This window comes from Muscardinus avellanarius, assembly GCF_963383645.1.
Source record: "Muscardinus avellanarius genome assembly, chromosome: 7".
In the NCBI taxonomy this organism is placed as follows: domain Eukaryota; kingdom Metazoa; phylum Chordata; class Mammalia; order Rodentia; family Gliridae; genus Muscardinus; species Muscardinus avellanarius.
In genome coordinates, this window is record NC_137793.1 from 41,000,924 (window position 1) to 41,145,102 (window position 144,179).

At 37.1% G+C, this 144,179-nt stretch overlaps 1 protein-coding gene and 2 pseudogenes across 3 annotated transcripts; 2 read left to right on the plus strand and 1 right to left on the minus strand.

Moving 5' to 3' along the window:
* Positions 1-13,142: 13,142 nt before the first annotated feature.
* On the plus strand, positions 13,143-90,323 carry CEP120 (centrosomal protein 120; the record flags this gene model as incomplete). Its single annotated transcript, XM_080698551.1, has 20 exons — positions 13,143-13,224; positions 14,847-15,003; positions 17,671-17,785; positions 20,488-20,629; positions 31,950-32,098; positions 37,027-37,224; positions 39,529-39,756; positions 40,796-41,012; positions 41,983-42,160; positions 44,799-44,948; positions 45,602-45,784; positions 48,638-48,734; positions 48,848-49,000; positions 49,552-49,641; positions 58,939-59,031; positions 59,985-60,146; positions 64,088-64,210; positions 73,874-73,972; positions 82,993-83,138; positions 90,086-90,323. The coding sequence occupies exons 1-20, from the start codon at positions 13,176-13,178 to the stop codon at positions 90,321-90,323; spliced, it is 2,967 nt and encodes a 988-aa protein (XP_080554677.1). The 5' UTR covers positions 13,143-13,175.
* LOC308265542 (lipoyl synthase, mitochondrial-like) lies at positions 52,491-53,634 on the minus strand (annotated as a pseudogene). The gene is made up of 3 exons: positions 53,609-53,634; positions 52,980-53,517; positions 52,491-52,840 (listed from the first exon to the last, which is right to left on the minus strand). The product of its transcript is annotated as a lipoyl synthase, mitochondrial-like (transcript).
* A 16,901-nt stretch (positions 90,324-107,224) lies between the features above and the next one.
* On the plus strand, positions 107,225-108,025 carry LOC308265593 (small ribosomal subunit protein eS4-like; annotated as a pseudogene). Its single transcript has one exon. The product of its transcript is annotated as a small ribosomal subunit protein eS4-like (transcript).
* The last annotated feature ends 36,154 nt before the right edge of the window (positions 108,026-144,179 follow it).

Below are 144,179 nucleotides of genomic sequence, written 5' to 3' on the forward strand. Positions count from 1 at the left end.
AAATGAGTGCTCCCTCAGCTCTATTCTTAGAAGTGGTAAGTTGACTATTTGGATGGGATGATAATTGGGTCCACTGAGATGCATTTGTTACACCATGTAATACTTTTTAAATGGAAGCAAACTCAAGCCCTGGAAAGTCTGTCTGCTCAGCTTTCCTAAGACTTATAAGCTTACTTTAATTAAGAAAACCACCAGTGAACACTACTGAAAACAGATATATGATAAATTTTCCCCATTTCCCCTGTGTCAGTTCAGAGGTAAAACTTTCAAGATAAATAGCTGTGTGGATTTTGGCATTTGAAATTTGAAGAAACTCTTGGGAATCTTATGGGATCTGTTGGTCAAGTTAAGAAACAAAAAATTGTTTTTGAAAAAACGAAGCCTAAAAGTTTGGCAAAAGTTGAATGCTACTATTCAAATATAACAAAATTATAACATTTTATTTTAAGAAATGAATATTCTTAAAAAATTACTATTTTAATAAATTCACTTTATAATAGAGAATATTACCTAAATATATCATGTCAAGTTAGGTTTAAAGTCCACTGGGGTAAAATACATTATTATTTTTCCTTTCATTCAACACATGTATTGGATGCCTATTGGATGCCAAACTCTATTCTAGGCCCTGGAAATAGAGAACAAAACAAACAAGGTCCCTGTCTCATGAAACTTAATTAATAGATTGGATTTCATTGGCACTTGTGCTAGCAACACAATGACATGCTAATTTCAACAAGAATTTGAGATGAACCAAATGGTGTTAAAATTTCCATCAGGAAAATAACAAATAATAAAATGTGTTTTTAACTTGGCCTGCTGAATAGACATCATTTTGATATTTTGATATTCCTGGATAGAGGTAACAGAAACCAGTTTGTTAATAAACAGTGCTTGAATGATAGATAAACCTATAATATTCTACATCTGTACACAATTTTTATACACCTAAGATTTATTAGAACTAGCTGAAAAATACATACTTTTAAAAAGACAAGTTTGTAAAGTATTTCTCCTTTTTATCTGTGAGTATTGGTTCAAATTTTGCAGAAATCAAATCTTTACTTTCCCTTTCTTGCTTTAGTGCAACATAAAAGTTGAATATAGTATATTTCTCTCTATATTTTCTTCAGTTTTTTTCTGTCTCCTCTTACCAGTTGCAAAATAGACATATGCTTCTTTACAAAATTAACCTATTCACCCTCATTACTGGTATTCCTGCAAAGCCATCTGTTTATAGTTATTTTAACCTTCCAGCCTTTTCCCAAAACATCACTGGAAACTTTTTTTCTAGTCCAATAAATAATTTCTTTTCATATTATTTTTTAAAGTTTCTGGAATCAAATAGGTTCAATGTTTTTTCTCACTGTATCAGAGAATAGCTGGTGATTTTCTCATGCACAGTCTGTGTAAGACAATCTCACAGCAATATTTTCTGATATGCAACTAATTACATATTCCTCCACACAGATGAGAGTTATATGTCTATTACTTTATCAATGGTAATATATATATATATATATATATTTCTAACATTTGTGCAGATATACTTCTAACATTATTATAAATTTAGTTTTTTAATTTATTGGGCAAGAATTTATTGAATATTTCTTACAAATTTATTCAAGACACTTTTAGGCATTAGGTATTTGGTAATGAACAAAGGAGACAAATTTTATAACTTACTTTAACTTATATTTACTGATTTTGGAATATTATATATTTCTGTTAATATTAGGATAAGTCAGTCAATGTTGACATTGAAAGTTCTAACCAAACACTTAAAAATTTTGCTGCTTTTGCTGTGGGTAAGTATGGAACTAGGGAATGAACCTGTGAGAAATGTGAATTGGTAATATAAAAAAACCCACTACATTCACTCAGCAAGACAAATTTTACTTCTTGTAAAGAGGGTGTCACCAACAAAAGTCTTGTAAGCAAGCACACTAGGTGAGAAGTCTGCCCAGTTTTGATTACTAATTCAGATTTCTGCACTGTAATCCTATTGATGGGAGTGTGCTTTCACATATACACGATTTGCTAATTTGTCTAGAATGGAATACCAGGGGAGTGATCGACATTTGCAGTTTTCAGAAAATAGAAATTTATACAAGGTTACAAAATGGTGGTTTTACAAAATGAAGTTACTTTAAAATAAGCTAACCCTTTGATATAAAATATTAAATTATTTTTTCACAATCCTAAGGACTTTCTAACTCTGAGCTACACCTCCTAGCCCTTTTTATTTTTGCTTTTAAACAAGGTCTCACTAGGTTATTGAGAGTCTTGCCATGTTGCTAATGCCATCCTCATACCTGTGATCCTCTTGTCTCAGCCTTCCAAGTACTGGGATTACAGGTGTTTTCCAAAACACCTACCTTTTGGGTTCAAGTCTTGTCTGGAACATTAATTTTTTATTAAAAACAATTCATAGCGGGCCAAGTGTGGTGGTGCATGCTTGTAATCCCCATGCTTGGGAGGTGGAGACAGAAGGATCACGCAGGTTTGAAGTCAGCTTCACTGGCTTAAGAGACCCTGTCTCCAAATAAAAATATATTTAAAAAAATAGGTCTGGGGGAATAGCCCGGAGATAGAAGGGTTTCCAGGAACCCCAGTACCACCCCCCAAAAAAAATCATATCTGTAACTATATATAGAGTGCACTAACATTTTATTGTCACACTCAACAATTATAAGAGGATCTCTTAAACATCCAACTAATTACATCTGGAATAACTATAACACCCAAATGAACCTTCCTAATAATTTCATTTACTATGTTGACATACAATAATTTCAACATATAATTGGAATAATAACTTTAATCTTCTCCAACCCCATATATTATTATGTGTAAGACATTGCTTCTCCTTGGACATAGTTTCCTCTTTCACTATTCTAAGCAGCTTTGAATGTGAATCTGTCTTGAAAATGTAGATGACAAGCTTCTCAAGGTCCCACCAAATGACCCCTTAACAGAAGGGGAGGGAGCCAGGCACAGTGGCAGATGCCTGTAATCCTAATACTTGGGAGGTTGAGGCAGGAGGATTGCAGGTTGGAGGCCAGTTTTAGTAACTGAGACCCTCAACAACTTAGACCTTGTTTCAAAATAAAAAACAAAAAAGAGCTGGGGGTGATAGATTGATCCTGTGTTCAATCCCCACTAACAAAAAACAAGTAAATTAATTAGTTAAGTCATTAATAAAAAGAGTAAAGGGTGTAGCTCAATGGCAGAACTCCTCTGGGCTCAATCTCTAGTTTCACAAAAATTAATTAATTATTAATTAATAGTTAACATAGACAGGGTTTGGGTAGGGGAAAGGCTGAAAGTATATTCCAAAACAAACTTCCTTAAAGTATTATGTTTTATCTTTAAAAATCATACAAATGTGTATTGTAACCATATAGCTTCATTTTATTCTAAATAAAAACAAAGTTTTAATTTATCATTGATTGATTAACATTGCTGCTTCACAATATGATGTGCTATAGTTCCACTCCAGCCTCCCGGCCTAGCTCCATGTTCTCAGGGCATATGAATTACAGTTTGAGAACCAATGGGGCAGCTTGAAATAAGCAGTCAGTACATTTAAGCTCTGATTGTTGCTAGATTATTCCAGTTACCCAACTTCAGAGTTTATCATCTGTTATAAAGCAGCAGAACCACCACCATATTAACACAGTGTTGCTGGGAAGATCAGAAGAGAGCACCACATGTACACCTGGATTATTCAACAACCTGAACTTCCGTCAGGTACAACTATGAAAGGGTTGCCCTTTTTCCAGTTGCTGCCTTCTGGTGTGCCCTCTGTGTTTCCTTTCCCGTCCCATTTTGACAGGTTGGATAGATTCTATAGATTTCTGAACATTTTTGCTATTAAAATGTCAGTTCAGCCTAATTTAATCCAATGTAAAATTCCACCTCATGTCTATTTAAACATCATCTCCTGCCATTCTCCCCATTCTAGCAAAGTTTCCACTTAAGGGATTTGGATTGGGCAGAGAGTGGCACCCATGTTTTCAGTTCCTCTTTTCTTTTTAGCAACCTCTCTTTGAAAAAATTGGGATCAGATAAGGAGAAAGCATGCAAATACCCAACTCAGCATATGCATTTATTTGTTGCTCTTTGTTCAAGACTCATCTGTCTCTGATGTCCTCGTGGCTCTCATCTAAATGCAAAATCTCTCCTGGGATACACGTGAGAGTTATTTTTAGGGTTGATATTAGGGGAAGAGCTTCCCAATGCCATATATTCTGTCCTGGAAGACTTGGTTAAGTTTGCAATTTGTTTTTAAAATTTAAATTAATTAAAATAAATGTTGGGCAATGCTAGAAATTGAACTTAGGAATTTGCACACACATATTAGGCTAGCACTGAGCTACACCCCCAGCCCTTTTTATTTATTTATTTATTTATTTATTTATTTATTTATTTATTTATTTTGCAACGGGCCCTGTTAAGTTGCTTAGGCTGACTTGAAGTTGCCATCCTTCTGCCTCAGCCTCCCGAGTGGCTGAGATTGCAGGCTCAACTACCATGCCGTCCAACTCATTTGTTACTTCCGACTCCTCATGCTGACTGCTGCTGAAACTATGTCTCCATCTTGGATTCTCCACTCCTCCACATCTTGCTGCTGCAGTCTCTATACTAGCAACATGTCCTCTTGGATGCTAAGATGGCCCAGTAGTAGTGACCTACTATTGTACCCTTTCATCCACAGGTTGCTGCAACATTTTGCTGCAACAAAATGTGGGTGCCGGCTGTTAATCAATCAACGCATTTCTTTCTTTTCCTTGCATGTGAATTCTGCACACACACACACACACACACACACACACACACACACACACGGAGTCTCTCTTTTCTTCCTGCTCAAGTGTCCACAGTGGGCTTCTGGTCAGAGAACCCATTCATCTCTGAGCAGTTCCCTTAGACCCACTGCCTGTCCTTGGGTTTAGGGTGAGGAGGAGAAGCACTTCCGCCCCAGGAAGGGCCTCAGGTTTGTCACTCACCGCTCCTCAGCTCATCATCTACAAAGACTTATGGATGTGCCTAGCAAAGTCTGTGGAATATGTGGTTACCCTGTACTGAGCCTGGGAGTGGCATCTGAACCTTAGTTTTCTTGAGTGCTCTTTAGAATAGGGCACATGACATCTTTGAAGTGACAACACCAAGGAACAGATCACATATCCAATAGCCATCTTGTTAGATACTGCACTTGCTGAACCTGCTGGGAAATGCACATGTTCATGCAAATACACAGCATCACATCAACATCAGAAGCACATGCCGTAATCCAGGATGGACAGTCTTGTGGCGTATATAATCGTTCAGGGATACCATCGTCGTTGTGTCCCCGTCAGATGGTGCTGGTTGGAGAAGATGCTCATGCTGCTTTTGCTTAGGAATGTGGGTGAGACATTGAAGGAGACTCTTCTCTGCACTTGGGCCATATACTTAGAGTCTTCCTCTGAATTCAAAAGGCTATTCTGGCCTGTTGTTATTTACTTATTTGTTTGTTACAACACAGAAAAATGGAGGATAGTTCTATACCTTTTGAATTACTTGTAATATCAGCATTAAATAGAATGCATGTGCCAGATATAACTTGGTGGTACAGAAGATTTGGTATTACTATTTACTGGGAAGACTTCTCTGGGCCAAAATATGTACCCAAAAGCCTTGGGGAAATTCTCCACCACACAACTGAGGAGGCTGGCACTAGTTCTTCCTCCACTATTGGCTTCAGCATGTCAAAAGAAAGCTTTTTAGCTGGCCACATTGGTGCATACCTGTAATTCCATTGACTAGGGAGGCTGAGGCAGCCTGGGCAATGTAAGAAGTCCCTGTCTCAAAGTAAAAAATAAAAAGGGCTAGAGATGCAAGTTAGTCATGCAGTGGCCCTGGGCTCAATCCCTGATACCAAATCAACAACAAAAACGGTGTTTTGTTTTGTTTTGTTTTTTGGTACCAGGGATGGAACCAAGGGGCATTCTACCTCTGAGCTACACCCCTAGCCCTATTTTTTATTCTTTTTTTTGAAACCGGGTCTCACTGAATTGCAAAGAGCCTCACTAAGTAGCTGAGGCTGTACTTGTCCTCCGTTTTTGTAATCCAGAATGCTGGGATTACAAGCATGCACCACCACGCCCATCTAAAAAAGAAAGCTTTTAAAAGAAAAATAAACATTGGCATACACCAAACAGTCTGCAATAGGTGACTCAAAGTACTACGATACCACATAGTCACAGTGATACAGTGGGGGCCTTCCATTCCAGCATTCACTGTTGATTCCATCCTCTACTCTGAAAATAAAGTCCTCTTAAAGATTTTCTGCCTGTAGAATATGGTCACTCTACCAATGGCATGGTCTTTTTTTTTTTTTTTTTTTTGGTGGTACTGGGGTTTCTGGAAGCTCTTCTACCTCCAGGCTACACTCCCAGACCTACTTTTTATATTTTTATTTGGAAACAGGGTCTCTTAAGCTAGCGCGGCTGGCTTCGAACTTGCATGATCCTCCTGTCTCTGCCTCCCACATGCGGGGATTACAAGCGTGCGCCACCACGCCCGGCTGGCACGGCCTTTTCAAACCTGAGCAACACTTTATGTTGGCCTGCAGCTCTCTATTGCAGTGTCCCCAGCCCTGCTAGTCCCCTACTCTACACCTTGTATCACAGCCAGCCAGCATGACATGCATCATGACCAGGTGGCTCAAAGCTCATGGCAGCCTTAGGTAATCCATAAAGCTTACACCACAAAAGAAGGCATGCACAGAATGTTGTTTTTACTTACCCTCTTAATCTCATTTATCACTGATATTTCCCATTCACACACAAAGTATTGTTCAAAGTTGGTGGGTTCTTACCTAGAGCAAATATTAGGGAGGCCTTGCCAGTCCTGGCTCAGCTGGTCATGGAGAAGCTGTCCAACATCCAAGCCAGCCTAGCTCCTTCAAGTCTAGTAAGTCTGTTGATTCTGTGTCAAATTTGTGTCATATGAATCTGTGCCCTGGCTGATAAATTGGACTCTTAGGCCTCAAATGTTTCTCCTTCTCCTTCTCCTCCTTCTCCTTCTCCTCCTCCTCCTCCTTCCCCTTCCCCTTCCCCTTCCCCTTCCCCTTCCCCTTCCCCTTCCCCCCCCTCCTCCTCCTCCTCCTCCTTCTTCTTATTATTATTTTTTGGTGGTACTGGGGTTCCTGGAAGCCCTTCTACCTCTGGGCTACGCTCCCAGACACATATTTGTATATTTTTTTTTATTGGAAACAGGGTCCCTTAAGCCAGCGAGGCTGGCTCTGAAGCAGCGCGATCCTCCTGTCTCTGCCTCCCAAGCGCGGGGATTACAAGCGTGCACCACCATGCCTGGCCCTCCAATGTTTCTACATGAGGAATATCTATAGAAGCTTTTTCTGCTCCCTCCCCATGGCTCTGCCATGAAGTAGAATGTGAGTCCCCATGTAACTCTCATTTGTGCCTTTAGGAAATCCTTTCCTTATTCCTTATTATTCTCTTTTCTTTGCCCTTCAGAAATGCCTACTATAACCACTTCAATAAATATGGGCTGAAGATAACTAACTTATATATAGTTTCCTTTAAAAAAATAAAAATTCATTTCAGCTATGGTGGCACATATTTGTAATTCCAGTACTTGGGAGGCTAAGACAGGAGGTACACAGGTTTGAAGCCAGTGTGTGGTAAACTAATAATAAAAAATAAAAAAGAGGACTGGGTGTGGTGGTGCGCGCTTGTAATCCTAGAATTTGGGAGGCTGAGACAGAAGGATTTTGGTTTGAGGACTGCCTCAGCTACTACTTAGTGAGGCTCTTTGCAACTCAGTGAGACCCTGTTTCAAAATAAAGAATAAAAAATAGGGCTGGAGGTGTCCATCAGAGGTAGAATGCCCTTGCGTTCCCAGTACTGAAAACAAAAAAAAGGTCTGGAGGTAGCTCAGGGGTAGAGTATTGCTGGGTTCAATCCCCAGGACTCTCCATACTGATACTCATTTTCATCATTTAAAAACTCACCAAGTACTATGTGTATGGATGTCACTATCACTGCAAACTATGTTATGATGTGAGATCATAATACTGTAATACATCAATAAAAGTATTTAAAAAACTGGATGAGTTCATAAAGAAACCTGCAACTCTCCAAGACCTGAAATTCTCAAAATCAAAATAGTATAGTGATACAAGAATACTCATGCTTATAGCAGCAAAATCCACAATAGCCAAGTTATGGAACCACAAATGAATAGATAAAAAATAAAATTTATACATAGTGTAGTTTTACTCAGCCATAAAGGAGAACAAAATTATGTCATTTATAAGAAAATGGATGGAACTGGGGAATGTCATGCCAAGCCAGATCAGCTTGACTTGGAAAATCAAGGGTCACAGTTCTCTCTCATATATGAAAGCTAAATAGAAAAAAGGAAAGAAAAGGGACATGACAATGAGGAGAACAGTAAAGGAAGGGCTGCCAAGGAAGGAGAGAAGGGAAGGGGGAGGTAAATGGAAGAAAACAAACTAAATGAAGTTATGTGCTTGTATCGATGTATCGCCAGGAATCTCACTATCTTGTGCAAGTATAATGCATCAATAAAATATTTTTAAAAGAAACCAGCCTGGTGCACTGATGCATGCTTGTAATCCCACAACTTTGGAGTGTGGGACAGGAGGATTACAGGTTTGAAGGCAGCTTCAGAAACTGTGAGACCCTGCTTCAAAAAAAAAAAAAAAAGTAGGGCCAGGGTATAGCTCAGAGGTAGAATGTACCTTAGTTCAATCTATAGTATGAAAAAAAATCTGTAATTCTCATTTTTATAACAATTTAGAAAATCTGACTTTTACTGCCTGGCAATAGTCAGGCGAAGCAGAGAAGAGTTGCCCGTTCTAATACCTGTGCTCAGGCCCTGCCCCATCTAGCCCTGTCCACATCTGTCATTACCAGCACCTGTAGTTGTGTGTGTGGGGGGGAGGGTACTGGGGATTGAAGCCAGGGGCATTCTAACTCTGAGCTACACTCCTAGCCCTATTTTTTTATTTTATTTTTTGAAACAGGGTCTCATTAAGTTGTGGAGGGCCTCACTAAGTAGCTGAGGCTGGCCACGAATCTGCTATTCACCTGTCTTGGCCTTACAAGTACTGAGATTACAAGTGTGTGCCACTATGCCTCTATGCCTGGCTATTACCAGTACCTGTCTAATTCTAGGTGTGTTTGACTTTGGGATGCTTTTCTGTGTTCTCTCATAAAAGCCCAAAAGAGGAGCTGTTTGAGGGAATACTACCTTTAGAGCATAAGTATAGGCAAAAATGAGAGAATAAAGTGTTTGGTTACCTCTTCAGAAACAGAAAAGTGAACAAATCTCAAAATAATGCCACAATCCCTTCCACTAACCATAAAAATGACTGTCACACCCAGAGACTTCATCATGGCTTAGCCCCTCACAGAAGGAAAGCCTTTTAATCCTCACAAAAATTATGTGAGGTAAGAACTACTACATTGTTTTACAGGTGGAAAAATGGAGGCTCAGAGAGAAATTATTTGGCCAAGTCACAAATCTAATAAGTTATGAAACTCAGAATCAGGTATAAATATGACTTTTCAATACTGGGCTATACTATCTTTCTTACAATAGATATTAGTGACCCTTCTCAAAAGACTAAAGTGACCCAAATTAATTACCATGTTTAATTATATTAGATCCTAGATCAAAAGGGCCAAGTCATCTTGGCACTAAGCAATAAATACTACTTACAGCTCCCACTGTCATTCCTTCATTTAAACAGAGGCCATTTTCTAAATATTTTTCAAAGGTTGGAGGCTGACACCATGATATTACAAACAGCAGTTATTCAATTAATATGCTAATTTTATTACCCCTGGGGGCTTGCCTTAAATTTTACTGTGTGTGTGTGTGTGTGTGTGTGTGTGTGTGTGTGTGTGAGAGAGAGAGAGAGAGAGAGAGAGAGAGAGAGAGAGAGAGAGAGAGAGATATGGATGAGAATGAATGTGTATGGTGTATGTACAGGGGAATGGGCTGAAGAAGAGAACTACAACTCATGATCTATCCTGTGGTGGGCCAGTGATATTACAAAGTAAAGTGTTTCTCCAAAATGTGAAATAACTACAGAAAAAGAAAGGCTTAAAATTAGCAAAAATATTTTGTTTTTAGAGAAACTTTTAACAATAGAAAGCTATCTAATATGATTAGCTATTAGGTTAACAAACTAATGAACCCAGTACCTGTCAGAGTGAATTCGCATGGCTTATAGGTTTAGTGTTCATGAATGAATCTCACGTCTAATAGATAAAAATTAAATATGCAGTTAGAATTTACTTACGTATTCTGAAACAGTAATTGGCACTTCATAAACTTATTATAAAATTTGTCTTCATGAATTTAAGCTAAAATGTGGTGATTTATGCTAAAACTGAAGTTACTATTATTTAGTATAGCATATAAAAGAAAATCAGATACGGAATAATAGAAGCAAATGGTGATAGAACTGTAATTCCATTTCTAGATGAGAAAGTTCAGATAATTTTGTACAATCTATAAAAAAAGCACCATGTGAACTAAGTTGATTACTTTTTAGTAGCTCTGATGAGGTAATTTTAGAAGAAATGTTTGAGAAGCAATAGATAACAAGAGCTATGTCAACATTTTACTATGTGAAAAAGTTTCTTTTTTTTTTCTGTTTTTTGGTGCTGGGAATTGAGCCTGTGACCTTGCACATGGTAGGCAAGCACTCTATCATCTTAATTTTAATAATTTGTGAGATTTTTTATTGATATTATTCTCTGATTATGCAGTAATTAATTGTTTATAATCCAGTATGCCTTGCTGGATATCCTAAATAAAACAACAAGATATATTGAAAGGCAATCCCTGGTTCTTTTATAGCACTACTGAAGGTCTGAGGTTATTCATATAAAAAGATACCTAAATGTCATTTACTACATTTATTGAATTTAAGAAAATCATGTATGAGCTGTGTGCCAAAACCTGCAATCCCAGCCAGTACCTGTGAGGCTGAGACAGGAGGACTTCAGGTTTGAGGTCAGGCTCAGCAATTTAGCTAGATCTCAGCAACTTAGCAAGACTCTGTTTCAAATAAATAGGGGGAGGGTGTAGCTCAGAATGCTCCTGGGTTCAATCCCCATTACCACAAACAAAAAAAGGAAAGAGATCATTTATGCTATTACTTTATAGCTGAAACTGAGATGTAAAGAGATACAGTGATTTGCCTAAGGTCACCCAGCTTGTAAATGACAAAGAGGATCACGGCCCTAGTCAACAGGGATCTCTTTCCATTGGAGAGGTTTGGTCTCATTACTTGAGCTTCCCTGTGTCTAGAATTTAATGCTAAGTACTGTTTTGGACCACGAATTGTATTTTCTTGTTGCTGTTGGTTTGTTTTCTAATCTTCTTTACATGCTGCCAACATGGATATATTAGATATCTCAACAGAGGGTGTGTTAAACGACAACATTGGCATTGTATCAACAAAATTTAGGCTGTGGTGAACTCTACGGAGGATCAGAAGACCGTTTTCTTCAATAAAGAATTTCATGAGGAAAAATGTTGGAACAGGTTTAAAACCTATGGATTAAAAGAGATAAGAGATATGCCGACCAAATGCATTGTGTTTGGAACTTGATTAAGTCCTGATTTGAACAAAACAACTGAAAGCAATTATTAGAGAACCACAGCATATATTTTATGGTTTTAAGTAATTATTGTTAATTTTAGGTATAATAATGGAATTGTGAAATATTAATATTTTAAAATATTTTTAAAAGTCTACCTTTTAGATGATATACGGAAACAGAATTATTTAAACTTTTAATGATAAAAATAGTGATATATGCCTGTAAGTCTAGTACTTGCGAGGCCCAGACAGGGGACTGCAGGCCTCAGCAATTAAAAAAAAAAACTTTCAAAAGATCGGGAGGCTGACTGAGAACAGGAGGATTGTAGGTTGGAGGTCAGTCTCAGCAATTTAGGGATTTCCTCGGCAGCTTTGTGAAAACCTATTTCAAAAAACTGAAAAAGAAAATCGGCTGGGGATGTAGCCCAGAGGTAGAATGCCTCTGGGTTCAATCCCCAATGCATAAATCAAAACCCAAAACGACTATATCTCCAGCTGGCTTTGTTTTATACGTTTTAAGCTAGATACACTTCAAAAGGCTTTTCCTCTTTCCTAAAATACTCTGAAATTGGGAAATCTAAAAGGAAAATGTGAGTTGACAGCATTTCAACGCCTTAATTTTTGGTTTTGATTTTGCCACTTTGTGGTTAGAGTTGAGGAACCTACACCTTTAAATTTCCCTGCCCACGTGACAATGTTTTTGTTTTTAGGGGACTAAGGTACAGGAAATTCTCTGAGAGCTGACGTCAGCGCCACAGTTACAGTAACTACGTATTGACGCTACTTGTTTTCAAAGGGCAGAAACCTGAGGTGGCGCGCGAGGACAGTTCGGGGACTGGAGAGTTCGGCCCTGTCATTTTTTCTGCGATTTCACTTTCTAAGCGGTGTTGGTCCCAAGCACTTGAAACACGCTGGTTATTACAAAAATTCCCACCGCTCTATTTGCAGGCGTGGCTGGGACTTAGAGCGGACCCAGAGGAGGGCCGGGCGACCTCCGGAAGCCTTTCCGCAGGAGTGCGCCTGCGCAGCCCGCTCGGCCCAATCGCCGCCCTCCCCCATGCGGCCAGCAGGCGGCGCTGTGCGGCGGGGCGCCGGGCTTCTCCCTCGGGCTCTGCAACGCAGTGTGAGAGGGCGGGAGGTGAGGCGCGAAGAGGGGCGTTCTATCCCCGACTGCCCCGTCTCTATTGCCCTTTGTCCGCCAGCCTCCCGGGGCGCCGGGCCTGAGGGCCTGGTTGCTAGGCGGAAGAGGGGCGCGGTGGCGTCCGCTGAGCCTGCCCGGGCGTTTGAAAAGCGGCTGATCCGGCGGCAAAAGGTCCCAGGCGGCGGGATCGCCTCTCCCTGCAGACGGGCCGGGCCGGGCGAGGCGGGGCGGCCGCTTTCCCAGGAGTGAGGCCGGGCAGGGCCTGGGCTGAGGGCCTGGGCGGCCCGCAGCTCCGCCGGGGTCCCGGACTCCCCGCCGCTCACCGGGACTCTCTCGCCAGCAGCGGACCCCGCCTCCGGCCGCCGGCCGCCGGCCGCCACCATGGTCTCCAAGTCCGACCAGCTGCTCATCGTTGTGTCCATCCTGGAAGGTGAGCGGCCTCAGGCCTGATTTTGCAACCGCTGCGTCCTGAAATTTTAAGAGAAGTGTGGGACCGAGGCTTTGTTAACCTTAAGAACCCGTCGTCTTTGCTTTTTGTGGTCCCCAAAGACTTGTTCACAGTTGAACGTAGCGAAGTCGGCTAGGCAATTGATTTAAAAATCTCTCAAGGGAGAATGAGAGCTATTAGGGATAAGTGATATTTAGCGAGCCCAGTCGTAGCCCCAGAGAATGTAGAAAAAACGATTTCCATCGGAAGCAGCTTGTCGATGGCTTTTATATGTGAGTTGAAAGTGTGCCCTGGAAAGCACGTTCTGTTCTGCAGTCTCCAGGTAATGCCATTTGCAGAACTTTGCTTTTGACGTGAGTATGTGCTTCCTACTATTTTAGAAGTATTGCCCAGGGCTGTGCCCTTTACAAGTCTTGATGGAGGGCATGGAGACTGCTGTTATTAAGCAGGTGTTATTATATGTTACTTAAAATTGTTGAGTGACATTTGTTTATTGGGAACTCATTAAATGCCAGGCACTGGGCTGGCAACACACGAATAAGCTAGCCCTGGGTCTAAAAGCTGAGTGTAGCATGGAAAATGTGTCAAAAAATACGTCCATGTTAAGACTCCTGTCAAGGAGTCTCAAGTGAGAGCCTCAAGTTGGAACTCACAAGGTTTGCAATCCAGGTCTTTCTGACCAGCTTAATTCCTATCCAGGAAACTCAAGCCAGAATGAGTAGCAGCAGAGATTTACTTAACAGTGCTTAAAATTCCCTTAGCCATAATCCTCCTCACCAGACTTATACAGACCTATAGCTGGGAGGACTAGTGGACTCTGCAAGATGCTTAAGTCTTCCTCCTTGGTGTTCTTCAGCTTCCTGTTTTCAGTTCTTAAAACTTTGGCTCTTTCAATTAGACCCCCCAGTTCCTTGAGGGCAAGTATTTTGTTTTCCTCTTTGATAATACCTCACTGTGAATATGCCTTGAATAAACATTGAAGAAAGGGCATCAGGCAGTGCAAATGAAAATTAATGTGTAGATAGAATATTTTGGTATTTCTTGAAAATATGCAGTATTGTCCTTAAGAATAGAATGAATGAATATGTGTGCTATTTTCTTTGGCTAATTTGTAGATTATTTTTAAATGAGTTAACAGGAAACTTAATTTGTTTTTACTAATTAGATTTTTCAGCTCTTCAGATGACTGTTCTTTATAAAGTATATTGTAATACCTTGTTGTAATCACGTATTTAACTCTTAATTCCAAATGTTATTGAGATCATTACTACTCATACTATGAACCAGTCATGGCCTCTCTGACCACCTGAGACTGCATTAGAAATACCAGGTCTCAGGCTCACCCCAGGCCTAAACCTAGCTGATTTATATGCACATTAATGTATTTGAGAATCACTAATTTATAAATTATAGCTTTCAATTTGATTCATATTTCTTAAGAATTGTGAAAGAGAATGCATTTGTGAGTATGTGTTAGTGAGATATTTTATGCAGTGTATGATAAGTCGAGCATCCTTAACATACATCAACTTTAAAAACATGCTAAAGGATTCTATTTGATTGTTGTATACTTGCAATTAATCTATGTAGTCTTGTTTCTTCAGGTCGCCATTTCCCCAAACGTCCAAAGCATATGCTTGTGGTAGAAGCAAAGTTTGATGGAGAACAGTTGGCTACTGATCCTGTGGACCATACTGACCAGCCAGAATTTGCTACTGAGTTAGCATGGGAAATTGATAGGAAAGCACTTCATCAGCACAGGTGACTGTTATTTACAGTTTCAGTTAGAATCTTTATTGGTCTCTTTTTCAAATAATTACACATTTTAGTCTATTACATTATAATAATAATATTATTTGTTGGGTGTTTTGTAATGTGCCAGGAAGTGTTCATTGTACTTTGCAATAATAACCATTTACGCATCAGAACATCCCTATGAAGTTATTATTATTTCTCCAATATTATAGATGAGGAAACTGAGGCCAGAGGTGTTAAGTAATATGCCCTAATTTTGTCAGTTGGATAATGGTAGAACCCAGCCATGCAGGCTCCAGAGCTGATTATTTTAACCACTATGTAAACTTAGCTGCTTTTTCTTTTTTTCTTTCTTCCTTTCTTGGCTAATGTATGAGAAATTAGATATTTTAAAAGTACCTTCATACTGCTCTTCAAATATAGTTGGAATTCATTCTTATTTCTATAAATTTATTAAACATTGACCCGACTTGCCAAGATATATAGGAGATACACAATGAAAAGTTACAAAATAAAATATATAAGGGATTCTTTTATATTTTATTTTATTTTTATTTTTTGTGGTATTGAGGTTTGAACCCAGGGGCATTCTACCTCCAAGCTATATCCCCAGCCCTATTTTTTATTCTTTATTTAGAAACAGAGTCTTACTAAGTTGCAGAAGGCCTTATTAAGTAGCTGAGGCTGGCTGTGAACCTGTGATCCTTCTGTATCAGCCTCCTAAGTATGAGGATTTACAAGCATGTATTACCACACCCAGCTGTATTTGATTTTAGACAAACATGTTGTTAGGGTATAAAATTGTCTTAATGTTACAGCATCATATTTTTGCATAAACTCTATGACCAGGGACAGTTAAAAACAGCAATACTTTTATTTATTAAAGGATTGGAAATGAGCTGGGCATGGTGGTCCACATCTGTTATTCCTGTTCTTGGAAGGCTGAGACAGGAGGATCACAGGTTTGAGGACAATGCATGGTAGCCTAGACTCTGTTTCAAAATAAAAAATGGGCGGGGGCCCGGGCATGGTGGCGCACGCTTGTAATCCCTGCACTTGGGAGGCTGAGACAGGAGGATCACACGGGTTTGAAGCCAGCCTCAGCTACTTAGTGAGGCTTTCAGCAACTTAGTGAGACCCTGTTTTCAAATAAAGTATAAAAAAAAAAGGGTCTGGGAGTATAGCCTGGAGGTAGAAAGCCTCTCGGTTCCACCCCCAGTACCACCAAAAAAAAAAAAAAAAAAAAAATGGGCTGGGGGTATAGCTCAGAGGTAGAGCTTCTTTGGGGCCAATCCCCAGTACCCCCCAACCCCCACACACAAAAGAATTGAAAGTAAATGAATTTCTTTCTGGGAAACACATAACCACTTTAGTACTTGCTCTTTTTCAGTACTTTATCAAATCAAAATAGAAAGTTAACAGAAGAAAGAAAGCAAGGAAAAATGTATTTGCTTCTGTTGCTAGAACAGTCCATGAATTTGTTTAAAGAGATCAAATCCTTAGAGAATATAAAAATATTGTTTGTCCACTGGCATCTGGGATATCTGCTTAGACAGAATTCCTGCTGTGGATGTCAGAGCCCACATTTATAGTTGTGTTTACAATTGTGTTGCTGCCAAGTGGTAGCACTTTGTTATAAACTGAAAAAAAAGAGATAAATTTATATGTGATGGCTTTGTGGTAAGCAGTTATAAATAGTAATTCAACCAGATACAAGGGATGACAAAATCTATTCAGCTCAATATATGAGTCAGTATAAGGTTCCAGACTAAAAATTTAAGTTACAGCATCCTTACAGAATATTCAGAATATTGTCATATGTTAAATTATTACTTTAATTTTTTTTTTTTTTGCAGTACTGGGGATGGAACCCGGGGGCATTCTTCCTCCTAGCGATACCCCCAGTCCTATTTTGTATTCTTTATTTTGAAACAGGGTCTCACTGAGTTGTAAAGTGCCTCATTTAAGTAGCTGAGGCTGTCTGTGAACTGGGATCCTCCTGTCTCAGCTTCCCAAATGCTGGGATTACAAGAGTATGCCACCATGCCTGGCCTTACTTTAAATTTCAATAGTTGCCGGACATGGTGGCACACACTTGTAATCCCCGAGCTTGGGAGGCCGAGACAGGAAGATCGCGCAGGTTTGAAGCTGGCTGTTCTGGCTTAAGGGCCCTGTTTCCAAATTTAAAAAAGTATAAGAATGGGTCTGGGAGTGTAGCCCAGAGGTAGAAGGGTTTCCAGGAACCCTATACCACCAAAAAATAAAAAATAAGATAAGTTTCAATAGTTGAATTTTATGGTGTTTAAGAACTGAGTCTATTGCTATAAAAAGCTATATATGTATTTATTTTATATGTAATGATATGATTAAAAAGATAATTAACAATTCTATACATTCAAGATAATTTTTTTACTTTCAGAAGGACGTATACATTATAGAAGCTTAAATATTGGCCTAGATGATAACTTCTTATTAAAGTTTTGCTACATTTTATAGATTAGATATAATTAAGGGTTCTTGTCATTTAAAAAGTTTTTTAGAAAACCTAGAATAGATATAGCTGACCCAACAAAATTTAAATTATCTGGATAATGATAGGTAATTTTTCAAGTCTAATTGAAAGTTTAGTATTAAGACAACATTGTATTTATCATTTAAATTGTTATGTTACAGGCTACAGCGTACACCTATCAAACTCCAGTGTTTTGCACTGGATCCTGTATCTTCGGCTAAAGAAATCATAGGTTATATAGTTCTGGACTTAAGAACTGCTCAAGAAACAAAGCAGGTATTGTCTTTTGATGTTTTATGTTAGTTAATTAATTTCAATAGATAACAGATTAATAAAATGAACATGAAATACTGGACCAGATGTAGGTCATGCCTTTGAAGCAGTGTAACAGCGCTTATATTTTAGTTTATGGAAAATTCCAACCTTTTAATCATTCCTTTGACTGAACTCAGACCTATGCCCAACTAGCTCTTACCTCAAGCTTAACATTTTCAACTTCTGAGCTTTTCTTTCAGACGTGGTCCTCTTCCAGTGTGCCTCCAGGGAATGTTCACCACTCTCCTTCTGATTAGACAAGTTTCCTCCTTCATAGCTACACATTGCAGTTGGCTTCCCCCCTCCAATCTGTGTTCTCTTCTGGTTTCACTGTTGCTATTGCAATTTAAGCCACCATAATTTCTCCCCTTGGCTATCATAAAAACCATTTGTTCTCCCTCCTTTCTGTTCCTTGCAGATCCTTACAGGGGAAGAGATACTGTTTACCTAACATTCAATTAAAATTAGCTTCCATGTTGGTCTCTCAGGCTGGAACAAATAATCATCATGTGTCAGTATATAAGAATAACATTGATTTTTTTGGGGGGGGCTATTGGTGATGGAACCCAGAGTGTTCTACCTCTGAGTTACACCCCCATCCTTTTTTATTTTTTTATTTTGAAACATAGTCTCACTAAGCTGAGACTGTCCTCAAACCTGCAATCCTTTTCTCTCAACTTCCCAAGTACTGAGATTCCAGGCATATGCCTGGCAGGAAATTTTCATAGTTCTTTGAAATGTTAACTCATTTAAATATTAGAATAATCCTGTGAAATAAATATTACTATTTCTTCCACATTATTGAGAAGTAAACATTTCTGAGATGTTAAGTAACTTTCCCTGCCAGAATAAGTAAATTTTATTGAAATAAACTTACAAAACTTAACTTATAAATTACCAACTTCTATCCCGATAGAAAAAAAAAGGGCCCTGATTCTTGCTGTTTAAGTATTCTCCTGCCTTTTTGCATGTGATTTACTTTAAAGACTTCCTTTCTTTTTTTTTTTTTTTTTGATGTCTTTGGTCACAATTTATTTTCTTTAGAAAAATAAAGTAAAAGCTGGGCATGGTGCATGGTGGCGCACGGTTGTAATCCCTGCACTTGGGAGGCGGAGACAGGAGGATCACGCAGGTTTGAAGCCAGCCTCTCTGGCTTAAGAGACCTTGTTTCCAAATAAAAATATAAAATAGGTCTGAGAGTGTAGCCCAGAGGTAGAAGGGTTTCCAGGAACCCCAGTACCACCAAAAAAAAAAAAAAAAAAAAAAAAAAAAGAAGAAGAAGAAAGTAAAAAATAATAAAATTAATTTTTACTTTAGGCTTCTCCATTCTCTTTCCCCTTCCCATTATTATTTATTTTGCAGTGCTGGGAATCAAATGTGGGCCTTCGTGCATGCTAGGCAGGCACTTTACTACTGAGCCATATCTCTAGCCCTTCCTTCCATTCTTGGTTGGAGTCTTAAGTTAGGATTCTGTGAAGAAAATTTGATGTTAGGAACATTTTTTCTGCTGATAACAATGATATTTGCAAATGAATGAGTCAGCCCAGTCCACACACAAGAAACTGAAATTCTAAATTCTTTAAAAGAGGACTTGTGCTAGATATGGTGGAACTCCCCCTGTAATCCTAGTATTTCGGAGGCTGAGACAGGAGCACTGTAGGTTTGAGGTCAGCATAATAATTATTCATTTTTATCTTTAACAAGCTAGGTTGTAAATTAAAAAAAACACACTATAACCTATAGTTAATCCTATTTTATTTATCAAACATAACTTGAATATAAAATATCAGTTTTTGGTTTGGATCCATGTAAGCATCAGTTACTATGCATTTATATAACAATAGTCAGAATAAGAATGTTGTTTCCAAGTGTTGAAATGGTATCTTAGTGTTGGTTCCTACACTAATGATACACATTGTCCTGGGCCACGAGATTTCTCAGCCTGATCTGGGTACTAAAATTTTTGAGATTGCTCTAAGTGATATATTTTGGTAATTTATTCTGTGAGAAGTCTTTTGTTTCAATATCAGTGAAATACATAACTTATAACCCACAACTCTACCAGTAGGCTTTTACCTTAATATTTTGTGTTTTTAATTAACAGTAAGATTTTATTTGATATAAGCATGTCAAAGCAAAAATGTGGCAATGTGCAAGACAAAAAGGTATAATAAATGTGAAATAGAAGGAGTTAGGAAAACAAATTTGATAATTTTTTTGTTATTTAAAGAATAAAGTAGGGTTGGGGGTCTACAGCTGAAAGAAATATATTGTGTGCCCTTCCCTTTAATATTTTACATGTTGAAACATAGGAATAGAAGCAATGAAGACAATCTTAACTTTCACAGAGATTTTTCAAAGAGAAATTTGGTTGACAATTTCTTAAGCAATGAAGAAAATATGAAAAAAATTAAAGAGGAGAAAAGTGCTAAAAAAAACTGCACAAAATTTACTTAGAACCTTTAAGAAATTTTTTTTTTAATTTTCTTTTTTGAGACAGTGTCTTGTTGAATATTGTCTTGAACTAAGTATCCTGCTACTTCAGTTTCTCAAGTAGCTGGGACTATAAGCTTGTACAGCTCTTATTTAGAAACTGAAAGAACATTTCTAATACTTTTTTTCCTATTAATTATTAAGATGTTTTCTGTTTTGTTACTTTATAGGCACCAAAATGGTACCAGTTGCTGAGTAATAAATATACCAAGTTCAAGTCTGAGATACAGATAAGCATCACTTTGGAAACAGATACCAAGGCACCAGTGGATAGTTTTAAAGCAAAAGGAGCCCCCCCTCGAGATGGAAAAGGTTTGTGCATCAGCTCTCAGAAGTTCATCTGTCATGATATGTGCAGAATTTTAAGTTAATTTTACATAGAGGTTTCCAAACTTATTGGTTTATTGCTCGCTTTTCAGAAAAAGGATAACTCCATGCCATTCTGGAAATCTACCTTTTTAAAGAGAATAAATAGGAAAAGGCGATGATAAATTTGCCTTTTACACATCAATATTTAGTTTCAAGGCCCTTCTTGGGGCTGAATTGCCCCCTATGAGAACCTGTGCAGCAGACAAGTATTGTGACATTGTTACACATATGACATTTGTTGCCCTTAGCTCATACTTGCAAATCTTAGAAATAGGGAAAAGCTTTTTTTTAATTTGATATGTAGTAGAACAAAGAAAAATTTTGTACTTTTAAAATTTGCTACCTAGGAAAATTTTCTTCCTAGGATGAGTACAGAAAAGCCCTCAAATGGTTATGCTGTTTTCTGTTTATTAACTCCAGTTTAACAAAACCTTCATATTTTTTTCTTTTAAATAAATAGACTTTTTTTTTTTTTTTTTTTTTTTTTGTAGAGTAGTTTTGGCTTCACAGCAAAATTGGAGAGTATAGAGAGTTCCCATATATCCCTGGGTCTTATCCAGCTTCAGACTCATTCACTATCAACATCTCAGTGCCAACAGTGCTGTTGTGTTTATGAATCTATGTTAACACATCATTGTCATTAAAAATCCATAGTTTACATTGGAGTTCACTCTTGGTGTTGTGTGATCTCTGCGTGATGTCATTCAGAATAGTTTTCACTATTCTAAAGTCTTCTGAGTGCTCTCTATTCAGCCCTCTCCTTCCAAGCCCCTGGCAGTAGCTTGGGTGTGCCTCCCAGGATTCATGTGTTGGGGCCTCTGAGATTGGGACCTGGGAGTTCTGCCTTCATGAATGGATATAATGGGTTATCAAGGGAATAGGTTGGTTATGGCAGTGGATCTTATTAAAGCCAGTTTGGCTATCATGAGCTTCTTGCTGTGTAGTACCCTGTGCTACCTTGGGACTCTGAAAAGTTCCTGTCACTGAGAAGGTCCTTACCCAACAAGGCTTCTCAACATTTGACCTCCTAGCCACCAGAACTGTAAGAAATGAATGTCTTTGATTATTTTACTTTGTTTTTATTTGTTTATTTCTTGTGTGTGTATGTGGTACTAGGGTTGAAACCCAGTGGCCTTCTATCTCCAGGCTACAGCCCCAGCCCTATTTTATTTTTTATTTGGAAACAAGGTCTTGCTAAGTTGTAGAGAGCCTCCCAAAGTTGTTGGGTCTGGCTTGGAACCTGTGATCCTCCTGTTTCAGCCTCTCAAGTCCTGGGGTTACATTCCTGCACCACCATGCCCAGCTTTGCATTTTTTTATTTTATTTTTTTAACAAGTTACATAGACTCTAGTTATAGCAAACAAAATGTACTAAGTCAACTACTGATTTTTTTTTTTTTTTTTTTTTTTTTTGGTGGTACCGGGGATGGGACCCTTCTACCTCTGAGCTACACTCCCAGACCTATTTTATATTTTTTATTTGGAAACAGGGTCTCTAAGCCAGTGAGGCAGGCTTCCAACCTGCATAATCCTCCTGTCTCCGCCTCCCAAGCGTGGGGATTACAAGTGTGCACCACCACACCCGGCCTGATCTTATTTTTTTATTATCTCTATAGTTTTGCTTTTTCCAGATAACATATAGTTGGAATCATACATTCTGTATCATTTTCAAAGTGGCCTTTTTGATTTAGTAATTTAAGGTTCCTTCATGTCTTAGAATAGGTTGATAACTCTTTTCTTTTTGGTGCTGAATAATAGTCCATTGTCTGACTATTCCACAGTTTATTCTTTTAACTACTAAGAGAAATCTTGGTTGCTTTCAACTTTTGACTATTATGAATAAAGCTGCTCTACACATTTGTAAGTTTTTGTGTGGATATAAGTTTTCAGTTCATTTGGGTAAATATCAAAGTGTATGGTTGCTTAGATAATGTGATAAGAGTATATTCATTTTTTAAGAAATCTCTAAACTGTTTTCCAAAGTGGCTAGACCATTTTGTATCCTCCTAGCATGAATGAGAATTCTTGTTGCTCTATAATCTAACCTGCATTTGGTGGTGTTAGTGTGCTGAATTTGGATCAATTCTAATTAGAGTGCTTTCTCATTGTTTTAATTTGCAATTCCTCAATGGCATGTAACATTGAGAAGGTTTATGTGTTCTTATCTGCCATGTGTATCTTTTTTGATGTGCTGTATGTTCCATTTTTAAATTAGATTATTCATGTTCTTATTGAGTTTTATGGGTTCTTTGTATATTCTGGATAACTCTTTTATCAAATGTATCTTTTGCAAATAGGATGTCCCAATCTGTGGCTTATCCTACCTCTGAGCTACACTCCTCAGTCCTACTTTTTATTCTTTATTTTAAAACAGGGTCTCACTACGTTGCAGAGGGCCTTCTTCAAGTGTTGAGACTGGCTGCAAACCTACAATCCTCCTCTCAGCTTCCCAAATACTGGTATTACAAGTGTGCACCACCACTCCTGGCTGGTATTACTCATATTATTCTCTTGACATTGGCTTTCACAGAGCATACGTTTTTATTTGAATGAAGGATTAGTGTAACAATTATTTCATTCTTGAATTGTACCTTCGTTGATCTATCTGAAAAGTCATTGCCATAACCAAAATCATAGAGGTTTCTCTTATGTTATCATCCAGTGATTTTGTACTTTTGCACTGTACATTTAAGTCTGTAATCAATTTTGAGTTCATTTTTGTGAGGAGTAAAAGATTAGTTTTTTTTTCTTTTTTGCATGTGGATATCCAGTTGCTTCACCATCATTTGTTGAAATCACCTTTTGTTCCTTTGCTCCATTGCATTGCCTTTGTTCCTTTGTCAAAGAATCGTGATTATACATATGTACATCTATTTTCTGGGCTCTCTAGTCTGTTCCATTGATATATTTGTCTGTTTCTTTGTTAATTCTGCACTGTCTTAATGACTGTAGCTTTATGGTAAGACGTGAGGTCAGATAGTGTCAGTCTTTCAGTGTCAGATTAGCTGTTCTGTGTCTTTTGCTTCTCCATAGAAACTTTAGAATCCTCTTATCAGTATTCACAAAATAATTCACTTCAAATTGCGTCTAATCTGTAGATCAAGTTGGTAGGAACTAACAATTTGGCAATATCAAATCTTCATATCCATGAACACTCGTCTCCATTTTTTTAGTTCTTTGATTTCTTTTATCAAAATGTTGTAGTTTTTCTCATATAGATCTTCTACATGTATTGTTAGATCCATAGCTTAATACTTCATTTTGGGTGGTATTAATGTAAAGTGTGGTGTGTTTTTATTTTAAATGTGTTTATTTTCATACAAAAGAAAGCTGTTGACTTTTATATGTTAATCTTCACCATGCTATAAACACTTAATTAGCTATAGGGGTGGGGGTTTGTTTCTTTTGTTTTGTTTGGTCAGAGTTTTTCCATGTGCAGATTTTCTTTACAATCATGTCATATGTAGAAAAAGTATAATTTCTTCCTAATTTTTATGCCTTTCATTTCCTTTTCTTATTACACTAGCAAGGATTTTAAATATGGTGGAAAGGAGTGATGGGAAGGGACATTGTGTCTCATACCTGATCTTAGTGGGAAAACTTTTGAGTTTCTCTCCATTAAATATGTTAACTATAGGTTTGGCAAATGTTCTTTATCAAGTCAAGGAAACTTCCTCTAATCCTAGTTTAGAGGGCTTGTTTTTCCCCTGTCCTGAGTGGTTATTGGGCTTTATACCAGTTAATATGATTGTGCAGTTTTTCTTCTCTGGCCTGTTGATTTGATGGATGACATTAATTGATTTTTGACTATTGAACCAGCCTTAGACCCCTGGGGTGAATACCACTTGGTCTTGGTATATAATATTTTTACACACTGTTGGTTTGATATGCTAATATTTTGAATATTTTTGCATGTATGCTCTTGTGGGATATTCTGTGATTTCTTTTTTGTAGTGACTGATTTTGGTATTCGGGTGTTACTGGCCTCATGGAATAAGTTAGGAAGTGGTTTTTCAGTTTACATCTTCTGAAAAATTATAGAGAACCGGTATAATTTCTTCTTTAAATTTTTGGTAGAATTAATCAGTAAACTCATCTGTACCTACTTTCTGTTTTGGGAGATTATTGGTTCAATTTCTCTTATAGAGTCCTATTCAGATTGTCTCCTTATGTGAGCTTTGGTATACTTTTTTTTTTTTTCAGGTAATTTGTCTATTTTACTAAGATTATCACATTTGGCCACAGACTTGTTTGAAGGATACCTTTATTCCCTTTAATGCCCATGGGTTATATAGTGCTATTCTCTTTAATTTCTGATGTTAGTAACTTGTGCCTTTTTCTTTTTTCTTTTTCTTCTCCCTATTTAGCTTTTGGATTTTTTTGTTTTTTGTTTTTGGTGGTACTGGGGTTCCTGGAAACCCTTCTACCTCCGGGCTACACTCCCAGACACCTATTTTTTATACTTTTATTTGGAAACAGGGTCTTTTAAGCCAGTGAGGCTGGCTTCCAACTTGCTCCATCCTCCTGTCTCTGCCTTCCAAACGCAGGGATTACAAGCATGCGCCACCACGCTTGCTGGTTGTTTTTTGCTATTGATTTTCTTTTCATGTAGTTTAAGATATGCTTAAATTTTCTTTTTTTGGGGGGAGGGGTGGTTCTGCAAATTGAATTCAGGGTCACTCTACTTTTAAGCTACACTCCAAGCCCATTTTATTTTTTATTTACTAGGGGCCTTCTACCTCCTGGCTATACTCCCAGACCTATTTTATATATTGTTTGGAAACAGAGTCTCAATAAGTTGCTGAGAGCCTCACTAAGTAGCTGAGGCTGGCTTTGAACCTTCTCGATTCTTCTATCTCAGCTTGCCGAGTACTGGGATTATAAGCGTGTGCCACCAAGCCTGACTTTATTTATTTTGAAACAAAATCTCAATTTGTTGAGGGCCTGAGCTCCTTCTGTCTTAGCCTTCCAAGTACTGGAATAACATGTGTGTACCACCATGCTGGGCTCTTCTTTACTGTTGAAGCAGAATTTCACCAGTTGTAGAAATTCTAGGTTAGTGAAATTTTCTCTAAGTACTTTAAATATTTCACTCTATTCTCTTCTTGATTGCTTGGTTTCTGAGAGAGCAGATGGAATTCTTATCTTTGCTTTTTAATTTATTTTTAATTTTTAAATAGCTTAAAGAATTTAATATCTTTATATTAATTAATTTATATTAATTATATTAATTAATTGTTAATCTGTTAATAGTAGTTGCAAAATATGCTTAATATAGAAACCCACATTTATGACTTTAAGAAAAAGTGTAAATTGTATACCTCAAAACATAAATTAACCTGCCTAAAGAATCAGCAGTGGTCAAAATCACGGTGAATTTTAAACAACTACAGAATAAAATAGCAATAAATACTTTATAATGCTTTCTATCTAAAAAATGCTTACAACTTTTCATAAATATAGTTTCAGGCAACTATTTTTTTTTCTTTTATTCTTCAACAGACATATTCAACACTCTGGGCAACAATTCTTAAACCCTTAAGTTTTATCTTTGCATTTTTAGATGTAAGGTGGTTTTCTCTTAGACTTATGTTAAAATTATTCTTTACGTCTGGCTTTTCTGATGTTTGAATAGGATGTGTCTAGCTGTAAGTATTTTTCGTTGTTCCATTTATCCTGCTGAGTGTTTGCTGAGCTTTCTCACTCTTATGATTCAGTGTCTGGTATTAATTTGGAGGAATTCTCATTCTGTTGCTTTAAATATTGCTTCTGTTTCTTTCTCTTTATTCTCCTTCTGGTATTCCTATTAGATGTTTTGTTATTCTCCTTCTGGTATCCTTGTTATACCTTTCACAGCTCTTTAAAAATGTTTTGTTATACCTTTTAAAGTTCTCCCACAGTTGATCATTTTGTTTTTTGTTTGTTTTTGCTTCTTTCAGTATTTTTCTCTTTGCTTTCCCATTTGGGAAGTTTTGTTCCAATATCCTCAAGCTCAGAGATTTTTTTCTTCAGTCTTATCCAAACTACTAATGAACCCATCAAAAACATTCTTTATTTCTGATCTCTTGCATTTTTCCTTGATAATTACACATTCCATCTCCCTCCTACTTCATTTGTTCTTACATGTTGTCTACCTTAGCATACTAATCATGTCATAGTTTTCAAAAAATTCCTTATCTTATATTTCTAACATTCTTGCCACCTGTATCTATCTGACTCTAGTTCTGATGCTTGTTTAGTGTTTTCAAACTTAAATTTTTTTTTTAATTTTAGCATGCATTGCAATTTTTTGTTGAAAGCTAGGACTGCTGTATATAGGTTATTAGCAAGGTAGTGGTAAGGTGCAGGGGATAAGTATTCTGTAGTCCTATGGTTATGTCTCTTTACAGCCTTTGCCCATGCAGTCTGAACTTCACCACTGCTTCTTAGTTTTAACCCTCTTTCTATGGGATAGGAAGCTTATCCCTTCCCTAAGATAAATAACCTTACTTAGCTAGGCTCTGGGAAAATAGTTTTTCCTGAGGACAGACCTTGGTAAACAAGAACAGAATTCTATGTTGTGTTCCAAAATGGCTTCTCTTCTTCCTATGAGAAGCACCTGGGGTAATTCACTGGTAGATCTCCTGGAGGTAAAGCTCATAAAAATCTGAAGGCTCCTTTGTGACCACCCCCCCTCCCAATTTTTTTATCTTTTGGTGTGCTGAGCCACCAGTAGTTCACTAATTTTGAGTCAGGTTCTCCTACCCTTGCTCTGGGTCCCCAGGAAGGTTTCTGCTTCTATAAACTGTGACCATCTGTATCTGTCCATCTGTCCAAATTGGGAAGATAGCAGTTTTTTTCTGTAATTCCATTTCTCTGACAGATCTATGAGGAATTGTTGATTCTTCAGAATTGTTGATTCTTAAGTTTATTTACCTTTTTATTTGTTGTTTAGGCAGAAAGAAGGCTTCTGAGCTTATTTACATGCCAAAGCTCTTGGTTTTTTTTTATGATTTTTGGTCCCAGTTTTATTTTATTATAGCAACTGGACAGATGGTATGATTTCTAAAGTTCTTTCCTTTAATATTTTGTGATTCCATCTTTTCTGTAAACCTTTTCTGGAGAAGGTGAGGATAGGTTTCTTTTAGAAACTAGAGAAGCAAATAGTAAAATTGATATAGTACAATTGGTACTTTGCTATTCTTCAATCAAATTGGATGGGATGTCTTAGATTTATATGTAAAATTGATGTTAGTAATACTATTTGTATGGGATATATATATATATATATATTATTTTTTTTAGTTCAGTGAATTTATCCATAATTATCACAGATGTTTAATCATGAGTTGGGAATTTCCTTTTGGGTTGAGATGATAACCCAGTTTTTCCTTCAACCTCCTACTGGTTCTTCTTGACCTGCTTTCAGGATTTTCTTCTTCTTCACTTTTAAGAGTTAAATCCTTTCTCCTTCTGTACACTTCCTATGTAATATCATCTGTGCCTTCGGCATCAGTTATGTTCCTCCTGCTAGAGACCCCCACCCTGGTCTTTACAACCAAATGCCACTTGCCTGCCGGACATCCTCTATTTGAAAGCCTTTAGGCACCTCTCATCATAAAGAGATGGGACAATTGAAATTCAAAGATCTCTTTTGCCAAAATATTGCAAGTTGTTAGTGAATTTAGGATAAGAACCTAGAAGTCAGATTCTAGAAGCCTATATTACTATTTCCCCCCGCTCAGTGAAAATTTTTTTTTGTTTAGAAAAAAAAAAACTTTGAAGTATATTATAAAGAGAAATAGATTTCCTTGAACCATTTAAGAATAATTTACTACCTAATGTTCCTGAATATTTGAGTGTTTATTAGAATATACTTACATATCTCCTGTATAACCATGATATATCCATAAGAATTATGTAACTAATATTGTTACATTAACATTTGTAACCTTATTACACTAATTAAACATTGGTATATTTTTACCATATAATTCTATTCTTGTTTTACCAGTTGTCTCAGTAATGTCTTTTATAAAATAAGGATTTAGTTTAGAATCAGGTATTATATTTAATGTAATTCTTTTTTAATCTGAAATCGATCCTTGTTCTTTTCATGACTGAAATTTTGAAGATTATGACTAGTTAATTTTTAGAATGTTGATTTGCATTTGTCTGCTTTGAGATTTAGCTCACACATCCTTGGTCAGCATATTATAGAAGTGATGCTGCATTCTTCTCACTGTCCCCCATCACACACAGTTGATGTGACTGTTACTGATACTGCTCACTTTTTTTGGTTAATGTGTGTGTCAGTATTATCAACTGTAAATTTATCCTTTTCTTTGTAATTAATCTTTGGTGGAGAAGAATTGTGATGATCTGAAAATACGTGATTTCTAATTAGACTTTCAATTTATTTAATTTATAGCAATATGGATTTATAGATTTCTTTTTATTTAGTGTTTTACAGTCTTTATTTTATCCACTTGTTTTAGATTGGGGCATACCTTTCTAGGTACTTGTTTTCTTTTGACTGTCCTCATAATCCTTTGAGCTTTTTTCTCTTTTCTGTCACAGGAAGATATTTTAATAGGCTCATCTTGTACTTTTTTTTGTCTCAGCCTTGAATTCAGCCATCCTCTAAGGAACTCTACTTCATTTTAGTAATGAATGTTTAGAAGTCAAGATCCAGTGCCTGGTATCCCAGTTACTCTTATGGTATCACTGCTTTCAGACCCTTTGAGTAGACAAAGTTAGTGAGTACATATGTTTAAGTACATACATATACATACATACATTTGCATTTATATATATATTGTCTTTGTTTTGTGCTACTAAAACAGAGTTCTCTAGACTGGGTAATTTATAAAGAACAGAAATTTCTTAACAGTTTTGGATGGTGAGAAGTCCAGGATCAAAGCACCAGCATCTGGTGAGGGCTTACTGAGTATCCTCGTGTGGCAGGGCAAGAGAAGGACTCCTCTGTCAGCTCCATAAACATATTTCTGTTAGGCAGACAGGCAGATATGAGCAAGGGGTGGGGGGGAAACGGGGCTCACTCCACTTGGAGTGAAAAAAGATCATCTACTTCGGGTGGCAGAGCGCTCCACCCTTACTACACACTGGCCTCAAGCCTGAGATAGATCTTTGTCTCAGTCTCCCAGGCTGGGGCTGCAGGTGTACGCCACCACGCCCAGCTACACTCTCACCTCCCGAACTCTTGCCTCCTTTCTTGAACAGCCCACTCACTTCACTAAATAAATCCTCCTTTATGCATAACCAGCCCTTTAATAAGGGCATCCAATCATGAAGGAGGAGCCATCATCGTCTCTTAAAGGCCCACCTCTTAATGGCATCACATTAGCTATTAAGTTTCAACTTCTGAACTTTGGAGTGGTCACATTCAAGCATAGTACATATATACCTTTTCATTGATGCATATATATTAAACAGCTTGCATTTTGATAAGCATTGATACATTACCCTTCAATAGGTTGTACTAATTTATACCTACTGAGTTCTATTTCCCCAGTACTAGATATTACCTGCTATTTTAGTCAAGTGGTTTTTTTTTGTTTTTGTTTTAGTCTATTTGAAAAATTCTTGTCTCTGACCAGTCTTTTCATACTAAAGCTGGTTTGATTATGTTAGCCTTTTCTATAAATTATTTGATGGTTTTTCCTTACACTTAAAACTATTCGCTGGGCGTGGTGGTGCACGCTTATAATCCCCACGCTTGGGAGGTGGAGACAGGAGGATCGCGCAGGTTCATAGTCAGCCTCACTGGCTTAAGAAACCCTGTTTCCAAATAAATGAAAAATATAAAATAGGTCTGGGAGTGTAGCCCGGAGGTAGAAGGGCTTCCAGGAACCACAGTACCACCAAAAAAACCCCCAAACTATTCAAATGTTTCAGTGTAGCATTAAAGAAGACCCTTTATGATATGGCTTCTGCTTACCTTTCTGCCCATACCTCTTTTGTCATATCAGATAGCCCCTCCTCTGGTCTAGCATGCTATGTCCATTTCGTTTTTCTAACCACATGCTTCCTCTTGCTTTTGTGTCTTTATACACTTTGTACTCCCCATTCTCTCTTTAGTCATCCTGCTCCTCTTAGCCAGATTAAGCTTATTCTTCACTTTCCAGTTTGGGTTTAATAGGAAACCTATGTTAGGTGCCTTTTCTATGTGGTTTATTTTTTATTATTTATTTATTTATTTATTTATTTATTTATTTATTTATTTATTTATTTATTTATTGGTGGTACTGGGGTTCCTGGAAGCCCTTCTACCTCCGGGCTACACTCCCAGACCTATTTTTACATTTTTTATTTGGAAACAGGGTCTCCTAAGCCAGCACGTGCGGCTGGCTTCGAACCTGCGCGATCCTCCTGTCTCTGCCTCCCAAGCGCGGGGATTACAAGTGTGCGCCACCACGCCTGGCTTATGTGGTTTATTTTTAATTTTTAATTTTTTTTTATTGGTGCATACTAGTCATACATCTTAATGGAATACAAAATAGTGGAGGCATACATGCACACATCACCCAATTAGCTCTTACCCAATTCCCTCTCCATTCTATCCCCCTCCCTCCTTCTCATGTTTGTCTTAGTGATTGAATTTGATATGTTTGTTAAAGTACATCATGTGCATTAGAGGATTTCCCTCTTCGCCCCTCCTATCCCCTCAGTTAGGTCACCTTATTTACTCATCTATAGAATCTTCTTTGTCTAGAATTCTTCCTATGACCCATTTTCTTCCTAGCTTCTGCATATTAGGGAGAACTTCCAATTTCTTATTGTTTTGCAACTGACTAATCTCGCTTAGCATAATGTCCTCCAGTTCCATCCATTTGCCTGTAAATGATGTAATTGTGTTTTTCTTTATGGCTGAGTAAAGTTCCATTGTGTACATATCCCACACTTTTGTAATCCATTCATCTGTTGATGGGTGTCTTGGCTGGTTCCATAGTTTGGCAATGGTGAATTGTGCAGCTTTGAACATAGATAACACATTCATTAGTTTGGTAGTTTGGTTTCCTTTCTTTTGGGTGGTTTATTAGATATAAGTTTTTCAAATGTTATTCCAGAGTGTATTTTTATTTACAGAAAGAGTAAGGAAAGAAAGAATCTTTGGAGAGTATATAAGAAATTAAAAGGAGCCTTTTGATATATTAACTATCCATAAAAATTGCCCAGCAAATTAAAAAATATAATTAGCTTTTAAAATCTTAATGTTTTATGGAAAACTACAAGCTGGTTTAATTTTGTTTTTCTCTGTAAAGTACCTGTCAGCCTGTCTGGACTTGACCCAAAGGACATTGTAGCTGTGCTGAACGAGGAGGGAGGCTACCATCAGATTGGGCCAGCAGAGTATTGTACGGACTCCTTCATTATGTCAGTGACCATAGCGTTTGCCACCCAGTTGGAGCAGGTGAGACCTTCTCTGAGATTAGTGATTTATGAATTTGAAAACCATTTTATTTTTAAAATTCTACCCTAGAGATATTAAGATTTGCAAGTAGACTTTTAAAATGTTCTTTTCATACCAGAAAGCATTTTTGCTTTAAGAAAAGAATAGATTTCAGTATCTTGGTCATAAGAGAATAAATTAAATTTCAGAATTTAAAAAGACAACCATTGCTGGGTGTGGTGGTGCATGCTTATAATCCGCGCTTGGGAGGCTGAGACAGGAGAATCGCACAGGTTCAAAGCCAGCTTTAGCTATTTAGGCTATCAGCAAGTTAGACCAGACCCTGTTTCCAAATAAAATAGGTCTGGGAGGATAGCCTGGAGGTAGAAAGCCTCTGGGTTCCACCCCCAGTACCACGAAAAAAAAAATAAATAAATAAAGGACAACCATCAATAAATATTGTTTATCATTGTACTATATGGCATTATAAGGCCTGACAAAAGGATTTTTAAATTTTCCTTTTTTTTTTTTTTTGTGGTACTGGGGTTCCTGGAAACCCTTCTACCTCCAGGCTATACTCCCAGACCTATTTTATACTTTTTATTTGGAAACAGGGTTTCTTAAGCCAGCACAGCTGGCCTTGAACCTGCACCATCCTCCTGTCTCCGCCTCCCAAGCACGGGGATTACAAGCATGTGTCACCACGCCCGGCCTAAATTTTCCTTTTTTAATAGTGTACTTTTTGGAGAAATTTGCAGTTTTGGGAGTACTTTGTCTCATTGATACTTAATGCCTGTCAGGTATGTTACTATATTTCACCTTGTTTATAAACTAACAAATTAGCTTGTTAAAGTCCCTTTATCCTAGTCCTATGGGGGTTACACAGAGGGGCACACTGTGGATTTTGTCCCAGTGAAGAAAATGAATCTGAGGAGTGTACCACTTTTATTGTAAGCAGTAAGTAGTCCTAGACTTTATCCAGAAAGACATGCTACCTTATTTCTTAAGGTTGCCAGTTATCTACACAACCCTGGGAAGTGGCCTGGTGAGAGTGGCCTTGTTATCTTGACACACCCAGCAAGAATGTATAAGGATGTTCCTGGTAGATTGCCTCTTCCCAACAGCAACCCAACACAAAATTAGCTGTTATTCTATTGTCCTTTTCAAGATCAAGTCCACTTTTCTTGACATTGTATTGGTTTTCAGCAGCTGAAGTAAATTTTAAAAAAATGGGGACTATGCTTTAGGAATAACATTTTTATTAATCTATTCACTTTCCTAGATGTATAACATTTCTACATAATCCACATTCATAAGTGAAATGTTTAATTAGTGATTACATTTTTACTTTAAAGATTTTTCTCAGAAAATGTGCTTACTTTGCCACACTATTTCATAGCCACAACCAAAAAAAAAAAAAACTTTTTATTTATGTGTTCTTTGTAATGTGGACTCTCTCTCCTCTAATTTGGTACTGTCTTGACGCGTACTTTTTTTTTTTTTTCAGTGCTGGGGACTGAAGGGGAATTCTACCTCCAAGTTAAACCCCCAGTCCTATTTTTTATTCTTTATTTTGAAACGGGGTCTCACTGAGTTGTGTAGGGCTTCACTAAGTAGCTGTGCCTGGCTGAGAACGTGTGATCCTCCTGTCTCAGCCTCCCAACTATTGGGACTACCACGCCTGGTTAACTCATGTACTTTAGTCATTCCCCATTAATTTTCCTACTTTGATTCCAAAAGCTCTGCTTGTGATTAGCTCAGCTTAATATGCCACCCTGGTTTGGAGAAAGCCCCCCCCCTTTTTTAATTTATTAACTACATCAGAACACTCTTGTCTACATGTTAGATGATTAGGAGACTATTGTAATCAACTATGATGTTAGCATATTTGAAAAGCATTTTAAATTGCTGTTTTACTTTTTACCTTCCTAGGGAGGCATAATTGTTGATTTTTATTGATCACTTATTCTGTGCTGTGTTCCATATAAGACATTGTGCTAACTGCACAGTGCTAGCTCACCCGCCTCAACTGGGTGGCAAATGGTGGCATGGTGGTGCCTGCCTATAATCCCAGCAACTCAGGAAGCTGAGGCAGAAGGATGGCAAGTTCAAGGCCAGCCTGGACAACTTAGTGAGAACTTGTCTCAGAATTAAAAAATAAGGGGTTAGTTGCTGGGATATAGCTCAGTGGTGGAGAACTCCTGGCTTCAATCCCTAGAACTGCAAAAACAAATGAAAAAACATTGTGTTATTTTTGCACATATTGTATTTAATCCTACTACAACCTTAGAGGATTATTATTTTCATTTTAAACCTTAGAGAATGATTATTTTCATTTTAGAGAAGAGGAAGCTGAATCTTAAGAGTTTTTATAGCTACTCTAAATTGCTGTGGTATCTCTGACCATATGATTTCTTTTGATACTGTTATTCCTGTGCTGTGTTCTTTTGTCTAAGAATTTGGAGTAAGATAGACTCAAATTGGCAACTCATTCTGAGTATGTACTTAGTTACCCTTCTGAGGCTTGGGTTTTCAGTGTGTAGTAATGGTACTACCATCTTTGCACACATGTATGAGGAATGAGATAATATTAGTGAAATATTTATCATATAGTTTGTAGTGAGAAGCTATTTTTTTTTTTTTTTGTGGTACTGGGGTTCCTGGAAGCCTTCTACCTCCGGGCTACACTCCCAGACCTAGTTTATATTTTTGAAACAGGGTCTCTTAACGCCAGTATGTCTGGCTTCGAACCTGCGTGATCCTCCTGTCTCCGCCTCCCAAGCACGGGGATTACAAGCGTGCGCCACCACGCCCGGCTAGAAGCTATATTTGTATGATAAAAGCTTTTATGTGTAACTGACCACTGAATCCATAAGTGAAATGAATACGATTTTTAGTGATACAAGTGACTTAATGAGACAAATTACATTTTGTACTCAGGTTAAATACACACACATACACACATGCATACACACATACACACATACACACACATCTAGCAAGCTGCTATGTTTACACAAATTTAAGCCAGATAGCTTCCTTAAAATGTTAAACAAGTTAGAGGTAGTAGGATGTATGTTAGAGGTAGAATACCTCAATTGAATTCGCAGTACCACCACCACACACAAATTGTATAGAGGTATGAGTTTGGATCCAGAAAACTGGATGGCAATAATCTAACTTCCTTATTTTCATAAATATTTTAAGTTAGAGTGAAAAGGCCATAATCTCTAAGTTCTTAGAAAATAATGGATTTTTGAAAGAATCTTTTCCCATAGTTGAATTATTTGAAGTTCAATTAAATAAAAATGACTCTCCCTGTCTTTCCCTTTTTTCTCTTTCTTTCCCTCCTTTCTCTCCTTCCTTTCAACCATCCATCCATCTAGCCATCCATCCATCTGTCTTAGGCATAGAATGCCGGGGCACTATATCAATGAGCTACATCCCAAATTTTTATTTTTATTTTGAGACATGGTCTCATAAGCTGCCAGGCTGGCTTCCAACTAAGGATCCTTCTGCTTCAGCCTCCTGAATCGCTAGAACTGCAGGCTGTGCCACTGTTCCAGCCACCTTTAATTTTAAAATATTTTTATTGTTTTCACGTTATGGAAAAAAGTAAAAGACTGACAAAGCCTTCTCTAATTAAACTTTTTGAAATAACCAGTTAAAGGTAGTGCATTTCTTCCCAGATATTTTTCCATTCTTACATAATAATTATATGATTGGCACTGTTACAGTATAGAACACATCTTTTTTAATCTAACAACCCTAAAATAAAATAGAGACACAGGACCATTAAGTAATTTTTCCAAGTTTTCACAAGTCATTTATGAAAACAGGATTAGGGGTTAGAGTTTGAATCCAAAATTTATGTTCTTTACATTTATAGGTGCTCCTTTCAATACATGTAGGTTCACATGATTAAAATCTATTTGATTAAACAAATATATTTTCAAATGTGGGATTAAATTAATAGCACATATCCTGAGTTAGGTGTCTTGTACTGTGCTATTATAATCTAAGTAGTTCATTTTATTTTCACAAACTCTCGTAACTTTTCAAGTTGACAATACATCTTATGTAATTTTCATGTCGATATATCATGATTTAGCAGCCATACTGTATGATACCTAACTGTTCAAATCATCTGCTATTAGCTGGGCTTGGTGGCACACTTTTAATCCCAGCGTTTGGGAGGCTGAGACAGGAGGATCATGGTTTGCCGCCAGCCTCAGCTACTTAGTGAAGCCCTTTGCAGCTCAGTGAGACCCTGATTCAAAATAAAGAATATAAAATAGGGCTGGGGGTGTAGCTCAGAGGTAGAATGCCCCTGGGTTCCACCCCCAGTACTGCAAAATAAATAAATAAATAAATAAAATCATGTACTATTGATGGACACATTGAATGTTTATAGGATATTGTTAACAATGTTCTAGTGAACATTTAGGGTTGGTTAGAAAAGCAGGAATCCCATCTCATAATTCTCTGTGGCCTTGAGACTAAATAAATGGGCATTTTTTTTTTTTTTGCAATTGTTAATTCACCGGTAAGTTAAGACATTCTTGTTTTGTTTAACAAAGACTTAGAATAAGATGTTATATATTAAAATCCCTAGGTTAAGGTTCTTTAATGTTTCACATTTATGAAGTGAAGCTTCTACAGGTACAATAAGAAGATGAGTATCTAAAGGTAAAAGCTTTCACACATTCCATTCATCAGTTGAATGAAATGAAAACTTAGAACAACTTATGTTTATCAAAAGTTGTTTAATCTGTGCTTTTCTAAGATAATCCTCCAAAAATGAATAAAGCTAATAATTTGATAGAGATACAGAAAATGAGTGGTTAATTTTAGGACTTAAAAAAATCAACATTTTAGGAATGCTGCAGACATTTTTAGAGGTTTAGAAAGTAATATTCCTGTTTTTTTCTTCTTCCTTAAATGTTTAGTTAATTCCATGTACCATGAAATTGCCAGAAAGGCAGCCTGAGTTTTTCTTTTACTATTCTTTACTTGGAAATGATGTTACAAATGAACCCTTCAATGATTTGATGAACCCAAACTTTGAGCCAGAGAGAGCATCTGTTCGCATACGTAGCAGTGTAGAAATTCTTCGTGTTTACCTGGCTCTTCAGTCTAAATTACAGGTAAGTACTAGAGCAAATTGCTTTTATGTCAGATGGTTTCCAAAGCACTAGTCCAGTACGAAACCAGAATTTGGCCCTAAACTCTATCCAGTGTCAGAAGTGGAGATCTTCCTGCCATATATTTTAATTGTTAGGTATTTTCCAAGCCATGAAGTCATTGAAATTTTAGGATTACTTCAGAATTTTAGGAGATAACACTTATAGTTTTAGTCCTGTGTAGTAAAAAGGTGTACCTAGAACTCAGAGCATGACTACAGGCAAGGTTTCTTTATTGTTAGTGGAGATGGTAGCTGTAGGTGCACTGATGATACTATGTCTAGATTTCAGAATTTATCTCATTGCTCTTAAATTATAATAACTTTCTAAAATCTGTCCTTGAATATTCTTCTATACTTTCTATTTTAATTGTATTCTATTTTAAACTAAACTTTACCTAGTGAAAATTATTCTTTTATCTCTTGTGATAGTTGCTTTTGATTAAATTTACGTGGGGTAGTGAAATATGTTACAGGGTTAGATAGTCATTTATTTAATATCAGCCATTTTGAGTAGGAGATGGGAAAAGGCATTAAGAAATTTTAGTACTAAAGTTTTGAAGATGGTTCTGCTAAACCCAAGGTATCTAGAAAACTAAAGACTATATAGCATAATGAAATGTAGTACAATTCAGACTAGCCAAATTATAAAACCAACCTAGGTACCCATCAATAGATGAATGGCTAAAGAAAATGTAATATGTGTCCACAGTGGAATATTACTGTCCATAAAAAAGAACAAAATTATGTCATTTTCAGGAAAATGGGTAGAAGAGAATATTATGCATGCCAGATCAGCCAGTCTTAGAAAGTAAAAGGTTATATGTTTTATATGTGGAAGCTAGAGAGAAAATAGAAAATAAAAGAGACTTTAGATAAATGAGAGATCAGTAGAATAGTGGAAGGAGATTGGCGGAGGGAGTTGGAGAGGGGGAAGAGGAGGTTTGATGAAGGAAACAGTTAAAATAATGTGGTGTTCATATATGAAGGTATCACTACCAATCTCACTAAGGTATATAGGGAGGGAGGGAGGGAAGGGGAGTGAGGTGGGTTTGTAGGGAAACACCAAGGGCTGTGTGCATTTATGTTTCTATTGCTTTTAGTTTACTATGATGTAATTGTAATGCACAAACAAAATATTAATAATAAAATGTAGGAAAAAGCAGTTAGACTTTATTTTCTAATATACTTTCTACAAAAGTATTGACTTGTATTAGTTTGCTTCTATTGGAGAACATTTAAGTTACAGAAATACTTTGTATCTAGTCTATAAAAATAATATACCTAATAACATTAAGCCTAAGTTGTAGGGCTCCCTTACTGCTGATATTACAGCTAAAAATGTTTTTATGGAGTTATTGCTTATTCTTTAGAATGTTAAATATAGTAAGGGGGAAAATAGTTATATAACATGTACCTGGAAGTCTTTTTTTGTAGTAGTTTTCAAAAGATGGTAATGTTGAACTTTAGCTATCACTGGTTAATAGTACCTTCCATCCTTAGGGTATTCTTTTACCTTTTATTGTTTAGACCTCTATTTTATATAAATTCTGAAAAACAAGGGGAAAAAACAAGAAAGATTCATATGTGTTTTATGGATGAATAAAATTTTTTAATTTTTTAAATTTTAAATTAAGCTGATCCACTGATTCATTTTTTTAGAACTGTGTTTAAGTTAATGTTAAAAGGAAATAAAAGAGCCAGGCATGGTGGCGCACGCTTGTAATCCCAGCATTTGGGAGGCAGAGACAGGAGGATCACAGTTTACAGACAGCCTCAGCTACTTAGTGAGGCCCTCGGCAACTTAGTGAGACCCTGTTTCAAAATAATGAATAAAAAATTAGGGCAAGGGGTGTAGCTCGGAGGTCAAATGCCCTGGGTTCCATCCCCAGACCCACAAAAAAAAAAAAGAAAAGAAAAAAAAAGAAAGAAAGAAAACACTGGGAGGTATTTTCTATTTAAATTCACTATTAGATAATTTGTATATGTAAAGTAACATAGTAAAACATTAAAGTAACCAAAGCTGACCAAAGAGACAGAAAAACAGTGATAACATGTGAGAAAAACATTACTGAAAGAAGAAATGAAAAAAAGTAATAAATATTAGTGAGTTACTGGTAAACTTTGCATTTTATCATTGGTTTTAACAGTCATGTGTGAGAATTATTACTTCATGCAGAATTAGCCTGTGCAATATTTTCCTTCTCTGTATCATAATTTAAGTTTATGGTATTCAGAAGCCCTATTTTGGTTTTCCCTTTTATTTTAGATCCATCTCTGCTGTGGAGACCAGTCACTTGGAAGTACAGAAGTACCTTTAAGTGGACTATTGAAAAAGGGTAGTACAGAGATCAACCAGCACCCAGTCACAATCGAAGGTGCTTTTACCCTTGACCCTCCAAACAGAGCCAAACAAAAGCTTGCGCCTATTCCTCTGGAGTTAGCCCCAACTGTGGGCGTGTCTGTGGCTCTCCAGAGAGAAGGCATTGATTCCCAGGCAAGTAGTGACCCTTCTTTCATTTCCACCTTCTCCAGTGTCATTCATGATCACAAAAGTTGATGCTCTGAAGTTACTTGTATAAGAAAGCATTAATCTTCTTATATAGTGGCATACATTATATGCTATCTCCTTTTTGAACAATCCTTTCAAAAAAGTACAGTGGCTTCCACTTTACAGTTTATAAGTGACTTATACACACAACCTTTGGGATAGTCTTCTTGAATAGTGGGAACCATTTTCCACCACCCTGAAATCATAGCAGTTCACTATTACAGAAAGGAAACTGGTAAAAGAGGACATATTTAGACTTAGTTTCTGGGGATCTGCATTAGTAACATTTTTTGGATTGATACAACTTGAGCTAAAATAAGATTCTTGGTTCATAAGTGCTTTATAGTCCTCATACTAATGTCTAGGTGCTTTTTAAGAGAGGCAATTATTTGAAGGCATTTATCTTCATAGAGATAACTTTAACATCATCTTTCAAATAATCAATTTATATGTAAGCTATAAATTAAAGATAGCAAAATTTAAGTGAGAAAAACTTAAGTGAGTTAAAATATATAAAAGTGTCACATATGTCATATATATATATATATATATATATATATATTATATTTATATACACACTCATTTTTGGACCAAGTGGAGCAAGAGAGAGAACCATACTATCCATCTGCTTTTTCTCCTTAGGGGTATAGTCCTCCATTGTACTGTCATTGTACTTCCTGGATAGCAGTCCTCATTCTCGGGGTTGCTGTTTCTGACCTCTTTTCTCAAATATCCCTTCTTACCTGTTAGAATGCAATTTGGGACTCAGCTCTGGATATTTCCTTCCTGTTCATCTTCCTTTTTCTGGTCCTAGATGCTATAAGGAAATTTGCAAATTGTGAAGAAAAGTAGGCTAGGAATATCCAAACTGGGAAAGGAAGCTTATTTAAAAAAAAGAAAAAAGCCAAGTTCCTTTTTTTTTTTTTTTACCTAATTATGAAGGAAAGTATTTTGCAAATTATACTTTGTTTAAAATTGTTTCTAGTCTTTAATTGAATTAAAGATCCAGAATGGACATGAGCCAGAACATTCAAAGAAGAGAGTTTTAACCCCTATAAAGGAGAAGACACTTAGTGGGCCCCAATCACCAGGTGTCTCTCCTGTTCCACCTCACAACCAGACACCTCCCACCAAAGATGATGCAACTGAAAGTGAAGTGGAGAGCTTACAGTATGATAAGGATGCAAAACCACCTCTGAAGGGTAAGATATTCTTTTCACATACTTTTTAGGTATTTTACAGCCACCTCATTAATAAATAGCTCTGAGAGCTTGCATGAGTTTTAAGTGAAAATGGTGACATTTTTAAAGAACCAATAATGTGTGACGATATAAAAAGCATGATTTAAAGTAATTGCTTTTTAACTTTGTAATGTAGTTTGGGAACTGAAGATAAGAGAATTTTACATTTTACTTTCCCATTGGAAATAGTCTATTCAAAAGATATTAAGGAATATAGTCCTTATGGTCCTTTCAAATACTATTAAACTCTTAAGGGAAGAATTTTCTCGAATTTTAGCAAAAAGAGCTTCTAAGGACCTCAGAATTAACTATTTTTGGTCCTAAGGAGTCTGAGAATCCAGGCATCTGATTTTCTTACTCTTTTACTTCCATTGCATAGGGCTTACAGTTATAATTAATAGTATGAATAAGTGGTGGTAGGTTAGGAGGTAAGAGTTTGGGGGACAAGGTTAGCTCTATCACTGAGTAGCTGTATGACTTGAGCCACTCATTAACCATCTGGTTGGTATGAAGGTTAAAGAGATATCTATTGTTTCAAATTTTAGCTTTTTGTTGGAGTATATCACATATGCCTAAAATCACCACAACTGCTTTAAAATGTAATATATTTGCAGTAAGGATAACCCTTCAAATGCTCAGTTATGTGTAACTTCCTCTTAGAAATAAGTTATTGCCTGCCAGGCTGAAGATCTTACTACATCAGTTATATTATTTTTATATCTTGCAATATATTTTGACAGTAAGTTCTTTCTTTGCACAGTTTTAGAATGGGAATTAAAGCCCAGGTAATTTTAGGCAAGCCACAAGATTCTTCTGTTTAAGTGTATATGTTTATAAAACAAAATAATCAAACTATTGCTTGAGAGTAAATGAGATAACCTTAAAGTATCTTGAAAAAAACTTATTTTTTAAAATTTTATGTTCATTTAAGGCACTAGTTCTTCTATACCTGCTCCACTGGCCCAGCCAGTTGTCACATCCAATGCTTCAGAAACAGCTTCAGGACAGAAGATTGCTGTTCCAGCAACATCACATCATTTTTGCTTTTCAATAGACTTAAGGAGTATCCATGGGTTAGAAACTGGTTTTCCAATCAACTGTATATTAAGGTATGATTTGATTTTGTTTGAGGAGAATACAATGCTCTTGAACTTTAAAGAGTGTGTGTGTGTGTGTGTGTGTGTGTGTGTGTGTGTGTGTGTGTGTGTGTGTTAATTTACTGGAAAGAAGGTCAGAATAATGGTAGTATAGTAACTGATCTTTTACAAAATTGTATCACAGTGAGAGTTTATATCACTAATACCAGCAATTCATAGCTATGAATCTAAAATCTATGCTTACAAGCAAAGTGGAATGTGTCCACAGTTCAATATAAAGAATTACTATATATTAGTTAAATGACTTTACACATTTTTTCCCAGTACTGTGGATCAAACCCAGAGCCTCACACATGCTAGGCAAGTGCTATACCACTGAGTCTAGTCCTCAGTAATTTGTTTTTACTAATGTTATTTTTATAGGCTTCTGTGACTGAGATATAAATTTAATGTTGTAGAGTAATATATCTGAAGTAGATTTTCCTTATCAAAAATTGCTTTGGATCAAGCATTAGCATTTGAAATCTAGTTGTTGATGTTTCTGTGATTAAAACAAGAAAATCTATCATCTGGGATGGCAAAACCTATGAGTCTCAGCAACTACCTATTGCTTCCCACTTACTTGAGGGATACTTGCTTTTTGGGTACATAATTCATACATGCATCTAATTTAATTGATTCCCTCTTAACTTGTTTTTAAATCCTTCATGTTTTGGTGTGAATAATGGATGGAATCAAAGGGACCTAGCACTGAGTGAATATCAACTCAGAGAGTGAAAATCTTTCCATCTTGAGGAGCTTAAGTTCTGCAGCTTGCATGTTAAATGTTGAGCATCATTACTATGATGTTTTTTGTTTGGAAATTGAAGACTGAAAAAAAATTTTCTCCAATAGACATAGCTTTTGTTAAGTGGCCTGTTTTCTCTATTTTGAAAGTAGAATTATTTCTTCTCTAGTTTATTTTTGTCTTTTTATCCTCTTAACTCCTTTAAATGAGATCTCTTTTGCTGCTATTAAAGAATCTGATCTTAGTATACCTAGAAAGGATGTGGCTACGTACAATCTAAAAATAATGCTGCCAACAGTGAGCACTGTATAAGCCATTTCAAAACCAAAAATATTAATTTTTGTGTTCACTTCTTGTCATGAGGGCCATTTGTTTAATCATTAAGTGTCTGTTATGCCAACGATGTGCCTGATATTAGAGGTTCAAAAGTCACATAAACAGCTCAGCTTCATGAGGAATACAGATTCAGGAATAATTTAGTAAGTATGGGAGAATAGTAGTTCACTTGGCCAAGAAAAAGGAGAATAATAGTCTAAACTAGAAGAAAGTAGTTATGACTCCTTTTATACTCTACATAGAATTCACTAGACGCTATTTCAGTCTTTTAATCATTTTAAGGTATTTTTTGAATGCACGCGATTAATTTTTTCTCAGTCCTATAATTTTTATGTTATGTTCTAAATTAGTATGAAATTATAGGTTTCAGCTATTTACTGGAATTTATGAGGTGAGGTAGTTTTTGAAAAAGTTTAACTTTCTTCAATCTGTTTGTATTTTTTTTTTCTTCTTTTAATCATTAGATCCTGTAGTGGAGTAGTAGGAGTTGAAATTGCAAAGGCTGACCTCTCTCTGAGGTTATTTGACGTTAGTGGGTATGAAATAATACAGGAATTAGGTGAACGCATAAAATTTTTTTGGTTTTGGTAGATAAAGCAGCTTTTACTCCTAGTAGGGTTTCATTTGTGTGTGTGTGTATGTGTGGTACTGAGGATGGAATCCAGGGGCATTGTACCTCTGAGCTATACTCCCAGCCCTATTTTTATTTTTTATTTTTTATTTTGAAACAAGGTCTCACTGAGTTACAGAGGGCCTCACTAAGTAGCTGAGGCTGTCCATGAAGCGCGATCCTCCTGTCTCAGCCTCTCAAATGCTTGGATTACAAACGTGCACCACCATACCCAGCTAAATTTTATTTCCCTATATGAATAACAACATAAAGGATGAAATTTGTCTTTAAATACATAGGAAAGCCGGGCGTGGTGGTGCACGCTTGTAATCCCCGTGCTTGGGAGGCGTAGACAGGAGAATCACGCAGGTTCGAACCCAGCCATGCTGGCTTAAGAGACCCTGTTTCCAAATAAAAATATAAAAAATAGGTCTGGGAGTGTAGCCCGGAGGTAGAAGGGCTTCCAAGAACCTCAGTACCACAAAATAAATACATATATACATACATACATACATACATACATACATACATACATAGGAAATTCAGCAGGAGTCAGGCAGTCATTTAATCTAGTGTAGTTTTTACTTTTTACTTTTTTTTTTTCAGGATTAAACAAAGGAGTATTCTACCTCTGATCTATTTACCCATGTCTTATTTTGTTTTATTTCATTTTGTTTTTATTTTACTTTGAGTTAGGGTCTCTAAGTTGCCCAGGCTGCTCTTGAACTTCTGATCCTCCTGCTTCAGCTTCCTGATTAGCTAGGATTACAGACAAGCACCAGCACGCTTGCTTTACCTTGTATAGTTTTTATGATGAAAGAAGAAAATCATGTTTGTTATTTATTGATTCATCCTTAACACATTAGAGTTACCTGTAGATTGTACTGTAATACTTTAATTTTTTTTTTTAATTCTAGGTACTCATATCCATTCTTTGGAAGTGCAGCTCCTATTATGACTAATCCTCCTATTGAAGTTAGAAAAAACATGGAAGTTTTTCTTCCCCAGTCTTACTGTGCATTTGATTTCGCAACTATGCCTCATCAGCTACAAGATACCTTCCTACGGTAATATATGTACTGTGTGTACTTTCTTATTTTCTCATCAATTCTTGAAATTTTGTCTCTTACTAAACAATTTGTATAGGTTTAAATCCATAGCATTTTATGTTGAGAATCAAGAAACAATTTTATTCATGTTTATGATGTTTCTGCTTTTACCACAAACCATGATTCTCCTGTCTCAGCCTCCCAAATGCTGGGATTACAAGCGTGTACCACCACACCTGACTGAATATTTAGTTTTGATTATTGATTTACTGAATGAATATACTATCTTATTTGCTTTTTCTATTTTTTCTATTTGTAAACTGGAGGGTGTTAAATTTAATTATCTGAAATAGATTTCTGAAGAAAAATGAGATCTGTGAAAATCTTACTGAGTATCACCATCCAAATTTCTGTATTTTTAAAGGAAGAATGAAGGATAGTTACAAATTAATCATTCGTCAGAATAATAGTGTTACAGGTTTTTTTTAATTGCATACAACAAAGAGGTATAGAAAACACAAACTAAATATTTGTTACTTCTGGAATTTTGAACCTTTAACAATTGTGTTGACTTTCTGGGTTTAAAAATAAATCATTGACTACATTGTTTTAATTCAGAAAAGACTTTAGTTCAGAGTTGATAGGTATGAAGTCATGTTTCTCTCCCTTAGGATTCCATTGTTGGTTGAATTATGGCACAAGGATAAGATGAGTAAAGATTTGCTTTTGGGAATTGCAAGAATCCAGCTTTCTAACATCTTATCTTCAGAAAAAACTCGCTTTTTAGGCCCTACTGGAGAACAGTGTTGGCGTCAAACTTACAGTGAAAGCGTGCCTGTGATAGCAGCACAAGGGTAATGTGTTTTACAAAAGTGGTTTTCACTGTGCTTTGTATTCATGTAATGACTGGATAAGAAGCCACAATTTTATCCTTTCACATCCTCTTTTTTATTTATTTAATTTTTGTGCAGGTTTGGGGATGGAACGCAGGGGCATTCACCTCTGAGCTACAACCCCTGCTGTATTTTTTATTCTTTATTTTGAAACAGGGTCTCACTAAGTTGCAAAGGGCCTCACTAAGTAGTTGAGGCTGTCCACAACCACGATCCTCCTCTCAGCTTCTCGAATGCTGGGATTACAAGTGTGCACCACCACGCCCGGCTTCACACATCCTCTTTTTTTTTTTTTTTTTTTCTTTTTTTGGTGGTACTGGGGTTCCTGGAAGCCCTTCTATCTCCGGGCTACACTCCCAGACCTATTTTTACATTTTTATTTGGAAACAGGGTCTCCTAAGCCAGCGCGCGCGGCTGGCTTCGAACCTGCGCGATCCTCCTGTCTCTGCCTCCCAAGTGCGGGGATTACAAGTGTGCGCCACCACGCCCGGCATTCATATCCTCTTTTTGCTGATGTTTTTTCTATGATCTATGGGATCTTTCTTCCACATTGCTTATTAGCTTTCTGTTACCCATTTCACTTTGCAAAAGTAGAGAGTCTTTGCTACTCTAGTACTTTAATTCTTGTTCAGGCTAAGTATTTTTCCCTCTTTCTTTTTAGTCTGACAGTTTTTATTTTATTTATTTATTTTTTGTGGTACTGGGGATTGAGCCTGGGGCATTCTACCTCTGAGCTACACTGCCAGCCCTGTTTTCTCTTTTATTTTGATACAGGGTCTCACTAAGTTACTGGGGCTTGCTGAGAGCCTCCAATTCTCCTTCTGCAGCCTCCCAAGCACTGTTTTATAATATTACAAATGTTATAATATTATAATATATTATAAAACTTTATAATATATTATATATGACAATATATATAATATATAATATATAACAATATATATAATATATAATATATAATATATAAATTTTATAATATATTATAAAAATATTATAAAAATTTTATAATATTACAAATGTTAGCAGTCAGAGGCAGTTCTTAAAAAATAAATTGTTGAGAGCTGGGATGTAGCTCAGTGGGAAAGGCCTCACCCAGCATCCATCAGGCCCTATGTTCAATCACCCACACCACAAAATAAAATAATAACAATAATATTTTTTCTTGTCACAGTAAACTTTTTCACATATTTTACCCAACAAATTTGTTGGATTATCTTTTAAAAATTTATGATAATAATTTAATTTATATATACCATTTGTTTTGAAAGCATAGCAGTAATATAGAAGGAAATAAGGTTAAAAAAATTTGAGATTCAAAAATTTTATTAAAATTTATTCCTTTTCATCTAGAGACTTTCCATCCAGAGTCTTTCAGAGACTGAAAGACTTGGTAAAAACTTTATTCACTTGGAAGATAGGGAAACAAATGTTTTGGAGAATCAAGTATTTGGTTAACTCAGAAGTTTTTGTTCTGATTTTTGTTATATTTAGAAAAATCTCTAAAAAGTAGAATTATTTTCTGTGATAAGTAGAATATAACAAATCATTAATAATTGAGGCTATTTTAATTGTCTTTTTTTGTGTGCGTGGTACTGGGGTTCCTGGAAACCCTTCTACCTCCGGGCTACACTCCCAGACCTATTTTTATATTTCTTTTATTTGGAAACAGAGTCTCTTAAGTCAGCAAGGCTAGCTTCGAACTTGCGCGATCCTCCTGTCTCCGTCTCCCAAGCGCAGGGATTACAAGTGTGTGCCACCATGCCCGGCCTCTATCTCTCTTCTTAATGAATACTACTTATTATTACCCTGCTCTTTAAACAGAAGTTTTAGGAGATTTACCCAAGTAAGAACTCCAGATATGCTTAGGAGTTTCTCTCAAATAAGCAGTGCTTCACTTTTTTTCTTCTAAAATTTGTGAGATTAGAAGAAAATGTAAAGGCTGGTTGAGATTTCTGTTTGTGTGAGATCCATTTATTAAAGTTTTGTTTGACTGGAATATATTTGATTTAGATAAAACTATGTGTTTTGGTTACAAAGATTTTTTTCTCTCTAATATCTTTTATTATTTATTGATAAATATCATTTGCAGAGTTATTCATTATGGCCAAAATAATATATATCCTACTAGTAGGAGTTATCAAGTAATGCTTATGTTCAATAAAAGATTTGCGTGAGTGTGTTCATTCCAGGAAAAGTAGACAGAAGCATTCACAATGACCTATATAAGCAAGAGTAGGGGAACTGTTAAATAGTTTTATTGTGAAAATTTATTAGTGTCTTTTATAGGAAGTAACAAACATATTTTGGGGCTGGAGAACATAGCTCAGTGGTAGAGTGCTTACCTAGCATGTACTTCAAACATTTTTAAAAAATATTTTTTCAATTAATATTTAAAAAATGAGACAACTTTCTGATACTAATATGAAAAAAGGATAGAACTGACATTGTGTGTGCTTGCCTGTGAATCTATATACAAATAAGTCAAGAAGGAAAGAAATAAACTCAGTGTTAATAGTAATCACCTGGGGCAGTAAGATTTTAAATGTTTCCATTTATACTATTGAATTTTTTTAAAAATGTGCACTGCTCAGGCTGTCTTTCATTAAATATACCTAATAGGATGTTTGTGATATCAAGTAAAATCACATATGTGAAGGGCTTAAAGCCCATAGAAGCAGTTGCAGTTTTGGTGGCAAAAGTGTCAGGTACAGAAATGTTGCTTTCTCCTCAACACTATAGCACTGGGGAAGTAAAAAGACAAATTACATAAAAGTGTTTTTATGGATTTTAAATTATTTCTTATTTCATTTGTAGATCAAATAACAAGGTAGTGGATCTCTCTTATACAGTGACTCTAGAAGATTACGGACTAGTAAAAATGCGCGAGATTTTTGTCTCTGAATCATCTCAGGTAAATATTGCTTATTAAATTATTCCTTGAAAGGGGTCTCGTGTGTGTGTGTGTGTGTGTGTGTGTGTGTGTGTGTGTGTTCCCTTAAATGTGCTTTTTCAATTGTATCTTAGGTTTTATCTGCTGTACAACAGAGGCCATCATCTCTTCCTCCAGCCCCTTGTCCTTCAGAGATCCAGACAGAGCCCCGTGAAACCTTAGAATACAAAGCAGCACTTGAGCTAGAAATGTGGAAGGAGATGCAAGAAGACATTTTTGAAAATCAGGTTGCTTTTTAAATTTTAGTTAAAATTTATTTTTGTGTACCTAGTATATTTTTTTCTTTTCTATAGCTGGGGTTTCTGTCTGTGTTCCTATCCAGTTTCCTTGAATGTCAACAATGCCCTATACTTAAAGAAAAAATTGAGGGTTTGGTCATCAGTAACACACACACACATGTAAATAAATATGTGAAATGTAACACTTTGTCAGGTACCACTTAGAAGGATTTCCCTAAATTTTGCCCAGCAGTGTTGGGCAGAAGTAAGAATGATGGTTATTCTTTTAAACTTGATTCTCATCCATCATACCTGGAATCTTTCACCATCAGTCTCTAAACAAGAAGGAAAACAAAACTCACTCTTGGCTTTATACTCTTCTAAATTATACTGACATGTTACTTGCCTCAAGCAACCTCCTTTAAAAAAAAAAAGAATACAATAGAATGCTTCAGTATATATTTATATATGTGATTAATATTATTTCTTTAACTGAAAAAAACTAATTTATTTGAAATATTTGGAGTTTTTTGGAGTGACTATTTTTCTGCCTTTTGTAGTTGAAGCAGAGAGAACTGGCTCATATGCAAGCTCTTGCAGAAGAATGGAAAAAAAGGGACCGGGAAAGAGAATCACTAGTAAAGAAAAAGGTAATGACTTGTGTAAAAATAAGGGGGAATAGTAATGATAATATCGTGAATCTAGCCGGGCGTGGTCATGCACACCTGTAATTCCAGTACTTGGGAGGCTGAGACCAGAGGATCGTGGTTCGCAGACAGCCTCAGCTACTTAGTGTGGCCCTCGCAACTTAGTGAGACCCTGTTTCAAAAATAAGGAATAAAAAAATAGGGCAGGGGGTGTAGCTTGGAGGTCGAATGTTCCTATGTTCCATTCCCAGACCCGGAAAAAAAAAATATCGTAAATCTGCATTAAAGTACATCTTGGAAGGAATAAACTAATTATAGTGGGTTATGTATTGACAATAATAAATGGATGAGACAGGATTAGAGGGAGTCTTTTTCACTATAAGACGAATTGTGCTGTTTGGATTTTGAAATTTGTAAATATATTACCATTTCAAAAAATATATTTTGCACTGGGCATGGTGATGCATGCTTGTAATCCCAGCATTTGGGAGGCTGAGACAGGAGGATCGCGGTTTGCAGACAGCCTCAGCTACTTAGTGGGGCCCTCCGCAACTTAGTGAGACCCTGTTTCAAAAATAAAGAATAAAAAATAGGGCAGAGGGTATAACTTGGAGGTCATATGCTCCTGGGTTCCATCCCCAGACCCCCCAAAAAAATACATTTTAAAAACAATGCTAGATGTGCATGAATGTCTACAAAAGTATTTTCTTTATACCACTATGATGTATGAATACATTGCACCAATAAAAAATAAATTAAAAAATAAAAACAGTGCTAATATGAAAAAGCCTGCCTCTTTGTGAAAAGGAAACAGTACATTCTTAAGTGTGTAGAAAAATTACATCTTGCGCTGGGTGTGGTGACGCACACTTGTAATCCCTGCACTTGGGAGGCAAAATCAGGAGGATTGTGTAGGTTCGAAGCCAGCTGCGCTGGCTTAAAAGAGACTCTGTTTTCAAATAAAAAAGTATAAATAAAATATGTCTGGGAGTATAGCCCGGAGGTAGAAGGGTTTCCAGGAACCCCAGTACCACACACACACACACACACACACACACACACACACACACACAAAAAAAAAAAAAAAAAACCTTACATCTTAACCTAGAGTTAAAAAAAAGCTCTAAAGAATTTTGAGCTGTTTTTTATTAATTAAATCATGAACTAATCACATCTTTAAAAAATGGTAACATCAAGCTACCTGAAGTTCATTATTGGTCCATTTACGCTCAAGTTATTGAATAAAGCAGTCCTGACAGCGAGTGTATTTTTTTCATATATTCCAATTTTAGAACTTTAAACATATTCTCATAAGTGGTTAATCAGTATTTAGCTTCAGATTTCAAGGGATGATTCTGCGGGTTTCCAGTGCTCATTATTTTATTTGCACCGTCCTTCTCTCCTCATAAGTTTTACTTCAGCTTCTCTAGTCTGTAGTCTGTTTCTCAACTCAGCAAGATGGTGAGGTGAAGCCAGGCATGATGGTGCACACCTGTAATCCCAGTACTTGGGAGGTTGAGACAGGGGTATTGCAGGTTTGAGGACAGCCTCAGCAACTTAGCAAGACCTTGTTTCAAAGTAAAATACAAAAAATACTGGGAATAGGGGTAGAACACCCCTGGGTTCAATTCCCAGGACAGACAGACAGACGGATGGACGGAGGAAGGAGGGGAGGGAGGGAGGGAGGGAGGGAGGAAGGATGGATGGATGGATTATACGGCCATAGTTAGGAAAAGAAAGAAAAGAAAGAATTATACAGCCATAGTTAGAATAATAATCAAAATTAAAATAATTAGAAGCACTCACAAGTATTTTTAAGCATTATACTAATTTTACTTATTACTTTAATGTGAGTTTTGTATTATACATCCAAAACTAGTGTATTACATATAAATGAATCCAAGGAAGCTGGACAATATTTTAATATTTGGAAATTTTTATTTAACCTTTAAGTGAAAGGTATATTTATCCTTGAACAATTTTTTTTCTAAGCTCTTGATATTTTCTTCAGTGTGGATTTACAAAATTCAAATGATAAATCAATTTGAAAATTTAGTGAAATTGCTAGAACAGTGACAAATCCAACCAGGGCCATAATTGGAGTTCATAGTGCAAAAAAAAAAAAAAGTTTCAATGTAATGGGAAAAAAAGAATCTCCAAATAATTGTTAGTTTATTGTCATTTTGTAATAACGACCTTTTCAGGTGAATTTTAGATTGGCTTCTATGTATACAACTGTTTCTACCACTTGAGCATGAATTCATGTTAGCTAGTAACTCTGGATAGAAACAGATCTTAATGGTTTCTTAATGGTCAAGCTGTTTATTTGGATTAGTTATATTAAAAGATAGACTTCAGTTTTCCATTTTCTTTCAACCTAAGTCCATTTTAAGACTAAGTCCTTGAACTAATTTGTCCTAAGGTGATTTGTTTTGAAAGAATATTGTGGAGTAGGATGTATTAACATATATGATTAGTCTTTTTAAAATATGTATAGTTTACTACTATAATTAAATATGTATAGTTATTGACATTTTTCTGTTTGTTTTTTGTTTTTTGTTTTTTCTCATAGTACTGGGGGTTGAACTCAGGGACATTCTACCTCTGAGCCACATACCCAATCCTATTTTATTTTTTATTTTGAAGCAGGGTCTTGCTAAATTGCTGAGGCTGGCCTCGAACCAGCAATCTTCCTCCCTCAGCCTCCCAGGTGCTGAGATTTCAGGCATGGACCATTGTGCCCAAGTCACTTTTCTTAAGACAAAGTCAGGGTGCAGCCATAGGTATAGGCATTCTAGCGTCTCCTCTGGTACCAAATGGAAGTAGTGTGGTCTTGAGATCTTCTCTACATTTTAGAGGGTTTTCCTTTTTCTTTTATAGCCACTAGATTTTTCAGGAAAAATTCACCTGCTTTATATGAAGAATGCACCAAAGGGCAGCTTGCAGTGTAATGAAATCTCAGTTCATTTCCTACCTTTTCCCATTATTTAACATATTCTTCAACCTTCAGGTGGCGCTTTGTTGGCTGCATATATTGTCCTAAAGTTAAAAACTCCACATCTGCTTCACGAAGCACTTTCATTGTTGCATATACTTGCTCATTGCTCTCGCCTAAAGCCAACATTATTGATGTTTTAGAAATAACATCCGGCTGAACCTCCTTGGCATGTTTTAGTACATGTAGAGACTGGTCAAAATTGGCCTGAGGATCACGAACTCTTCCTTAGTAATTCTGGAACTGTTTCTATATTATGTGCATACACATCTAATCCCAACAAAGCAACTTTTTCTATTGCTTTAAGATCTCCTCAGAAATCAGGCGTGAGGCATTCCACAAGAATTTTTGGATTCCTTTCCTTTAGGTATGACACAGTCTTTGCAATGTGCTCAGCTCCTCCATCAGGTATATCATGTCGATCTACAGAGGTCAACATAATGTAATCCAGCCCCCACTCTGCATTCGCCTTTGCAGTGTTGTAGGGCTCCTCAGTATCCAGGGGAGGTGGGTTTCTTGCCATCTTAATGGAACAAAATCTGCAGCCTCTTGTACATGTGTCGCCCGTGAGTATGATGTTGGTTGTGGCCGTAGATATTCTCTGCCTCCCCTATACTCCCCAATATTGGGACATCGAGCTTTCTCACATACTGTGTGGAGATTTAAATTCTGCAACGTATTTTTCAGTTTATTATAAATTTTCCCATGGGAATCTCTGTCTTTAGCCACGGAGGTAGTCTTAACTTTCCTCCTGGCTGTTTTAAGTTTCCTTTATATTCATCCCAGGTGCTTTTGTCTGCAAGATCACCAGATAAAAAATCGTGAAGATCTGGTCCATTCTGTAAAAATTACTATTTTTTTAATCTGGCAATGAACTAAATGCTCTGATTAAGCTGTATAAGTATCTTCCAAATATCCTGAAGGGATGGAAACCTCCTCAGCTGCCACCTGCGTTCTTCTCGCCCCACTGCTCACCCTGGGCCCCAGGGTGCAGGCAGCATCCCCAAAGAAATGATTGGTCTTTAAAAAAAATCAAGAAAATAAGAAATAGTTTTTCTTCAATATGATAAAATCACTTAAAACCAAATTGACGGACTTCCGGGAAGATGGCGACCGAGAAAAGCGGGGCTTAAGAGCCCCGCTAACAACTAATCTCCATTACCACAAAATCAGTGCCTTTCATAGCCAGAAAACACCATCACCAGAGAAACAAAAAAATCACCAGGCTCCAGAGAGAAAGCGAACTGAGAACAGAGCTCAAAGCCACAGAGAAGATACACCGGCCTCACGCCCGAAGCCGCGGCAGCAACGCCATACTGCTGGCGGCAGCGGCGACTTCACCGAACGGCTAGCGCAAGCCAAGGTGAGCTGCTGTGGAACAGCCAGGCGGGATTTCTCGCCGCAGGTAAAATCTAAAGCTCCTAGTGGCTGAGCTCAGCACACGCTGCAGGGATTCAGAGTGGAAATCAAAACCAAGAAGAAATACGCCATCCTCACAGCCGAGGGCATAGTAGCGGTGCCATATTGCCACCGGCGGCAGCAGCAGAGAATTCACCGAATCCAGTACAGCTACATCTGCGTACTCAAGAACAGTGAGTCAAATTGTGGGCCACAGAGGAGAAATCCCAGTACTGTACTCCCTGGGACTTGACCCAGTGGGGGAGGGGCGGTGGCAGAGATATCACACCATAGGAGAACATGCAACTTGGCAACCCCACAGTCTAAAGCAGCCTCTATTGACTCTCTGGGTCGGAGACTCTGTGATACAACCCAGTAAAGGAGTAGTGGGGTCTGAGATACTACTGACTCGAGATCCAGAACACCTTAAGTGAAGTCATAGTGACCCAAGGGAAGAACCCAGAGAAGGCACAAACATCCGAAATCATGGGAAAGAGGAATAATACTGGAGCAATGAATGCCCACAACCCCACAACATCAGAACCCGATAAAACAGAAAATCAGAGATTTCTAGAAGATCAAATCAGGAAAATAACTAGGAATAATAGAGGTGTTTTGAAAAGAATTCAGAGAGAGCCAAAAAGAGATAAAGGATGCAATTAATGAAGTAAAGGCCTCAATTCAAAGCACAAACAACCAATTAGACCACATGGAGAACAGAATCTCGCTCTTAGAAGATGATCATTCCAAAAATGAATGCATAGTTTCTAATCTAGGAAAAAATATCCGACAGCAGGAATCTGATATTGAAGAAATATGGGCCCATTTTAAGAGAGCTAACCTAAGAATAATTGGAATAGAGGAGGGAAAAGAAAGTGAAACCAAAGGGATCAACAATCTCTTCAGGGAAGTAATAGCAGAAAATTTTCTAAACATAGAGCAAGAGGTTGATACACAGGTCCAGGAAACTTATAGAACTCCCTTTAGACAGGATCGGAGAAGAGGATTCCCACGCCACATAATTGTCAAAATGACCAATGTGGAAGCCAAGCAGAGAATCTTAAAGGCAACAAAAGCAAAGGGCCAAGTGACATTCAGAGGCAAACCAATTAGAATCACTCCAGACTTCCCAAACCAAGTCATGAGAGCCAGAAGGGCTTGGAGTAACATATTCCAAACTCTGAAAGAAAACAACTTCCAGCCAAAAATTTCCTACCCAGCAAAACTTTCTATCAAATTAGATGGAGAAATAAGAAGCTTCCATGACAAACAGAAACTGAAGGAATTTATGTCTTCAAAACCAGCGCTAGAGAAAATACTCAAAGAGATTAACTACAAAGAAGAAATAGGTAACACACATCAGAACCAGAGAAACAAGATTTTCCATCCAACAGACAACTAAGATTGGTTATCTGTGGAGATTCATTATTTATGTTAGTCTTTTACCTATCTCTAAATGGTATTGTTTGCCTTTATTGTTGTTAATTTTTAGGATTTCTAGTTGGAATATTAATATACCTTCAGATATAGCATTTGGAAATATTTTATCCCATTCTATTAGTAACTTTTAACTCTGTTTACATTGTCTTTGGATATACAATATTTTTTTTTATTTTTTTAGGGAGTTTGTATACTCTTCTGTTGCCTGTGCCATTGAAATCATATCCAAGAAATCACTGCCTATTTCAATGTTGTGAGGTTTTATGACCCAGATTTTCTCCTAAAAGTTTATAGTCTTAAGATTTATATTTAGGTCTTTTATCTATTTTGAGTTAATATTTGTATATGGGATTAGGTAAGGGTCCAACTTTATTCTTTTCCATGTAATTATTATGTTTCAACAATATTTAGTTAAAAGATTATTATTTCCACCACCAAAATTCGTGGAAACCTTGTCAAAAATAACTTGACAATATAGGGAAGAATTTAGCTCTAGGCTTTTATTTAACTCCAATGGTTTATATATCTGCCTGTAGAATAGTACTACACTGTTTCAATTATTGTAGCTTTATATGGTTGAAATCAGAAAATATATATCTTCTAGCTTTGTTCTTTTTCAAGATCGTTTTGAGTATCTAGAGTCCATTTTCCATATTAGGATAGATTTTTTTTTCTGAAAAATAAATATATAAATATATGATAGTTTCACCTTAAAAAAATAGAAAAAAAATATTCTCTGGTAAGAAAGAAAGTAAAAAGAAATATTGAAATGTTATCTTTAAGTCATCAAAAGCTTGGTATCAGACAAATGAAACTGTTATGTGAGATTATCATTTTTAATTTTGGATAAATTGCTATAATACTAGATGTCAACCACTAAGCCAAGCATGGGAGGGAGGGATGGGGAGAGAATGGGGTGGGGATCGGATGGGGGCTGACTGGGCGATGTGTGCATGTATGTCTACAAAAGTTTGTATCCCACTATGATGTATGAATACAGTGCACCAATAAAAAATAAAAAAAATTAAAAAAATAAAACCAAAATGAGATTCATTACAGTATATTTTGTGTCTATAATGTTTGAACCCTTTATATTTTATTCAGCTATAGTTTTTTTAAGGCAATGTATAATTTCTTTAATACTTTGAAGTTTACCTAAAGAAGTATAAGTACACTTGGTTCCTGTACTGTCTTGTGGAAAATCTGAAATAATATTTAATCTGTCTTATCTATGACTGTCCATCTGATAGCTAAAGACAGCTATTATGTACCTGCAAAGGGGGAAGATATCAGTCATACATAAAGAAGCAAAAGAAAGTGTTGAAAAACTCATGCTTTCATTTTGGTGAAATTTAGAAGATATCCCAAGTGGACCAGTAGTATTCCAAATAGAGAAAGCTCCTTGAATGCAGGCAGAGAAGTTTGAATTTGGCCCTGCACTAAGAAAATTGTGTGTAGTGTTATAGGAGAAGATAGGATGTACCTCAAGACATAAGATAGGAAGGTTGATAGACCAGGGTCTGAATTATCTTGTATTCCATTTAGAAAAGCTTAGGCTAGATCCTGTGTTGGTTTTTCCACCTAAGGTTCTCTGAGAAGATGAAGCCTTATGCCTATGATATCCATTGTTGGTAATGGATTAACTTTTTTCTATGTGTCTAGATTGGTAACATTAGATCCCATTTTAGGAGAAGATAGAGAAAATCAGTCATTTTATTTGTTTTGTGGTTCAAATAATGAACCCTGGTTGAGAAAGGTAGAGATTTGAGAAACTCTTTAATTACAAATGAAGACTTATATAAGGAAAAGAGTGATCAATTTCATTTGTGAACTCATTCTGACAGAAGTAATAGTGAGTGGAATAGAGAAATGTGAAACTAAAGTCAGGGAAACTGGGAAAACAATACTTATAAATGAAAATGAAGAATGTAAACTAAGAGCTATAGGACTACGGAGATGGAGTGAGCGTTAAATAGATAAGATAGTTAACTGGACAGTGAGCAGAGTTATGTTAAGTTTAAAAACAAACACAACTCCTGAGGATTTTCTTTGTCGTTAACAAACTGACAAGGATCTCCATAGCAAAAGCAGCTTATTCTAGTCAGTAGGCTTGGGTTGTCCTAGTCTTTAGCAGAACAGTCTTTGGTCTCTGAACAAATGAGGGTCACTTCTGGATAATATACTTTTGAAAGGATTAGGAGCCTAAACCTTAAATTAAATGCAAGATTTTAAAGAATGTGGAAATCATAGCATGTGGATAATGGATGAAACTTGTGTTTTATCTTGAAGAAAGAGATAGCTGTCACCAGTCTCAAATATGTGAAGATACATTTTATTTTCTCTGTCCAAAAGTAGAAATAGGATTAAAAGGTAGGCTTCTAAGGAACATCAAACCAAGGACTTATTGGCACTGGGAAAGAGATCAGGATGGGTTATGCGGCCTGGGGACTAGTTGGAGATGGAGGCAGAAAAATCAGTTTGGCAAGTCTTAGTAAAAAAAAGATCAGTGTAGTCGGACATGGTGGCGCACGCTTGTAATCCCAGCATTCGGGAGGCTGAGACCTGGAGGATCACGGTTCGCGGACAGCCTCAGCTACTTAGTGAGGCCCTGTTTCCAAATAAAGAATAAAAAAAAGATAGGGCTGGGGATGTAGCTCAGAGGTGGAATGCCCCTGGGGTTCCATCCCCAGTACTGGGGGGGAAAAAAATCAGTGTCAGTCTAAAGATACGAAATCAAGAGAGTCCTGCATCCCATATAAACTGAAAAAAAGTAGGCCTCTTTAAAGACAGTCTTCAAGCCTAAAGAAATTGGGATACTTGGCTAGGGTCCTAGTGAAAGGACATGAATCCATAGAAGAACTGACTTGTCACTAACTAGCTGATCAAGCACTGTATTAATTCTCAGACAAGAGATTGTAAGCTAAAAAGGTTTCAGAGGGATACTGGAAGATCTGAAAGAGCAGGTTTTGACTAAGCACAAGATTTTTCTAGGACTCTAGAAAGATTTTTCTAGGACTATAGGCATCCTTGGGAGACTGAATACACTAGCAATATCAAAACAGAAGCAAGGTCCTTTTTTTTTGTTAAGTAGAAGGAATTTCTGTTTTGAATTGGTACATGTATTTTTTTTGGGGGAAGGGGGAGTCTGGGGATGGAACGCAGAGGCATTCGACATCCGAGCTACACCCCCTGGCCTATTTTTTATTCTTTATTTTGAAACCGGATCTCACTGAGTTGCAGAGGGACTCACTAAGTAGCTGAGGCTGTCCGCGAACCGTTATCCTCCAGGTTTCAGCCTCCCGAATGCTGGGATTACAAGTGTGCGCCACCACGCCCGGCTTTGAATTGGTATGTGTAATTTGACCCTTTCTTAGATCCTGTTTCAGTGAAATGACATGTATTTTTTAAATTTTTGTGTTTTGAATATGGAGAAAAGTTTAAGTAACTTTCCTTTTACTGTATTTTAGGTGGCCGAATATAGTATTCTAGAAGGCAAACTTCAGAAAACCCTCATTGACTTAGAGAAGCGAGAGCAGCAGCTTACCAGTGCAGAGTCAGAGGTACCTCATTCATCTCTCCTATCCTCATGTCAGTCTATAAAGTTTAGAACACTTTCTATTTCTTTTGGCTCTATACTTAATGTATTTCATACATCATGGAGAAACCTGCTGTTTAGCTGATTAGCATGTCTCATATGTTAGATGTTAGGAATAGGTAAAAAAAAAGTATATATTAGAAATAGTTAAGTATCATTTAGTTACCTTTGACTGACTTCTACAGTAGTGGGTGTGGGTTAACTTTGTCATCATGTGGAACTTTCTCTTTATGTGGAAGAAAATGGAGAACCTAGAAAGAAAGAAAAAAATGTAGTTGTATGTTCAGGAGCATATGATGGTGATTTTGTTTTCAAGGGGAAAGGAATTCCTCTTTGCCCATTAGAGAAGAGATCCCAAAAAGGTATAAGAACTTCTGTTAGTATTATGCCAAGTTAGCATTTTATTAGGTCTTAACAAAACCTTGCCCTAAAAATGTCCTATAAAGTTTGCTTTAAAATAATTAAAAGTTTCTCATATTATGGTTTTTCTCTAACTATAATGTTTCTCAAAAATTTCTCAGCAAATCATCTTAATCTTACCATTATGAGGTTTCTGGGATTTCAGGTGATTAATGTGTTTAAAGCAAAGAAACAAAAATTTCTAGTAGAAGGAAAGAAACTAAGGCACATTTGCCTATATAATGAAAAAGTACCTTATTCAAATAGTAATTTGAATAAAGTTAAGGGAAGTTTCAACTGAATTTATATAAGTTACATAAGGATCTTTTAATACACTTATATATTAGTACTAAGTGATTGAAAATTATAGAATCAGCAGACTTTAACTCTGATAACTAAAATGAATGGGAAAATTTGTAAATATTTGGAACATTTTACTGCAAATAAGGATACTAGCCTTTTCAACAGTATAGTGCAGCCAATAATAGGCCAGTCTCTTAAAGATGCTTTTGTTTTAAGCTTCAAAGAGAGAAAAAGGAACTGCAATCAGAACATGAACGGAACCTGAAAGAACTTCAGGACTCTATCCGGAGAGCCAAAGAAGACTGTGTTCACCAAGTAGAGCTGGAAAGGTTAAAAGTCAAGCAGCTGGAGGAGGATAAACACCGATTGCACCAGCAGGTTGTCATTTAGAGTTTATTTGCATTTTAGAAATACTTCTCTAAAATGTCATAAAATTCACTGTGGTTTGGACTATTAATCATATTTATTGCATTGAGATTCATACTTACTGAGACTTTCACATTTATATTTCAGACCTTTCCTTTGCACTGTAGTATCATAAACCAGGTGGATATACCCACATATCTGGCAACATCCCTACTTGGGTACCATAAAAGCATTTTAAACTCAATATGATTTCCCATTTGTACCTGACCTTCTTTCATTACGTATCTTTATTTCAATGATAGGCCCATGTAACTCATGGTGTGGCCAGAATATTTCTGAGGTTTGGTGATCATGACACCCTTCTCTTTAAAATCTGTGTGTCACCAAGTGTGGTGGCACACACTTGTAATCCCCGTACTTGGGAGGCTGAGACAGGAGGATCACAGGTTCACAACCAGCCTCTGTTACTTAGTGAGACCCTGTTTCAAATTAAAGAATAAAAAAAATAAACTAGGGCTAGGGATATAGCTTGGAGCTTGAATGCCTGTAGGTTCAATCTCAATAAAATAAAAAAATTATAATAAGTAAAATTTCTGTATCTTTTTGCTATTCATAGGACAAAGATCAGAATCATAACCTTGTCCCACAGGCTACTGCATGGTATGGACCCTTCCCATCTTTTCAGCCCCATCTACTTTTTTTTACCTCTGTTGTATATTCTATAGTCACTCTGTTCTGTCAGGGTCTCAAGTGTGCCAGCCTTCTACCACAGGATCTGCCTGTGTACTTCTTTTTTTGGACCTTGTGAATTTTATTCATCCTTAATTTCAGCCAAAGCATCACTGATCCCAAGAAATTTTCCCTGAACTCCGCTTCTCAGGTCTAGGTCAAGTTTTTGTTATGTATTCTCATGGCATATTACTTTCCTATTTTTCTTTATGATATATTAGCCTTTATTTTCTTCAGTATGATAATTTAATCAGCATCAGATTATTTGCTCCATAAAATCTGTTTTGGTTTATAGTTGTATGCCTGGAACCTAGCCCAGTTGTCAGCAATGATAGTGACTTAATAAATATTTGCAGAAAAAAAAATCAAGCTGTTGAAAATTAAGCTTATCTTTCTTGGAAAGTTTCAGTGTAGATTAGATATGCACAACGAATGCCTTCAAAGTCTTCAGTACATTCTCTCATAAAGAATAGTTTCCATAGCAGCTCAAGGTCAGTTACAGTCACGTTATTTACATGGTTGTAAATATGAATCTGACTGTTACCCTAGGGTTCTTATTTAAAACATGTAAAAGTTGGAAAAGTGGGAAGTTATCATGGGATTCACCAAAATGTTTTTCTCCCTCTACCCGTGAGAAAGATTTAGCCATCTAGAACAAAAGCTCTTCCAACATATTAGAATCAGCAGGAGAGCTAGCTTGTGGAAAGTATAAAACTGTACTCTGTTCCAGACTAGTATAGTTAACTTACATTTTTGTAGGAAGCCCCTTGGTAGGAAGAACTGGCATTTTATTTTTTATTTTTTATTTTTGGTGGTACTGGGGTTCCTGGAAACCCTTCTACCTCTGGGCTACACTCCCAGACCTATTTTATATATTTTTTTATTTGGAAACAGGGTCTCTTAAGCCAGCGAGGTTGGCTTCGAACCTGCGCGATCCTCCTGTCTCCGCCTCCCAAGCGTGGGGATTACAAGCGTGCGCCACCACGCCCAGCAGAACTGGTATTTTAGAAAAGTTATCTGGGGGTTCACTTATGTTCTTGAACTAGTATTCTAAGACCGGGGGGGGGGGTACAAAGTTTTGAGGATCCCTATATTGTTAAGTTCATAAATATAATATACATTTCACATTTTAGGTATAAAAAACTTTTTATAGCTGGGCATGGTGGCACATGCCTTTAATCCTAATTCATGGGAGGCTTAGACAGGAGGATTACAGGTTTGAATCCAGCCTCAGTAAATTAGTGAGACCCTTTCAAAATTAAAAAAAGGGCTGAAGTATAGCTCAGAGGTAGAGTACCCCTAGGTTCATTCCCCAGTACTACACACATACACAGAAAATCAAAGTTTTTAGGTCATTATTCTCACCAGGTTTTATATATATATATATATATATATATATATATATATATATATATATATATGCAATTCTAACTAGATGGATAGAAAAATCAGCTGAACACTGTTCATGAGAATTGATGAAGATAAAATATCTGTGATGAAGTAGTTAAAAGCAAGTACCAAAACTCAAATTTACTGTACTTTATAGACCACTTAAGGAAAGAGCCCAGCATGCCTTAATAGCTTACTGCTTTACAACCTGATTGTATTAACAGTAATTGTTGATGATGATGATGCCCCTAAATGGTAAAGAAACTACCAAATATAATATTAAGTGAGAGGTATACCTTAAAATGGTCTCATTTCAACTATGAATGTTAAGAGGTAAACTTCAGTTATATGGAAATGTTTCATGTATGAAATAGTTCACTACCTAAAGATGTTAGATACACCCTAAATAATTTTTTTTTTATCAGTGATTTAAGCTCTAGTTAAGTCTTACAGCTGAGGAAAGAGATCATTGGTTTCATCTAATGATGGGTAGTCATTTTAGTATATGTTTTGGGAGTATCTTTTTTTTTTTTTTTTTGATGGTACTGGGGTTCCTGGAAGCCCTTCTATCTCTGGGCTACACTCCCAGGCCTATTTTTATATTTTTATTTGGAAAGAGGGTCTCTTAAGCCAGTGAGGCTGGCTTCGAACCTGCGCGATCCTCCTATCTCTGCCTCCCAAGTGCGGGATTATAAGCGTGTGCCACCACTCCTGGCCGGGGAGTATCTTTAATGATCCTTATTTGGTAACATTTAATTTAAAAAGAACATGTTTATATCTTTATTATATATATGTATTTTAAACTATTCAGAGATTATGTTTAGTTAAGGCAACTTACCTCTTTTTCTCTGTTTTTATATTTTTCTTGGTGCATTATAGTCTCACATTATAACGTAATGTAAATCATGTTGACGGTCACATACATGCACACAGTACTTGTTGCCCCTATCCCTCCTGATTTCCCCCCTTCCCCTTACAGAGTACCGAGGTTGACATTGGTATTTTATATGTGTACATATAGCTGATGGTTGTAATTCCTTCAATGAGCCTCACTCTCTCCCTTCTTCCCGTAGACCACCTCCCTGGTTCCATGAGGTTTCCCCTCCATTATCTAGAGTTCCTCTGGTTTCCAGTTACGTAGCTTCCACAAATGAGAGAACAAATATGACCCTTCACTTTCTGTGACTGGCTAGTCTCATATAACATAATGTTCTCCAGGTCCTTCCATTTTCTTGCAAATGACCTAATTTTGTTCGTTATTAATGAGTAGAATTCCATTGTGTGGATATCCCATAATTTTGTAATACATTTATCTGTTGATGGACACCTGGGTTAGTTCTCTTTTTTTTTTTTTTTTTTTTTTTTTTTAAGTGAGGCATTGATGGCTTTTGTTAAAGTCTTATTCTAGGGGATAAAAAGGTCTGAATTCTAGTTTTGCTTCTGGTGCTGATTAGCTCACTAGCTCTTAATGTTGCTTTAGTTACTTAGTTCTTTGAGCCTATTTTTAGCTATAAAAAAGTTAAATTTTTTTTAGTTTTAGAACTTATAGTTAGTGAAACATTGTTACATTCAATTTTGCAGAATAAAGAATAAAAAATATTACAGTCAAATTAACCAAACCAAGTAGCCCCTACTCTAAAGAATTTTTAATCAGATGGTTTACTACATTAATTATTAAGGATCATAATTTTATTAATTTTATTTTATGTACTTTTCAAGTTTTCTACTATACACGTGCTTTAAGAAAGACACTACTGAATTGAATTCTGTAATGTTAAACTTTGCTTATGATTATTTTTAATGGCTGTAAATACTTTTTCTCCAAAAAAATACAGCTTAATGATGCTGAAAATAAATATAAGATTTTGGAAAAAGAGTTTCAGCAGTTCAAGGATCAGGAAAGCAACAAACCAGAAATTCGTCTACAGTCTGAAATAAATCTTCTCACCTTGGAAAAGGTACTCATGTCAATTTTTGACAGCTTAACTAGTCCAAGTGATTTGTTGATAAAATCTGTGAGTAATATGTATGCATATAATATAATAATGTTTCTCTGTATTCTTCTAATTAAAATAAGGACACAGCAAAGTCACAGCATGTGACATCATTAGTAATTTGTTGAGTTCTATGAGTTATAGCTTATGCTAATTAAAATATTGAATTGCAGTCAGCACTAACTCCAGGAATAAAGGAATTCACAAAAGTGACAGGAAACTAAAGAACTAGTTTCAAATATGGGCAAGAGCTAGGTGAAGCAAGGCACAATCAGTATCCTGTCACAAACAGCTTACTTAGGATGTTCCTGTTAGTATCAACTGCCATGTCACTGGATCCTGTGTCCTCTGATTCTAGAATTATACTGCTGAACTCTTAGTTTGGTAGCCATTGTGAATATTCTATGTATCATTACTTTCTAGATTCACTATCCTAAACAGGATTATTCATTTAAATCACACACCTGCACTTTACCTCTCAGCTTAGAAGAAGGTACATTGATTCTGTTTTTGTTTCCTATGATTGGAAGCCAGGTCCTGCCTCTTATTTATATTTGGATTCCCCATGTATAGTATGTACAGGGGCTAGTCATTAGAAAATGTGTAGTGTCCAACAGACAATTATGGTTGACATATGTATTGATATCTGTGAGAAGAGGAGGATTCAGTTATATAAAGAGCTATGGAAAATATGTCCAGGAAGTACTTGCAAAGGTACTCCACTGAGGTGAGAATTAGCCTCCATTGTGTGAGGAAAAAGCCCAGCCGAAAGTAGGAGGAGACAAGAATGTACAAGATCAGGTTTAAAATATAGGCCTCTAAAGCCATAGCAAGGTTTAGGTTTGTTCTTAGTTTAATAGATTTGTACATAACAGCAGTTAATGTGGCACATAGAGCCACATGACCTTAGGTCATATTCTGGCTCTGCCACTTAGTAGCTATGTCACTTTGGGAAATTTTTTGTACTTCTCTGTACTTATTTCTATATCTTGTAAATGGGGTTAATGAGGTAGATAAAGGAATTAAACGAGTTAACAGCTATAAAATGCTTATTAGCAAAGAATTAGGGTGTTGATTATTTTACTTAACATTTATCTTTTACTTAAAAAGTTTAGATAATGAGATACTATTGAAAAGTTTAAAATAGAAGAATAACTTGATCTTTACATTTAAAAAGAAAATGCACCTGGCATCATGCCTTTAATCCCAGTGACTTGGTAACTGAGGAAACTGAGGTAGGAGGATGGCAAGTTCAAGGACAAGCCAGGGCCACTTTAGGAGAGCTTGTTCAAATAAAAGGTCAAAAGGGGGGTGCAGCTCAGAGTAGACTGCCCCTCAGTTTAATCTCCAGTATGGCAATAAATAAAACTATTTTCTAAAACAAAAAATTGTGAGAAAATGACATTGTTTTTACCTTTTCACAAATCTCTGTAGTGTCTGGATAATAGGAGACAGCTGAATTCTTATATCTGCTTTTATATCCAATCTGCTGTTAGATTACACACCATGTAGCCTCTGGAGAGCTCCGCTGTGTACTCACAAAAGAATGTAAGTGGGAAAGACAGCTAATGTCTTAGCATTATTATCAAAAAATAATTTCAACCTTCTAGACACTTTGAGGTCAAAACTCTAGTCTTAGAGATGACCCAGAATGTCCAAAACTAAACTTGGTCATCTCCCCTGAAAACTGTTTTCTTCTGTTTCTGAATGTGATAAATGTTTCTGCAGCCTGTCAACTGCCAGGCTATCTTTGGGTCTTCTTTTTCCCATATTCATTCAATTACAAAACTTGTTGATCCTGTTTCTTACATATTTGGACAATCTCTTCATTTCTTAATTTTGGGCCATCTCTCAGTTTTCTACCAGTGAACTTGAATTCAGCTCAATATTTCCCACCCCTCTTTGGACAAAACTAAGTATTAAACTATTTTTGTGTTTGTAAGTATGAATTTTCTGTAATATCTACCAGAAATATTTGAATTACTCATTAGATCCTATCTCATCAGTTCTCACAAGATATGTTAAGTAGATGTCAATTACCTTGAGGAAATCCAGAGACTAGGTAGCTATCTCTGAATATATGGACTTGATAACTAGATTAATATCTACCTTAGAGATAAATTTTAAATGATTTTAAATTTTCTTTTTCCATTTACATTTGTACTAAAGGGATAAAATTTCTTAAACATATTAAAGATATTACCAGTACTGTGACTTGAGAGAAAAATGTATAATTGAACTGCCTCTATATTAGACCCAGTGATTTCATCTAGCATGTTTAAGCACCTAATAAAACAAGACTTTTCAACTTCTGAAAATTCTTTGTGAATCTTTTTGAGCCAGAAGAGGGCAGAATCTTATTTCTTAAATAGTAACAATGAGATAAAATACCAATCAGGAAGACATGAGTGGAAAAGTATCTGAATTAGTTTGTACGTTCTGGTTATGCCTGATTGAGAACTTTTAGGGCTTATATTTTAAAAATACATCACAAAAATTCCCATTTTCATAAAAGGATCTAAATAAATTAATGATAAGATAGAGTTTTGCAAATGTAATTCCTGGTTCCCTTTATTTCATAAGAACTGAATAATATTATATAGTTTTCTTTTACCTAGGAATTGTTTAATAAGTTAAAAATAATTGGGGTCTTTAAAACACATGGAAAAATACAATTTTGTAGGGTATACTGCAGTTGAAAAGAAAAAATAATGAAATAATATGGAGATTTTTAATCTAAAATGTTAGTAGTTAAAAATATTTGATATCTACCACCTACTACATGCCCACTCTTAGGGCAAATGAGAACAAGAAGAGAAAAGAGAGTAATAATTATCTTGTTGAGACTTCGATTTATTTTAAATGTGTTTTTTTTTTGTGTGTGTGTATGTGGTACTGGGGATGGAACCTAGGGGCATTGTACCTTCGAGCTACACCCCCAGCCCTGTTAATTTTTTATTGGTGCATTGTAGTCACACATCTTAATGGGATACAAGACAGTGAAGACATACATGCATACATCTCCCAATTATCCCTTACACAATTCCTACCCCATTCCCACTCACTCTTCCTCATGTTTGGCTTAGTGATTGATATTGATATGTTTGTTAGAGTACATCATTTGCCTTAGAGAATTTCCTTCTTCCCCCTCCCATCCCCTCAATTAGCTTGCCGTATTTGCTCATCTATAGTATCTGCTTCTTCGTCTAGAGTTCCTCCTATGTCTCATTTTTCCCTGGCGTCCACATATTAGGGAGAGCATCCAATTTCTTATTTTTTGTAACGGACTAATATTATTTAGCATAATGTTCTCCAGTTCCCTCCATTTCTCTGTAAATGTTGTAATTTTGTTCTTCTTTATGGCTGAGTAAAATTCCATTGTGTACATATCCCATAGTTTTGTAATCCATTCATCTGTTGATAGACATCTTGGCTGGTCCATAGTTTGGCAATTGTGAATTGTGTAGCTATGAACATATATATGCATGCATTAGTTTGGTAGTTCGGTTTCCTTTATTTGGATAGATACCCAGAAGTGGTATTGCTGGGTCATATGGTAAGTTCATTCCCCTTCTTCTGAGGATCCTCCATACTGTTTTCCAAAGTGGTTGCATTCATTTGTAATCCCACCAACAATGTATTAGAGTTTCATCTTATCTACATTCTTAGATGCATTTGTTGTTGCTTGTGTTTTGAATGATTGTCATTCTAGTTGAATTTAATTGAAATCTCAGGGTAGTTTTGACTTGCATCTCTCTAATTGCTAATGATGTTGATCATTTTTTCATGCATTTATTGGATATTTGAATTTCTTCCTTCGTGAAGTGTCTAATTTAGTTCTTTTGCCCTTTTTGATTGGGTTGTTTTCTTAGTGCTTAGTTTCTTGAGTTCTCTGTATATTCTAGATATTAGCCCTCTATCAGAAGATTAATTGGCAAAAATCTCCCATTCTGTTGGCTCTCAGTTGAGGTTCTTGATAAGTTTCATGCAATCCCATGTATTGATTTGCCTTTTAGTTTTCTGTGCCTTTGGGGTCTTGTTGCGAAAGTGTTTATCTGTGCCTATGTGTTTCAGTGTTGGACCTATGCCCTCTTCAAGGAGCCTTAAGGTCTCTGGTCTAATTTCCCAGTCTTTGATCCATCTTGAACTGACTCTTGTGCAGAGTGAGAAAGTGGGATTTATTTCCATTTTTCTGTATATGGCTAATCAGTTTTTCCAACACCATTTGTTTAACAAGCTGTCTTTTTTCCATTATAGGTTTTTAGTCCCTTTGTCAAAAATCAATTGGCTGTAAGTGTGTGGATTTGTTTCTGAGTCTTCTGTTCTGCTCCACTGGTCTATATATGTGTTTTGTGCAAGTACCATGCTGTTTTTATTGCAGTGGCATTGTGATATAGTTTAAAGTCAGGTATTGTGATTCCTCCTGCATGTTTTTTTGTTGTTGCTGAGAACTACTTTGGGTATTCTGGGTTTTTTGTTGTCCCAAGTGAATTTAAGGACTGATTTTTCTATGTCTGTAAGGAATGATCTTAGTAATTTAATGGGTATTGTGTTGAATCTGTAGATCACTTTTGGAAGTATGGCTTCATAAAATGTATTTTGGAGAGTCCTGTTTCTTTCTAGCTCACAAGATTGTTAGAGGAGTATTGGGATTAGCTCTTCTATAAAGGTTTTATAAAATTCACTTGGGAAATCATCTGGTCCTGGACTTTTCTTTGATCGTAAGCTCTTTATTGCTGTTTCAATCTCTTTGATTGCTATTGGTTGGTTAAATTTTCTATATCTTCATGACTCAGTTTAGGCAAGTTGTATTATCTAGAGTTGTCAATTTCCTCCAGATTTTCCATTTTGTTGGAGTATAGTTTTTCAAAGTAGTTTCTGATAATCCTCTGGATTTCTATACTGTCAGTAGTAATATATCCTTTTTCATCTCTTATCTTTGTAATTTGAGTTATTTTTTCTTTTTTTTGATTAATTTGGCTAGTGGTTTATCTATGTTAATTTTTTTTTGAGAAATCAGCTTTTGGTTTTGTTGATTTTCTATATTTTTTCTCTACTTTGTTAATTTCTGCTCTAATTTTAATTATTTCCTGTTTTCTACTGGTTTTGGGATTAGATTTTTCTTGTTTTTCAAGGGCTTTGAGTGTGTCATTAGGTTATTTATTTGGTGATTTTCTGCTCTTCTTATGTGAGCACTCAGCGCTATGAATTTTCCTTTTAATACTGTCTTCAAAGTGTCTCAAAGGTTTTGTATCTCTATTTTACTTTGTTTCAAGAAAATTTTTTTATTTCACCCCTTCTTCTTTGACCCATTCTTCATTCAGCAGTGTGGTATTCAGTTTCCACATGTTTATGTGGTTTCTCTGGGTATTTATTTATTTATTTATTTATTGGTGGTACTGGGGTTCCTGGAAACCCTTCTACCTCCGGGCTATGCTCCCAGACCTATTTTTTTATATTTTTATTTGGAAACAGGGTCTCCTAAGCCAGTGCGCATGGCTGGCTTCAAACCTGCGCAATCCTCCTGTCTCTGCCTCCCAAGCGCAGGGATTACAAGCATGCGCCACCACGCCTGGCTCTCTGGGTCTTTTTGTAGTTGATTTCTAGTTTCATTCCATTATGGTTTGAAAAGACACAGGGAAGTATGTCACATTATTTGAATTTGCTAGTGCTCACTTTGTGACCCAGAACGTGATCTATTTTGGAAAAGGTTCCATGAGCAGCTGAGAAAAATGTGACCTCTGCTATAGTTGGGTGGAATATTCTATATGTGTCTAATAGGTTTATTTGGTTGTTGATGTTCTTTAGGTCTGAGGCATCTTTGCTGGCCTTTTGACTAGAAGATTAGTCTAATAGTGTGAGAGGAGTGTTGAAGTCTCTCAGTATTATTGTATTGGGATTTATGTTGACTATTGTTATTTCCTTTTGCTAGATTGTTCCTTTTACCAGTAGAAAATGACCCTTTGTCTTTTCTAATAAGCTTGGGCTTGAGGTCTAACTTGTCTGATATCATAGTTGCTACTCCTGCTTGTCTTTGAGTTCTCTTGGCATGGATTACCTTGTTACAGCCTTTTATTAAGTTTGCTACTATCTTTACTTGTGTGTTTCTTCTTGCAGGCAGCAGATAAAGGGATTCTGCTTTTTAATTCATTTTGCCATCTTATGTCTTTTTATTGGGGAGTTGAGACCGTTTATGCTCAGTGTGATTATTGAGAGATGATTTTTAATTCCTAACATACTGAGATTTAACTTCTTTCTGAGGTAGTGTTCATCTTTGCTTAGTTGTTTGCTGGATGGAAATTCTTGTTTCTTTGGTTCTGGCATGTATTATATATTTCTACTTTGCAGTTAAAATACTAGAGTATTTTCTCTAGTGCTGGTTTTGAAGACATAAATTCCTTCAGCTTCTGTTTGTCATGGAAGAATTTTATTTCCCTGTCTAATTTGAGAGAGCTATCCAGCCCAATTTTTTAGTCATATAATGTGTGTGTGTGTGTGTGTGTGTGTGTGTGTGTGTGTGTGTTACTGATGGTGCAACCCAGGGGCTTTTCTACCTCTGGGCTGTACTCCCAGACCTATATTATACTTTATTTGGAAACAGGTTCTCACTAAGTTGCTGAGACCCTCACTAAGTAGCTGAAGCTGGCTTTGAACCTGTGCGATCCTCCTGTCTCAGCCTCCCAAGTGCTGGGATTACAAGCATGCACCAACATGCCCGGTTTTAGTCTTTTTATTTTTTGAAACAAGGATTCACTGAATTGCGAAGGGCTTCGCTGTGTAGCTGAGGCTGCCCGCAAACCGCAATCCTATGGTCTCAGCCTCCAGAATGTTGAGATTACAAGTGTCTGCCACCGCACCCAGCTAAGGGACTTCACTTTTAAATATTTTCTACCTAATTAGGGACTCAGATAGCAGTAAGCAACCATGAATAACCAAATACAGAGGAATGTGATAGAAACTCTTTGCAATTCAGAAAAGAGGACATTTGATGTTTAGTACCTAGCCATTTTAAGACAGTGTCAAGTGGAGATGAAATTTTAACTGAGCTTTAATATTTAGGCAAGCAGAAGAAAAAGAATTGGCACACTCAGGCAGTTACTTGGGTGAGAAATGTACAGAGCATAGAGGACATAAACATGATTGGAGCAGAGAGTTTTCCTATTGAAGAACACTAAGAAAATAGGTTGAACTGTTAGTATGGAAATTATACTTTGAAGAGCCTTGAATCTTAGGCAGAAGTGTGTGTTTAACACCATAGGCAAAAAGCGGCTATAGTAACTTTATTAATGAATAGTGAATTGTTCTGATACTGGTTTGCAGGATTGTAATAGATTTGAAGCTGCAGTGATAGGTTGATAAGAGTCTGGTCTAAGGAAGTAGCAATAGGACTAAAAAGGAATAAAATTCCAAAATATTTCAAGGGAGAATTCTATTTCTTTTTTTTTTTTTTTTATGGTACTGGGGATGGAAGCCTTCTACCTCTGGGCTACACTTCCAGACCTGTTTTATATTTTATTTGGGAACAGGGTCTCTTAAGCCATCACAGCTGGCTTCGAACCTGTGCAATCCTCCTGTCTCCGCCTCCCAAGTGCGGAGATTACAAGTGTGTGCTAGCACACCTGGCAAGAACTCTGTATTTCTTGACCTGGGAATAGGAGTTTAAAGATAATGCCATACCTATAATAGAGAACTAGAATTGTGGTACTGTCAAGGGTAGAAACAGGGAAATTGGGAACCAATGAATGCTAGTCTCTGTTTTAGTCTTATTAGTCTCTGAGTTGACTCCAGGTGCTGAGCTGAGTTTTCCTTTCAGGAGTATAGAATTAGACTTTTGGTACATTACTTGAGTCATGGACCAAGGAAATTTTAAATAAAAATAGACAACATGCACAGGCTTCTGGAAGTCACAGATTTACTCACTCTTTGAGTAGGGTTCTTAACTCGAAGTCTTTGAATGCCCTGAAATGACACTAACATTTTGGTTATATGCATTTTCTGAGAATTATGTCAATATATTTCTTTAGAATCACAGGGATATCTGTAATATTAAAAAAGAATTAAAGTTAGGAATCACCAATTTGGTGATAGAAAAGAGAAGAAAGAGAATTGTGTCTGTTTTACTAGCTTCAGGTTTTATTTGTTAAGAATTAAAACATTATATATAAAACCGTACCTGTGCTTTAAATTAGTGTGAATAACTGCAAATGTGAGTTATTTTAATATTTATGGCAAAACTGATAAAACCTCAGATAGTTTTTCCTGGTGAAGCTGGTCCACTAGGCCTCATCCTAGGGCCCATTTATGATGGCAGACTTTCTCCAGCCCTGTGGACATAGTCTCTTAACATTGAATGCCACACTTTATCGCATAGCTATAAAAAGCTTTTTAAATTCTTCTGAGATATGACCTGTTGTTATGTTACCAGGTAATATGTGTAAATTTTTGAGTCCTAAGTGGAAGAGATTATCTCTGATAATCTCAGCAATATTATTCAATTTAAGATACTTGAATGCAGTTGTGAAATGTCAACACATCTACATCCAAGCACTGGAGATTTGTAAAGTAGAAAAGATCTCAACTCCACATAGTTGTATTTTACTGCAAAGAATGTTGGTCTCTTGTGAAGGGAATTTGGCAGTCTGCTTTTCTTTTTATTTTCATATGAGTTTTCTGAAGTTGGAATTTTTAGAGTGTCTTCATTGCTGTTTTCCTATAAAACATTAGGGGGTTGTATGTATGGGAAAAAGTAAGCATGATATAAAAAAATTGGACTAGTTCAGAGGATCAGTGTTTTACTGTAATTCAAGTAGATTATTACATTATCACTTAATAGTAAAACTATCTTTTGGCTACATGAATTTGTTTGGTACTTGGTTTGAAACACTGAGTACATTCCAAAACATAGCCAAGTTGGCTTCGGTTCATGCACAACAGATTGCCTGCTGCAAGTATAAATAACCATATTTTTAATTGAATCACTTTAGTGTTTTTCTTTATATATTTGAAGAAAAATAGAAAATAAAAGATGTGTGTCATTAAGAAACATTATTTTTCTTACTCTTGAGTTTATTTTAACATTCTTAAAATATTTTTTACTTCATACTCTTTTTTAGTAAGTTGCTTTCTGATAAAACATTTCACTACTTCCAGTGTTTCTTGATTTTGCCAAAATATAGTTATAAAAGTATCTCTACTAGCTCTCTTCATTATCAGACAAAAACTCCACACAATATAGGCCTCCAAAAGGAAATTTCAGTTTCTAAGATTTAGTGTGCCTTCTAAATTGGAATGTCAACAGTTAGAAATGTGTTTTGTAGAAAATGAATGTATTTTTTACTCAGTATAATATACGTGTTTAAATACATTTATAGTAACTGTCTAGAGGCTAAGACTAATTCAGTTCTTTTTAGCCTAGGCTGTAAGGCAATAAAAATAAGACTATATTTTAAACAAGAAAATGTTCATGTGCCATAATATTTATAGTAAATTATGTAGCAGTTTTAGATGATGTCGTATGTTACACTATATAAACTCTTTTCTTAAGCCAGACTCTTTGTATATATTATCTTTCAGTGATTGTACACAGTGGTATAGTGTTTCACTTGATATGATTTTAATCACTCTTAGGTTGAACTTGAAAGAAAGTTGGAATCTGCAACCAAGTCTAAACTGCATTACAAGCAGCAATGGGGACGAGCTTTGAAAGAGCTTGCCAGACTTAAGCAGGTATGTAGTTTGTGACTTATACTTTTTATGTCTTTTCCCCATTTCTTTAGAAGTTTGCATGTTTGGCAACATCTTTTATGTTTAGATGTCTGCATTTGAATCTCCAGTGCTATTTTTTGGGATTGGGCTTTTTATTTTTTTTTAGTGTATTATGTGCAAAGATTCTCTTTTTTCATAATTAAGAACTAAGATTTAGCCAGGTAATCCCAGTACTTGGAATGCTGAGACAGGAGGATCACAGGTTTGAGAACAGCATCAACAAAATAGCAAGACTCTCAACAAATAGTAAAAACCAGTTTGCAAATGAAAAATAAAAGGGCTGGTGTTGTAGTTCAGAAGCAGGATTTCCTTGGGTTCAATTCCCAGTACCACCAAAAAAAAATTTTTTTTTAATTTTAGTTGGCAGCTTTGTTCTTCTCCAGAAGACTTTGGAAATGATTTCCTTTATTTTTGAGTTACAAACAACAACGTCTCTTTCCATTGGATGTGCTTCAGAGAGGGGACAATGTAAGAATAATGAGTTTAGTATTTTCTCAAACTTAAGAATACATTTGAAATATTATTCCTAGGAAGACAGAGTACTTCGATTAAGAAAAGGTATAATAAAGAATTAAGAGTTTAAAACCTTGATTGTAGTTTCCTGAATTCTTCTTAAATTTTCTTCTTCCTGCTACTAGACAACAAATATTGCTAGCTTCATGAGAAAATGATCTTAATTTTGGACATAATTTATTCAAATTATTAGGATTAAAGAAAATATAAGCAAGATTTTTCTTTTGAATCTAGTGTACTTCATCTAGAACTTTTAGGGATCAGTTAATTATTAGTTTACTATAAATTTGTTTTTCTTTAATATGGCAGTGTTAATTTGAATGAACTTGATATATAGTGTCTTTCAGGTTTGTATTTTTCTTAATGTGTTTCCATAACCATTAAATATTTTTGTGGCATTGTACTAATGTTTACCACCTTCACAGAGTGCTACCAAACTGCATGAGAATTAAAAAGTAGCAGACAATTTATCCTAATATAGCTTGTAAATGAGTTGAGTTTGTAAGCATTATAAATGAAGACATAGATGTCCATAAGTATAAAATAATATTATACAAAGTAACTACATAAGTATCTTCCTTTTCAATGCTTAGGACCAGAAGTGTTTGTGATTTTTTATTTTAGATTTTATAGTACTTGTATATATGTAATGAGAATCTTGGGGTTAGGACTCAAGTGTAAGCCCAAATTCATTTAGATTTTATATACACATTATACACATAGGCTGAAGGTAAGGTTTTTTTTGTTGTTGTTTTTTTTTTTTTTTTTTTCGTGGTACTGGGGGTGGAACCCAGGGGCTTTTCTACCTCCAGGCTACACTCCCAGACCTATTTTATATTTTATTTGGAAACAGGGTCTCACTAAGTTGCTGAGAACCTCACTCAGTAGCTCTGAGGCTGACTTCGAACCTGTGCGATCCTCCTGTCTCAGCCTCCCAAACGTGGGGATTACAAGTGTGCGCCACCATGCCCGGTTTTTACAATATTTTTAATGTGTCTGTGTTCTGACCATGACCAGTCATAGGAGGTCAGGTGTGGAAGTTTCCACTTGTGGCATTATGTTGGTGCTCAAAAAGTTTGAGATTTTGGAACATTGTGGATTTTTCAGATAAGGGATACTCAACTTGTTTAATGCTGACAGGATCAAGAATGGGCATTATGAGTAGTATTGAGGGTATCCTGTAATCAAGGCATTTTACTAGCTGAAAGATATGTCAGACATGGGCCTTTTCCTCAGGGAGCTTGGAATTTAGAAATAAGGAAGAAACAGCTATAAATACATTTATGGGCTGGGTATGGTGGGGTATGCCTGTAATCCCAGTACTTGGGTGGCTGAGACAGGAGGATCACAGGTTCATAGACAGCCTCAGCAATTTAGGCCCTCCACAACTCAATGAGACCATGTTTCAAAAAATAAAATAGGGCAGGGGTGTAGTTCAGAGGTATGATGCCCCTGGGTTCAATTCCCAGTACCATATACAAACACACAAAAAAATAACACGAATGAATGAATGAATGAATGAAAATTCAGAATGAAAGACTACCATCCAAGAACTCTTTTTTAACACATGCATCTTCATTCACTTTGCTATCTTTTGGAGTTTTCCATTCAATCCATTTTCTGTTTTTTCTTTCTTCTTAGATATTTTATACTCTCTTGCCTAAAAACCTCTGGTAAAGCAATTTTAGTAGTTTGTTCCTAATAAGAGAGGATATCACAAAAGTTCATATGCCCTCTTTCTCTTGAGTTACTTACTGTAAATGAAAGAAAGAAAAGTATTAAATTTATGGTTCTCTAAGATTTGTACTCCATGAAAGAAAATTAAAGTTTCAGTCCTTGAATGTTGGTTTCTCAGTGTAGGCCAACTTAACTCTTTATTCCACAAACTTTCTGCTTTAAAAGCAATACTGTAAACAAATTTTGAGGTCACTAGGAATCATTGATATCCTGCAGCCCACATTGAGATAACAATTTAAGAAAATAATAGACCTGAGGGTTTCCATAGTGAATTGTGCTTTGCCACTAACTAATTTTGGAAAACTAAAGTTAATAATTTCATAAAATTGGCACATTTCATATGTGTGAAAATTACTTCAAAATTTTTCCCTAAAACTTTTTATTAAAAACACATTCATTGTGTTTGAATATAAATTTGGAATTGTCTGTTTTTGTTCAGAGGATTGTTTGTGCAATTTTTTGTTTAAATTGGATTAGTACCATGTTAATTTTACATTGCCTCTGGTGAATAGCCACGGGGCTATAATCTCTGCCAGTAATTTGTCACATCAAAACCCTTCGGAGGGCCATACAAAACATTTGTGTAGTACGGATTAGACAGTGAAAGCCATATCTTAGATTGTTAATAAATGTTAATGACAAAACCCAGCTGGTAGAACTTGGAAATAAGATCTAATGCTTCATGCCTATTGCCAAAAGAATGTTTATACAGAGATTTCCATTACTCAAAGGTGACCTAGGATAGTTAATTTGTGAATTAAAAAATCATAACCTTCTAATTATTTAGAAAAAAGAACGTTCAATTCACAACCATAAAAGTCTGTGTTTCCAAGTTCTAAGCTTTATTAACCTTTTTCTTTTGAAATTGGAATGGCAACAGCTGTAAAATATAAATAAGGATAACAAAAAATGAATTTTATTTTAGAAAACAAAGAAATGATACCCTTACATTCTGGGTTTGCTATCTTGAGACAAAGTTTAAAGTTCTAATGGTTAGACTTTTAGAGGGTAATTTTCCTTTTTTGTGAAAATGTACTCTAGAAATATTTTTAAACCAAACAAATATATAAATTTGTCTACAAATACCTCAGTCAAATTGTCTGCTTTAATTTTTATGGTTCTAGATAACACATTTACCTAAAAACATTTCTTGACACCTTAGAATATAGTTAGGCAAGCAGAATAAAAGCTAGTTCTTTTTAAAAATAAGTAATCATTGTTATAAAATAACTTATTGAAGAAAACATTTTTATTATTTTAGTTCTATTAAAACTAGGTATGTTTATTCCCAGGACAGAAAACAGAACTAAGATTTTGGGTAGGATGTGGGTCCCTTACTATATTTGTGCACAGTAGATCTGTTTAAAACTAAGCTGATATATTTTAGTTAAAATAACACAGACTTCATTGGCTGACATCAGCACTATCTTGTCCAGCCTCCTGCTTATCCACTCAGAGTAATTAATTTGATTAATTTATAAGTAATTTAGCCAAGGATGGGATGTAAATCTTTGTTTAAAAAAACAGTTGGAGGTCCAAGTCTTGGTTAAAAACTGTGTCTTGAAACCATCCAGGCCCTCCTACTGACTTGTCAGCTCTGGGATATTTTCAGAAAACTTTACTTGAGTTCCTTAGTTTAGTTGTAAGTTTTTTCCCACAGACTTACATGGTATGTGTGAGTGGGAGAGAAGTAGTGGCCACTTTTTAGCCGCTGTTTAGTCTAGTGTATGTATGTTTACATCTCCTCTCTGGATTTATGGGCAGCCAAGGCAAAATAAAGATTATACTTACTTGATTGAGAGCCTTTAACCAGAGCACCTGGCAGTGGAGAGGATTTCTTTTACTTACAGAGAGAGAATGAGAATGAGTGTGTGTGAGATTATTATTAATACTATGTATTTGGTTAAAAAATCAAGTTATTTAAAGGATTTTGTTGTATGTTTTACAATAAAAACGTTTCAAGTTTTATAAATCTACAACTTATTTTGTTTGCAATCATACTTTTTTTATTATTTTAAAAATATGTTAGTTTGGCACCACATAACATAGAAAATAAAAACCACCAATACTCTTATCCTCTCCTCAACCAATGAAAATAATTTGTTGTGTTTTTGTCCAGATTTTTCTCTTTCTTTTAAAATAATTCTTAAGTGAAATACATTCCAAAGACAAGATTCTTATTTCCTCCCCCAGTAGCCATCTAGTTAAAGAAACAATATTATGAATTGCATTTTCTTCCTTCCTTCCCAAAGGTAATCACTATCTGTTTTTCTTTATAGCAGAAGACATTAAAGCCGGGCGTGGTGGCGCACGCTTGTAATATCAGCATTTGGGAGGCTGAAACCAGTGGATCACGGTTCATGGACAGCCTCAGCTACTTATGCCTTTGCAACTCAGTGAGACCCTGTTTCAAAATTAAGAATAAAAAATTGGGCAGGGGGTGTAGCTCGTAGATCAAATGCCTCGGGGTTCCATCCCCAAACCCGCCAAAAAAAAAAAGACATATTAAAATACATATGTAAGCAGCATTGCTTAGTTTTGCATGTTTTTAATTTTACACATGTGAATATACCATAGTTTTTTACACAGCCTTCTTTCAGTGGACATATTTTTTTCCAGATTTTCTTATAACACAACCTTGAATGTTCCTTGTACATATAAGAGTTTACTATCTAAAAATGAAAGTTCCGGTACTAGCATATGTTCACTTTTTTTTTTTTTTTGAGGGTCTGGGGATGGAACCCAGTGGCATTCAACCTATGAGCTACACCCCCTGCCCTATTTTTTTATTCTTTATTTTGAAACAGGGTCTCACTTGAGTTTTTACAGAGGGCCTCACTAAGTAGCTGAGGCTGTCTGCAAACTGGGATCCTTCTGTCTTAGCCTCCCGAATGCTGGTGTTACAAGCATGTGCCACCATGCCTGGCTTGTTCACTTTTTTAACTTCGCTATATATTGCCAAATTATTTTCCAAAGTGGCTGTATAAATTTGCAATTTCTAGGAGTATATATTCTTCACACTGTTGCCAAAATAAAATTTAAATGTCCTCAATTTTTAGTTTTGTGAAATAGTAGCACTTTTATGTGTGTTGCTCACTTAAATTTCTTCATCTCTGAAAAGCCTGTTTATGTCATTTTGCTTAATGGAAATGAATCAATAGGTAATACAGATTTGGGATTTATCAAACAAGTTTGAAATACTGTAATCACTATACTCTAGAAAAACAGATGACATGATGGAGAAATTTATTAGAGAAGTAGAATCTTTTAATTGGATAGAAATTCTGGAACTGTAATGTATTACAAGTGAAATTAAGCACCCTGTAGATGAATTAACATCAAATTAAACAGAAACAAGGCCATGGGAATTAGAAGATAAGTCAATAAAAGTATTCAAACTGAAACAGAGAGGGAAAATAAGATGGAAAATACAGCAGAGAACATATAAAACAGGATTAAGCATATGAGACTAACATATGTATAATTGGAGACTACTCGGAAAAAAAGAGAAAGAATGAGGAGAAATAAAAATTGGAAGAGAAACTAACAGAAAATTTTCCAAAGCAAAATTATCAATTCATATATTTCAATAATATCTGAATTCCAAGTAGGATAAATACAGAGTAAATCATAGATATACCAGACCAAAATTGACAAAGAAAATACTAAAAGCTGTGGTATGGAAGGGTGTTAGTGGGTAGGGACATACTGCTTTTAGAAGAAAAAGGATAAGACTGACTTTAACAGAAGGATAAAATATCCTTTAAAAAGGATAAGGATGACTTTTTAACAAAAGAAATTCCTATGTCAGTAGAGTAACACCTTAAAGTACTGAAAGAAAACAATACCAGCTTAAAATTTTATAAAAATGTTCTTCATAAATTAAAATGACAAGACTTTTTTGACTAACAAAAGTTGGGTGAATTTGTAATGGTAAGCCTAAAGTAAACTGAACACTCACGGGAGTTTTTTAGGCCAATAGAAAATGATTCAAAACAAAAGCTCTGAAACACAGGAGAATAAAAAGCAATGGAAATTAAATATCAAATGACAAAATTCGTGACAAAAATAGTGCAAAAATTGAATTAAAATTTATAAAGTATATTTTCAGTGAACTTGTAAAAGTCCTAATTTATATTTGATTTTGTTAACTGGGGGAACTATATATCTAAGAGTAAGGAAAAAAAGTTGAGAAAGGGGAAAATTGACATCAAATATTTAGTTTAAAAGAGGAGAGGGCATGGTGGGACATGCTTGTAATCCCAGTACTTGGGAGGTTGAGACAGGAGGATGACAGATTCACAGCCAGCCTCAGCTACTTAGTGAGGCCCTGTTTCAAAATAAAGAATAAAAAATAGGGCTAGGGGTGTAGCTTGGAGGTAGAATGCCCCTCGGTTCAATCCCTAGCACCACCACAATAAATAAATAAGTAAATAAAATAGATGAAATGAATAGGAAATAATATAATGGAAACATTTAGCCAGGTGCAGTGGCATACACTTATAATTTCAATACTTGGGAGGCCAAGACAGGAGGATAACAGATTTGCCACCAGCCTCAGCAAACTCCTAAGGCTCTCTGCAACTTAGACCCTTCAAAAAAAAAAAAAAATGGGACTAGGGTAGAAATGCCTGAGTTCAATTTCTAATAACACACACAAAATATTAAATTCATATATTATCACCAATTTTATGTGAATACGAGAAACAAATTACAAAACGGACTTAAGTTTTTTATTTATTTTTTTTCCAGAACTGGGGATTAAATTCAGGGGCATTCTACCTCTGAGCTACACCTCTAGCCCTATTTTTTTATTCTTTATTTTGAAATAGAGTCTCACTAAGGTCGGAGGGCCTCGCTAGCTGAAGCTGGCTATAAACCTGCAATCCTCCTGTCTCAGCCTTCCAAGTACTGAGATAACAAGCGTGTGCTCCCACGCCTGGCTCTTACATGAGAATTTTAAAAATAGAAGTCGTCTTGTATCTGTTAGAGAAATTATAATGAAAAACCTATACACATAGAAGACTCTAGACTGATGGCTTTACATTTTAATTTTAGTAGACATTTTAGGAAAATGCAATATACGCTAATGCTGACATTCTCATGCCTCTGTTGGAGCAGTATGAACCCTAAGTATGTACCCAATTGAAATGCATACAAATGTTTACCAAAGGGCACGTGTAGTAATCTTCACATCAGCATTAGTTAAAAGAAACTGCCCAAATGTACTTTAGCTGTGTGGTGAATGTATTGTATATTCATTCAGTGGAATGCTATATAATACTGAGTAATCAAATATACGGAATAATACAAATGCATCTTGGGAAAAAAGTGAGAAGTTAAGCCCAACAAAAAGCGAAATATACTGTACAATGCTATATAACGCTCAAAGCAGTCAAAACTTACTGTGGTGTTAAAATCAGAGTGGTAGTTATCTCTGGGACAGGGTGAGTGATTAGTGCCTGGGAGGAAACAGGGACTTCTGGGGCTCTGCTAATCTCTTGATCTAGATGATGGTTATGTGAGTGATTCACTTCGTGAATATTTAGCAGAACATACCACTTGTGATTTAGCACTTTTCTATTATAATTCAGCAAGTAAATTTATTTTTAGAAAATTTATGGCACATACATATTGACCTACCTCTCCCTCTTTTAGGTTCTGTTCTAAAGAAAATCATTTGTTTTTAAAGAAGTATATAGAAGACTCATAAGCATATGTGCCTAGATTTTTGTATGATCCTGGAGAAAAAGGGTAGATAAGCATACTAGCTGAGGGAGCTAGAATTAGTGTTCAAGGACAGTTACTGAATTTTTGTAGGTGCCTCTTCATATAAATTTCTATTTCTAGGGCTAAAAAATCTGCTGGAATTTGATGATTAATTTGGCTTAAACAGGGATCTTTATAATATTGTTTTTTAAGCCAGGCGAGGTGGCACATGCTTGTAATCCCTGCGCTTGGAAGTCTGAGACAGGAGGATTGCACAGGTTCGAAGCCAGCCTCAGCTACTTAGTGAGGCTCTCAGCAACTTAGTGAGACCCTGTTTCCAAATAAAGTATAAAAAAGGTCTGGGAGTATAGCCCGGAGATAGAAAAGTCCCTGGGTTCTACCCCCAGTACCACACACACACACACACACACACACACACACACACACACACGTGTATGTATGCATAATATTGGTTCTTCAATCAATAAGCATGGTTTAATTCTTCAGTCATTTAGAACTGTGTTCTTCTGTTTGACAATACTCACACCTTTCTTTGAAGGTACTCCTGTGTATTTGATTTTAGATGCTATTGAAAATGGCAGCTTTTAAATTTTCATTTTCCAATTGCCTTTAGTAGAGAAATAAAATTGATTTTTATATATTGACTTTGTTTCTAGAAAACCTGCCAAAGCCACTTTTTGTGTGTTGGGGGAGGTACTGGGGAATGAGCTCAGGGACATTCTTCTTTGTGTAATTAGCTATTTCTTAGCTGCTCTTCTTATCATGGGTATTTGTGGCAGCAATTCATTGTGCACACAGCAGCCACTTTCTTGCCTTCTACTTTTTTTACACTATGATATTCAGCTAACCTCAGTCACCAAGAAGGGCATTTCTAGATTATATATAGCTCATGGATCTGGCAGGTGAATGGCTGTGTCACAGATACTGTCAAACAGAATTGGTCATATGAAATATATATTCCTGATATTAAATATCTGTCTTGTTTCTTTGTTTCTTTCAAGAGGGAACAAGAAAGTCAGATGGCTCGACTTAAAAAGCAGCAAGAGGAATTGGAACAGATGAGACTGCGTTACCTAGCTGCTGAGGAAAAAGATACAGTAAAGACTGAGCGCCAAGAATTGCTGGATATAAGAAATGAACTGAACAGGTATAATCATTAAAATGTTATCTTTTTTTTAATAAAACAAAAGTTCTAATAGGACAACTTTTTAATTGGGCTATTTGGTCCAGGGAAGGTAGAGTTTCAGATCACTTAAGGATAGAGTAGATCATATATAAAGTAGATCTTAATAAACTATATTATGATATTAGTAAACCAGGCCTGGTGGCACATGCTTGTAATCCCAGTACTTGGGAAGCTGAGACTGGAGAATCGCAGGTTCAAAGAAGCCTTGACATATAGTAAGACTCAGCAACCTAGTTGAGTCTACTAAAAAGAAAAAAAAAAAGGGGGGCTGAGGTTGTGGCTCAGCGGTAGAACTCCCCTGGGGTTCAGTCCTCAGTACCAAAAAGATAAGACATTGATTGAATTTTATATGAACTTCACATTTGGTAGCAAAAACACAATCTTCATTTAAGCCACAAAATGAAATCTTCATTTAAGCCACAAAAACAATGCTTAGCACATAGCACTTTTTCATTTTCATTGCTATATATGCTACAAAATATGGGAAGGTAAGGATCATGTTATAATTAATGTGTGACATCTTCCAAGCCTACATCATTGCAGACATTAAATATTTATTGAATAGAGTACAGATTGAACCTTATAAGCATAACATTTAGAGTTTTTCTTTTAAAACTGACATTTTCTAAATACAGTTTAATTCAGCCGGGCGTGGTGGCGCACGCTTATAATCCCAGCATTCGGGAGGCTGAGACCGGAGGATCGCAGTTTTCGGACAGCCTCAGCTACTTAGTGAGGCCCTCTGCAACTCAGTGAGACCCAGTTTCAAAATAAAGAATAAAAATAGGGCAAGGGGTGTAGCTCAGAGGTCGAATGCCCCTAGGTTCCATTCCCAGACCTGCAAAAAATATGTGTGTGTGTGTGTGTGTGTATATATATATATATACACACACATATATAGTTTAATTCAGCCCTGAATACATCTAATATAATAATTGCTTTTTTTCATACATGGAGATATCATGGGGTACTTTTATCAAATATATGTATGAACTAAACTTTCCCCCCCAAAAAAATATTCTTATGTTGAAGCTTTGACTTCCAATGTGATGGTACTTGAAGAAAAGCCATGATGGGATTAGTTTTTTTATAAGATGAAATGCCAGAGCATTCTTGATCTCTTTTTCCCTCCTACTATTGGAAGACAGAGCAAGAAGGTGATTTTCTAGAAACGGAACATATTGATACCTTGATATTGGACTTCTGTATTATAGTCTAGACGTGTGAATAACCCCATTTCTGCTAATCTAAACCCCATTTCTGAAAATCTATGATTTTCTTTGGCAGTACAAGCCAACTGAGACAGTGTGCCATGTTCTAACAAAAATATATCTGTCCTTTGATAGATTAAGCTAAAAAGCTTTCGTCTTTAAATTACCCCCTCACCCCCACTCTTGGGAGGCGGAGACAAGAGTATCGATTACACAGTTTCGAAGCCAGTCTCTCTGGCTTAAGAGACCCTGTTTCCAAATAAAAATATAAAAAAGGTCTGGGAGTGTAGCCTGGATGTAGAAGAGTTTCCAGGAACCCCAGTACCACACACACACAAAAAAGACTATACAGTAGTACTATGTTACAGGGGAAGGGGGTGCATTCCAAAACCCCCAGGAGATGCCTGAAACATACCGATCCTATGTATTCTGTTTCTTCCTATACCTACATGTTTATGATAAATTTTAGTTTATAAGTTAATAATAAGATTAACAATAATAATTAAATAGAACAGGTATAACAATATACTGTAATGAAAGTTATATGAATGCTCTCCCTCTCTCTCAAAATATCTTATTATACTGTACTCACCCTTCTTATGATGGTGTGAAGTGATACTATGAGGTGATAATACCTGTGGGGAGGCCGGCTTCTGTGTAAGGCTTGCTTGAACAAAGGTGCTGAGGATACCATGACAGTGGATCTAACAACTTAAGAGGAGTACTAAGTGGCTTAACAGGCAGGTAGCAAATACATCTGGACAAAGGTGATTAATATCCCAGGCAAGGTGGACTGGCAACTGAGACTTCATTATAACAGCATATAATTTAAAATTTATGAATTACTTATTTCTGGAATTTTCAATTTAATTTTTTGGACCATGGTTGCTTATGAGTATCTGAAACTAAGGAACACGAAACCAGGTATGGGACTACTGTAATTTGTTTTTATGTTGTTGTTTAGTGAATTCTCTAACATGAAACTATGTTGAAGTTGTGATTAAGATGAAAACGATACTGCAGAGAGGCCCAGTGTAGCACAGTAGTTAACAATAAAATCTGGCTCCATAATTTATGAGCTGTGTGACCTTGAAAAAGGTATTTAAGTCTCTTTAATTTCCTCATCTCTGATGGCAATAGTATTTCTTTAGTTATTTTGAAATTTTAAAAAAGTAAGACACAAGCTGGTTGTGGTGGCATGTGTTTGTAATCTTAGTACTTGGGCAGCTGAGACAGGAGGATCTCAGGTTCTTGGCCAGCCTCAGCTACTTAGTGAGGTCCTTTGCAAGTTAGTGAGACCCTGTTTCAAAATAAAGAGTTAAAAATAGGGCTGGGGGTGTAGAATGCCCCTGGGTTCGATCCATGGTATGGCAAAAAAGAGAAAGTGAGAGAGCTATGTGTTCCAGATTTTGTGTCAGATGCCACTGATGAAATTAGAAATACTTCTGGCATGAATGACTTAGAGTCAAAATTATTAGAGTATAGGGAAGCTGGGGAGAAGAGAGATCTTCTGTTCTCTTTCAACAAGTGGTTTTTTTTTTTTTTTTTTTTGAGTGTTTGTTCTTAGCTTATTTTTTTTTTCAGGGGTCTTACTTTTTTGGAACCAGAATTGAACCCAGAGTGCCATACCTGCAAAGAAGGAGCTTTGCCTCTGAGCTAAGCCTCTTTACTGAGGGTTTAAACAAAGTCTTGTAAAAACAATTAAACACAGGAGCCAGCAAAGCAGTCATAGGTTAAGATAAGCAAAAACAGCAACCTCAGGGAAGGAAAGGTTAAACATTTCTAGGAAATGGGAAAGTCACATCAAAGTCCATCACAGCTAATCAGTTCCATCCAGACCTTGGAAGCTTGTCTGCATGCACACAATTTCCACTTAACTGTGTACTATGTACCTGGTCATGCTAGTCTGAGATGGACACCTGTGCATTGGTCTGATAAGGCTCCGAACAGGTATATAAGACTCTTAAACCAAAATCCTCACATATAGTGAGGACACAATATATGGAATTACTAATATTTACAATATAAATATGAAATTTTTTATACTTCAAAGTGCCTCTTAATATTACTAATATTACTAATAACCCTAAAATATTCATACAAATAAATTTTAAAGTATTACTGCTGTGAATGAAAACACAATAACTAATGACAATATAGCTGTACTCAGAACAAAAAGAAAAATATAATGGTCTTTGACATAGACTTTCAACAAATATTTATTTGGTGTCTACAATGTTACAGTCTTGGAAGATCTTATACATTAATGAATTATAACATGATCCTTGCCTTGCAAAATTTTGTTGTCATTTATAACACCAAAACCAAAACGGTGCTGTGTGCTAAGCACTGCTTTGTTGGCATAAACAGAGATAGCATTTTTGCCTATCAAACTTGAAGATCATATAAAATTGAATCTTATGTCTTTATACATTAGGATTCAGAGAACTGAAACTAACAAGATTGAATATATTGCAGACAAGAGCAGAGTTCTCTATATAAGTTTTAAGAAAAATCAATTAAATGACAGGCAAGATCTAGTAAAACAGTTTATGTGAGGAGACCCAGGAGGATTTAATGGCCCTAGTAACAGTGTGACTTGGCTGCCAAAAGGTTGGTACAGTTAGGAACAGTAACAGAAAGTTCAGTATGTAGCACCGCAGAAATTTCTGGGGTGTTCTTACCTATATAACATATATTCTAAGGGAAATCAACTACCTAGAGATCTTTTGATGGAATGTGGCCAGGGCAGTAAGAGGCTGTCATCATTTTTGGTTAGCAGAGTGAGGCATATTGAACTTGGAAAACAGAACCCTCAGGCAAATGGGTAGGTAGCCATCTGCAAATGTCTTCTAGGAAATGGGAAAGTCACATCGTGCTATCTCTATGCCAACAAAGCAGTGCTTAGCACACAGCACCGTTTTGGTTTTAGTGTTATAAATGACAACAATCTTTAAAAAGTAGGTTTTTCCTCATGGGCAGGAAAAAAAAAATAGACATAAATTCAGTAGGAGAGCCGGGCATGGTGGCGCATGCTTGTAATCCCCGCGCTTGGGAGGCTGAAAACAGGAGATCACACGGGTTCGAAGCCAGCCTCAGCTACTTAGTGAGGCTTTCAACAACTTAGTGAGACTCTGTTTCCAAATAAAATATAAAAAAGGTCTGGGAGTATAGCCTGGAGGTAGAAAGCCTCGGGGTTCCACTCCTAGTACCACCAAAAAAATAAATAAATAAATTAATTAATTAATTAATTAAAATAAATTCAGTAGGAGAAGGAACTTTCTAAAATTCTACAAAGCAGATTCCTAGTGGCAGGATGTCTATGAGTTGAATACATACACAGCATATTTTTTAGAATAAAGTTGTTTTAATAATTTTTAGGGTTTCTTTTGCTTTTAGGTTCTAAAATTCTGTTGTGATCATGACTGATGATTTGCATTTTGGTAAATATTTGGTAGGGATAATGTATCAGTTTTGTGTTTGTGAAAATTGTATCTGTCTATCATGTAAAAAATGAAATGGTTAAAATTTGTGGTACAGTTTGTCATGGTGTGTCATTAATTTGCTAAGAGGACTCTCTTCCAGGATGGCTGTAAGAATTGGGTAAAGGAGCCAAGTACCTCTAATCCTAGTACTTGGGAAGCTGAGACATGAAGATCACAGCTCTGAATCCAGCCCACCAATTTAACAAGACCCTGTTTCCAAATAAAAAAATTAACACCGGGCGTGGTGGCGCACGCTTGTAATCCCCGTGCTTGGGAGGCGGAGACAGGAGGATCGCGCAGGTTCGAAGCCAGCCGTGCTGGCGTAAGAGACCCTGTTTCAAAAATATAAAATAGGTCTGGGAGTGTAGCCTGGAGGTAGAAGGGCTTCCAGGAACCCCAGTACCAATAAAAAATAAAAAATAAAAAATTAAATCAGTCTTAGGGGTATAGCTCGAAGGTAGAATGTCCCTGAGTATAGTCCCAGGCACCACAAAGAAAAAATTGAGGTTAAGGAAATAGCTATTCAGAAATCTATCCTTGCCCATCCACATGCATTGCTCAAATTTATGGGAAAAAAATGTTACTAATACCTCTTAATCATCTCTTACTATTTGGGTTTTGTTTGTGAGAATAAATAAAGATATTTGATGTCCTTCTTGGACGTATACTTCAGCTTTCTTTTCTTTTCTATGAGGAATTGTGGAGCTCGCATGATTTAGCCGTTGCAGTAGTCATGTGCTCTCTGGGACCCAGGCACCTGGCGATCAGAGCAAAACTGCTTCTCTTTCCCTCTCCCAAGGTCTAAATGCAGATTCAGAAGTGGACTTACTTGCTTGTCACTGGTTTATTTATTTGAAAACCATCTCAGGGGCTTAGACTCAATTGCTCTATCTTATCAAGTCAAAATTTAGGAAGAGTTAAAATTAACTTTATAGTCTTCTAATAACTGACTACAGGCTGTATTAATATTAATTGTACAGCCTTAATTAAAATATTTTCCATATCCAAACTAGTGTTACTATCACTTAGTAATAAGTATACTAAATATTATCTTTGCATTTCAAGGCAACATGATGAACAGTATTCTATTGAAAATACCCAAATCCCAGAGTAGCACCTGTTTCCTGTCCTCATCTCCAAATGAGGTCATCAAAAACCTAACTTGGAGATACCCATCCTAAACCCTCACATATATATGCTCTTTAAACCAGATGTTTAAACCAGATGGAATTTCACTTTCTATAAGTAGAAATACAAACTCTTTTGGACTCTTGATTCCATGCAGTTTCTCCCAAAACTATTTGCTGAATAACTTTATAGAAAAAAATGTATGTTTAAACAACAAAGGTTTAATTACAACCTAAAGATAAACATTAAAGGATGATTAAATGATGGTACATCTAAACAACTGAACATTATAAAGCCATTTAAAGAATTCTAATGATATAGAGAACCATTCACTATACAAGTACATGAAAAAAAATATACAGTATTGCATATCATTGACTTTTTTAAGGAAAGTACATATTTCTAAATTACATATATACACATTGGGGGGGTTGCTAGGGATTGAACTCAAAGATGTTCTGTCACTGAGCTATACCCCCTGCCCTTTTTATTGTGGAAAGGGTCTCACTAAGTTACTGCATGCTATCATACATACATTTTCAAGTGAAAATAAATATGGGAAAATGTTACTCATAATCGCAGATTATTTTTATTTCCTTTACACAGCTTCAAAACCGCTGTAGTTTTATGTATTTTATAATTAGAAAAGCAGCTATTGGGCTTTTAAAACATTGTACTTATATATTTATTTATTTACTTAGTAGCATTAATGATTGAACCTAGATGTTCTAACTCTGAGCTACATCCCCGGCCCTATTTTATTTTTATTTAGAAACAGCGTCTTACTAGGTTGCTGAGAGTATTGCTGAGGCTGTCCTCGAACCTTATCCTCCTGTCTTGGCCTCCCAGGTACTGGGATTATAAGTATATATTACCACACCCAGCACTGGTTGTTTTTTTAAACTGCCTTTTATAAATATGTTTACTCTGTCTGCTACATGATGCATTGATTTTTGTTTTATTCCTGAAAATATTGTTAAAACTTACTTTACTATGGAGTCACTTTGTTTTTAAATAGTGCTGTTAAGAAAACCAAAACAGTGCTTGCTGCCTGCAAGAGTGGCATTTCTTCTTGTTTTCTCAGGTTAAGGCAACAAGATCAAAAACAGTACCAGGATTCCAGAGAGATTGCAAGTGGAAAAATGGATGGTCTGCGTGGCTCTGTGTTGGAGGAAGGCTTGGATGATTATTTGACTCGCCTAATAGAAGAAAGGGATACCTTGATGAGAACTGGTGTGTATAATCATGAAGATCGAATAATCAGTGAGCTCGATCGACAGATCCGAGAAGCTTTGGCCAAAAACAGTGCCAGTAATGAGTAACACTTGAAAATCGTCGCAGACGATAGGTCTGAGTTTAAATTTCATTGTAAAACCCTCAAAGGGAAGGGGAATGGATACTTGAAAATATTATTTTCAATATTTTATAAGCAGAATTTTGTATGTCACTGTATAGTATTTATTTGATTTTATTTACTTTATGCTACCTCTCTCATGCCTTTTTTAACTTTGTAATTGCATTTTATATACTCATTTAAAATGATTTTTCAGTGTTTCTCAATTCATAATCTGATGGCTACTTTCAAAATAGCTTTTCATTAAGTCTATTGTAGAAAAAATGACTGCAGTAATTTCCAATTACATAATTTTTATGTTGAGCCAAAAGAGTATATATTGCACTTTAAAAATGCTATGTTCTGTTTCATTTGAATGTAGATATCTTAAAAGCTGAGGCCAATTATAAATGTAACCGGGTTTACTTGACATGTTTTAGATGACCTTTTCCCTTGTAATATTTGCAAATAACAAGCTTGAAAACAAAGCATTCGATGCCAAGAAGTCATATGACATACTGGGTGACAAATTAGTCATTTGTTCAAATACAGTTAATACAGATTAAACTTGTTTTTAAAACTGTGATAAATTTTCAGCTTTTCAGTGTATTCCATTTCTAAGAACATGAACAGCTTAATATGATCTTCTCTGTCAAGCCTCTGCTCAAGATTCACTGTTCTCTTTGATTAAAGTTAGAGATTTCTTCTTGTTTTCCAGTGATAGAAATGCTAGCTATTAAACTTTGTATAATAGAATATGGAAACATACACATAAAGGTTTTTAGCTAAAAAAAAGTGAAACTGAGCTACTTTTTACTCCAATTTTAATCAGTCTTTTTCAAAAGCACTTGAGATTAAGTCATTGTATTTATATAGTGTCATGTCTATAAATTTTAAGAGTTTCTTTACATTGTGTTCTTCAAAACCAACATTTGTTCTCAAACCAACACTTTCAACCTCCTTTTACACAGTACTGAATTTTATCACTGAATTCACAAGTTGAGTCTTAAAATATATGAGTTAAAATTTTGATTTCCAAATATAACTTAAGTATATACTTTAGGAAGCATATACTATTTGCCAATATCTTCAATAAAAGCAAAATCAGATATTTGGTAGCACTAATTTGATTTTTGTTATAACAAAGTATATTTCTTATTTGGAAAATTTAAACCCTTGTATACATTATGTGTTTTCTCCTTTGTTAACAATGCATTAATCTTCTCAAAACAACCCAGCAATAAATAACAGAGAAAGAAGTTACAAAATGAGAGGATAATGAATCAGTTAACCATAGCAGGAATTTGAAATATAAATTATGGTTAGATATTTTCTATCATTGATTTTTGTGCCACATGAATGGAACAAAAGTATTCTTTTTGTTTTGAAAGGTCATAGTAAAATACTGTGACTATTTACCTTTCACTTGCATTGTGTGATGCCTGTAACTTTTTAAACACTAGAGGGGGCCTTAGATTTAAAGAAACAAAAAGGACTTCTAAAACATATGTGTGGTTTATTTTGCCTTCTGTAAAGCCATCTTTGGGCTATGATAATTTAAGAAATAAAATAATAATTGTATATATTTTTGAATCCTTGAGTTGTCTTTTACTTTTGTTTCTAAAAGGAGGGGCAAAACAGTGCACTCTCCTTGTTTCAAGTCACTGTATTTTGCTTTTTCTTTTCTCAAGTATTTATGTTGCAGAAACTTTTATGTCTTAAAATTAGAAGTAACTGAAACTTTGAAAATCTTTTGTAATCCTTCAGCAATATCCACTCCATTGTAAATGGCATTTTACTTTTTTATGTCAATTTCTTAACTATGTCATTGTCAGTGTCTGGGTATTAACAAGTGTGACCACAGTAAGTGAGTGCGTAGGAGGCTGAGTGAAAAAGATTAATTACTACTTAAAACAGGATATCTATCATCATATATGTTAAAGTAAAATTTACCCTTAAAATTTCTATGGTTTTCTTGGAGAAGTTTACATGGCTATAGTTTTAATATCTAAGGCTGGCACCTACTACATGGAAGGGAGTGTTTTATATCTACCAGGTATATCTAATAGCATGTCTGAATTAAACTTTAATATAAGTTCCTTTCCAGGTATATACCAGCAATTTCTGTCTGGACCTGAGTTCCTATTGCTTCAAGCACACATGGGCATTTGTAATCTGCTCTCACTGAGGGGAGACAGTCTAGCCAGTCCAGGTACTCCATAGCCTGAACCTGAGTTCATAAGTCACACTAGTATTCCTTATCTTCACAGTTCAGAATGAACTAATCTGGTTCTTAAAATTTTGTAGGATGGGCCCTCTGGTATGGTCTTTTGGTCTGACTGACTACCTAACAATGATTTTTTTTAATTGACTTAATTCATATGCCACTTAAAAATAACCATTCTAAAGTATACAATTCCATGGTTGGGTTTTCTTTTTCTTTATTTTTTTTTCCACAAGGTTGGGCAACCATCACCACCACCTAAAACATTTCATCACCCCAAAAGAAACCCCTGTACTCATTCAGTCATTCCCCATTTTTCCTTACTCCTTTCCCCTAGTAACTATTAATCTATTTTCTCCTTTTATGGATTTACTTATTCATGACATATAAGGGGAATACAACATTTGATATTTAAAATTAAAAACATTAGTCTAAAATAGAATTTTTCTATGACTAGTTTCTATAGTTTATAACATTTTATCAGATGTTGAATTAAATTATAGAAAGATCTAGAAAGCTAAGATAAGATCATAACATTGTCAGTTAAGAATGGATTCAACTGTTTTTATATCCATCAACCTGCAAAAGTGTTGACTAAAAATAAGTGAAAAGCAGATTAGTTCTTCTGTAACGTTTCTGAGCAATCCTGGTGCTGGAAATATATTACTGATACAAGACATTGGTATCTTATCAGAACGGTATACTTTTCCATGTTTTATAGTTTGGAGATACGGGAAACATAATCAACCAGAACATAAGTCCTGTAAGGGCAGAAACCAAGTTTTTCTTTTACCATATGCCAGAACTAAGATAATGCTTTTACCATGTGTAGGCAGTCAGATAGATAGTGTAGTCTTCCTTGGGTATCCATGGGAGATTGGTTTCAAGACCCGGTCGATAACAGAACCCATGAATGCTTAAATCTTTTAAATAAAATGATATAGTGTGTGCATATAACCTCTACAATATCCTCCCAAATAGTTTAAATCATCTCTAAATTACTTATAATACCTAATACAATGTAAATGCTATTGTAAAATAGTTGTACTGTATTTTTTATGGAATAAGGACAAGGAAAATGTTCATACATGTTCCATTCGGGACAAAATGTTTTTCCTACTACTTTTAATCCATAGTTTTATTGTTCCTGGATGTAAAACCCGCATATAGAGAGAGCTGGCTGTATTTGCCAAATTTGTGAAGAAGTGAATAAAAGATAGTGTATGGTCTGCCCATCAGAATTGACTGGAATGCTGGGAAAATGGCTGCCTTTGCTTCGCTGACCGGTTTATGAACTCGTGGTATGACTGTCCTAATAAGTTTGAGAGGATCTGTTTGTTAGATTGTTACTGTTTTCTTTAACTGCTATAAATTCATAGAGACAGAAAATGGCAGGGGGAATTACTGCTTCATAGGTACAGAGTATCTGGGATGATGAAAAGGTTTTGGATTATGGATAGTGGAATTGGTTGTACAACTCTGTGAATATAATTAAGGCCACTGAATTATACATTTAAAATGGTTAAAAAGGTCACTTTTATTATTTATTTGTTTATGGTGGATCTGGAGATTGAACCCTATGGCACTTTTTCACTGAGCCTTTTTTAAATTTTTTTCAGACAAGGTCTCACAAGGTTGCCAAGGCTAACCTCAGATTGCTGTCATCCTCTTGCCTCAGCCTGGGATTACAGGAGTGTCCCACCACACCTGGTTAAAAAGGTAAATTTTATGTTGTATATGTTTTATCACAAATGAAAAAATTTTGCTTCAAACCCTGCCTCAATTCTGCCTACCAAGTGTTCTCACACTAATGTTTACTGCACAAGAATCACCTATCAAGTCAACCTTAAGATGGTGTCAAAGGACACTTCATTATATTTGTAGCACCTTTCACAAAATTTGTAGTGAAAATTAATGACTGCTTTTAAATCCTGAGTTCTACAGATAAATTGGAGGATCTTTTAAATTTAGGATTATAGTGCTTATTGTATACTTAATATTGTATAAAATTAGTCTTTTTTAAAAAGCAGTATACAGTAATACCTAGACAATGAAATAAAAAGAAGACAAAAATAACACTTTTTAAAAAATTAAGCAGATAGTCCATACCATGGACATAAATTGGAGATTTTTCTAATAAAAAGTTAGGCTTCTGCCTAAATTAAGCTTAACATCTTTTTGTCCTGACGTTTGGTGGTGTTAACTGATTCATGTGAGAGTGTTGAATAGAATCTGGTTGAGAATTTCTATTTGTGACTTGAAAACTTAAATCCAGCTTTGCTTTTGTACTTTGTCAGTTATAACATCACCCATGGAGCCTGGACCTCACAGTGCGTACTATTTTCCTGCCTGCTCTGGAGCACAGGCACGTGTCTTCCCATCCCGTGGGCCCTCTGCTCCCATGACTTGGGAAACAAAGATGTGATTCACCCACCTTGTTGAAAATGGGAAAATAGGAACAGAACTATTTAAGTACTTCAGTTTTTCACTAAAACCAAAAGAACAAGATTGCAAACTGGTTTTGTTATATAACCTATTTGGCATCAAATTCGAATCTGCTATTGTTAGGAATTTTAACTGTGGAAAGACTGCTCTATACTTACGTCTCTTGTTATTTGCTTCTCTGGAGGTTGTCTTAGTATTTTCATTAGAAATGTTTTTACAGATGTAAGCCCTTGAGATATGAAGTTGCCGAAGTTGAGACTCGAAAATTTAGCTTACAAATGGAAAGGATTTTAAATCTGTTTAGAAAGATTAATTTATAGACAGTTTACTGACTCTGATTCATTAGTATACAGTAATCCCTAGAGGCTTTTAAAGATATAGTCATTATGTTCGCAAGGTTCTAAGAATGTAAAACCTGTCATTCATAGTAGTCAGACCTAAAATAGGAACCATTTATAGTTTCTTGGAAACACTTCACCCACAGATTTATAGACAAATGTTTTTCTTTCTCAAAAAGCTTATCTAATAGTTGAATAGCAACTTCTTTTTAATGAACATGCTAACTAGTCAAAAGCATACAGATGCATTGGATGAACACTGACTTTTCCCCAGCAGTTTAGATTAAGAGTTGGCAAGGACAAAACAAATAGTACTGCAAAAGCCTGCTTTGACATCATTGCACAGTTTGGTGATTGTCGATCCAGTAGTGAGAGGGTCTGTGCCTAGTGAGTTGCAGTTCTTCAGCAAAGTCTCCTCTTGGCGGGTAGATCGAGTAGGATTAAAAGCTTTTTTTTTTTTTTTCAGTACTTAGGATTGAACTCAGGGGCATTCTACCTCTGGGAGCTACACCCCCAGCCCTATTTTTTGTTCTTTATTTTGAAACAGGGTCTCACTAAGTTGCAGAGGGCCTCACTCAGCGGAGGCTGGCTGCGAAGCTGAATCTTCCTGTCTCAGCCTCCCAAGTACTGGGATTACAAATATGTGCCAACACACCTGACTTACAAAAGCATTTTTAAAGCACTAGTTTCATTTCTACTTCTCTCTAATCTCCAAAGATGAAAAAAGATTTGGTTGTAAAGCTTTTCACCTGTTTTCATGAGAGAAATTCTGAATGCCAAGTAGGACAGTTGCTTACCTTGAGCTGACTGTGCAAACGGCAACGCCCTGAAGATGGAGTGTCAGATCAAGAACTCAGGCATTGGTATTCAGCCCATATCTTTAGCCATGCTTTTGAGAGTGGGGGAGATAGTTTATCAGACTGCTTTGCATATTCACCTGATTGTTGCCTTGAGGAAAGAAATTTCACTTGCTGATGTAGCTTTCTTGTTGGCAGATGAGATTAATGATCTTGTCTTGGTTTCTGGCAGAAATTTGCTTGGGTAACTAACTGAAATTTGTAAAATTTGCACAAAGAAAATAAAGGTACCAAATAGGAAATTGTTGTATAAGTAGTTTTCAGGAGTAATTTGGCCCATAGATTTTTCTATTTGCCAGTAAAAATTGCACTTACAAGCCTGCGTTTAGTCTACCATCCATCTCTCTATTTTCAGCCCTCCTTTTCTTCCATCCCCTTATCACTTGGTGTTTACCAGGAACACATGATATCCAGAATTTTCCTTTAAAATTCTTTAGAACACCTTTAGAGAGAAATGGAAAGAAGAGACAGAGACACAAAAGGAGAAAGAAATGAAAAGAGAGGAAGAGCAGAGCCTTAGCCTGGTTCTCCTCTGGTCCACATTTTCTTTTAAGTTTTATTATTATTTTCTTTTTATTGGTGCATTGTAGTCATACATCTTAATGGAGTACAAGATGGTAGAGGCATACACGCACACATCACTCAGCCCTTCCCCAGTTCCAGCCCCATTCCCTCCTCCCTCCCTCCTTCTCATGTTTGGCTTAGTGATTGACTTTGATATGTTTGTGAATGTACATTAGGGAATTTCCCTCTGACCCCCTCATTTAGGTCGCCTTATTTGCTAATCTGTGGCTTCTCCTTGGTCTAGAGTTCTTCCTATTACCCATTTTCTCCCTAGCTTTCACATATTAGGGAGAATATCCGATTTCTTAATTTTTGTGACTAATCTCACTTAGCGTGATGTTCTTCCGTTCCATCCATTTCCCTGTAAATGATGTAATTTTGTTCTTCTTTATGGCTGTAAAGTTGTCACATGGTTCCACTGGTCCTACTGTTACCCTCCTCATTAGCAATTGCACCTCAGCGTAATTGTCCAGATCTATCTGAATTTGTGTGTGAACACAGTAGTACAAATACATAGAAAACCAATTTTCAACCAAGTATGTTTTGTGAAATGGGAAATAGGCTGATGTGTGCGGTAGGCACTTGACTGTTGCCTTCAGTGTATGCACGTATGTAGCATAATCCCCAAGGGTGTGACCTCTGTCAAAAGAATAACTCACCTATTTTACTGAGGTCAAATAAATTGAGGAATTCATATTTTAACCTACATATATATTATTTACAAGTATAAGGAAGAGCTTTATTTAGTATAAAATGTTATATAGTTATGTATAAAATATTAACATTGTTTTTCCTGTTATGTTATCTCTTAGAGATTTATACTCTTTATTAATAAATTATGAGGGCGACGGTTCAGGGAACCCAGAGCAAAGCATTTGGTTTGGGGAGTAATAATTTGAATTGATTCTCTTTTGGTTAGGTTGGCCAGGGGTTTGTCAATCTTATTAATCTTTTGAAAGAACCAGCTTTTTGTTTTGTCGATTCTTTTTGTTTTGCTGAATTTTTTTTTTGTTCTCTATTTCATTTCTTTCTACTCTAATTTTAATAATTTCTTGCCTTCTGCTGGCTTTGGGATTAAACTTTTGCAGTCTTTCTAGGTCCTTGTGATGTGTCATTAGGTTTTTTACTTGGCGACTCTCTGTTCTTCTTATGTGGGCACTCAATGCTATAAACTTTCCTCTTAACACTGCATTCAAAGTGTCCTATAGATTTTGGTAAGTTGTTTCTCTATTTTCATTTAATTCCAGAAATTTCTTTTTTTCTCCCCTAATTTCTGATCTTACTCACTCATTGTTCAATAGTGTATCATTTCAATCTCCATGTATTTAAATAGTTTCTTTTGTGTTTCCTGTTGTTGATTTCTACTTTCATTCTATTATTGTCTGAAAATATGCAGGGAATTATATCTTTCACATTTGCTTGTGCTTGCTTTGTGGCCCAGGATGTTATCTCTTTTGGAAAAGGGTCTACAGGCGGCTGAGAAGAATGTGTATTCTGTTGTTCCTGGTTGAAATATTCTGTATATATCTATTAGGTCCATTTGGTTTATAGTTTTCTTTAGTTGTGAAGAGTCTTTACTCATCTTTTGCCCTGAAGATCAATCCAGTGGTGTGAGAGATGTGAAGTCTCCCAATATTATTGTATTTGGGTCTATTTGAGATCTGATGTCTACAGGGGTTTGTTTTACAAATGTAGCTACACCCACATTTAGGGCTTAAACATTTACTACCATTATATCTTCTTGGTGGATTGTTTCTTTTAACAAAAGGAAGTGCTCTGCTTTGTCTCTTCTGATCTGTTTTAGCTTAAAGTCTATTTTGATGGATATCAGCATTGCTACCCCTTCCCGTTTTTGGTCTCCATTAGCATGATATATCACTTTTAGTCTATGAATGTCTTTGGCTGTATGGTGATTTTCTTGCAAACAACATATATTTGGATTATGTTTTTTAATCCACATTTCCAGTCTATGTCTTTTGTTTGGTGAGTTAAGTCCTTTGACATTCAGAGTTATTATTGAAATATGATTTTTGTTTTTTTGTCATTCTGTATTCTGTCTTCTTTTTGGTATCATATTATTTCTTCTTTACTTAGATGCCCTACTTATCAACTTCGTCACTTCTCTGGTTCAGAAATTGCTTCTTTTTTCTTCTTTATGATTTATTTCTTTAAGTATTTTCTCTAGTGTTGGCTTTGAATTCATAAATTTTTTGACATTCTGCTTATCTTGAAACACTTGTTTCTCCATCAATTTTGAATAATAATTTTGCTGGATATAGCAGTTTGGGTTGAAAGTTGTTTTCTTCCAGGTCTGGATCACATCATACCAGTCTCTCCTGGCATTCATGTCTTGGGTTGTATAGTCTGGGGTAATTTTTATTGTTTTGCCCCTATATGTCACCTGTCCTTCTGTTCTTACTGCTTTTAATATTCTTTCCTTGGCCTCTCTGTTGGTCATTTTGATTATTACATGGCATTGGGAGATCCTTCTTTGATCTTGTCTTAATGGTGTTCTGTGTGTCTCCTGCACATGTAAGTCCAAGTCTCTTTCCATGTTTGGAAAATTCTCTGAAATTATTTCTCTGAAGAGATTATAAATGCCATTGGTCTATACCTCTATCCATTCTTCTATGTCTTTTATCCATAAGTTAGGAAATTTCATATTGTCCCATAGTTTATGGATGTTTAGATTTTGTTGCTGTAATGACTTGTGTATGCTGTGACTGTGTTTTCGGTTTTGAATGTTTTCGGTTTTCTAACAGTGATATTCTACTTTCCATTTCATCTAATCTTCCAGAATTTCTTTCTGTTGCTGTCTTCATTTCATTTATTGACTCTTTCATTTCAGTCCAGATCTCTTTCTGATTCTTTTATAGTGTCTCCATTTCCTCTTTCATTTCCTGTACACTTGTCTTGAGGCCTTTCATCATATTATAGATTGGATTTGAAATTCCCCTTCTTGCATTTTTTGCAGGTCAGTATTCATGATTTCCATTGTTTCTTCACTATTCCTAGTTCTCATATTTTCAAGGTTCTCAGGCTTGCTTTTCTAATGTCTTGGCATCTTTTGTGGGTATTATATCTCATCCAATCTTAGTAGGAATTTAGAAGTGTCATGCAGGTAAGCAGTATTTTTCCAGTGGTGAGGGTTGGGTAATGGGGGAGGAGCTGGAATACAGGAGTCAGGTAAAGTAGAGGATATGATTAGGTTGAGTAAGAATTTAAGTATAATAAGTTAATATCTGGTTGAGAATGAGCAAAGGTTAGATAGTAGGAGTCTTGTTAGTAGAGTATTTAAGTATGGAAATATAAAATACCTTGAATATTAAGCACATAGATACAGTATCGAAAAATAAAGTTTTGAGAGAAGAGAGTAGATATACTAGTGTGAGGAAGTTTGTAAAAGGAATGGGGGGGGAGGAGCAAACAAACACAAAGTAAGAAAACAAGATACAAAAGCTAACAATTATATATCAAAGACAAAAAACTTAAAAAAGAATTAAAAAAAGAGAAAAATAAAGGACAAAAAATAAAATTAATTAAAAGAACTAGTGACACTGTGAGACAACAAAGCAAAACAAGCAACCAAACCAACAAAAATCCCAAATAAAGAAAAAAAAAAACAGAACAAACAAAAAAAAAGTAGTCCTACTAATTTAAAAATATGGGGCTGGGCCCATATAATATCTGTATGATCACTGTGGTAGATTCTGAAGGATATTCCAATGTTTCTAATTTGCTCTGTACCCTATTATCAGCTTTTGATCCCACTTTCTGTTTGAACCCCAATCTTGCCTCTGACAGCTTTGTGCAGAGGGCATCTAATATAGACTTGGCATGACCCCCTGTGCCTCTGTGCAGGTACCGTGCCTTGAGCACCTTTCCTGTGTCTCTGGAGATTCTATCAGGACTAGCCTGCCTGATCCTGCTCCAGGTCTCTGAAGGGGTCACTGTGCTGTTGCAGATGCTACCTCTGGTGAGCACACGGGCTTTGGGCTCAGGCGCTGCTCACCGCTTAAGATGTTGGAGGTCTGTGGCTGCTTTCAAGCACTTGGGTTATTTTTCTTGATTTCTTGGGGCTGCCGCACCAGGGTCAGCCAGAGCCGGGACTCATTGTTTAGGCCGGTGGCCAGTCCGCTTTTGCAGCAGGTCCATCATGTGTTTGGGCTTTTTGCAGTGGATCTCACAGTTCAGAGTTACTGGATTCCTTCTGCAATGGTTCTGGTTCCAGGTGTTTTGGGTTTGGCTTTTTTTTTTTTTTTTTTTTTTTGGTCATAAGTTGTATTTATTTTGCTTGTCAAGACACTGCTTTCTTGGTAGTTGAACTTTATTTGTTTTAGCTACTGAGATGTGCTGTATCCCACAGTCGCCATTTTGAATCCAGCAAAAACACTCTTCAAAAGCATTGATTAGAGAATGAAAACAAGCCTTTTTGGAAGAAAATATTTACAAATCACATATTTAACACAAGGTTCATATCCAGAATTATAAAGAATTCTTGAGAGTCAATAAGAAAACTACCCAGTTTTTTTTAAAGGTAAAATGTTTGGCTAAAAGCATCATTACAAAGCATATACAGCTATCTAGTTAGTATAGAAAAAGTTGTTCAACATTACTAGTCATTAGGAAAATGCAATACACCTAGTCACCTTTCTGTACCTGAGGAAAACAGCTTCAGAGAAAGGATTTATTTTGGCTCACAGTTATGGAGTTTTCAGCCCATGGTCATTTTTCTTCATTATTTCTGAGCTGGTGGTGATCATCATGGCAGACAGGATGTGGCAGAGCAAAGCTGCTCACCTCAAGAAGCAGAGAGAGAATGAGAATGAGGCCCCGGACACGATATACCATTAAAGATGTGCCTTCTAGTGACATACTCCCTCCAACTAGGTCCTACATCCTAAAGTTTCTGACACTTCCCAGTGGTACCACTGACAGGGAAGCAGGCCTTCAACACGTGGAACTATAACATGCAAATCAAAACCACAATGAGATACAGCTATTAGAATGGCTAAAAGTAAATAGGCTGTTCTACCTTTATGTTTTTTACCCAAAAAATAAAGTTTAAGTTCATTATAAGACTTGTCCATGAATGTTGAAAGAGACTTTGTAGCCCAAACTAATTCAAATGTTTTGTAGCTCAAATAATTCAAATGTTCATCAACATATAAATGGATAAATCAATGGCTTAGCCAAACAATGGCATTTTACACTTCAAAAAAAAAAAAAGAATCAGCTATTGATATATGCAACAATACAGATGAATTTTTAAAAATCTGTGTGGAATAAAAGAAGCCCCCTAAAAAAAGATTCTATTTGTAGAAAGTAAAAATTAAGCCTATAGTGATGAAAAGCAAATCAGTAGTTGATTAATAATGGGGTGCCTGGTAAGGAAAAGGGTGGGATAGTAATGTGGCATGAGGAAACTTAGGAGAAATTGATATTTTAATTATCCCAATTGAGGTGGTGGTTTCCTGGGTTTTAATATATGTCAAAACTTTTCAAATTGCATGCTTTAAATATATGTCACTTACTCTGACCATTGAACCTAATAAAGCTGTTAACTTTTTTAAATGGATCCAGTGCAATTCCCATCACAAAATACCAATGATAATCTTTATGAAAATAGAAAAAAATCATAAAATTCATAAGGACCACAAAAGATCCCAAATACCCAAAGCAATCCTGAACAAAAGAAAAAATTCTGGAGGCATCACAATTATCTGACTTCAAAACTACAATACTGTGAAGTATTGTGTTTGGCTACTCAGCGATGTACAGAGGTGAAATAATTGGATGGTGAAGGCTGTATCTCATCAGTGAATTAATACATTTGATGGATTAATAATTTAGACTACTGGGTGGTAACTGTTGCGGGTCCCATCCTCTCTCAATCTGTTTCCTGGCTGTAATGAGTTGATAAGTTTCCCCCTGCTATGCCCTGCTACTTTGGAGCTAGCTGACAATGGGCTGAACCTCTGAAACTCTGGGCCTAGTAAACCTTTCCTCCCCTAAGCTGTTCTTGTCAGGTATTATGGTCACATCAGTGAAAAGCTGACTAATATAGGTACTGACTTAAGAACCAATGTGTAGACCAACAGAAGAGAATAAAGAACCCAGAAATTTATCCAGAAACATGAGCACCAAAGAACACACATCAGAGAAAGGACAGTCTCTTTAATAAATAGTGCTGGGGAAGCTGGATATATGCACACAGGAGAAAAAAATTACATCTTTATCTCCAACCATATGCAAAAAGTCAATGCAAAAATGGATCAAAGAGCCAGGCATGTTGGCATCTGCTTGTATTCCCAGGACTTGGGAGGCTGAGATAGGAGGATCACATGTTTTTGGCCAGCCTTAGATACTTAGGCCCTCCGAATCTTAGGCCTGTTTCATAATAAAGAATAAAAAAATAGGGCTGGAAGTATATCTCAGAGGTGGAATGTCCCAATACTGAAAAAAGAGGGGAGGGGTTAAAGACCTAATATAAGACTTGAAACTCTGAAATTACTAGAAGAAAAGACAAACTCTCTAAAAATATTGGTACAGTGCTTTCAAAGCAAAAACACAATACAATTATATCAAACTCAGAACTCTCTGTACAGCAAAGAAAACAATCAACAAAGTGAGGAGGAAGCTAAAAACTGGGAAAGTATTTACAAATTATTCTGTGATGAGGAATTAATATCCAGAACCTATACAGAACTCATAGAAGTCAATGGTAAAAGTAATAATAATGATATTTTAAAATGGGAAAATAATCTGAATAAACATTTGTTAAAAGAAGACATGCAAATTGTCAACAAGTATATGAATAAATGTATTTTTATATTTTTGGTTGTATTTATTTTATAACACACAATACAGCTCTTTGGTCATACTAGGGCTATACTTTTCCACATAAGTGCATATTCCAGATTCCATTTTGCTTCACTGGGAATTGCCTATTTTAACCATGTTTTTAGAAAATGTTTTAGCAATTTATTATAGCATCCTTTGATTTTTAAAACAGAGCCTACAGAAACCAAGTTAAATTTTCTTTTCTTTTCTTTTCTTTCTTTTTTTTTTTTTTTTGTGGTACTGGGGTTCCTGGAAACCCTTCTACCTCCAGGCTACACTCCCAGACCAATTTTATACTTTTTTATTTGGAAACAGGGTCTCTTAAGCCAGCGCGGCTAGCTTTGAACTTGTGTGATCCTCCTGTCTCTGCCTCCCAAGCGCGGGCATTACAAGCGTGCGCCACCACGCCCGGCCAAGTTACATTTTCTATATGTCACAAATTACCACTAAAACACCTTGTGAAAAAGTAGTCCATTAGAAGTTACTTGATATTGTATACAGGTTTATACTTTGCTTCACTTTTCAAGGAATTTGAGGCAATATAAAATTATATTTAATTCAGAAGGAAAAGAACCAAGAATTGAAAAAATAGAGAGCAGGAGGAAATACATATGGGTAAACAGTAAAGACAGGGCAAATATTAATGGGCAGGAATATTATCACAATCAGTGCTATTCCTGGAAGTGACAGAAATCCAGTTTGAAACAGCTTGAGCACCAAATAGGAAACATCTGCCACATAACAACTGTTGGGGGTGGGAGGAGAGGGTGTAGCTTAGTGCTAGAACATTTGCCTAGCACATGCAAGTTTTGATCTCCAGCAACAACAACAACAAAAAAAAACTAAAAACTATGGCATGAATGAAGAATGATGGAATAGCCTCCGATTACACCATTGGTGCTCTCCATATATCTTCTTGTCTCTGTGTCTCCGTGCTTGCGGGACTCTTTGCTTCACTGCATTAATGGTAAAAAGTAAGAATGAACAGAAAGATGTATCATTAAGACAGAGATAAATTGAATATATGTATTTTATACCTACAGAACAGAAGAAAAACCTCTAAGGTTCACTTGAAATATTCGAGAAAATTGAGTACATTTTAGGTCAGATAAATATTAAGTACAAAAATATAGAAAACACAGTTGATGAAACCATAAATTGAAGCTGGGCATTGTGGTGCACATTTGTAATCCCAGTACTTGGGAGGCTGAGACAGGAGGATCGCAGGTTTGTGGCCAGCCTCAGCTACTTAGTGAGACCCTCTGCAACTTAGTGAGACCCCGTTTCAAAATAAAGAATAAATAGAGGAGATGGGTGTGTTAGCACATGCTTGTAATCCCAACATTTGAGATGCTGAGACCAGAGGATCACAATTTGCAGACAGCCTCAGCTACTTAGCAAACGGAGGTCCTTTGCAACTCAGTGAAACTCAGTTTCAAATAAAGAATAAAAAAAATAGGGCTGGGGTGTAGTTCAGAGGTAGAATGCCTCTGAGTTCCATCTCTAGTAACACACACACACACACACACACACACACACACACACACAGAATAAAAAGTAGGGCTGGGGTGTAGTTCAGAGTAGAATGCCCCTGGATTCAATGCCCAGTACTGCAAAAAATAAAAGAAAAAAAAAAAAAAAAGAAAGACAAAAAGAAACTATAAGTTGATAAGAAAACCAGAAAATAAAAAGACACCTCAAACAAGAAACTACATAATCCTCTCACATCACATGCACCTAAGAGAAAAATAGAAATCAAGACCAATTACAAGGACTTGTCAAAATAAAAGTGATGAAAACAATGTTTATCAGATTTTATGTCATAGTGAGATGGTAGACTATGAAACTCTGGGGTCTTGCCCTCCTCCCCCCCAAAAAACAGACTGACTGAAACTGTCTATTCCAGAAATATAAGGAAATGTTGTGGTCTCTCACCCTTACCCTGCACCACCCCTGCTGCAAATTGGTGCACTCAGGAGGAAGCCACTTCAGTTCCTGATAACTCCCTTGAAAGGAAGTGGAATATCCTACAACATCCTGGCTTGTCTGAGAAACCCAGAGGAATAGTCCTGTGACTCAAATCTTGCACAGCTGTAGTGGCATGCTTTAGATATCAGGTTGGAGGCTGTTGGAAGAGGCAGCAGGTGCTATGGCCTAGGAAAATTATGAGAAACTTCAGACCTGCAGGTGCCTAGGAGCAAGAAATTATGGGCATGGCAATATAAGAGAACTTCTAAGAAAGTCCCCAAGGAAAAGTGGGGTGGAACTCGTGAAAGCAACACACGTGAAAGTTGTCATATTTATAAGATAATTGGGGGGCGGAGGAGGGGGGAGCACATTCACAGGCCCAGGAAAGACACATGGGCAGAAAAGCCACAGAAGACCTTAAGACTTTATTTGAGACTACATACTAAAGGGTTTCCATGTATGGAGCGAGTCTGGAACATTGAGATAAATCGCTCTTTCTTCAAATGGTAAGTTTAAACAAAGACCATAGGTATTCGAAGAGGCAGACAGGACCACTAAATAAGAGACATAATTAATTGCCAAGAACCAACTCTGAAGAAACACAAGCTTCAGACTTAATAGGTAAGGATTTTTTTTAACTGATTTAAGTATGCTTAGAGAGCTAAAGAAGAATGAGGAACTAAAGGAAATCAGGAAAACAATAATGTAATGAGAGTATCAACAAAGAGATAAAAGATTAAAAGGACCCAAAGTCTGAAGCTAAAAAGTTATGATAACTGAATTGAAATATTCACTAGCAAGGTCCATCAGTACATTCAAACAGGCACAAGAAAGAATTCCTGAACTTTAATACAAGTCAATTGAAATTACTGTCTTTAAAAATGCAGAAACAGGAACAGAGACTAAGGAGCTTATGGAACAGCATCCACCAGACCAATATTATAAACACTGTGGAAGTCCCAGAAAGGGAAAAGATACAGAAAGAAGCAGAATTTATTTGAAAAATTGTGGCTGAAAACTTCCAAATTTGAGGAAATATATGGTTATACAAATACAAGAAGCTAAATGAACTCCAAGAAGAATAAATTAATTGTAATCAAACTGTCCAAAGCCAAAGAGAATATTAAAAACAACAGAAAATTGACTTGTCATGCTAAAAGGATTCTAAATAATTTTCTCAGCGGATTTCTCTATAGACAGGTCATGGGCTAGAAGGCAGTAGGATGATAACGTGCTGAAAGAATAAAGTAGCTATCAACCCAGAATTTTGTATCTGGTAAACTGTCCTTCAAAAATGGGAGAAATTAAGATGTCCAGATAAAAGCCAGGCGTGGTGGCACATTCTTGTAATCCCCGCTTGGGAGGTGGAGACAGGAGGATCGCGCAGGTTTGAAGCCAGCAGTGCTGGCTTAAGAGACCCTGTTTCTAAATTTAAAAAGTATAAAAATAGGTCTGGGAGTGTAGCCTGGAGGTAGAAGGGCTTCCAGGAACCCCAGTACTACCCCCCACAAAAGAGATTTCCAGATAAAGAAAAGCTGAGAATGTTCATTACCCCCAGACCTGCCCTACAAGAAATACTAAAGAGAGCAAATATAAAAATAGTATTGGAGCACCAGAAGAAGGCGGGCCTCTTTCCGTGCCTAGCACAGCCATGGCTTGTGGTCCCAAGAAGCACCTGAAGCAGATAGCAGCTCCAAAGCATTGGATGCTGGATAAACTGACTAGTGTGTTTGCTCCTTGTCCTTCCACTGGTCCCCACAAGCTGAGGGAATGTCTTCCTCTCATCATCTTCCTAAGAAACAGGCTTAAATATGCCCCGACAGGGGATGAAGTCAAGAAGATTTGCATGCAGCGCTTCATTAAGATTGATGGCGAAGTCCGAACTGATATAACCTATCCTGCTGGTTTTATGGATGTCATCAGAATTGACAAGACTGGAGAGAATTTCCGTCTGATCTATGACACCAAGGGTCGCTTTGCTGTTCATCTCATTACAAGTACAAGTTGTGCAAGAAGGCCAAGTACAAGTTGTGCAAGGTGAGAAAGATCTTCGTGGGCACAAAAGGAATTCCTCACCTAGTCATGCATGTCGCTCGGACCATCCGTTACCCTGATCCCCTCATCAAGGTGAATGATACGATTCGGATTGATTTAGAAACTGGCAAAATCACTGATTTCATCAAGTTTGACACTGGTAACCTGTGCATGGTGACCGGAGGTGCTAACTTGGGAAGAATTGGCGTGATCACCAGCAGAGAGAGACATCCTGGCTCTTTTGATGTGGTTCACGTGAAAGATGCCAATAGCAACAGCTTTGCCACTCGCCTCTCCAACATTTTCGTCATTGGAAAAGGAAACAAACCATGGATTTCTCTTCCCAGAGGAAAAGGTATCTGCCTTACCATTGTTGAAGAGAGACAAGAGACTGGCAGCCAAGCAGAGCAGTGGGTGAACTAATGGCCTCTAGCTGATTTGCTCAAAAAGGAGAAATCTTTGTACTTAAAAAGATAATATATGATTGGCTGCCTTTAAAACAAATAGTATTATATTTTTGGCTTGTAGTTCTACTTTTCATTCTTTTATAGAATTAAAAAGACAAAAATAGGCTGGGTACAATGGCATATGCCTAAGATTCCCAGCTATTCAGAAGTCTGAGGCAGGAGGATCACAAGTTTGAAGCCAGCATGGGCAATTAGGCAAGACTGTCTCAAACTAAAGAAATAAAAAAAGGCTGGGGATATAACTCAGTGGTAGAGTGCTAATGGGTTTGATCCCCAGCATTACAAAAACAAAAGGAAACGGAAATATTGTAAGGCTGTGCTAATGGGTTAATAATACATAAAGATGTAATTTGGACATGAGTTATGCAAAGCAGGACAGTAGTAGCTATGATGGGTTAGAATACCTATAAAATGCATAAGGGAAATGAGAAATTAATTCAAGCATGTCACTACAAAAAATCTAGTAAACAAAAAGAAGACAAAACAGAATGAAAGACAAATAAGTTATAATATATGCAGAATATAAGTAACAAAATGGTAATACTAATTCCTCCCCTACTAGTAATTATTTTAAATGTGAATTGATTAAACTCCCCCAGAGGATATAGATTGGTTGAAGGATTAAAAAAAAAACATTATAAACATATATGTACCAACCATCAGTGGTACAAAGTATATGATGCAAATATTGGCAAAACTGAAGTGAGAAATAAATAGCAACATATTAAGAGTAGCTGACTTCAACAGCCACTTTCAATATATGGATGAATCAAATGGAAGCTCATAAAGTAAAAGACTACCTGAACAACTCTAGAGATCAGACAGACATAGAAACACTCCACCTAACAATAGCAAAATACACATTTTTCTCAAGGGCACATAAAACATTGGCCAGGATAAAGCACATGGTAAGCTACAAAACAATCTAAATAATTTTTAAAGTTGAAATAATATGAAAGTACCTGTTCCAATAATAATAAGATAAAGGTGAAAATTAATAACAGAAAACTGGAATATCCACCTATGCTGGAAATTAAATAGTATATTCTTAAGCAACCAATAGGTCAAAAAGGAAATCACAAAGAATTTTAAAGATATTTGAGACAAATAAAAATGAAAACAACATAACCAAACTTTATAGATGCAGTAAAAGATGTGGTAAGAGGAAAATTTATAGCACTGAATACTTACATTAAAAAAGAATAAAGATCTCAACTTGACAATCCTACAGATTAAAGTACTAGAAAAACAACAAACTAACTCAAATATAGCAGATGGAAGGAAATAAAAATTGAGCATGAACAAAATACTAGAAAAATATACATGAAATTAAGACAAAGTACTTTGAAAAGATCAACAGAATGCCAAAAAAAAAAAGAAGAAGATGGCGACTGAGAAAAGCGGGGCTTAAGAGCCCCGCTAACAACAAATCTCCATTACCACAAAATCAGCGCCTTTCATAGCCAGAAAACACCATCACCAGAGAAACAAAAAAATCACCAGGCTCCAGAGAGAAAGCGAACTGAGAACAGAGCCACAGAGGAGATACACCGGCCTCAGTCCGAGGACGCGGCAGCAGCGCCATACTGCTGGTGGCAGCGGCGAACTCACGGGACAGCTACAGCAAGCCGAGGTGAGCCGCTGCGGAACAGCCAGGCGGGATTTCTCGGCGCAGAGAGCATCTAAAGTTCCCAGTGGCCGAGCTCAGCAAACGCTGCAGGGATTCAGAGTGGAAATCAAAACCAAGAAGAAAAATGCCAGCCCCACAGCCGAGGGCGTAGCAGCGGAGCCATATTGCCACCGGCGGGAGCAGCAGAGAATTCACCGAATCCAGTACAGCTACATCTGCGTACTCAAGAACAGTGAGTCAAATTGCGGGCCACAGCAGAGAAATCCCAGTACTGTACTCCCTGGGACATGACCCAGTGGGGGAGGGGCAGAGGCAGAGATATCACACCATAGGAGAACGTGCAACCTGGCACCCCCCATAGTCTAAAGCAGCCTCTATCGACTCTCTGGGTCGGAGACTCTGTGATAAAACCCAGTAAAGGAGTAGTGGGGTTTGAGATACTACTGACTCGAGATCCAGAACACCTTAAGTGAAGTCATAGTGACCCAAGGGAAGAACCCAGAGAAGGCACAAACATCCGAAATCATGGGAAAGAGGAATAACACTGGAGCAATGAATGCCGCCCACAACCCCACAACATCAGAACCCGATAAAACTGAAAATCAGAGATTTCTAGAAGATCGAATCAGGAAAATAACTGTAGAAATAATAGAGGTGCTTCGAAAAGAACTCAGAGAGAGCCAAAAAGAGATAAAGGATGCAATTAATGAAGTAAAGGCCTCAATTCAAAGCACAAACAACCGATTAGACCACATGGAAAACAGAATCTCGCTCTTAGAAGATGAGCAATCCAAAAATGAATGCATAGTTTCTAATCTAGAAAAAAAATCCAACAGCAGGAATCTGATATTGAAGAAATATGGGCCCACTTTAAGAGAGCTAACCTAAGAATAATTGGAATAGAGGAGGGAAAAGAAAGTGAAACCAAAGGGATCAACAATCTCTTCAAGGAAGTAATAGCAGAAAATTTTCCAGACATAGAGCAAGAGGTTGATACACAGGTCCAGGAAACTTATAGAACTCCCTTTAGACAGGATCGGAGAAGAGGATCCCCACGCCACATAATTGTCAAAATGACCAATGTGGAAGCCAAGCAGAGAATCTTAAAGGCAACAAAAGCAAAGGGTCAAGTGTCATTCAGAGGCAAACCAATTAGAATCACTCCAGACATCCCAAACCAAGTCATGAGAGCCAGAAGGGCTTGGAGTAACATATTCCAAACTCTGAAAGAAAACAACTTCCAGCCAAAAATTTCCTACCCAGCAAAACTTTCTATCAAATTAGATGGAGAAATAAGAAGCTTCCATGACAAACAGAAACTGAAGGAATTTATGTCTTCAAAACCAGCACTAGAGAAAATACTCAAAGAGATTAACTACAAAGAAGAAATAGGTAACACACACCAGAGCTAGAGAAACAAGATTTTCCATCCAACAGACAACTAAGATTGGTTATCTGTGGAGATTCATTATGTTAGTCTTTTACCTATCTCTAAAGGGTATTGTTTGCCTTTATTGTTGTTAATTTTTAGGATTTTTAGTTGGAATATTAATATACCTTCAGATATAGCATTTGGAAATATTTTATCCCATTCTATTAGTAACTTTTAACTCTGTTTACATTGTCTTTGGATATACAATATTTTTTTTTTATTTTTTAGGGAGTTTGTATACTCTTCTGGTGCCTGTGCCATTGAAATCATAACCAAGAAATCACTGCCAATTTCAATGTTGTGAGGTTTTATGACCCAGATTTTCTCCTAAAAGTTTATAGTCTTAAGATTTATATTTAGGTCTTTTATCTATTTTGAGTTAATATTTGTATATGGGATTAGGTAAGGGTCCAATTTTATTCTTTTCCATGTAATTATTATTTTTCAACAATATTTAGTTAAAAGATTAATATTTCCACCACCAAATGTTCGTGGAAACCTTGTCAAAAATAACTTGACAATATAGGGAAGAATTTAGCTCTAGGCTTTTATTTAACTCCAGTGGTTTATATATCTGCCTTTAGAATAGTACTACACTGTTTCAATTATTGTAGCTTTATATGGTTTGAAATCAGAAAATATATATCTTCTAGCTTTGTTCTTTTTCGAGATCGTTTTGGGTACCTAGACTCCATATTCCATATTAGGATAGATTTTTTTCTGAAAAATAAATATATAAATATATGATAGTTTCACCTAAAAAAAGAAAGAAAATATTCTCTGGTAAAAAAAGAAAGCAAAAAGAAATATTGAAATGTTATCTTTAAGTCATCAAAATCTTGGTATCAGACAAATGAAACTGTTATGTGAGACTATCATTTTTAATTTTGGATAAATTGCCATAATACTAGATGTCAACTACTAAGCTAAGCATGGGAGGGAGGGATAGGGAGAGAATGGGGTGGGGATTGGGTGGGGGCTCACTGGGCAAAGTGTACATGTATGTCTACAAAAGTATGTATCCCACTATGATGTATGAATACAGTGCACCAATTAAAAAAATGCCAAATATTTGGCAGGACTGACTAAGAAAAAAAGATGATGACTAAATCAGAAAAAAACAATACCATTAGTTTTACTTTGTAGTGTGTGTATATAGATAGGGAGAGGGAGAGGGAGGGAGAGGGAGAGGGAGGGAGAGGGAGAGGGAGAGAGACAGAGAGGAGGGAGGGAGGGAGGGAGAGAGAGAGAGAGAGAGAGAGAGAGAGAGAGAGAGAGAGAGAGAGAGAGAGAGAGATTGGAGATCAAATCTGGGTACATCCTGCCTCTGAGCTATACTCCAGCACTTTTCATTTTTTATTTTGCTAAATTACTACATGTTGGCCTCAAACTATGATCTTACTGTCTCAGCCTCCCAAACAATGGGATCACGAAGTCACCACCACACACAGGTTACTTTTTACCTTTTATAAAGAGAATTATTAGAGCCAAAAAATTGATTAACCTGAATGAAATGGAAAAAGTCCTAGAAATACACAACTGACCAGAACTGTCAGGAAGAAATAGAAAATCTGAAAGGATATAATACTTGTAAAGAGATTAAATTGGTAAAAAAAAAAAAATATTCCCATCCCCTCAAATGGTCAGTTGGCTTAACTGTTAAATTTTACCAAGTATTTTTTTAAAAATTAGCAATAATCTTCTTCAAACTCTTAGAAACAATTGAATAAGGAAAACTTTCATATTCACTCAGTGAAGCAGCATTAAACTAACCCCAAAGGCAGACAAACACACCCTTAGAAGGCTACAAACCACTATCCCTGATGTATACTGATGCAAAAATTCTAAAAACTCTTAGTGAACAGAATTGAACAGCACATTGAAAGAATTATAATACATGACTAAGTGGGATTTGTTCCCAGAATCCAAAGATAATTCCATATAAAAAATCAAACAAATAGAAAAATCAATGCAATATATCATATAAACCAAAATAACGAAACAAATGCCACAAAATCATCAATTGATGCAGAAAAAACAATCAACCAATTGAACTTGAGTGTTGAAATTTAGTTTTATTGTTTTTATTGGTGAATTGTAATTTTACATGATAGTATTATAATGATACTATGATATATTATTAATGCTTAGTTTAAAACATTCAACAAGCACTCAACTAACATTCAATCTCAATTGTCACAAAATCTAAACTTTTCATAGCCAGAAACCACTATCAGCAGAAAAATAAAAACTGTAAATACAAGGAACAAAGAAAAAGATCACTAGAAGAACAGCCAGAGACCAGAAAAGAAACCAGCCCGCGTTGCGGCTGTGGATGCCACGCCGGCACCATCTTCCCTCACAGCATCAGGTTCCAGAGAAGAAAGGTAAACAAGGAGCTGAAGTAAGCCGCTGTGGACCAGGTGTAATTCAGCAGTTTTTTCAGCACAAAGAACATCTAAAACTCCTAGTGGCCAAGCTCATCATGCCCTCCAGGGACTCAGAACTGAGCTCAAAACCAGAAAAGAAAATTTGAGCTTAATGGTTGAGGGTGTGGCAGCAGCGCCATATTGCCAGCAGCAGCAGCAGCAGCAGCAGCAGCAGCAGCGAGTTGACCACGCCCATGACAGCTCCAGATCAGCACACAAAACTAAAGGAGAAACCCCAGCACTGCACCTCCAGGGACTTGCTCAGCTTTGATAATCTCCCTGGGTCTGAGATTTTGCAGTCCAACCCAGTGAAGGAGTAGCAGTGGCAGAGATATCACACCCTATTCCCAGCTCCCCATGGGAAAACGCCCAGTCCAGCACCCCCATAGTCTCACATAGCCTCGATTAACTCCCTGGGTCTGAGACTTTGCAATACAACCCAGTAAAGGAGAAGTGGTGACTGAGATTACCACAGTCTTGGATTCCAGACCACTGTCAGTGAAGTCGTAGTGACCCAGGGAAGAACCCAGAGAAGGCACAAACTTCTAAAAATCATGGGAAAAAGGAATAGCAATGGAGCAATGAATGCCCACAACCCCACAATATCAGAACCTAATAACACAGAAAGTCAGAGATCTCCAGAAGAACAAATCAGGAATATAACTGGATAAATAATATAGAACCTTCAAAAAGAATTTAGAGAGAGTCTAAAAGAAATAAAGGATGCAATCATTGAAGTAAAGGCATCAATTCAAACTATAAATAATCGATTAGACTACATAGAGAATAGATCTCACTCCTAGAAGATAATCACTCCAAAAACTAATGCATACTTTATAATTAAAAAAAAATCTGACAGCAAGAATTTGACATTGAAGAAATATGGGCCCATTTTTAAGAAAGCGAACTTAAGAATAATCAGAATAGAGGAGGGAAAAGAAGGTGAAACCAAAGGAGTCAATAATCTCTTCAAGGAAGTAATAGCAGAAAATTTTCCAAACATAGAGCAAGAGGTCAATATACAGGTCCAGGAAACTTATAGAACTCCCTTTGGACATGATCAGAGAAGAGGTTCCCCATTCCACATAATTGTCAAAATGACCAATGTAGAAGCCAAGGAGAGATTCTTAAAGGCAACAAAAACAAAAGGCCAAGTGACATTCAGAGGCAATCTAATTAGAATCACTCCAGAATTCCCAAACCAAGTCATGAAAGCAAAAAGGGCTTGGAGTAACATATTCCAAACTCTGAAAGAAAACAATTTCCAGCCAAAAATTTCCTACCCAGCAAAACTATCGAATTAGATTGGGAAATAAGAAGCTTCCATGACAAACAGAAACTGAAGGAATTTATGTCTTCAAAACCAGCACTAGAGAAAATACTCAAACAGATTAACTACAAGGAAGAAATAGTTAATAAATGCCAGAACCAGAGAGACAAGATTTTTCATCCAGCAGAAAACTAAGCAAAGAAAAATAAACAGTATTTCAAACAGAAATAAAATCTTAACATGTTAGGGATTAAAAATTATCTCTCAATGATCACACTGAATGTAAATGGTCTCAACTCCCCAATAAAAAGAAATAAAGTGGCAAAATGGATTAAAAACCAGAATCCATCCATCTGCTGCTTACAAGAAACACACCTTACAAGTAAAGATAGGAACAAACTCAAGGTAAAGGGCTGGATCAAGGTAATCTGTGCTAATGGAACTTGAAGGCAAGCAGGAGTAGTAACTATGATATCAGACAAATTAGGCTTCAAACCCAAATTTATTAGAAGAGACAAAGAAGGTCATATTTTACTGGTAAAACTAATAATCAAGCAAGAGTAAATAACAATAATCAACATCTATGCCCCAAACATAGGTGCAGCTACTTTCATAAATCAAACTCTTTGTGACATGAAGTCACACATAAATCCCAACACAATAATACTGGAAGACTTCAAGACACCTCTCACAACATTAGACCGATCTTCCAGATGAAAGGTCAGTAAAGATGCCTCAGAACTAAAAACACCATTAATCAAATTGGCCTGTTGGACACATATAGAATATTTCACCCAACTACAGTGGAGTTTACATTTTTCTCAGCTGCTTACAGAGCCTTCTCCAAAGTAGATCACATCCTGATACACAAAATAAGCACTAGCAATTCAAAAAATGTTACATACTTTCCTGTATCATTTCAGACCATATGGAATAAAACTAGAATCAACTATAAGAAGACCCAGAGAAACAACATAAACATGTGGATACTGAACACCACACTTCTGAATGAAGAATGGGTCATAGAAGACGTAAGAGGTGAAATCAAGACATTTCTAGAAACAAATTAAAATAGAGATGCAATGTATCAAAACATCTGGGACACTTTAAAGGCAGTATTAAGAGGAAAATTTATACCACTGAGTACTCACATAAGAAAAACAGAAAATCATCAAATAAATAACCTAACGACACACCTCAAAGCCCTTAAAAAGCAGGAACAATCGAACCCCAAAGCCAGTAGAAGACAGGAAATTATTAAAATTAGAGCAGAAATTAATGAAGTAGGGAATAAAAAATACAGAAAATAAGCAAAACTAAAAGCTGGTTTCTTGAAAAAATAAACAAGATAGTTAAACCATTAGCCAACCTAACTAAAAAAAAAAAAAGAGAGAAAATCAACCCAGATAAAATATCTTTATTTTATCTTATAAAGATAAGAGATGAAAAAGGAGACATTACTACAGACAGTGTAGAAATCCAGAGGATTATCAGAAACTACTTTGAAAACCTGTTCTCCAACAAAATGGAAAATCTGGAGGAAATTGACAACTTCCTAGATAAATGCAACCTTCCTAAACTGAGTCAAGAAGATATAGAACCCTTAAACCAACCAATAGCAATCAAAGAAATTGAAACAGCAATAAAGAGCTTACCATCAAAGCAAAGCCCAGGATCAGATGGTTTTCCAAATGATTTCTATAAAGCCATTATATAAGAGCTAATCCCAATACTCAGTCTATTTTGTGAAATAGAAAAAAGTGGGACTCTCCCAAATACATTCTATGAAGCCGAAATCACACTAATACCCAAACAAAATAAAGACAGTTCAAGGAAGGAAAACTACAGGCCTATATCTCTGATGAATTTGGATGCAAAAATACTAAACAAAATACTAGCAACATGCATTCAAAACCACATAAAGAAAATCACACACCATGACCAGATAGGGTTCATCCCAGGGATACAAGGCTGGCTCAACATACAAAAATCAATCCATGTAATTCATCATATAAACATAATCAAAGACAAAAATCACATGATCATTTCAATAGATGCTGAAAAAGCATTTGATAAAATCCAATATCCATTTATCATAAAAACACTGCAGAGAATTGGAATAGAAGGAACATATCTCAATATCATAAAGGCAATCTAAAATAAGCCCACTGCCAACTTCATATTAAATAAGGACAAAATTCAAGAATTCCCCCTAAAACAGGAACGAGACAAGGATGTCCATTATCACTACTTCTCTTCAATATAGTACTGGAGACGCTAGCCAGAGCAATAAGGCAAGAAAAGGAAATCAAAGGAGTACAAATAGGAAAAGAAGAACTCAAACTTTCACTATTTACAGATGACATGATACTATATTTAGAAAACCCAACAATCTCAACCAAAAGGTTTATAGAACTGATCAAAAAATTCAGCAAAGTATTTGGATACAAAATCAATCTTAAAAAATCAGAAGCTTTCCTGTACACCAAACATAAATCCACTGAAAAAGAAATTCAGAAAACATTTCCACTCAGGATATCCCACAAAAAAATAAAATACTTAGGAATAAACTTAACCAAGGAGGTAAAAGATCTCTACAAAGAAAATTATAAAACACTGAAAAAAGAAATCAAAGAAGATCTTAGAAGATGGAAAGATCTTTCATGTTCATGGATTGGCAGAATAAATATCATTAAAATGGCCATCCTTCCAAAAGTGATCTACAAATTAAATGCAATGCCCATTAAACTACCAAGATCATTCCTCACAGACATAGAAAAATCAGTCCTTAAATTTATTTGGAATAACAAAAAGCGCAGAATAGCCAAAGTAGTTCTCAGCAACAACAAAAACCATGCAGAAGAAATCACAATACCGGACTTTAAACTATACTACAAAGCCATTGTAATAAAAACAGTTTAGTACTGGCACAAAAACAGATACGTAGACCAATGGAGCAGAATAGAAGACCCAGAAACAAGCTCACACACTTTCAGCCAATTGATTTTTGACAAAGGGGCCAAAAACATACACTGGAAAAAAAAAAGCCTGTTCAACAAATGGTGTTGGCAAAACTGGTTAATCATATGCAGAAAATTGGAAATTAATCCAACTTTCTTACCCTTCTCAAGAGTTAATTCAAGATGGATCAAAGATTTGGAAATTAAACCAGAAACCTTGAAGCTCCCTGAAGAGGGCATAGATCCAACACTGCAACGCATAGGCACAGATAAACACTTTCTCAACAAGACCCCAAAGGCACAACAAATTAAAAGGTGAATCAATATGTGGGATTGCATGAAACTGAAGAGCTTCTATTCAGCAAAGGAAACTGTCAAGAACCTCAACCAACAGGATGGGAGAATATTTTTGCCACTTACCCCTTCGATAGAGGACTAATATCTGGAATATACAGAGAACTCAAGAAACTCAACACTAAAAAACAAATCATCCATTCAAAAAATTGGCAAGCCCACTCCCAGGAAGGCCCGCTACTCGGCTGGGAAGGCCCAGAGCCGGGTTGGGGACGGGCAGCCCAGCCGACTCCAGGGAAGGCCAGGAGCCAGGCTGGGGGCGGGTGGCCCGGCCAGCTCCCAGGAAGCCCTGCTTCTGGGCTGGGGGTGGGCGGCCCCGCCTGCTCCCTGGAAGGGCCAGGGCTGGGAGGGAGGCCTAGCTGTGGGTACTGAGGAATTCAGCGCTGCCGTGCTGTGCTGGCTGTGATGTACTTAGAACAGCAGATCCTGATCTGTGCGGCGAGGCTGTGGGACTCTGCTCTTGGAAGGGAGAAAAAATTCATTGCTACTGAGAGCCTGATCACACAACCTCTTCAAACCACGCATACTGTTTCCTCTTATTCAAAAAAAGAAAAAAAAAAGAAAAAAAGAAAAAGAAAAAAGAAAAAAGAAAAGAAAAAACATTGGAGAGTGGTCATGATGGATGCCGCGGCAGCCAGGACTCTGGAGATGCAGACAAAACATATCCCACTGACCTGGAACTTTTGGAAAAATTCCCTGTGAAGGGGGACTGCTTCTTCCTTCCATGCTTAAGAATCCTGGACATAATCTGTAAGGAGAGAGCTCAGTGTAGACCTAGGAGGAAGGCAGTGTTGGCAGTGGTGGCTGCGGTGGTGGTTGAGCCTTGTATTTGGGAGAGGCAGAGATCTGATCCAACCCACCCTGATCTTCTGAAGAAATTGCCCCAGAGGTGGAATGTCGTGCATGCTCAGGAATACTGGACAACATGCAGTGTGGGAAAAGAGTTTGGGAAAGTATTGAGATGGTGGAGGCAGCAGCCATTACTTAGGAGAGGCAGAGCTCTGTTGCAACACACCAGGATCTTTTGAAGAAATAACCCCAGAGGCAGAACACTACCATCGCTCACACTTGGGAACCTGGGACAACATGCAATATAAAGAGAGTGCTTGAATTGAAGCCTGCTGAGGGGTGAGGCCGGTGCCAGGGACAGTGAGGCCAGGATCAGAGCCTGCTATGAGGCAAAGCCAGTGCAGGGGCCTCCGAGGCTGGGATCAGAGCCTGCCGTGAAGCAAGGCCGGTGCTGGGGCCTCCAAGGCCGGGATCGGAACCTGCCAAGGGGTTAGGCCAGTGCCAGGGCCAGCAAGGCTGGGATTGGAGCCTGCTGAGGGGTGAGGTTGGTGCCGGGGCCAGCGAGGCCGGGATCGGGCCTGCCATGAGGCAAGGCCGGTGCTGTAGTCAGCGAGGCCGGCATCCCAATCTTCTGGGTGGCCAGGCCAATGCCGGGGCCATCAAGAGTAGGATTGGAACTTGAAATGCGGCAAACACAGAGAAATATCATGGAAAATAAAAAACCAGATGCTTTCCCTAATATGCAAAAACTAGGAAGAAATGGGTAATAGGAGGAGATCTAGTTGAAGAAAGGGCCCTATAGAGGAACGATTAAAATGACCAATCAGAGGGTATGGGATGGGGGAGAATGGAATCTCTTTTAAACTCATTATATACATAAACAAATGTACGAAAGTTAATCAACAATCAAGCATGGGATCGAGGGACAGGGAGGGAATGGTATGGGGATTGGCTAAAGGCTAATTGGATGATGTGTGCTTGTATATTCTACAAGTCTTGTATTCCATTGTAATGTATGACTACAATGCACCAATTATATATATATATATATATATATATATATATATAATCACAAAAAATGGGCAAGAGAACTAAATAGACACTTCATCACAAAAGAAGAAATTCAAATGGCCAATAAATGCATGGAAAAATGCTCAACATCACTGGCAATCAGAGAGATGCAAATCAAAACTACCCTGAGATTTCACCTAACTCCAACTAGAATGTCAGTCATTCAAAACACAAACAACAACAAATGCTGGCGAGCATGTGGAGAAGTGGGAACTCTAAGACATTGTTGGTGGGATTGCAAATTAGTGCAACCACTTTGGAAAACAGTATGGAGAATCCTCAGAAGAATGGGAACAAACCTACCATTTGATCCAGCAATACCACTTCTGGGTATCTACCCAAAAGAAAAGAAACCAAACTACCAAACTAATGCATGTGTATCTATGTTCATAGCTGCACAGTTCACCATAGCCAAACTATGGGACCAGCCAAGATGTCCATCAACAGATGAATGGATTGCAAAACTGTGGGATATGTACACAATGGAATTTTACTCAGCCATTAAAAACACCTCAATTACATCATTTTCAGGGAAATAGATGGAACTGGAGGACATTATGCTAAGTGAGATTAGTCAGTCGCAAAAAATAAGAAATCAGATGCTTTCCCTAATATGTGAAAGCTAAGGAAAAATGGGTCATAGGAGGAACTCTAGATGAAGAAGGAGATACTATAGAGGAGCAAACAAGACAACCTAAATGAGGGGATGGGAGGGGGGAAGAAGGAAATTCTCTAAAACACATAATGTACTTAAACATATCGAAGTCAACCACTAAGCCAAGCAAGGGAAGGAGGGATGGGGAGGGAATGGGGTAGGGATTGGGTAGGGGTTAAATGGGTGATGTGTACATGTATGTCCACACGTTTTTTACCCCAATATCATGATGAATATAATACACCAATAAAATATTAAAATAAATAAATAAAACACTCAACAAACTAGGAATGGAGAGAAACTATCTCAATATAAAAATCCATATATGAAAACTGCACAGCTGATATCATAAGGAGTAGTGAAAGAGGGAAACTTTTATCTAAGATCAGAAGTATGACAAGAATGCTTCAGTAATATTTAATATTTCCTTTCAGTGTTATTTATTGATAAACAATGTACTTAAGTGGTTTGGACTATACAATCTTTTATCTATTTTAAATTTCTAAAATGCTATGATATAATCATATGATTTTCCAGATAGAACTTCATTGTGCAACCTAAAGATATACCATTTCTATTACACATAATACTGGAAGTCCTAGCCAGAGCAACTAAGCAGAAAAGAGAGAAAAAGCACCCAAATTGGAAAAGATGGAATTAAATAATCTGTGTTTGTGGATGACATGATCTCACATGTAGAAAACCCTAATGTTTACACACGCGCGCGCGCACACACACACACACACACACACACACACACACACACATTAATTAATTTCTTTAGCCCAAACCCCACCAAAGCCCACCTGTGCGACCCAGAAGAAGGCTACCGTGAGACCTGTGAGAGGGCAAGCCAAGGACCAGCCCTATCAGCGGAATCACTGCAACTCCCAGAGAGACAGCTGCAGAGAAGCCAGACCCAGGTGAAACTATCCCTTTCCTTTTCTGTCCCATCTCCTCAAGCCTGTGGGAATTACTTAAGCTGGGAAGAAGGAGGTAGAAGTTCCTGAAACAGGCCATAACGGGAGGTGCTGCTGAGTGGGGAAGGTATCAAGGAAAGAGCAGAAGGTACAACTCTGAATAAATATTCACTTGCAACCTCAGCCAAACCTAAATCAGAAACCTGACCCTCAGGTGATGGGAGTGGGAGGTGGGGACTCCGGGGAGATTAGGTCATGGGAGTACAGCCCTCACGAACAGAATGAGTGTCCTTAGCAGAGAGGCCCCACAGAGCTCCCTGGTCCCGTCCACCTTGGAGGAACATGAGCCAGCAAATGGGCACTTACTAGACACCGAATCCGTTCAGGCAGTGATCGCAGACTTCCCAGCCCGCAGAACTGTGAGAAATAAATTTGTTTATAAGTAAATCAACTCCTCCTCACTCAGAATTCCTGCCTCATGAGCCCTGTCTGATCAGGAAGCCGAGTAGAGGATCATGACTCCGTCACCAATGGAATAATTTTTTTTAAATCCTAATTTTTTTTGTATGTTCTATATTTGTGTAGCCCAATATTCAAAAGTAAATAAAGATTTCGAGATGAAAAGTGGAACTTCCTCACCTGTGCCCCACCCAAACAGGGGCTCACCTGTCTTCTTCAGAGAAAGATCATGTGTACCTTCGAGGACTATTCTCTACAGGTATAAGCAACAATCCCTATTCACCCGTTTTTGTTGTTTTTCATTTAGAAGTTAGGAAATGGCTACAAAGAGACACTGTTACCCACCTACAAGAATGACTAACATAATGAGTGGCTCTATGAAGAGCAGACATGGACGTGATAACTGAAATCCTCACATATTACTGGTTGAGAGTATAAAATGCAGCCACCACTTTCTTTTCTGTAGTACTGGGGACTGAACCAGTACAGTCCTGTCATTAGCTATACCCCAAGCCCATGGTGGCATTCTACCACCTAGCTATGTCCCCCAGTTTTGAAACAAGGTCTCACTAAATTTCTAGGGCTAGCCTCAAACTGTGATCCTCCTGCCTCAGCTTCCCAAGTACCAGGCTTACAGTCCTGTGCCAGCACACCTGGAGTGACAACTATTTTCTTTTTGTTTGTTTGTTTATTTGTTTGTTTGTTTGTTTGCAGCACTGGGGATGGAACCCAGGGGCATTGTACCTCCGAGCTACGTCCCCAGCCCTCCTTTTTAGTCTTATTTTTTTTTTTTAATTTTAGAAACAGGGTCTCACTGAGTTGCAAAGGGCCTCACTAAGTAGCTGAGGCTGTCTGCGAACCTAGATCCTCCAGTCTCTGCCTCCCGAATGCTGGGATTACAAGCGTGCACCACTAGGCCTGGCTTAGAAAATTATTTCTAAGATTTACTGAAAGCCATCACACTTTTATAGCTTTTTCACATTGGTTTTGTCAAATAGGTTAAATGTGTGCTTATGTGCAGAAATCTTCTAGAAGAATACCCAAGAAATTGCCATCTCCCCTGGTATAGGAATAAACTTCAGTAATATTTAATATTTCCTTTTGGTGTTATTTATTGATAAACAATGTACTTAAGTGGTTTGGACTATACAATCTTTTATCTATTTTAAATTTCTAAAATGCTATGATATAATCATATGATTTTCCAGAAAGAACTTCATTGTGCAACCTAAAGATATAATTTTAAGATGAGTTGTAGCATTGTATTGAAATTAGCAGACAGAAAAGCCATAAAAATATTACCCTGTTTTCTTTTTTTCTTCCTGCTCCTCCTCCTCCTTCTTTTTTTATGTATGTGTGTGTGTGTGTGGGGGAGGGTACTGGAGATTAAACCTGGGACATTCTACCTCTGAGCTACACCCCCAGTCCTGTTTTTTTTGTTTTTTTTTTTTTAACTTTGAGACACAGTCTCTCTAAGTTGTTTAGCATCTTGCTAAGTTTTAAATGCTGGCCTGTAACCTGTGATTTTCCTGTCTCAGCCTTCCAGGTACTGAGATCATTGGCATGCACCACCATGCCTGGCTTGCCCTGTTTTTTTAAATCAGTGTCATACCTGCATACCAGTCAATTGTTGAGCTACTGAAAATACATGTATATGTATAATATTGCCATCACACCAGATTACTTTTTAAAGTTATTGACCTTGGTATCAGAAAATAATAGTGGAAAAAAAATATATATATAGCAATTTCACATAGCCATGTAAAAACACACATCCTGTTTCTACCATAGTAAATTTAATGTTGTTTTACTTATATTTAAAAATACTTAGGCTTGTAATCCCCGCGCTTGGGAGGCGAAAACAGGAGGATCGTGCAGGTTCGAAGCCAGCCGTGCTGGCCCCAAGATGCCCTTGTTTCCAAATAAAAATATAAAAAATAGGTGTGGGAGTGTAGCCCGGAGGTAGAAGGGCTTCCAGGAACCCCAGTACCACCAATAAACAAACAAACAAACTTAAATTATCCTTTCTGTTTTGGGACTAGCTCTAGGGCAGGCGTGCTCTAGTTTGGCAAACCCAACGCTACCTATGTAACCACTAAAGCTCTTAAAGTTTATCCATTCACCCTCTGTTCAAACCTCTCATTCAATTTAGCATTATGTATCAGGGAATCAGCTAGATATGGTGAAATAAAGAAGGGTAAGACACAGAATCTACCCTAAAGGAGACTGAAATCTAAAGAAATGTGTACAGTTATGTACTGGGCCAAGTGTGGTGTGGTCTTAATATCAGAATGGAATGTTAAAAGCTTTTATTAATGGTACTCAGAGGGGAGAAATATTGCAGAGTAAAGTCACAGAAAAGGAAGCATTTGAACACTCTGTAAAGGGATTTTAAAAATCTTAAGGTTACCTTTTTATTAATTATTGCCCTTAATTATTATTCTTCTCTGGGAAGTGCTTAGAAGTTGCTCAGAAACTGTGTTTGCTGTTGTCGTTTGTGTTATTGGAGATTGAGCCCAGGAGTACGCCACTTCTGAGCTACATATCCAGCCTGATTTATTTATTTATTTACTTATTTATTTTGAAACAGGATCTCACTAAGTTACTGTATGCTGGCTTTGAGTTTCTAATCCTTCTGTCTCAGCCTCTCAAGTACTGGGATTACAGGTGTGTGGCACTGCTGTTTTTAAAGAAGTTATTGGAATTTTCCTACTCTGCACAATGGTGCACACCTCTATTATCCCAGTACTTGGGAAGCCAACACACAGTAATTTAGCAAGACCCTGTTTCAAAATAAAAAGTAAAATAGGGCTGGGGGTGTAGCTCAGAGTTAGTCTGCCTCTGGGTTCAATCATCAGTACCCAAAAAAGAAGCTTTTCTTTTTTTTTTTGTATAAATGTATGCAGTACCAGAAAAAAAAATGAAGGTGGTTATAATGAAGTGTTAGCAACCATATCTATAATGATACATTTATTAACATCTGTATCACATAAAGGAAACTTATGTCTTCTCAAGAGACATATTAAACCAGAAAACTATATAACTAAAATATGGATTAGATGAAAGAATATAATATTTCATATTCACTATGTATAATAAAGTATCTGAGGTCTCAGCTTGGTACAGTAATGATAATTTCTTTTATTATTATTATCTTTCTTATGGTACTGGGGATTGAACCCATGGAGTCCTACCTCCAAGCTACATCCCCAGCCTGATTTTTAATTTTTTTTGTTTTGAAACAGGGTTTTGCTAGATTGCTGAGCCTAGAACCTGCAATCCTCCTGTATCAGCCTCCGAAGTACTGGAATTACATGTGTGTACCACCACATTGATCTTAAAATGTATTTCTTGGGGTGCCGGGGATCGAAGCTAAAGGGATTCTACCTCAGCGTAACATGGCCTCCCCTTTCCATTTCAGGAAATGGGATATTGCTAAATTGTTCAAAGTGGGCTCGAACCTGCCATTCTCCACTCTTTGGAGCACCATGGTTAATGGTGCCTGCCTCCATGTCCAAGATTAAGATAAAATTTAACACACAGATAAAGCCCCAAGATGCCCTTGGCTCACGGCAGGTGCCTGTGTTGTAACCAGGAGTAGACAGCAGTGCAACATGCAAGGGTGTGGACACCCAGCCATCAACCTCATAAACTGAAAAGGATCTAGTAATGTTAATTAGAATATAGTATGTTAGTTGTTGATGGAGTCAGACATGTCAGACCCTAGAAGGGATAGAAGGAAGTCATTACTTTGAGGGTTAAAGAAATTCCCAAAGGGCAACCCTCTAAACCTGCACTGCAGAAAACCAGATGGTAGAATTAGACGTCATGGTTTTCAGTCTCAGTTATGCCATTTAAACCCTTAGCACTTCTGTTGTTCCATCTCTCCAAATGGTAACAACCCAGACCTTGCCTTCTAATGGGTTTTATTGTAAGGATCATCTATGTGGAGTAAATTTCTTTTATAAAACATAAAGTCGAGTGTGGTAGCACATGCTTGTAAACACTGTACTGGGGAGGCTGAGACAGGAGGATCACAGCTTTAATGCCAGTCTCAGCTACTTAGGCTTTCTGCAATTTAGACCCTGTTTTCAAAATAAAGAATAAAAAATCAGGCTGCAGGGTATATCTTGAAGGTAGAATGCCCCTGGCTTCAATAAATAAATAAATAAGTAGATGATAGATGATAGATAGATAGATAGATAGATAGATAGATAGATAGAAACATAAACATCACAGTGAGGCACACCTGTAATCCCAGTATTCAGGAGGCTGAGAGAGGAGGATTACAGTTTTGAGGCCAGCCTCAGCAACCTAGGAAGTCCCTGTTTCAAAATAAAAAATGAAAAAAGGCTGGGGTGTAGCTCAGAGGTAGAATGTCCCTGGGTTCGGTTCTCAGTACTTGAGGTGTGGGGAGAATCGTTATCAAATATACAGTAGTTGTTGCTAGTCAGGTATGATTTAAACTAGTCCAAGTTTCCCAAGAATGCCCATGGAGAAGTTGGAGAAATCATAAGCTGTATCCAATTAGGGCGTTTTCTCCTAATTATAGTTTTACTTTTTGCATTATTGAATTTTGCTAAAAATAAGTTGAGAAGTCCTCTCTTCACAATGAAGTATTCTTCCACTCTGCTATGCCCATATTTCTTCATATGTAGAGAAAGAATAATAGTACGTCTCTTTTAAAGTATGGTGAGGGTTGAATAAATGCCCCTGCGCAGCGTGTGGCCCACTGTCGCGCATGGGACAAGTGCCCCCGGCGTGGCAGCTCCACTTATCACTACGTTCCTTTCCCTTTCAGAGCAACGAGAGTTCTCCTTAGCGTGTGGGGCGAGTGCGGACTGGGGCGCCCACTTTTTGGCGTTCCAGTAAGGACAGCTCCAAGGAGCTGCTAAGGTAGGCCAATGGGAAGCCAGTGGACTGGAGGGCTCTCACACCCTGGGTTCCTGCAGAATCCAGCTGAAGCTTCGCTCAAATTGTTCCCTTTAAGTGGCTAATTTAAAAGAAAACAAAACATAAACTCAGTCAATCCCAGGCAGCCAAGTGGGAATTGTATTGCTTTGAATTTACCACCATGATAGTCCAAATAAGGCATTCGGCTCACACTTAACCCATCACATAATGGCTTTGTTTCCATATTCACTCCGTGAAAGCGTTCCCTCTGACCACGCTGCAGGACTCAAACTGCCGTGGGGTGGGGATGCCCAACTCACGAATTGTTTTTACTCAAATAGACTCTGAATTTTTATGTGCATTAATTGATCTTTTAACAAAGCTATGAAAAGGTATTTTGAAGTTCAAGATTATGTTTAAAAGTTTCCCCCCTACAATTATGCCTTTAAATCTTATTCTAGCATATCTTATTGAAATTCTAAGATTACATATGCTTCTCTCCTTAAAACAATTCTTTCCTTTTTCAAGGTCTCATTTTCCTGATAGATTGGGCATGGTTTCTTCTGCTAAAGTACGGAGTGTCAATAGCAGTACCACCTGCCCGGTGCACAGGCTTGAGGAGCAGTCAGATCATTCTTGACTGACAGAATAACAACATAAAGAAAAGAAAGGCCCATTGAAGGTTAAGCAAGCCCGAACTATTCCAAGAGAAATACGGCTGGTTCACTAAATAAGGCTGGTTCATACCACAGGCCAAAATAAACCGCGCCAGGGAAAAGAGAGAGAGAGAGAGAGAGAGGGAGAGAGAGAGGGAGAGAGAGAGAGAGAGAAGTGAAACTACTTTAGAGTGCAAAAGGTCTTTTAAGATATAAAGGCCAAGAAATAAACCTTTAATGAAAGGACTGATAGATTTAATTTCTTTAAGTCAAAAACAACATAAATAAATGAAAATGAAAACAACAAACCAGGGAAAATATTTGCAATAGGTGACAGATTTATGTCTTTATTATATAGGGAAATAAGCTATGTGTGGAAGGATGTATATGAAAGGATTTTATAATAGTAATAAATTAGACAATTCAGTATATAAAAGGGGATAGTTTATGGAAGAGCAGAAAAGAATATACATTTATTACAAATTAGGGTATAAAAGAATACTTTGAAAATAATATGCTTAAATGTGTATATACATTTTATATGTAAATAAAATACTTAAAATACTTAGAAGATATTCACTCATTATTATAACACAGTATGCTTATGCTATCACACCTGGCACAATTTTAAGTAGATGTATATTTTGACAAAACTACCAAAATATGATCACTTCTGGGAGATGTGACTATGATGAATATTTTAATTTTCTTTTACTTTTTATGTTTTCCAAAAATTCAACCATGAATATATAGATTTGAACTAAAACCCTAACATATGTTACTTTAAAAACACACCATAGACAGATTAAAAATAAACAGTGAGTGAGAAACATCCCAACGCATTAAACAAAAAGTTAACAGTTTTACTTTGGTTCTTCTTCTTTTCTAGCTAAATCTTACTTTAGAGATACCATGAAACTTATATTTAGGAATGTGTGCCACAGGAAAAATAAGTGGAATTTACATGAATGTTCAAACATAGTTATGTTAACTCATAAAAGAGGATAATCTACCACCATTCAATATACTTTTTAAAAGAATAATGTTGCGATCAAAGTACACTGCACAGTGGTCTGTTCAAAAGATCCAAACTACATATTCATTTAAATATCTTTTCAGTGTGGCTCCTCTGACCTCCTCATTTAAATCACAGTGACTTCACTGTGTCCCAGTAACTCTCATGAATATATTCAACCAGCACCATTTTCTCCATACACTTAATGTTCTCTACCACACCACATGATTTCATTTTTATTTTGATGATTGTTCATTGTTTCTCTGTAGACTGTTGTGAGGTAGTTAATGAGAATTAATTAAATGGATGGGTCAATGAATAAATATGGGTAGATACATAGAAAAATTAGAAATATAGAGAAATAACTAAAGGTAACTGGCTTTATTTATTTATTTATTTATTTTATTGCAGTACTGGGAATGGAATTCAGAGGCATTCTATCTCTGAGCTACATCCCCACCCCTATTTTTATTTTTTATTTTGAAACAAGGTCTCATTAAGTTGCAGAGGGCCTCACTAAGTAGCTAAGGCTGGCCATGAACCTGCAATCTTCCTGTCTCAGCCTCCCAAGTACTGGGATTACAAGCGTGTGCCACCACCCTGGCTGGTATCTGGTTTTAGATAGTACAATTATGGGTAGTGATTATTTTCTCTAGACTTCCATACCTGTATGTGAGCATGTGGGTATGTTTGTGTTTCAGGAATGCTAGTCTAGATCTCTAGATTATTCCCAGAATCATTCTAGATAATTCTGCATTTTCAAAGACCTCCAAAAGAAATGACTTTACAATCTTTGTCATCAACTTGAGTCAGTTTTTAACATCCTTGAGAGTCAAGGTTCAGTGGTGCCTGTGGTCTGCTGCTTGGGAGGCTGAGATAGTAGGATCGCACAGGTTCGAAGCCAGCCTCAGCTACTTAGTGAGGCTCTCAGCAATTTAGTGAGACCGTTTCCAAATAAAATAGAAAACAGGTCTGGGAGTATGGCCTGAAGGTAGAAAGCTTCTGGGTTCTACCCCCAGTACCACACACAAAAAAAAAAAAAAAAGAAAAAGAAGACATGCTTTATACACTGATGGAACAATTCTAATGAAAATAAAGGTAAGTAGAGACAACACAATTAGAGACATCTATTGATCCTCGTAGGTGCTGGCACCCTATGGTATGTGCTGGTTTTTCTGCAGTGGTTCTAACAGAGTCCCAGTCCTCAAGCATTTCATAATACAGCAAGGGAGCTCGGGGTCTAACGTTTACTCTTTGTTTGCTCCTATAGCCTTAGCAGACATTTACTGACCACAGACATTCTGCTCATTGGTAGCTGCATTTAGTGACCTCCTGCTGGGGATAGAGGTAGGCAACTTTTTTTTTTTAATAGTAGGGATTGAACCCAGGGGTATTCTATCTCTGAGATACACCCTCAGCCCTTTTTATTTTTTATTCTTGTTAAGTTGGGTCCTGCACTCATGTGACTTTGTGTCACATGACCTCTGCAGGGCAAGGGAGGGGCTGAAACCCCCGCGAGAATTGGGCATTCCCGCGAGTAAACCCTCATCTCGCGAGATGCATGCCTTTAAAAGGAGAGCCCGCGTCCTCTAGCTTCGGACAGGCGCGCGGGCCCCACGGTGCCTTGCCCTGATCCCCGGGAGAGCCGTGCCATTAAAACTTTACATGCCACGTGTACCGGACCTCTCTCGTGTTTTTCACACTCCGCCGTACGCACATTATTTTTATTTTACTCGCATTTAATTTTTTATTTTACTTATCAATTCTGAAGAAGGGTCTTGCTAAGTTGCTGATGGTCTCCCTGAGTTGCTGTGGATGGCCTCAAATCTGCAATCCTCCTGAATCAGCCTCTCAAGTCCTGGGATGACGAGGTGTGTGCCACCGTGCCCAGCTATAAAAGAGCTTTTTGTGTATAAAGTGACTACTTTAAATTATGCTTCAATGGGTTATCCTCCAGAGGTATTATCTATCTATAGTTTTATTTTATTAGATACTGTCTTCTTGCTTTGTTTTAATCCGTGACTAGCTTTTCCTTAGCACGCTCATGGTACATGCTTAGAAGATTCCTTAAGACCAGCCTAGATGAAACATAAAGAGGTAAATCTGAGAAAGAATCATGTTAAAATTCTAGAGCCAAGCATAAATGATGTACAGTTTTGTTGGTGCAGGAGTTTGGGCCTAGCGTCTCTCCCTCTCACTGGGACACAGAGACTGTCTGCAGGTCTGTGCTGATAAGTAAAATAAAAAAAATTATGTGAGTAAAATAAAAAATAAATGAGTACGGCGGAGTGTGAAAAACACAAGAGAGGTCCGGTACACGTGGCATGTAAAGTTTTAATTGCACGGCTCCCCCGGGGATCAGGGCGAGGCACCGTGGGACCCGCGCGCCTGTCCAAAGCTAGAGGACGCGGGCTCTCCCTTTCAAGGCATGCATCTCGTGAGATGGGGGTTTTACTCACGGGAACGCCCAATTCTCGTGGGGGTTTCAGTCCCTCCCTTGCCCTGCAGAGGTCATGTGACACAAAGTCACACGAGTGCAGGACCCAACTTATCATGTGCCATCCTGCTTCTACCTTCTAGGAGATGGCAAAGACTAAACTGGTCATTTCTGTCACTGAATTTTGGTTTTGTTTTTTCTTGCGATACTGGGAATGGAGCCCAACACACCAGCCATATTTTTTATTCTTTATTTTGAAACATGATCTCGCTGAGGTGCAAAGGACCTCACTAAATAGCCAAGGCTGGCTGAGAACCTGTGTCAGCCTTCTGAGTGCTGGGATTACAAGCATGTGTCACCACGCCCTGCTTGTCACCAAGTATTTTTGATAAGACAATTTGGATGGTTTTCTTCAAGATAGTCCAAATTTTTATGACTTTCTCTCATGTGTCTTTTTTTTCTCACTGTACTATTTCTTGCAGAAACACTGTCTAGCTCTTCGCCTCCTCCTGCAGCTGTGGGGCCCTGTTTCATGCCAATGTTTCTGTAGATGTTTGAACTTTGCCAGTTCTCATGAAGTAATTATGCCTTGGTTTTGAATTGTACTTCCATTTTTACATCCAGATAAAAAGGCTATTTTTAGGTCCCTGTGTTACCAGAGTCTGCTGATGAGCAGGCCCCTTTGTTCATGAGCTCTGTCCTTGCTGCCCCGGGACTTCGGGGTCCCTGTGGCTTGGTGAAGTGGAATTGGGAGACCTGAGTTCAGGTTCAAACCTTGTCCCTTCCTGCCTCTTTGGCCTTGGTTGAATTTGGATGAGGTCTCTAAACCCACACTGGGTGGTTGTGAGCATTCACTCTAAGAGAAAATGTGAAAATACATCCAAAGCTGGAACCAGAAATACAGAGATTCTCCCTGTGTTCCTGTTTTTGTTGCTTTGTACAGTGTGTTTGTTCCCTGACTCCCCCGCCCCCGCACCCCAGAGCTCCTTCACATCAGCCAGTGCTCCTCCTCCAACTCCTCAGTTGATGTGGGGGGGGTGGGGGGTAATAGAAATTGAACCGAAGAACATTCTATTTCCAAGTTACACCCCCATCCCTATTTTATTTTTATTTTGAAACAGGGTCTCACCAAGTCGATGACAGTCTCACTACTTGCTGAGGCTGTCCTCAAACTTTCAGTCCTCCTGTCTCAGCTTCCCAAGTATTGGGATTACAAAAGTGTGAGGCCACATTCGGCCCCATCATAAAATAACTCAGAATTTACTTTTCTTACCCTACTGTCCTGTATTTGCTATTTTTTTTCCTAATGCTATGTTCTTAAGTTTTATTGATAGAGACAACTCAGTAAGACCCTGTTTCAAAATAAAATTTAAAAACTAGCTTGTAGGTAGAATGTCTGAGTTCAGTCCCCAGTACTACAAAAGAAAGAAAGAAATGATGATTCCAACATTTTGAGTACGAATTTAATCTTTGAATCCATGAATTCGATCATTCATTACATTAACAAATCTTTGTGAAACATATATTCCAAGCCATGCTTTTGCACTGGAAACACCAGCCTCTCCCAGCACTTCCGTATTGGTGGGGAATTCACAATGCCTACACCCCTTGCACAATCGTAGTATAAGTGGCCATTCCTTCAGCCCACACTCACAGCAGCCCTATGCAGTAGCCACTGTGATCACCTTTATTTTCAGGGTTCAAAAGCTGATGCATAGAGGCATTCCTACAGAAGCCAAGTTAGACAGCTGCCAAGAGTCAGTCAGAGCAGAGCCCAGACTCTGCCTCCTGGGCCACATGAACCTTTACTAAGGAGTCACCTTACAGATCAATGGAAAATCCAGCTCTCCCAAGAGCTAGGGATAAAAGGTCCATGGTACTGTCAAAACTATTTGAAGGGGAAACTTCCCCATTAAGTGATCAGATTGGGGAGTTTCCTGGGGCCAGGGACAGTTGGGCTGACCTCGACCTCGGAAAGCGGCAACTGGAATCATTTTCACAGTATTAATTTTATTAGTCTTAAAGACAAGATATTTTATGATTGTAAATATAAGTGAAATCTCATGTTGAGACAGTACAATTTATATTTAATTAATGAGTTTATGTAAAATACATTCTTTTTTTTTTTTGCGTTGTATGTTGTGTTGTATGTTGCATTGTATGTTGCAGCCCAGGAGCTCCATCCCTATACTTCCGAGCTACACCCCCCCACATCGAGGTGCTCATAAATTCCAAGGAAGTAATGGTGTAATGGCTTATTAGTGTGTGTGTGTGTGTGTGTGTGTGTGTGTGTGTGTGTGTGTGCCATCCTCCTGTCTCAGCCTCTCAAGTGCTGGGATTACAGGCATGTGCCACCACACCCTACGACATAAACTTTTTTGATGACTGGGATGCTGGGAAAATAGCTTTGATTTAAAAAGTCACGCCATGCATCTTAAAAATGTAAAATTTTAATACTATACCTCAACGAAACTGGGAAAATAAAATGCATCCCTTTTTGTGTTAAAGTAATAGAGTCTCTTCTTCAGTGAAGTACAAAAAGAAAATGCACGTTTCATGTAGGCAACTTTATCTGGCCAATTTGGAACTTTAAACTTTATCTTTAAATTGCCAATTGTGGTAATATATGCAATAAAAGCCTTGTTTTGATTGGGCAGGTGGGTTTAGAGGATGAAACTTAGATCAGATGCGGCAGTTACTGTGGTGCCTAGTCACTGACAGGACTCATCTCCCTAGAGACACTTCAATGCTAAATAGTTGGATTCCCAACCTTTGCAGAGAAAGTATGGTCATGAGATCCAAGGGGATGTGGGAAGGGGTCTGCTGAAGGGTTTCTGGGAAATACTTTGCTCTCTAATTACAAATAAAAGTAACACACTTTTTTCTACCTTGATATTGCCCTGGGATAATGTGATGTCTGGAGTCACTGCAGCCTCTTGAGACTCTAGTATAAAATCCAACATACCGAACATTACAGCACAAAGATGGGAAGAATCTGGGTTAGAGACGATGGCATCCCCAGCTGCTATCCTCATCTTTCCAGTATAGTAGAAAATAAAGGTCCGTGTGCAAAAATTACCTTTATTTGATTATTCTGTAAAAGCAGTCAAAACTCTATCATACATCAGTGTCCTCTGGCCATAATACTGCATGATTAAACAGTATCAACTAAGCAAACCATTTTCACAATGGGCCTCCATGAAATACTGGAATGTTTAGAACAGAGCAATGACCTGGCTTATGGGAACGAGGAATTGGTTCCAGCACTTCAGTTCTGATATTGATTAGTTAAGGAACTGCTGGCTGATTAAGTTATAGAACCTTTCTCATGTGCAATTTCCTTACCTGTAAAATGAAGATCTATATGAAGAAGGATTCAAGTTCCTTTCAAACCAAATATTCTTGGATTCTGTGTTTATAGTGGTGTCAAGGTTTATATTCCCTGAGGTGGCAGAATGAATCATACATAAGTTTGGAGAAGGTTTTATAGAAAGTGCCTTGGGTCAGCACCCATGGCTGGGGTAAGAAAATGAGCTATGATGCAGTCTCAATGGAGACTTCAGCCAAGACTGTGGGATACCAACGGTGGTAGGATGTTGGTGTGAAGGACTGAGCCTTATTACCCCCATGCCTGTCAAGCACTGGAAGACTGTGCAGCCTTGGTCAAGAAGCTCTCCTTCCTGCAAAAACTTCCAGGTTAGGCTAATGGCCAAAAGCTTTCTGCAGGGAGCACTCCCAGAATCTGGGGCTTTCATTCCCGAAAGACATCTGCGTGTTGCATCCATCATCACTAGGAGCATAAAAAAATTCACTTGTCAAACAACATAAGCTTGACATCACTGCTTAAATTATAATCATGGAATTTAAAATTTTAAATATGAAAAATTCCAAAACTCTATGAAAGTAGAGAATGGTATAATGTCCCATTGGCTCTTCTCTCAGCCCCAAAGGTGACCAACAGACAGCTACTTTTATTTCATGTATTCTCTGTCTCCATATTTTTTCTGCTAGAGTACTTGAAAACAAATTCAAAATATTGTAATAATTGGTTATGGTTATTTAAATAGCACAATATAGACTGTTTGGGGCATCCGTGTGTGTCTCTAATCTTAAAAGTTTTAATTGATTAGAATAGTTTGAATCACAATATCAATAACATATAATCCCCCAACGCACACACACATAAATTTATCTAAAAGGGCTTCTTATGGATCCCTGAAGAAATGCCTCCAGGCCTAGGAGCTTTCATCTATTTCCCCCATCTTTCACCCTACAGTGGAAAGCTAAAGAGTGTGTACTTGGGGGTACTTGTAGATGGGAGCATAGGTCCCACAACCGGCCCGGCCAATGAGGGTCAAGTGAGTGGTGTGTTTTGTTCATCAGTATACAGAGAAACAACTGCAGCTGTGCGGCATGACTTGGAAAATGATGATTTTGTAATTCCCACGTCCAGGTTTTAAAATAGTGTTTGTTTTTGCTATGCTCTCACTTTTCAAAAATTTTTCCACATAATAGTCCTGTTCAATCATTTTCATTTCCAAACAACCATGTCTAGTGACACTTCTAATAAAATGGAAGGTCTCAACCCCATTGCCGTAAAAGGAATCTCAGACAAAAAGGGACCACTAGCAAAATGAAAGGCTTGATTCTTCCTAAAAGTCACCTGCAGGTATAGAAGGATAGACCCTGGGAGAAAGTTCGGACTGAATGCTTCTGAACCACCTGCTCTCAAGAGTTCCTATGGGGATCCGCTACTTACCTTGTTTTCCAGAGATGCATCTTCAACTCAGTTTTTGTGAGAGGCAAATATTCTTTAATTTCTTAACTGATTGAGCAGTACTCGCTGAGCAACGTGAAGGAATTCTAGCACACGTGTACTATGGGGAAAGACAGAGGAAGATAGGGACTACAGATCTGTTCCTCCAAAAAAGTATGGTTCAATGACAAGGAAAAGTGAGGTAAGCATTCTAATCCAATGAGAAGAGTGACTTAGATGCATAAGAGTCAGTGGATTATGGCTTATAGAAGAATTAAACTGCCTTCGTGCAGTCTATGAAATTTGGGTGTTTCTCATGCTGCTTGGAAGGTTGCTCAAATATAGGTTCAAGGCATAAACTTCAAGGATGCAGAATATAGTTGGGGACTGAGATGCCAACATTATATACTGCTTCCGAGATGCTTGTGAAAGAGATTTTTGTTTGGAAGCACATGTTTTAGGATCACAAAGTGGAATATAATTTTAATAGCTCTTCTAAGATTTAGTATCATTGGGGCTAGGCAAAGACTGGTGAAATTATTTTGCTCCTTAGAAATAATAACTAGCAATATTATTAAAAAACCTGAGAAAATATTATTAGACCAAACCCAATAAAGTAAATTATATATCATGATTTCTTCCTACAAGGTTAATTTAACATTAGAAAATCAATTACATAAATGTATCACAATAACAGAGAAAACACATAGAATTATCCCAATAGGGAAAAAGTATTTGACAATATTTAATATACATTCATAATAAAAACTTTGTATTTTGTATCAAAGAAGGAATAGAACTAACTCACTGTACCTGATGAAGGGAATCTATAGCAAATATCATACTTAATCATAAAATGTTGAGAGCTTTCCTTTTAAGGTCAGAAATAAGACAAAGTTGATTATTATTATTAAATCTACTCAACCTTGTATTAGTGGTCTTCTCTAATGCAATTACAGCAAAAAATATGTAGATTAAAAATATTTAAGCCAGGCATGATGGCACATGCTTGGAATCCCAGTACTTGGGAGGCTGAGACAGGAGGATCGTAGGGTTTTGGCCATCCTCAGCTACTTAGTGAGGCCCTCTACAACTTTGAGAGACCCTGTTTCAAAATAAGAAATAAAAAAAATAGGGCTGGGGGGTGTAGCTTGGAGATAGAATGCCCTCGGTTCAATCCCCAGTACTGCAAAGAAATAAAAAATAAATAATATACTATTTAAATAATATATTTATAATAGTTTATACATATAATTTATAATATACGATTCCAATAATTATTATTTATATATTATATATAGTTATATATGTGTATATGTATTTATGCACACATACATACACATATATACACAGTATAATTTTACTCAGCCATAAAGAAGAACAAAATTATGTCATTTTCGGGAAAATAGATGTAACTGGAGAACATCATGCTACGTAAGATAAACCAGACTCAGAAAATGACGGGCTTACATTCTCTGTCATATATGGAAGATAGAGAAAAAAGGAAAGAAAAAGGGCCTCAGGAAATTAGGAGAGAGACCAGAAGAGTGTTAGAAGAGGACGAGGGAAAGAGGAGGGGAGAAAAGAAGTTTGGGGACAGAAACAAAGCAAATAATGTTATGTGCAAATATGAATGTGTCACTATGCATCTCACTATCATGTACAATTACAATACACCGGTAAAACATTTGAAAATAAAATAAAAATCAATTGCATTTTTATACTCCAGCACTAGATAGTTAAGAAATATAAATTTTAGAAAATGCCACTAAGAGCTAGGTGTGGTGGTGCACACTTGTAATCCCAGTACTTGGGAGACTGAGACAGGAGGATTGCAGTTTCGTAGCCAGCTTCAGCTACTTAGTGAGGCGCTCTGCAACTTAGTGAGATCCTGTTTCAAAATAAAGAATAAAAAATAGGGCTGGAGGTGTAGCTTAGAGGTAGAATGCTGCTGGGTTCCATCCCCAGTTCTGCAAAAAAAAAAAAAAAAGACGAAGAAAGAAAGAAAGAAAGAAAGAGAGAAAGAAAGAAAGAAAGAAAGAAAGAAAGAAAGAAAGAAAGAAAAAGATAATGCCTCATAAGCTGGGCATGGTGGTGTACAACTGTAATCCTAGCTCTTGGGAGGCTAAAATAGGAGGATTGCAGGTTCAAGATCAGCCTCAACAAGTTAGTGAGACCCTCACTAACCTAGCTAGCAAGGACCTTTTTCAAAGCAAAAATTTAAAGGGCTGGGAGTGTAATTGGAAGGTGAATGCTTCTGGAGTTCAATCATCAGTACCCCACAAACAGACAACACACACACACACACACACACACACACACACACACATGCATGCGTGTACATACACACACACACAAATGCCATTAATATATCGTCAAAAATACGAAGATTCTAGGAATAATTTTTTTTGAAGGATCTGGGGATGGATCCCAGAGGCATTCAACCTCCGAGCTACACCCCCTGCCCAATATCTTATTTTTTATTTTGGAAACAGGGTCTCACTGAGTTGCAGAGGGCCTAAGTAGCTGAGGCTGTCCGCGAACCGCGATCCTCTAGTCTCAGCCTCCCAAATGCTGGGATTACAAGCGTGCACCATCACGCCTGGCTTTTTAGGAATAAATTTAATAAAAGATGTTTAAAACTTCTATGACTAAAATGACAAAGATTTATTTAAATAATTAGAGAATATAGGATACTATCTTTATAATCTAGGATTAGGAAAGGATTTCTTAAATAAATCACATAAAAATAACAAAACCATATAGACAGAGATTGATAAGTTAAACTGCTACATTAAAACTAAGAACCTCCAGTCATTATAATTCACCATAAGGATAGTAAAAAGACAAGCCACAAATCAAGGGAAGATACTTGCATACATATGCAAACAAGCATTGGAAAGCAGACCCTTCACGGATGAGTGGACTCACACAGCCAAAAACCCACGGGAAGGAGGGTAACCTCAGAGGAGGCGACTGTAAAAATGCAGGGTAAAGTCATGAGGAGAATCTGTGATGCAGAGGTCGCCACTACATTGCCAAAGAAGGAGACAAGAAAGAGAAAAAAATATGATCTGACAATACCAAGTGTTGGGAAGGAACTTTCTATACATACATATACAAAACACACATATGTATATCACACACACACACACACACACACACACACACACAGATAGTGAGAGGGTTAATTTGTATATCTAGTAAAGAAAATAATTTGGCATTAACAGTGAAGATATACACCTATGACCAGGTCATTCCAATCCCAGCTGGGCCTAAGACTGTAATTCAGGAGAAATATAAAAAAATGTTAACAATAGCACTAGCACTACTTGAATAAACATGAAAAACAACGCAAATGTCCCACAGCAAAGTGTGGACAGATATAGTCATGAACATAAATGGATTACAGCCATGTACAGCAGAACTGATGACTCTTAGAAATGTAATGTCACTTGGGGGATAAAAGCCACCAAGATGTATGTGATTCCACATGTGTAGGGCTTAAAATATGTAGACATTTAAAAACATGTGACTTTACAGTTAGAAACATGGTTAAATTACCAAGAAAGATGGTAGGGACTGCCAATGGAGAAACAGGATAGGGAGCCCTGGATCTGGGAGTTTCAAGATCTTAAACTGCTTATATTCTTTTGTGTTTTATATTCATTGTATCATTATTCTTTGTACTTTACATATTTTTTAATTTTTAATTTTTTTTTTTTTGGTATTGGTTGTTGAGCAAAGAGGCATTTTACTTCTGAGCTACACTCCCAGCCCTGCTTTATTTTTTTATTTTGAAACAGGGTCTCATTAAGTTGGTGAGAGTCTCCATGAATTGTTGAAACTGGCCTCCGACCTGTGATGATCAGCCTCCCAAGTACTGGGATTACAGGCGTGTGGCACCACGCCCAGCACTTTAGGCATATTCTAATCTTTTACTTAAATTTAATAGTTGAAAAGCTTAAAAAAAGGAAATACTGACCTGTAGCAATCTACATCGATTACATCTAATTTGTGGTTTTGAAGAGAATATTTTCCTGTAAAAATCATTTCCTGGCATTAATATTGGAATAGAAGCAAAAAATAAATCCTCATTATCCCTGTAAACATGACAGGAAATCTTCAAAGAGCAACCTCAGGCAGAGAAGGAGAGAGAGAGAAAGTAACCACCCGCCTACACGAAGCCAGAAGTCTCCCTTGGAAGAAACACAAGCGAGACACATCCCCCCAGCGACAGCGCCTTTAATTCCAGCGATAAGGCTGTAAATTCTCTTCCCGGGCCTGGAGTTTAGTGTAAACACTCCAAGAGTCTGTGGGACCACAGAGAGAGAGAGAAATGGCTTGGCTCTGGCGGCCTTTCCTCTAGGGGGAATGCTCACTATCAACCGATGAATCACAAACCCGAACCCGGCGTCTCTCCAGGGCGGCGCGCGTCGGGACGGCCCCGCGCCAGCTCAACTCCGGAGCCGCTGCAGCCAAGGCGATCCCGGCCCGCGCCCAAGCCCTGCGCCCCGAGCTCTGCACCCCGCGCCCCGAGCCCTGCACCGCGAGCTCTGCACCCGGCGCCCCGCTCCCCGAGCCCTGCACCCCGAGCTCTGCACCCCGCGCCCCGCGCCCCGAGCCCTGCACCCCGCAGACCACGCACCAGGAGCAGCTGGGACCCACCCGCAGGCTTTCCCGACACCGGGACTGACAGTCTGGGGGTCGGAAACTTGTGTAATATTCCAGAACTTGGGGATGGGGGTGGAGGGAGAAAACGCGCGGGCACGAGGTTGATGGATACGTATTTCCAAGTCCATGTGGGAGATTAAAGCACATCTTGCAATTAATTTGTTTGCCTGGGATCGGTTACTGAGAAAGACCACGCCACCTTTTGCAGCGGCAGACCCCGTGCGGCTGCAGCCCGGGCCACTGAGCCTTCTCAGATAGCGGTTCAGGGCAATAACTGCTGGGCCTGTCAGCTGCGGCACTTAAAGCTGATGGATATATATTATTTTTCTTTGGGGAGGGGAATCCATTCTACCGTTAATGACTCCTGGAGTATTAGCTCAACTATTTTCTTTGATATTAAAATAAAAGATGGTTTAGAAAGGTTTCCCAGGACTCCTCAATAACTTTTATGCCGGTCTATTTTTTAAATCATTGTTCCTGAAGTATCATTTACATACAATAAAACGCACGTATTTAGCGCATACGGGTTGACAAGTTTAATTTGTGCGACTGCTATGGTTAAGATGTAGACACTTCCAATACCCCCAAAAGTTCCCCAGCTCTTTCCTGCCGGCTTTCCTCCTCCCAACACCCTGGCCCAGAAAATCTCTGATCTGCTTTCTGTCACTACTGATTAGTTTTGCTGTTTCTAGGATTTCAAATAAATGGAGTCAGTCTAATATATTTTTAATTCAGAATCTCCCTTGTTCTGATCAACGTCTACTTTCAGAGATGTTTTTCTTGATTCTTGATGCTCAAAAGAGCAAGAATTCATTTTGTTTTTGTCCTCCTTCCATCTAACTTTCAACTTAAAAGCCAGAAAAATTAAAGGTTTCTAAATGGAAGCGCAAGAACACGCAGTTCAGAGCACTTCTGAGTTGACGGGTCAGGTTAGTTGCTCCACCCCACGACCAACTGCAAGTATCAGCTTCTCCGTGAGTCTAACAAGATCCAAACGTCCGTGATCCTTAAATGCGACACTATTTGTGAATAGAATGAAAAAGAAAACTGACAGATTAGGGACTATGAAATAGTGAAAAACAACCCCCCTGCCAACTGGAATTACCTGTGACATTTTCTTAGTTGTGTAGACACTGGCTGGGGCTAAGGAGAAAGGGGTTTCCGAAATGCCTTGGGAGAGGCGTGGGAGTGTGGAGGCATGGAAGGGTACCTCACTGGCTCCCGCTGTGCCAGTGCGGACAGTCGAGGGTTCTTTGTGGCGGGCCACTGCGAGGCCCCCTCTCTTCACAGTGATGTCTCTCCAGGCACGGGGCATCTTAGGAGCTCAGAAATGGACTTGTTCCCTGGCACGTGGTCACCTCTTCCCTCCACCTCTAGGCCATAGGCTTTGGAGATTTTCCAAGAGGCTGCAAGTCACCATGGCAGAAAATGCGAATACAGACTGTTTTCCAGCCTTCTATTTTGGTTACCCACCATATCTATTTTGATGGCAATTAAACTCTGGTGCCCTCCCTTATCTCCCTTGGCTAATGGATTTAATTCCACCACTCACACAGGGGATAATCCCAAATCTAAAGCCTGTGCAATATTAAAGACCCATGAATGCTTAATCAGAGCAAATGGAGGATTTGGTTTGTGTAAACTGCAAGAGCTCGGGTCTTTTAAGTCCAGGGAGCAGGACTGAAAGAAGATGATGATCAATCATTTCAAGAAAGAGCATAACGTAAATGTTGTGTGTTTATTTAAAACTCTATACAGTCATTTATCTAGAGCTACAGGCCAGCTTCAGAAAGTGACTTGTCATAATGAGGTTCAGAGGTGAGCAGTGTTCAGCAGTGACGGGGCATAGGCCCTCCCTGTCCAGTGAGCAGGTTTCTGAAGGGAACGATGAGTTCCTAAGAAGACCCAAGCACCCACGAGGGTAATGCAGCAGTGACGCCAGCCTTTCATGTCTCTTAACGACTCATAGTTTAGGTATTGGGATACACGGCGTTAACACAGTTTTGATTTCTTTTTGTCTGAGGTGAAATTAAAGATCCAAGTTGGTATCATCCTTAAGTTCACTTTCAATAAAAAGAAATGAGAAGGCGAAGGGTCTGAGTTGGCGGTGGGTGGGGATTTGGTTGCTTTTACGTACTTACTAAGTAAGTAAGGGGTGCCCAGCAGGGAGCAAGAGCCGGGACAGGCTCCAGTCTCCAGATACCTGGCCTGGAATCCTGATTCTGTCACTTCTCAGCTCAATAACTGGGGCAAAACCTTTCCTTCCCTGTGTCTCCTCATCTGTCAAATGGGATGACAATAGAGTCACCGGCCTCAGGGATTTGCTAAAAGGATTAAACATGGACGGAGTGTTTAAATAGTATCTGACACCTAGTGAATAAGTCCTGGCTCTTTGGAAGGAGAGATCTTCCAGGTGTTCCAGACACTGCATGAAGAAAATCTTAGTAGCAGTCTGTCTTAAAGGCAGCAATGGGCAAGAACTGATGAGAAGAGAATTACCTGCTCAGTAACCCTAAAGACGAGATTTCCTGGAAATACTAAGCCAAATTATTCTTTACTTCTTTCAGATGTGAAGGATACATACAATTCTTTCCCGCATTGCCTCAAAGCCAAGACATAGGAAGCCAGAGTATGTCCTTTTTATAAGCCTGCAATGCCTTTTAAGGGCTGCATCATTCTCTCTCTTTGAGAACACCACGGAGCGGGGAGGATGTGGTACACTTTCTTATGCTCTGGGGAGTGGGGACGCTGTGCCTGGTTTCTTTAAGAAACAGCATTGCTTACAACCCATGAGAGGCTGACAAGCTGCAAGGTTCAGCCTGCAGGAAGAGCTTAAAAGCTGTGTTAATCTGGTCACAACATCCTGCTGACAGTGGATATGCTAGTGGGCTTTTTTTTCCTCACTGATTTATTTGATTGTGAAAGAGCAGGGGTTGGGGGGAGGCTGATGAACTTTCAACCCTATAATAAAAAAGGGAAGGTGGTAGGAGTTAATTTTCTTACATGGACATCGATGTATAGTCATGTATAGTAATGCCCTCTGTGCTCACATTCCTAAGGGATAAAAAGAAATTCTTGGGGACCATTCAGAGAAAAAGAACATAGTTTTTTAGTAGTTGGCAGAACTGATCCTTGAGAAGAAAACAGATACAAAGAATATATAATGCAACCTCAAAGAATATTAGTCTTAGTTTGTATGCATGTAAATAAATATTTCAACACAACCCAAATGGAGTGTGCTATGTTTCACCAGCCTCACTGCCATCAAATGCAGCTTTTCTATGTCAGAAGAGATGAGTCTATTTGAATTTGATGCAGTGGCACTTATAGCTATGCACGTTTCTACATAATTTTCCTAAAGAAAGTCGTAGGGTCTGTGTGTGTAATAGGACAGTGATTGTCCAGATAAATGAAGATGATGGTTTTTTTTGTTTTGTTTTGTTAATTTTTGTGGTACTGGGACAATGCAACTAGGTACATTCTATTTCTGAGCTATACCTCAGTCCTATTTTATTTTATTTATTTATTTTTGTTGTACTGGGGATGGAACCCAGGGGCATTCTACCTCCAAGTTACACCCCCAGCCTTATTTTTTATTGTTTATTTTGAAACAGGGTCTCACTAAATTGCTGAGGCTAGCCTCAAACCTGTAATCCTCCTGTCTCAGTCTTCTAAGTACTGGGATTACAGGTGTGCATTACCACA